This window comes from Hyperolius riggenbachi, chromosome 4 (assembly GCF_040937935.1).
Source record: "Hyperolius riggenbachi isolate aHypRig1 chromosome 4, aHypRig1.pri, whole genome shotgun sequence".
NCBI classification, from domain to species: domain Eukaryota; kingdom Metazoa; phylum Chordata; class Amphibia; order Anura; family Hyperoliidae; genus Hyperolius; species Hyperolius riggenbachi.
In genome coordinates this window covers 15,407,151-15,539,865 of record NC_090649.1, presented here as the reverse complement: position 1 = coordinate 15,539,865, position 132,715 = coordinate 15,407,151, and the positions used below count along the sequence as shown (strand labels likewise).

The 132,715-nt window shown below is 47.7% G+C and overlaps 2 protein-coding genes across 3 annotated transcripts; one reads left to right on the top strand and one right to left on the bottom strand.

Moving 5' to 3' along the window:
* Window positions 1-41,915: 41,915 nt before the first annotated feature.
* LOC137570308 (zinc finger CCHC domain-containing protein 3-like) lies at window positions 41,916-72,182 on the top strand. 2 transcript variants are annotated; one of them, XM_068278947.1, is made up of 4 exons: window positions 41,916-42,061; window positions 42,376-42,456; window positions 60,063-60,195; window positions 70,348-72,182. In XM_068278947.1, the coding sequence occupies exon 4, from the start codon at window positions 70,695-70,697 to the stop codon at window positions 71,715-71,717; it is 1,023 nt and encodes a 340-aa protein (XP_068135048.1). In that variant the 5' UTR covers window positions 41,916-42,061; window positions 42,376-42,456; window positions 60,063-60,195; window positions 70,348-70,694; the 3' UTR covers window positions 71,718-72,182. The 2 variants fall into 2 exon arrangements, with proteins under 2 accessions (XP_068135048.1, XP_068135050.1); XM_068278949.1 differs by lacking the exon at window positions 42,376-42,456.
* Window positions 72,183-76,749: 4,567 nt separating this feature from the next.
* LOC137571130 (cytochrome P450 2G1-like) lies at window positions 76,750-115,211 on the bottom strand. Its single transcript, XM_068279856.1, has 9 exons — window positions 115,044-115,211; window positions 111,757-111,919; window positions 107,901-108,050; window positions 103,401-103,561; window positions 100,486-100,662; window positions 94,549-94,690; window positions 92,343-92,530; window positions 90,709-90,850; window positions 76,750-79,201 (listed from the first exon to the last, which is right to left on the bottom strand). Exons 1-9 carry the CDS (start codon window positions 115,209-115,211, stop codon window positions 78,993-78,995), a joined length of 1,500 nt encoding a protein of 499 aa, XP_068135957.1. The 3' UTR covers window positions 76,750-78,992.
* Window positions 115,212-132,715: the final 17,504 nt, after the last annotated feature.

The window sequence follows — 132,715 nt, the reverse complement described above, 5'->3', positions numbered from 1 at the left end:
GACATTTTGCCATTCTTAAAGAGAGTCTGAAGCGAGAATAAATCTCGCTTCAGAGCTCACATTCAGCAGGGGCATGTTTGCCCCTGCCAAACCGCCTCTATCGCGCCGCTAAACGGGGGTCTCTTACCTCACAAATCCCCTCCGTGCAGCGGGGGATCTCTTCCACATAGAGGCAGGGCTAACCGTCACAGCCCTGCCTCACGCGCGTCTGTCAGCGCGTATCTCCGCCTCTCCCCCGCCCCTCTCAGTCTTCCTTCACTGAGAGGGGCGGGGGACAGGCGGCGATGCACCGCTGATAGACGGCGCTGAGAGGCAGGGCTGCAGCCGTTAGCCCTGCATCAAGAGCAGCAAAATCTATGACCAAGTTGGTCATAGATTTTGCAGGAGGGGGTTTGGGGGGTAAGGGACCCCCGTTTAGCCGCGGGATAGCTGCGTTTTAGCAGGTGCACACATGCCCCTGCTTAGTGTTGAGCCGAAATTTTCGAAATTTCGCGTTACTATAATTACGCATGCAAAATTTGCTATTACGATGCGAAATTATGGTAGCGTAATTGCCATTAAAATCGTAATTGAAAATACCGTAAGCGCAATTTTCAACGCGTAATTTTGCATTTCGTTCATAACATCAAACGTTAAACCATAACATAATTTCGGGTTCGCTTAATTGTCACGAAATTTAGCTTATTTTTTTTTTCGCGTTTTCGTCTGCATGGCGAATTTTGATGCGAAATATCACTACATGGCGAATTTTTTTATGCGTAACGCGAAAATGACGCGAAAATTAACGCTTACAGTAATATGAACTATCGCGAAATTACGTTATGTAACTACGCTTACAAACGGTTGCATGCAAGGCAAACGTAATTTCGCGATACCCACTGTAATGCGAAAATTACGTGAAAATTACGCTTACGCGAAATTTGGCGAAATCCTTCTTCATTACGATTATGTACTTACGGCCATAATCGTAATTACACTAATTACGCGAAATTTCGCGAAATCGTAATTAAGTCATTACGCTCATCTCTACCCCTGCTGAATATAAGCACTGAAGCAAGATTTATTCTCGCTTCAGTGTCTCTTTGAATAATGGGAAAATGTGGGCTGTCCACCTATTCCTAGTCTATTGGAACTATCCCATTTGGAAGCGATGCTGAATTAAACCATTATGTATCTGCTAACTCCCTGCTTGATCAGTTTCAGGCTGGCTTTCGCTATGACCACTTCACAGAAATAGCTCTTACTAAAGTGGCCAGCGATCTTCTAACAGCTAAACCCAAAGGCCATGCCCTCGCCTGCATATCATCCTAACTCTCTGGTCTTTTATAGTCTCTTACTCGAATCAGATCTCTTTTCTTCAACCTCTGTCTGTGGAGGTACGTCAAGACTTTGCCCTTGGCCCCCTCCTCTTTTCCATCTACAATCTACATGCATTGTGTTGGCAGCTTAATCAATGATTTGTTTTTCAATACCACTTATATACAGATGAAACACAACTGTACCTCTCGGACCCAGACCTTAATTCCCTCCTCACACGCGTCCCTGACTGCTTGTCTTCTATATCCTCTTTCATGTCCTCTCGCTTCCCAAAACTTAATATGAGTAAAACAGAACTAATCATTTTTTCAAGCCTATAACTTCAATTCCCAAAGCACGTTGCTTATGACTCCTCTCTTGCATTGATCCCTCACATTCACGCCCTAACCAGCTCCGGTCATCTTCAACTCAAAAACATATCTCACATCCAACCTAACCTTTTCTCACTCAAGACAGTACTAAAATGTTAGTATCTGCTCAATATAATAACTCGTCTGGACTATTGTAACATACTACTTTGTGGACTACCTTCTAACAGACTGGCCCCACTCCAGTCGGTACTGAACTCAGCTGCTCATCTCATTCATCTTTCTTCCCGCTCTTCCTCTGCCACTAGAGTTGGGCCGAACCTCCGATTTTAGGTTCGCGAACCGGGTTCGCGAACTTCCGCGGAACGTTCGGTTCGCGGAAAAGTTCGCGAACCGCAATAGACTTCAATGGGGATGCGAACTTTGAAAAAAAAAATTATGCTGGCCACAAAAGTGATGGAAAAGATGTTTCAAGGGGTCTAACACCTGGAGGGGGGCATGGCGGAGTGGGATACATGCCAAAAATCCCCTGGAAAAATCTGGATTTGACGCAAAGCAGCGTTTTAAGGGCAGAAATCACATTAAAATGCTAAATGACAGGCCTAAAGTGCTTTAAAACATCTTGCATGTGTATACATCAATCAGGTAGTGTAATTAAGGTACTGCTTCACACTGACACACCAAACTGTTCACTGAACAGAACAGGTATACAGTGGCGGGTTCACTGAACAGAACAGGTATGCAGTGGTGGGTTCACTGAACAGAACAGGTATACAGTGGCGGGTTCACTGAACAGGTATGCAGTGGTGGGTTCACAGAACAGGTATGCAGTGGCAGGTTCACTGAACAGAACAGGTATACAGTGGCAGGTTCACTGAACAGGTATGCAGTGGTGGGTTCACTGAACAGGTATGCAGTGGTGGGTTCACAGAACAGGTATGCAGTGGCGGGTTCACTGAACAGAACAGGTATGCAGTGGTGGGTTCACAGAACAGGTATGCAGTGGTGGGTTCACAGTACAGGTATGCGGTGGTGGGTTCACAGAACAGGTATGCAGTGGTGGGTTCACAGTACAGGTATGCAGTGGTGGGTTCACAGAACAGGTATGCAGTGGTGGGTTCACAGAACAGGTATGCAGTGGTGGGTTCACAGAACAGGTATGCAGTGGTGGGTTCACAGTACAGGTATGCAGTGGTGGGTTCACAGAACAGGTATGCAGTGGTGGGTTCACAGAACAGGTATGCAGTGGTGGGTTCACAGAACAGGTATGCAGTGGTGGGTTCACAGTACAGGTATGCAGTGGTGGGTTCACATAACAGGTATGCAGTGGTGGGTTCACAGAACAGGTATGCAGTGGTGGGTTCACAGAACAGGTATGCAGTGGTGGGTTCACTGAACAGGTATGCAGTGGTGGGTTCACAGAACAGGTATGCAGTGGTGGGTTCACTGAACAGGTATGCAGTGGTGGGTTCACTGAACAGGTATGCAGTGGTGGGTTCACAGAACAGGTATGCAGCCAGGGACAAGCTAAGCCTAACTAATCTTTCCCTATGAGAGACAGTCTGCAGCAGCTCGCCCTACTCTCACTAACGCAGACACACGAGTCAGCGTAATGGCCGCCGCTGCCTGCCTTTTATTAGGGGGGAGTGGCTCCAGGGGCTAGTGTAGCCTAATTGGCTACACTGGGCCTGCTGACTGTGATGTAGAGGGTCAAAGTTGACCCTCATGGTGCATTATGGGGCGAACCGAACTTCCGCAAAAGTTCGCCTGCGGGACGCGAACGCGAACCACTGAAGTTTGCATGGAACCGTTCGCAGGCGAACCGTTCAGCCCAACTCTATCTGCCACTCCTCTCTGCCAAGTTCTTCACTGGCTACCAATTAACCAGAGGATCCACTTAAAACTCTAAGGCTAGTTACACACCAAGACGTTGCGTTAGGTGCTAAGTTAAGGTCGCATAACGTGCACCTAACGCAAGGCCTGGTGCTCTTCGATGTGGACGTCGGAGTGAGCCGCGTTGTGCAGCTCACTCTGGCGTCCGTGATGCCGTGATGTGTACTCTTGGACGCATGCGGCATCACGTGGTCCCGCCGGCCAATCGCCGCACAGAGCGGCCGCACCAGGAAGTAAACACTGCACGTCACAACGTGCAGTGAATATTAATTAGCCATGTGCCTGGCCGCTCTCCGCTCCTCCCCAACATGACTGAGCATGTGCAAACAGTCTAACGCGGCTTAAGCCGCTGTAACGCCGTAGCATGCTGCACTTTCGGGAGAACGTGCAGCGTTACATGTAACGCAACGTGGGCAGTGTGAACAGCCAACTTGTGTTACATTGCTGTGTGTTGGGGGAGCGTTACAGGCTGCACTAACGTGCGCCTGTAACGTCTTAGTGTGTAAGCAGCCTTAACTCTAACCTAGAAAGCTCTCCACAATCTCTCTCCTGTGTACATCACCTCACTAGTTTCCAGATACCAACCCAACCGCAATCTCAGATCTGCACACAACCTTGCTTTGTCCTTTAGTACACTCACCTCCTTGCAATCACTTATACAAGACTTTTCATGTGCCTCACCCCTCCTATGGAATCCCCTACAAAACACATCCGTCACTCTTCAACCTTTAAAATCTGGTCCTATCCGACTCCCTCCGCCCACATTTTCCAGATCTGACTCCTGTCCTTAACCACCTGTTCAACCTCTCCTTCTCCACCTGCACCTTCCCTTCCATATTCAAACAGGCTACTGTTCTTCCCCTGCTGAAGAAACCTTCACTTGACCCTGCACTGCCATCCAACTACCACCCAATCTCCCTCCTTTCCTTTGCCTCCTTGAACCCCTGGCCCACTAGCGCTTGACCCACTTCCTCATTTCCAACTCCCTTCTCAATCCCCTGCAATATGGATTTTGTCCAGCCTATTCTATAGAAACTGGCCTCACCAAAGTGGTCAATGACCTTGCCAAAGCTATAGGGAAATACTCCATCCTACTCCTCCTAGACCTCTCCTTGGCATTTGACACTGGTGATGACTCCCTCCACTCCCTGCAGTCCATGAGCATTCATAACCTAGCCTTTGCCTGGATCTCCACCTACCTCTCCAACCGCTCCTTCACAACATCCTTCAATGGCTCCTCATCCACTGCCACACCCCTCTCGGTTGGTGTTCCCCAAGACTCCGTCCTGGGACCTTCACTGTTCTCCCTCTACACAGCCTCAATTGGGAAAATCATCTCCTCCACGGGCTTAAACTTGCACCTCTATGCTGATGACACCAAGATTTACCTCCACACCCTGGGTCTATCCTCCTCACATCCATTTCCTCCTGGGTGGCTGCCAGGTTTCTGAAGCCTAATTTGGACCAGACTGAGCTTCTGATATTCCCGCCCTGCACAGCTGCACCCTTCCCAGATATGCATATCATGATCGACACAACAACACTATTATCGGCTCTACCCCCAAGCCCGCTGCCTAGGTGGCACCTTGGACTCTGCTCTCTATTTTGCACCCCACATCCAAAGTATTGTGTGATCCTGAAACTTCTACCTCTGCAACATCTCCAGGATCCATTCCTACCTGTCCCCTGACACTACCAAACTCCTCATTCATGCCCTTGTCATCTTCCCCTTAGACTATTGCAATGCCCTTTTATCAGTCCTCCCCTCAAACCGTATTGTCCCCCCTTCACTCTGCAATGAATGTGGCAGAAAGACTGATCAACTCCTCTTATCGCAGCTCCTCTACAAGCCCTCTCTGTAAAGCCCTCCACTGGCTCCCCATCTGCTGCAGGATCAGCATCAAAATTCTGTGCTTGGCCAACAAATCGGTGTGCAGGACCTGCCCGACCTACATCTCCGATCTTGTCCACAGGCACAAACTGGCCCACCCCCTCCGATCCTCCAACGACCTGCGCCTGTTTGAACCCCGTATATTTCACTCCCATGCATGATTGCAGGACTTCACTAGGGCTGCCCCCAATCTCTGTAACTCTCTCCCAACAGCCATCAGACTCGCTCCCACCTTTAACTCCTTCAAGTGAGCCCTCAAGACTTACCCGTTCATGCTCGCCTACCCCTTGCATCAGTACCATATGTTCTGCTGGGCACCGTCTCAACAGACGCATCTAATGTCTCTACCCCCACCCCAAGATTGTAAGCCTCTAGCCCCCCCTAGTGTTTTCAGCTTGATTATGCAATCTCACTGTCAGACTGTCAGACACCCCTCTTACTGACTAAAACAGACTATTTTGACCAGAGACACTGAAATACTGTTATAAAAGACATTTGCATGATCTGAGTTCCTTGTATGTCCTACCTTGTATGTTAACTCATTTATCAATTGTGCAGCGCTGCGTAATATGTTGGCGCTTCATGAAATATACAATAAATAATAGTAATAAACAGTGGTTGTAAGAAAACAAACAAGATTATGTAATCACTTCCTCAGCTTTGGATTCGGATTTAAGCTTTCCACTGAAGTAGAAAGTGTTGTGTTTAACTGTTTATATGCTGTCCTGACACCATTTTTACCCTAGTAGTAGGTTTCATGCTGAGTTTCATACACTTTAAGGATGGTTAACAAGATGCAAATTGGTCCAAATCGATGGAAGATTGTGCAGATTTTTGTATGCAAATATATTTAGCTTAAAAATTCAGCAAGTTGAATCAGATTGGTCCATTTTCAAGCCACATAAATTTGCATATACAGTTTGCATAATCCTGTATCGACTCACAACAATTTGCACCTGATTGACCATCTGTAGTGGTTAAAGAACACAGAGCCCGGATCTGCTCGACTTCTCTGGGTCCTGGATAGAAACTGGTTGTGGACAACATGATGGACACCAAATAAAGAATGGATGGACACAATGAATCGTACATTGGATCGGGTGAGACCGCCCACATTGGGGCTGCACCGAAATATGAGCCCAGCCTGAAGAGGACTAACTTTCTCAGTGATGTGATGCACATTGTTACCAGCTGGGGGCAGTCAAACGGTACATTTAATTGGCCTGGATTGATCTGTATGCAATCTGCATGTAAGGGGGAATATTTAGCATATCACTGGTGCAGCAGGTGTAAGGCTTATTAATTTGGGCACTGCTATTGGCTGCTATATAATTAGCAGCTATAGTAGCGCCAGTTGGGTAATTTGGGTGCCGCATTTCCCTTTTTTACCTGCTTCGGTTACAGTAGTGGCGATACCTCTGCGGTAATTGGCACTGGGCTATAATATAACCAGGTGGTGGAGTAATTTTGGTGGAGTTATGCGGGCATAGGCTGCAGCTGGAGTGCAGGGAGGCGGTGTTATGCCGGCATAGGCTGCAGCTGGAGTGCAGGGAGGTGGAGTTACGCCAGCATAGGCTGCAGCTGGAGTGCAGGGAGGTGGAGTTACGCTGGCATAGGCTGCAGCTGGAGTGCCGGGAGGCGGTGTTATGCCGGCGTAGGCTGCAGCTGGAGTGCAGGGAGGTAGAGTTACGCCGGCATAGGCTGCAGCTGGAGTGCAGGGAGGTGGAGTTATGCCAGCACAGGCTGCAGCTGGAGAGCAGGGAGGCGGAGTTATGCCAGCATAGGCTGCAGCTGGAGTGCAGGGAGGTGGAGTTATGCCGGCATAGGCTGCAGCTGGAGTGCAGGGAGGTGGAGTTATGCTAGCACAGGCTGCAGCTGGAGTGCAGAGAGGCGGAGTTATGCTGGCATAGGCTGCAGCTGGAGTGCAGGGAGGCGGAGTTATGCCGGCATAGGCTGCAGCTGGAGTGCAGGGAGGCGGTGTTATGCCGGCGTAGGCTGCAGCTGGAGTGCAGGGAGGCGGAGTTACGCTGGCATAGGCTGCAGCTGGAGAGCAGGGAGGTAGAGTTACGCCGGCATAGGCTGCAGCTGGAGTGCAGGGAGGTGGAGTTATGCCAGCACAGGCTGCAGCTGGAGAGCAGGGAGGCGGAGTTATGCCAGCATAGGCTGCAGCTGGAGTGCAGGGAGGTGGAGTTATGCCGGCATAGGCTGCAGCTGGAGTGCAGGGAGGTGGAGTTATGCTAGCACAGGCTGCAGCTGGAGTGCAGAGAGGCGGAGTTATGCTGGCATAGGCTGCAGCTGGAGTGCAGGGAGGCGGAGTTATGCCGGCATAGGCTGCAGCTGGAGTGCAGGGAGGCGGTGTTATGCCGGCGTAGGCTGCAGCTGGAGTGCAGGGAGGCGGAGTTACGCTGGCATAGGCTGCAGCTGGAGAGCAGGGAGGCAGAGTTATGCTGGCATAGGCTGCATCTGGAGTGCAGGGAGGTGGAGTTACACCAGCATAGGCTGCATCTGGAGAGCAGGGCTGTAGCTGCTTGTGCCCCTGGCTGCCTTGAGCTACTGTCCCCAGCCCTGGGAGCGGTGAGGGGTCAGACTCCGGAGCATGCAGGCGCTCAACAAGGGTTGGGGTGTGTGTGTGTTACTGATAAGCAAAAGCTACTATGGGGATATTGCTCCACCCCTTCTTAACAGGTGCCTTTTTTAAATGTACTCCTCAATAGCCATTAGCAATGGTCATTGAGAAACAAATAATTCTCAGTTAATGCCATTGAATTTATGCCACTTGAAAATGAATCAATCCAAGGCAGGAGCGTTTGACTGGCCTTTTTTCACGCTGCATAAAATTAGCATTCAAATTTGCATCACATCTGCATCTCATTGCCTATCCCTATTGACCTTCATCTGTAAACTCCTCTTCCTGAACACGGGAAGAACATGTATGTTAGACTGAGCCAAGCATGTGTTTCGGTGGGTGGATCTTGTATGAAGCAAAAATCATGTTTATGTATTAGAAATATTATTGTAGAGAAGTTTAGGACCACCATCGGAGATAAAGGTACTTTTCATGCTCAGTATTGGCATTGCTTTTTTACACTTGGGTGGAGACCAGCATTCTTCTGGAGTAATATCCACCAGGTTTCTCATGCAGGGTTGGTTACCTTGACATTCCAGAGCTGGGGAACCATAAATCTGAGTCATAAACACATTTCCATGTAAAGGAAAAAACTTTGACCTTTGCAATGTTTAAACCTTCATTATAACCGCAATGGCAGCAGATCTGAATGCTGAGTTGACCTGTTCCATCTGCAAAGAGATCTTCCGAGACCCCACCACTCTCGTCTGTGGACACACTTTCTGCCTTGTGTGTATTACTCAAACATTTGCCTGTCAGGATGCTGAGTAGTACAGCTGCCCCGAGTGTTCAAAGAGATACAAGAAGAAACCTGAATTACACATGAACACCAGATTGCACAGCTTGGCTGAATCTGCTCGATTACCGACAAGCGAGTCAGAGACCTTCTGCAATTACTGTGATTTTCCAGTTCCTGCCATCAACAGTTGCCTCCAGTGTGAAGCGTCTATGTGTTATCGGCACTTGAATAAACACGACAGATCAGTAGAACATACCATACTGCCACCCACTACTGACCTGAGGAAGAGAAAATGTCTGCTTCACAACAAGATCCTGGAACACTTCTGCACTGAAGATGTTGTTGCTATTTGTGCCACCTGCTATATTTCTGGGGAACATCAAGGACACAAGATAGAGTCACTGAATGGTGCGTCTGAGAAGAAGAAGGAAAATATGAGACAGGTCTTGCAGAAGATGAAATCAGAATCAGCCAAAACTAAAAGAGCAGTCCAATATCTGAAAAAGCACAAAACAGACGAAGATGAAAAAGCAGAATGCATGACAGAAGGAGTGAATGCTCTCTTTCGAGACCTTCAAAAGCAACTGGAAGATCTTCGGAAGACCGTTTTGATGGACATCTACCAGCAAGAAGAACGTGTCTCACTATCTGTCTCACAACTGATCTCTTGGTTAAAAGGAAAGAAGGACAAGCTGTCTCAGAACATGCATCACCTTCAGAAGATTTGTGACGTGACGGATCCATTCGCTGTCTTAGAAGATCCAGCGTTAGGGACAACGGGACAAAGGGACAACGTCAACAGTGATGTCAAGGACAAAGATAATGAGGGCACAGAAACCGAAGATGAAAATATCCAATATATGAACTCCCTAAATGAAAGTCGGGTATCTGATATTTTGTACAGAGGTTAAACTGATATTGTAAAAGGCGCTAATTTTTGGATCTATACGCAAAAACCTGCTGATGTTTTACTGGATGTAAACACAGCAGCCAACTCTCTTCATTTATCAGATGACATGAAGATTGTATCGGGGATAAAAAGGAAACAGAATCGCCCGGAAACATGGAAAAGGTTTCAGAAGCCTCAGATTATCAGCAGGAGGAACTTTAGCTCCGGACGCCACTACTGGGACATAGAGGTCGGGAAATCGGGGAGCTGGAGGGCTGGGATATGCTACACCACCATAGACAGAAAAGTGGATGAGATTGGTAATAACGAGAAATCTTGGTGTTTGTCCATTAAGTCCAGAAAGCACTATGTAGTGATGCATGATGGGAAAGAGATTCATTTACCCCACCAGATTAATAATAATAGGCTGAGGACTTATCTGGATTATGATGCGGGGCAGCTCTCGTTTTATGAGATGGATGATCCCATCAGACACTTACACACCTTCACTGTCACCTTTACTGAGCCCCTCCACGCGGCATTCTTTATTTCTCGAAAAAGCTGTGTCAAGCTTCTGTCTTAGGATAGGTTTCCTTCTTGCAAGCATAGCGAATGGGTGAGACTGCAATTTCATGTTTGGATAGGGCAGCTGCATGGGACTCCAGGGGCCGGGTGTCTCCCCTCTACATGGTCACACCAGGGGCAGCCCAGACCCCTTGCTTCCCCCTAGAAACGCCACTGCTCCTACTACATAGAAGTGTCAAAATTGACCAATCAAATTTGAATGTGTATACGCAGGAGGTGCATGGTGAGCGGCCGTCAGCGTCTGCTTGTAAACTCACGCACGGGACAGGCAGGCTGGGCCGGTCATTCGTGCACCACCCTGCATATGAGCAAATTCATCTTCAAGGCTGGAAACAAGCTCTGCCAATGGCTATAACAATACAATGATTGTAAGCCTGTTTCCCACAAAGAATTATAGGTAAAAACATTGGGTGTGACTTAATGCAAGGCCTTTAATGTCTATAAATAATCAGAGACTGTGTTAAAGGACAACTGAAGTCAGAAGTATATGAAGGTTGTCATATTTCCTGTTAAAAAAAATACCATTTGCCCTGCTGGTCTATTTGGCTGCAGTAGTGTCTGAATCACACCAGGAACAAGCATGCAGCTAATCTTGTCAGATCTGTCAATAATGTCAAACACCTGATCTGCTGCATGATTGTTCAGGGGCTATGGCTGAAGGTATGTCAGCCTCCATAGCCCTCTTGTTACAGTTGTCCTTTAACCACACCACTGAGAGGTTTTACCCCTTGAGCACCAGAGCAATTTTTACCCTTCAGCGCTCCTTCCATTCATTTGTCTATAACTTTATTATTACTTATCGCAATGAAATGAACTATATCTTGTTTTTTTCGCCACCAATTAGGCTTTCTCTAGGTGGGACATTATGCCAAGAATTATTTTATTCTAAATGTGTTTTAATGGGAAAATAGGAAAAAATGTGGGAAAAAAATCATTTCTTAAATAATGCATGCTACTGTAATTAAATTACATGAAATGTATTTGCCCATTTGTCCCAGTAATAAAACCGTTTAAATTATGTCCCTATCACAATGTTTGGCGCCGATATTTTATTTGGAAATAATGGTGTCTTTTTTTCAGTTTTGCATCCATCCCTAATTACAAGCCCATAGTTTATAAAGTAACAGTGTTATACCCTCTTGACATAAATATTTAAAAAGTTCAGTCCCTAAGGTAACTAAGGTAACGAGCGAGCGGGAGCGCGGACAGCGGCGGTACCGCGGGAGGTGCGGATATCTCCGTCCCTGGGGGTGAAAGGATGGAAAAAGGGACGAAGATATCCGCACCAGTGGGGGTAAAGTGGTTAATGATATGAAAGTTCTGATGAACAATTTTGTTGTGCATCTTACTATGAAGAGTAGGAAATGTTATTACGATACATTTGACTTCTATAGAAAACTATAATCATATCACTTGCCTCCTTACTTACTATTTGTATTTTACTCTGTATATAATAATAAGAAAATATCATTTATAAATACACAGACTGGGACAGGGATGGTTATTATTTGATGACTTCACACCTAGACTTATTTTTACCCTTATGGACCAGAGCAGTTTGGACGTTTTAACTTATGTCCTTATTTAATCAGCAATAAACTAATGGCAGCTTATGCCACCTCAGTGATATTTCTCGGTATTCCTTAGTACATTAGTGATATTACAGTATATATATTTTATGGCCAGAACCCGAAGTCTGGCCACTTCGGGTTCTGGACGGTCAAAGCACGAAATGGCCGTGCCCCTGTGGCCAATGTTAGAAATGAAATACTCCCAGCCACATAAATGTCTTGCTGTGGCCAAAATGTTTTAAAATTCCGGCATGAATTAACTCCCCTGGCGGCACGGCAACGTGTCAGATGAAGCCGCCTCTTCGGCTCTGCCTCCTCTCCCTGCCCCTCTACTATGCAGCTGCGGCAGCCGGTGACCCGCTTGTCCCCCAGAGTCGTTCGTACCGGCAAGGAAGCAGAGCAAGAAGGCTGCAGACATCGCTTCTGCCAGCGCCCACTCTGCAGAGGAACGAACAGCAGGATTCCCTGCCGCTACAAACGACTCTGGGGGACATGCAACACAATTCTCAAGAAATGGGGGGGGGGGGGGGTGGTTTGAACAGTTTCTCTATGTATTCTTCATTCACAATATCTTCAAAAGTTGTGGACAAGACGTATGGATACAAGTTCAGCGTTCCAATACACAAAAAGACTGCCTGACACGTGTTTCACAACCAAAAGCCGCTTCCTCAGAGGCACACCATGTACAAACATCTGTTAAAAAACACATAATATAGACCATGCTTTCTCAACCAGGGTTCCCTGGAACCCCAGGGTTCCTTGAGGACTCTGCAGGGGTTCCTTGGCATTTTACCCCATCGTGAGGGAAGTATAGTAGAGCACATTATAATAGGGGGTACTTGTAAAAAGAAGCACTAAATTGGGGTCAGAATAATACTGAGCACATTATAATGAGTGTCAGTGTAATATGAGGTAGTGAAATTAACAGCCTCACCCACTTTTAAAGACCCTGCCTTCTGCAAAATAAATGCAGGGGTTCCTCAAGATCAAAAAATTGTTTGCAGGGGTTCCTTGAGATTCAAAAGTTATTTGCAGGGTTCCTCCGGGGTAAAAAGGTTGAGAAAGGCTGATATAGACCATATAAGTCACATACATACCATAAGAGATCTATGCGCATGTCAGGATATGAAGGCCAGAGAGAACAATGAAATAAGTCTATTTATCTTACCGACACTGGACCAAGACAAGTATAACCGCAATCTGAAACAATTGGATATATAGAAATAGGCCCAATAGTATAAATGTACCATCACCACAGTACCATAATCACCATGAATCATGACCCCAAAATAAAAAAGAGAAAAAGGAGAAAAATGCATCTAATAAGCACTAGTGAAATCCAGAACCATAAGTGGCAGAAGGTGCATCTCCTGACATACGGAGAGCCAGATACTCCCCGCCGAGCCGTGTCAGGCAGTCTTTTTGTGTATTGGAACTCTGAACTTGTATCCATACGTCTTGTCCGCAACGTTTGAAGATATTGTGAATGAAGAATACATAGAGAAACTGTTTAAAAAAAAACAACAAACATTTCTTGAGAATTGTGTTGCATGTATTTGTAGGGGTGGAACAGTACTATCCATTTTTGATTGTGATCATGGACTCTGGGGGACAAGCGGGTCCCCGGCTGCCTCAGGTACATAGTAGAGATGGGAAGTTCGGATCTTTTCAATGATCCGGATGATTCGAATCGAATCATTGAAAAGATCCGGATCTTTGATCCGAATCTCGGATCATTTTACTACGGAAGCATTCGGGGGTGAAATGATTAGCAGGACAGGAGAAGGGGAGGGGGGTGGACACGCAGAGAAGGGGAGAAGATGGACAGAGGGCAGGGAGTGGACAGAGAAGGGAGGAGGGACGAGCAGAGAGCAGAAATGTTTGCTTGCACACAATACCCACATGCTGCAATCATATGCTTTACATATATTTCAACTACATGTTCATCTGTATACCTTGAATGGAAACGTCACACAGTGAAAGAAAGCATTTCCCAAAGATAAGTGCAGCTGTTTAGTGCCGAGTGCAGGAGGATCATATTGCGCTGCAATCACAGTGCCTGCAAAGTTGCTGTGCTGAGCTGAGCCAAAAGTTTCCAATGTGATCACTGTGCACAACTACGGAACAGAGTCTATAATGAGCACGCAGCACATTGCAGCCAGTATGTGTGCTCTACACATATCTGGCAGTGGCACCCATGTCCCCTCTACCTGTCCCTGCAAGGCTGGCTCCCCCCGAGTCTCCTCCAACAGAGCGATCCATCTCAGCTCTGCTTCCAGGACCCCGCTGCCCGCTGAGAGGGGGCGTGTCGCACCTGGCCCCGCCCCTTTTGCGATCCGAATCACTCATTTTGATGATTCGGATGATTCGACTCACAAAATAGATTCGGATCAAAGATCCGAATCGTTCATGATCCGGACAACACTAGTACATAGTAGAGGGGCAGGGGGAGGAGGCAGAGCCGAAGAGGTGGCTTCACTTGACACGTTGCCGTGCCGCCAGGGGAGTTAATTCACGGCGGGATTTTAAAACATTTTGGCCGCAGCAAGACATTTATGCGGCCGGCAGTATTTCATTTCTAACACTGGCCACAGGGGCACGGCCACCTCGCCTTTTGACCGGCCAGAACTTGAAGTGGCCAGACTTCGGGTTCTGACCGTAACATATAAATCATTCTATTTCGGGAACAAACTAGACTTTCTGTGAGTATTTTTTGCCCAGGAGAAAAAAACAAAACAAAACAGATTCTCAGTTTTCACTTTGTTTGTTTATCATTGTTTTAAAATACAAAGTGCTACTGTAGATAAACACAAATAAAATGTGACTCTTCATGCCATTTAGCATAAAATGTAATACTACAAAATGAGATACTCACCTGAAGAGAGGAAAGCCGCAGGATCCTATTGAGGCTTCTCTCCGTGGTCCGATGTCCCTGTCGCTGAGAGCAGCTCCCTCCACATCAGGGCCGCGCCCCTCCTCTGTTACAAGTGTGGCTGTGCAGTAGCCCTGCAAGCATGGCCGCCCTCCACATCAGGGCCGCGCCCCTCCTCTGTTACAAGTGTGGCTGTGCAGTAGCCCTGCAAGCATGGCCACCCTCCACATCAGGGCCGCGCCCCTCCTCTGTTACAAGTGTGGCCGTGTCCCCGTCGCTGAGCACAGCCCCCCTCCACATCAGGGCCGCGCCCCTCCTCTGTTACAAGTGTGGCCGTGTCCTCGTCGCTGAGCACAGCCCCCCTGCACATCAGGGCTGCGCCCCTCCTCTGTTACAAGTGTGGCCGTGTCCCCGTCGCTGAGCACAACCCCCCTCTACATCAGGGCCGTGCCCCTCCTCTGTTACAAGTGTGTCCGTGTCCCCATCGCTGAGCACAACCCCCCTCCACATCAGGGCCGCGCCACTCCTCTGTTACAAGTGTGGCTGTGCAGTAGCCGTGCAAGCATGGCCGCCCTCCACATCAGGGCCGCGCCCCTCCTCTGTTACAAGTGTGGCTGTGCAGTAGCCCTGCAAGCATGGCCGCCCTCCACATCAGGGCCGCGCCCCTCCTCTGTTACAAGTGTGGCCGTGTCCCCATCGATGAGCACAACCCCCCTCCATATCAGGGCCGCGCCCCTCCTCTGTTACAAGTGTGTCCGTGTCCCCGTCGCTGAGCACAACCCCCCTCCACATCAGGGCCGCGCCACTCCTCTGTTACAAGTGTGGCTGTGCAGTAGCCGTGCAAGCATGGCCGCCCTCCACATCAGGGCCGCGCCCCTCCTCTGTTACAAGTGTGGCTGTGCAGTAGCCCTGCAAGCATGGCCGCCCTCCACATCAGGGCCGCGCCCCTCCTCTGTTACAAGTGTGGCTGTGCAGTAGCCGTGCAAGCATGGCCACCCATGCACAGTAGCACGGAGCGGCTCTCACTTACTGCGTATGAGCGGCCATGCTCATCCGACTACTGCAGGAAGAGGAGCTCAGCGAATGGGGACATCAGAATACCGAGGGAAGCCTTACTAGGGATCCTGAGGGTTCTCAATCTTTAGTAGAGATGTCCCGAATAGTTCGCTGGCGAACTTCGGTGGTTCGCGTTCGCCTGTCATAGGCGAACTTTCCCGGAAGTTCGATTCACCCCATAATGCTCTATTGAGCAAAACTTTGACCCTCTACATCACAGTCAGCAGGCACATTGTTGCCAATCAGACTGCACTCACTCTTTGAGCCCCACCCCTTATACAAGGCAAGGTCCTTCAGCCATTTGACTCACTCATCTGCCTATACTAATTAGTTAAGGGAGAGTTTAATTAGCTCTTGTAGGCTTCTCCTCCCACCTCCCTTCTACCCATTCCCTCCTACCGGAGGGAGGAGAGTCTCTTCTGCCAGGTAATTCCAGTATTTCAAAAGCCAGCTTACATACCGTGGCTGTGGATTGAACCCAGGTCTCAGTATATGGTAGGTAACTAACATATCCATTATACCACCAACACTAATAGCTGAAAATAGCTGAAAATAGCTGAAAATAGCTGAAAATAGCTGAAACTAGCTGAAACTAGCTGAAACTAGCCTAGCATGTACCATTTATGCTCAATCCAAGAGAAAAATTAGAGAAGACAAATAACATTTATATCACACTTTTCTCCTGGCGGACTCAAAGCGCCAGAGCAGCAGCCACTAGAGCACACTCTATAGGCAGTAGCAGTGTTAGGAAGACTTGCCTAAGGTCTCCTACTGAATAGATGCTGGCTTAGTGAGCAGACAGAGCCAAGATTCGAACTCTGCGTGCTGAATAGTAGGGTAGCTAGAACAACAACTGACGATAGCGTCGGTTTATTGAAAGCAATATAAATAATTAATATATTCAGACAATTATTAAAATCAACAATTATTAAAACAGTAATAGCCAGTATAAAAAAATAAAAGGGAGAAAATACTTAGGGTTTGTGGAAATATGTCCTTTTGTGGGAAGAATCAGAGACCAGCAAAACGGTTTCAAGTTCTGCAAAGTTCTTTGTTCCAGAGATACATTCAAAGTTCAGGAAGTTTTAAAATCCAAACAAAATGGAGGATGTCTTTTGTTTCAATTTCAGACAAGATGGCCGCCAACCATGTGTCCTGTGGCTGGCAGCATGCTCTCAGGAAGATGGGATCTGGAGGACTGATGCCCGCCTGCTGGCCATGTGCTTTTGATGAAGCTGGATTGGGGGTGTGGCACTGCCGGAACCCTCTGAGTTACCAACAATTGACAGTTCATTCCCTCTGAGAGATTTCAGGGCTAAACTTATGAAATGCTGTAACTCCTGAACCATACACGTTATATTTAGGGGGTAACAGCTTCATACTTGTTGGAAAATACAGATTAATATGACATCAGACACGGCTAAGCCAGCGGGTCAGGCTCCTGAGAAGATTCATATCTCGATAACCGGATGGTCTATCCCAAGGAATTTCATATCAGCACGATGGCCAGATTTTACCGAACAAGACGATATGAATTTTATAGCTGTGCGACATACGGAAATCATACCACCCATGCTTTTCTTATGACCCGTGCTCGGTGCCGGATCGGCTGGCTTTCTATGGCCCCCCTGTGGAGCCAGCTTCCTGGTCCTTTTCATGGGGACATCTGCTGTAGGGGGAATGAGCTAGGCCCTGCAGGGAGTCCAGCCACGTGCAACATTCGTGAGTGGTGAGGCATTCAGGAGGGGTGAGGGGACTGCTTTGGCTCACAGGGGAACAGATCTCTGGATTTAAAACAACACAAAAATGTCATTTTCGGATCGCTTGCACGACTGCTCAGATCCGACAGGGAGCGATCAGGAAAGCGACTGTGAATTCTCTAGATTCACCTGCGTTTCTCACGGCTATTCCGTGACAAGGGATAATCAGAAAGAGCAAATTCCGTTCCGCCGGAATTCGCGGATTCTGCCAGCGCTAAATTCCGTTACTATGACATTTCAGCCGGAATTTTGAGAAAAATTAAAGTAATCGCAAATAAAACCTTGTTTATGCTAAATGGTAGCCCATAGCACCTGCTGGCTGTTCCCCTGGTCCTTCACCCTCCTCTCTCCTCCTCCTCCAGGGAATTGTAGGATGTCAAGACCCCAGGTCTACCGCTTGGAAGGCAGCTATCCTCACCATTATACTACCAACACAACACACTACAATGCTACATGCTGAAGCCAGCCTAGCATATACCATTGTGATACATCCAAGAGAAAAATGAGCTTGCTTAGGGATTAGCAGGATCTCAAAAACCAACTCACATACATTGGCCAGGAATAGAACCCAGGCCTATTGCTCTGTAGGCTGCTATCCTAAGCATTATACCACCAACACAACACACTACAATGCTACATGCTGAAGCCAGCCTAGCATGTACCATTATGATATATCCAAGAGAAAAATGAGCTTGCTTTAGGATTTGTAGGATGGCAAAAGCCAACTCACAACAATGATTCCTGGCCAATGTATGTGAGTTGGCGTTTGACATCCTACAAATCCCTAAGCAAGCTAATTTTTCTCTTGGATATATCATAATGGTACATGCTAGGCTGGCTTCAGCATGTAGCACTGTAGTGTGTTGTGTTGGTGGTATAATGGTTAGGATAGCAGCCTACAGAGCAATAGGCCTGGGTTCTATTCCTGGCCAATGTATGTGAGTTGGTTTTTGAGATCCTGCTAATCCCTAAGCAAGCTCATTTTTCTCGTGGATATATCACAATGGTACATGCTAGGCTGGCTTCAGCATGTGGTGTTGGTGGTGGTATAGTGGTGAGGAGAGCTGCCTTTCAAGCACTAGACCTGGGTTCGATTCCTAGCCAATGTATATGAGCTGGCTTTTGACATCCTACAACTCCCTCCTCCTCCGGAGGAGGGAGGGAAGGAGGAGAAGTTTGGGTGGAATTTGTAAGTCTGGCGAGCAGAAATTCTTATTTTTAGGCAGAAATCCGTTCACTAAATTCCGGCCAGAATCACGGAAATCTTAATTCTGTGGAATGCAGCGACCATCCCTAGTTTTAAGGGCAGAAATCACATTGCATGCTAAAGTGCTTTAAAACATCTTGCATGTGTATACATCAATCAGGGAGTGTAATTAGAGTACCGCTTCACACTGACACACCAAACTCACTGTGTAATGCACCGCAAACAGCTGTTTGTGTAGCGACGGCTGTGCTGGACTGGTGCGCACCGTGGCGAGAGTGCAGGTGATGGTAGCTTTCCAGCCCATATGGTCGCCGGGCTGAGGTAGCTCAATGACAGAACAACACTACAGTGAACGTACAGTGACTGGTGCTATTAAATATCACACTGCGTGCGCTCACGTGGGTAGGTGAGTGCACTAAACAACAGGTAGGTATATGCAGTGCTGCTGAGTATTATGGCAAGAGACAAGGGTCAATGTTCTATCCTGATTTTGCTCGACCTCTCAGCGGCTTTTGACACAGTCGATCATGAAATCTTGCTCAACAGGCTACAAGAGTACTGTGGCATAGATGGCATTGTTCTCCGGTGGTTCAACTCCTTCCTGGCTGGCAGAACACACAGGGTAGCCTTAGGGCCCCTCCTCTCCAACCCTGTACCACTAAAATACTGTGTACCTCAGGGAGCAATATTATCCCCTTTTTTTTCACCATATACATGCTGCCACTTGGAGAAATCATACAAAAACATTTGTCCTAATATTCAAATGAAGGCCCAGATGAACTCAGAGAAAATACATTTTCTCGATTTGGAGATATATAAAAAGAACAACCATTTAGCTAGTAAGTGTTTCTTTAAGCAAACAGACAGGAATGGATATGTATCAGTTGATAGTTGTCACCATAGGGCCTGGTTAAAGGCCATACCCAATGGCCAATATTAAAGACTGAGAAGGAATTGTACCTCAGTCCAGGAGTATTGGGAGCAGGTACCTATCCTTACTGAAAGGTTTTTGGAAAAGGGTTATAGTAGAGGAGATATAGAGAAGGAGGAAAGAGAGGTGGCTGAAATGAATAGAGGGGAACTTATATATGGGTCTGATAGATTAACAATGGAATTGATGGCACACTCCTATTCATCGCTACCTATAATTCACAGTATAAAAAACTGGAGAAAAGTGTCTCCAGACACTGGCAGGTTCCATGCAAGATAATGTGCTAAAAAGGGCTCTGCCGAGTAAACCGAAATTCATTTATAAAAAAAAGCACCCAATTTAAAGTATAAGTTGGTGCCTAGTTGTGTTGAACCCCCAATCCAGAGGTGTAGTGAATAGAGTTGTGCCGAACCTCCGATTTTAGGTTCGCAAACCTGGTTCGCGAACTTCCGCGGAAGGTTCGGTTTGCGTTAAAGTTCGCGAACCGCAATAGACTTCAATGGGGATGCGAACTTTGAAAAAAAAAATAATGATGCTGGCCACAAAAGTGATGGAAAAGATGTTTCAAGGGGTCTAACACCTGGAGGGGGGCATAGCGGAGTGGGATACATGCCAAAAGTCCCCGGGAAAAATCTGGATTTGACGCAAAGCAGCGTTTTAAGGGCAGAAATCACATTGAATGCTAAATGACAGGCCTAAAGTGCTTTCAAACATCTTGCATGTGTATACATCAATCAGGTAGTGTAATTAAGGTACTGCTTCACACTGACACACCAAACTCACCGTGTAACGCACCGCAAACAGCTGTTTGTGTAGTGACGGCCGTGCTGGACTGGTGCGCACCATGGCGAGAGTGCAGGTTTTGGTGGCTTTACAGCCCATATAGTCGCCTGGCTGATGTAGCTGAATGACAGAACAGTGACTGTCCAGCTGATCAAATTTGGTCTGACCACAATGAGGCAACGACCTTATTATCGTGGGTGTGCCCCCCGAGACACTCATCTAGGCGCCGGTCATTGCTTCATTGTGATACGCAAGCCCCTTCACCACGGCAAGGTAATGATCACGAAGGGGAATGGGCGCATGTACATGCCTTTTCTTTTGTTGTTGCAGCTGCCCGCAGTGCAGCCAGAAAAATTAGGCAGTCATGTACACGCACCAGAAAAATTATTACAGCGGCCGCTGCTAGCAGCGGCCTAAAAAATTCAGCAATCCGCCTGGAGTCCCGGACCCTGTTGGTGGTGGCGGAGAAGGTAGTCAAGCGGCCTGCAGGCAGACATGCTGTGTGGAGGGACTGGGAGCGACTTAGTCTTCTTGGGGCAGGCCAGGCAGCCAGTCACACGGCGTGCAAAGATGCTGTGTGTGCGGGGACTGACTTAGTCTTGGGGCGGGCAGCAGCCCTCCGGGATCCATGCCTCATTCATTTTGATAAAGGTGAGGTACTTAACACTTTTGTGACTTAGGCGACTTCTCTTCTCTGCGCTGAAGGTCCTTTCTGACAGGACGCTTGTGGCAGGGCAGGAGAGAAGTTGGATGGGAAATTGGGACAGCTCTGGCCACAGGTCAAGCCTGCGCACCCAGTAGTTCAAGGGTTCCTCATCGCTGTTCACAGCAGTGTCTACATCCACACTTAAGGCCAGGTAGTTGGCTACCTGCCGTTCCAGGCGTTGGTGGAGGGTGGATCCGGAAGGGCTACGGCGAGGCGTTGGACTAAAGAACGTCTGCATGTCCGACATCACCATGAAATCGCTGGAGCGTCCTGTCTTTGACTGCGTGGACACAGGAGGAGGATTAGTGGCAGTGGTACCTTGCTGGCGTTGTGCCGTCACATCACCCTTAAAGGCATTGTAAAGCATAGTTGACAGCTGGTTCTGCATGTGCTGCATCCTTTCCACCTTCCGGTGAGTTGGTAACAGGTCCGCCACTTTGTGCCTGTACCGAGGGTCTAGTAGTGTGGCCACCCAGTACAGGTCATTCCCCTTGAGGTTTTTTATACGGGGGTCCCTCAACAGGCAGGACAGCATAAAAGACGACATCTGCACAAAGTCGGATCCAGTACCCTCCATCTCCTCTTGCTCTTCCTCAGTGACGTCAGGTAAGTCAACCTCCTCCCCCCAGCCGCGAACAATACCACGGGAAGGTTGAGCAGCACAAGCCCCTTGCGATGCCTGCTGAGGTTGTTCTCCTGCCGCTGTCCCCTCCTCCTCCTCCTCCCCCTCCTCCCCCAAAGAAACACCTTGCTCATCATCCTCTGAGTCTGACTCGTCTTCTGCACACGACTTCTCTTCTTCCTCCTCCTCCCCCCTCTGTGCTGCCACAGGTGTTGAGGAAACAGCTGGGTCTGATGAAAATTGGTCCCATGCCTGTTCCTGCCATAACGGTTCCTGGTCACGCTCATTCACAGCTTCATCCGCCACTCTACGCACAGCACGCTCCAAGAAGTAAGCGTAGGGAATTAAGTCGCTGATGGTGCCCTCACTGCGGCTCACCAGGTTGGTCACCTCCTCAAACGGCCGCATGAGCCTGCATGCATTTTTCATCAGTGTCCAGTTGTCGGGCCAGAACATCCCCATCTTCCCAGACTGTTTCATTCTACTGTAGTTGTAGAGGTAGTGGGTCATGGCTTTCTTCTGTTCTAGCAGGCGGGAGAACATGAGCAGGGTCGAGTTCCAGCGAGTCGGGCTATCGCAAATGAGGCGTCTCACCGGCATGTTGTTTTTGCGCTGAATTTCCGCAAAGCGTGCCATGGCTGTGTAAGACCGCCTCAAATGCCCACAGAACTTCCTGGCCTGCTTCAGGACATTCGCTAAGCCAGGGTACTTTGCCAGAAATCTTTGAACCACTAGATTCATGACATGTGCCATGCAGGGTATGTGTGTCAGCTTCCCCATATGCAAAGCGGCAAGCAGATTGCTGCCGTTGTCGCACACCACGTTGCCTATCTCCAGGTGGTTCGGGGTCAGCCACTCATCCACCTGTTTCTTAAGAGCAGCCAGGAGAGCTGCTCCAGTGTGACTCTCCGCTTTGAGACAAGACATGTCTAAGATGGCGTGACACCGTCTTACCTGGCATGCAGCATAGGCCCTGCGGAGCTGGGGCTGTGTAGCTGGAGAGGAGAACTGCCACTCAGCCAAGGAGGAGGAGGACAGCGAAGAGCATGTAGCAGGAGGAGAGGAGGTGGCAGGAGGCCTGCCTGCAAGCCGTGGAGGTGTCACAATTTGTTCCGCTGCGCCCTGCTTGCCATCGTTCACCACCAGGTTCACCCAATGGGCTGTGTACGTAATGTAGCGGCCCTGCCCGTGCTTGGCAGACCAGGCATCCGTGGTCAGGTGGACCCTTGACCCAACGCTCTTCGCAAGAGATGACGCCACTTGCCTCTCAACTTCACGGTGCAGTTGGGGTATGGCCTTTCTCGAAAAATAAGTGCGGCCTGGCATCTTCCACTGCGGTGTTCCGATGGCCACAAATTTACGGAAGGCCTCAGAGTCCACCAGCCGGTATGGTAACAGCTGCCGAGCTAACAGTTCCGCCACGCCAGCTGTCAGACGCCGGGCAAGGGGGTGACTGGCCGAAATTGGCTTCTTCCGCTCAAACATTTCCTTCACGGACACCTGACTGCTGCTGTGGGCAGAGGAGCAGGAACCGCTCAAGGGCAGAGGTGGAGTGGAGGAGGGTGCCTGTGAAGGTGGAAGGGAGAAAGCGGCAGAAGCAGATAATGCACCTGATGGAGGAGGAAGAGGAGAAGGAGGGTGGCTTTGCTGCTCTTGCTCAGGTGACCATCCCATTGCTGTTTGTGCCTTTTATCCAGGTGCCTTCGTAAGGCACTTGTCCCTACGTGAGTGTTGGCCTTTCCACGGCTCAATTTTTGTTGGCAGAGCGAACAGATGGCTTTGGTCCGATCTGAGGCACACACATTAAAAAATTTCCACACCGCTGAGCCACCCTGGGATGTGGGCACTATGGGGACCTCAGCAGCTGATGCTGAAGGGCAAGTTGACTGGCTGTACATAGGTGGCGATACATGGTGCCGGACTCTGCCACCAGCTGTTTCTGACGAAGAGCTGCCCCAGCTTCTTTCAGCAACTTCTCTCCTCCTACTACTCTCTGACTCCCCCTCTGAACTGTCCCCCTCTTCATCTCCTCTATTGGGAACATACAGAGGATCCCTATTACCGTCATCATCGTAGTCATCCTGCCCAGCTTCGCTTGCCTCAGACAAATCCAAACTTGCACCATCAGTAGGTCCTTCATCCTCCTGACACGTTACATCCATAGTGTTGCCGCGTAACTCAGACATATGAGCTGGTGAAAATTCATCTGGCTGTAACAACAATGGCTGTGCATCAGTGATTTCAACACTAAATAATTCTTGCGAAGTGTCAAATGCAGCGGAAGTGGTGCTAGTAGTAGCGCTGGTGGCTGAGCAAGATGAGGTGTTCTGTGTCGCTAAATACTCAACCACGTCCTGACAATCTTGGGAGGTGATGGGACGTGCCTTCTTCCGAGCACTGTACTGTGGGCCAGGTCCACACGAAATTACATTTACACGACCTCGCGCAGACCTGCCGGGTAGCCTTCCTCTGGCTCTGGCACTACCTCTTCCTCTACCTGTTTTGTCCATATCGGGTATGCACGGAGTGGTATATCACACTGCGTGCACTCACTTAGGTAGGTGGGTTCACTTAACTGCACAGGTATGCGCACTGATGCGGTGGGTTCACTGAACAGAACAGGTATACAGTGGCGGGTTCACAGAACAGGTATGCAGTGGCAGGTTCACTGAACACAACAGGTATGCAGTGGCGGGTTCACTGAACAGGTATACAGTGGCGGGTCCACTGAACAGAACAGGTATGCAGTGGCGGGTTCACTGAACAGGTATACAGTGGCGGGTCCACTGAACAGAACAGGTATGCAGTGGCGGGTTCACTAAACAGAACAGGTATACAGTGGCGGGTTCACTAAACAGAACAGGTATACAGTGGCGGGTTCACAGAACTGGTAAGCAGTGGCAGGTTCACTGAACACAACAGGTATGCAGTGGCGGGTTCACTGAACAGGTATACAGTGGCGGGTCCACTGAACAGAACAGGTATGCAGTGGCGGGTTCACTGAACAGGTATACAGTGGCGGGTCCACTGAACAGAACAGGTATGCAGTGGCGGGTTCACTAAACAGAACAGGTATACAGTGGCGGGTTCACTAAACAGAACAGGTATACAGTGGCGGGTTCACAGAACAGGTATGCAGTGGCAGGTTCACTGAACACAACAGGTATGCAGTGGCGGGTTCACTGAACAGGTATACAGTGGCGGGTCCACTGAACAGAACAGGTATGCAGTGGCGGGTTCACTGAACAGGTATACAGTGGCGGGTCCACTGAACAGAACAGGTATGCAGTGGCGGGTCCACTGAACAGAACAGGTATGCAGTGGCGGGTTCACTAAACAGAACAGGTATACAGTGGCGGGTTCACTAAACAGAACAGATATACAGTGGCGGGTTCACAGAACAGGTATGCAGTGGCAGGTTCACTGAACACAACAGGTATGCAGTGGCGGGTTCACTGAACAGAACAGGTATGCAGTGGCGAGTTCACTGAACAGGTATACAGTGGCGGGTCCACTGAACAGAACAGGTATGCAGTGGGGGGTCCACTGAACAGAACAGGTATGCAGTGGCGGGTTCACTAAACAGAACAGGTATACAGTGGCGGGTTCACAGAACAGGTATGCAGTGGCAGGTTCACTGAACACAACAGGTATGCAGTGGCGGGTTCACTGAACAGGTATACAGTGGCGGGTCCACTGAACAGAACAGGTATGCAGTGGCGGGTTCACTGAACAGGTATACAGTGGCGGGTCCACTGAACAGAACAGGTATGCAGTGGCGGGTTCACTGAACAGGTATACAGTGGCGGGTCCACTGAACAGAACAGGTATGCAGTGGCGGGTTCACTAAACAGAACAGGTATACAGTGGCGGGTTCACTAAACAGAACAGGTATACAGTGGCGGGTTCACAGAACAGGTATGCAGTGGCAGGTTCACTGAACACAACAGGTATGCAGTGGCGGGTTCACTGAACAGGTATACAGTGGCGGGTCCACTGAACAGAACAGGTATGCAGTGGCGGGTCCACTGAACAGAACAGGTATGCAGTGGCGGGTTCACTAAACAGAACAGGTATATAGTGGCGGGTTCACAGAACAGGTATGCAGTGGCAGGTTCACTGAACACAACAGGTATGCAGTGGCGGGTTCACTGAACAGGTATACAGTGGCGGGTTCACTAAACGGAACAAGTATACAGTGGGGGGTTCACAGAACAGGTATGCAGTGGCAGGTTCACTGAACACAACAGGTATGCAGTGGCGGGTTCACTGAACAGAACAGGTATGCAGTGGCGGGTTCACTGAACAGGTATACAGTGGCGGGTCCACTGAACAGAACAGGTATGCAGTGGCGGGTCCACTGAACAGAACAGGTATGCAGTGGCGGGTTCACTAAACAGAACAGGTATACAGTGGCGGGTTCACAGAACAGGTATGCAGTGGCAGGTTCACTGAACACAACAGGTATGCAGTGGCGGGTTCACTGAACAGGTATACAGTGGCGGGTCCACTGAACAGAACAGGTATGCAGTGGCGGGTTCACTGAACAGGTATACAGTGGCGGGTCCACTGAACAGAACAGGTATGCAGTGGCGGGTTCACTAAACAGAACAGGTATACAGTGGCGGGTTCACTAAACAGAACAGGTATACAGTGGCGGGTTCACAGAACAGGTATGCAGTGGCAGGTTCACTGAACACAACAGGTATGCAGTGGCGGGTTCACTGAACAGGTATACAGTGGCGGGTCCACTGAACAGAACAGGTATGCAGTGGCGGGTCCACTGAACAGAACAGGTATGCAGTGGCGGGTTCACTAAACAGAACAGGTATATAGTGGCGGGTTCACAGAACAGGTATACAGTGGCAGGTTCACTGAACACAACAGGTATGCAGTGGCGGGTTCACTGAACAGGTATACAGTGGCGGGTTCACTAAACAGAACAGGTATACAGTGGCGGGTTCACAGAACAGGTATGCAGTGGCAGGTTCACTGAACACAACAGGTATGCAGTGGCGGGTTCACTGAACAGGTATACAGTGGCGGGTCCACTGAACAGAACAGGTATGCAGTGGCGGGTTCACTGAACAGAACAGGTATACAGTGGCGGGTCCACTGAACAGAACAGGTATGCAGTGGCGGGGTCACTAAACAGAACAGGTATACAGTGGCGGGTTCACAGAACAGGTATGCAGTGGCAGGTTCACTGAACACAACAGGTATGCAGTGGCGGGTTCACTGAACACAACAGGTATGCAGTGGCGGGGTCACTAAACAGGTATACAGTGGCGGGTCCACTGAACAGAACAGGTATGCAGTGGCGGGTTCACTGAACACAACAGGTATGCAGTGGTGGGTTCACTGAACAGGTATGCAGTGGTGGGTTCACAGAACAGGTATGCAGTGGTGGGTTCACAGCACAGGTATGCAGTGGTGGGTTCACTGAACAGGTATACAGTGGCGGGTCCACTGAACAGAACAGGTATGCAGTGGCGGGTTCACTGAACAGGTATGCAGTGGTGGGTTCACAGAACAGGTATGCAGTGGTGGGTTCACAGCACAGGTATGCAGTGGTGGGTTCAATGAACAGGTATACAGTGGCGGGTCCACTGAACAGAACAGGTATGCAGTGGCAGGTTCACTGAACACAACAGGTATGCAGTGGCGGGTTCACTGAACAGGTATACAGTGGCGGGTCCACTGAACAGAACAGGTATGCAGTGGCGGGTTCACTGAACAGGTATACAGTGGCGGGTCCACTGAACAGAACAGGTATGCAGTGGCGGGTTCACTAAACAGAACAGGTATACAGTGGCGGGTTCACAGAACAGGTATGCAGTGGCAGGTTCACTGAACACAACAGGTATGCAGTGGCGGGTTCACTGAACACAACAGGTATGCAGTGGCGGGGTCACTAAACAGGTATACAGTGGCGGGTCCACTGAACAGAACAGGTATGCAGTGGCGGGTTCACTGAACACAACAGGTATGCAGTGGTGGGTTCACTGAACAGGTATGCAGTGGTGGGTTCACAGAACAGGTATGCAGTGGTGGGTTCACAGCACAGGTATGCAGTGGTGGGTTCACTGAACAGGTATACAGTGGCGGGTCCACTGAACAGAACAGGTATGCAGTGGCGGGTTCACTGAACAGGTATGCAGTGGTGGGTTCACAGAACAGGTATGCAGTGGTGGGTTCACAGCACAGGTATGCAGTGGTGGGTTCAATGAACAGGTATACAGTGGCGGGTCCACTGAACAGAACAGGTATGCAGTGGCAGGTTCACTGAACAGGTATGCAGTGGTGGGTTCACAGCACAGGTATGCAGTGGTGGGTTCACTGAACAGGTATGCAGTGGTGGGTTCACAGCACAGGTATGCAGTGGTGGGTTCACAGAACAGGTATGCAGTGGTGGGTTCACAGCACAGGTATGCAGTGGTGGGTTCACAGCACAGGTATGCAGTGGTGGGTTCACAGAACAGGTATGCAGCCAGACAGGAACAAGTTAAGCCTAACTAATCTTTCCCTGAGAGACAGTCTGCAGCAGCTCGCCCTACTCTCACTAACGCAGGCAGCACACGAGTGACCGTAATGGCCGCCGCTGCCTGCCTTATATAAGGGGGGGTGGGGCTCCAGGGGCTAGTGTAGCCTAATTGGCTACACTGGGCCTGCTGACTGTGATGTAGAGGGTCAAAGTTGACCCTCCATGTGCATTATGGGGCGAACCGAACTTCCGCAAAGGTTCGCCTGCGGGACGCGAACGCGAACCACTGAAGTTCGCATGGAACCGTTCGCAGGCGAACCGTTCGGCCCAACTCTAGTAGTGAAGGTTTTTATCCCTGTAGTGGGTGCTATGCATGTAGGGAAGTAAAACCCAGGATAGTGAAGAATTTTAGCTCTACTGTCGATAATAAAAATACAGGATTAAACAATGTATCACATGTAATAGTAACCATGTAGTCTACTTAATACAGTGTGAATGTGGTTTGCAATATGTGGGCAGGACCACTAGAACATTGAAGGAACGCATGCATGAACACGTGTATAATATTAACCACTTAAGGACCGACTGACTTTTTCCTGATCTGTGCTGCGTGGGCTCTTCAGCTCTTCAGCCCCCAGCACAGATCAGGTTGCAGGCAGGGCGATCAGACTTCCCCCCTTTTTTTCCCACTAGGGGGATGTCCTGCTGGGGGGTCTTATTGCTGCCGGCTTGCTGTATTTAGCGGAGGGGGGGCTCTTCAAAGCCCCCCCTCCACAGCACTATTCCTCCCTCTCCTTCCCTCCTTCCCCTTCGCTCCATGGGCGGTACAGGACAGTGATCAGTCCTGTGCAGCCTCTGTTAGGCTTCAGCGATCCCTGTCCAATCAGAGGCCGGGGATTGCCGATCTCTTTTACAGCGCTGCTGTGACAGCAGCGCCATACGCTGTAAACACCAGGTATTTCTTCCCCACGTATTTACATTTAGCCAGCGAGCCGCGTTAGGAGGCTCGCAGGCTGTTCACGGAGACTCCCTCTATGAACTGACATGGAATGTTTCCATGGAAACAAAGGAAAGACCAGCCTATCGGCGGCGGCTGGTCGTTAAGTGGTTAAGAAGGGATGTAAAAACCATAGTGTGTCTGCCCACTTTGCAAAAAAACATAATTGTGATCCATCCAAAATGAAATTTACAGCTATTGAAAAACTGGTTCCGAATTGGAGGGGGTGCAACAAACTGCAGGAGTTGTCAAAAAAAATAGACGGAGTGGATTTGTAAAATGCGCTCTCACCCTTATGGAATGAACGTGGAACTGGATATAAATTGTTTTATTAGTAATTATTCATCTGAATAGGATCATTTTATTTTATTAAGTTTATAGTTGTAATATCTTCCGCCTCTTCCTGGAATATTTGAGGAATTCTAGAAACACATAGTGGAGTATTGGCACATTGTGGTAGTGTTACTGTTTATTTGTAATGTTTGTATACATTTATATGTGATTTTGATACATAATTTCTGATTATGAGTTATGAAAATATTGTCCTTTTGGATATTTTTAGGCTAATCACAAGGTCTATATAATTAGCCCAAATAATGGATGTAAGAGGGTACACAGTTATATAGGGTCAAGTGTGACTATAAATGTGGTTACTAAATTAATTGGTCACTAGGTGGTGGTATAGGATAAGGAATAATATTCCGGCTAAAGATGTAATAATAAACGTGTGGGATGCTATAATATAAATGGTCACATGGTGGTGCTATAGGATAAGGGATGTTGAATTTGATATGAAGAAGGGAATGTTATAAAGTAAATGGTCACTAGGTGGGGGTATAAGATAAGGAATGATAGTGAGGCAATGGAACACGCGAATTAGATGGCTTGTACGGCAATTTATTATGAGGGGTAATAATGACTCAGTACTGTATTTGAAGAATTGTGGGGAAATTGGTAATAGTCATTAATTGATTTATGTTTCGATTTATTATATTTGTAATCACTGGATGTATATTAATTGTAGAGGAAAGGGGATTGGGAGGTGGGTGGATGGTGGTTGAAATCTATGTATATACAGTGGCTTGCAAAAGTATTCGGCCCCCTTGAAGTTTTCCACATTTTGTCACATTACTGCCACAAACATGCATCAATTTTATTGGAATTCCACATGAAAGACCAATACAAAGTGGTGTACATGTGAGAAGTGGAACGGAAATCATACATTATTCCAAACATTTTTTACAAATCAATAACTGCAAAGTGGTGTGTGCATAATTATTCAGCCCCCTGCGTCAATACTTTGTAGAACCACATTTTGCTGCAATTACAGCTGCCAGTCTTTTAGGGTATGTCTCTACCAGCTTTGCACATCTAGAGACTGAAATCCTTGCCCATTCTTCTTTGCAAAACAGCTCCAGCTCAGTCAGATTAGATGGACAGCGTTTGTGAACAGCAGTTTTCAGATCTTGCCACAGATTCTCGATTGGATTTAGATCTGGACTTTGACTGGGCCATTCTAACACATGGATATGTTTTGTTTTACACCATTCCATTGTTGCCCTGGCTTTATGTTTAGGGTCATTGTCCTGCTGGAAGGTGAACCTCCACCCCAGTCTCAAGTCTTTTGCAGTCTCCAAGAGTTTTTCTTCCAAGTTTGCCCTGTATTTGGCTCCATCCATCTTCCCATCAACTCTGACCAGCTTCCCTGTCCCTGCTGAGGAGATGCACCCCAGAGCATGATGCTGCCACCACCATATTTGACAGTGGGGATGGTGTGTTCAGAGTGATGTGCAGTGTTAGTTTTCCGCCACACATAGCGTTTTGCATTTTGGCCAAAAAGTTCCATTTTGGTCTCATCTGACCAGAGCACCTTCTTCCACATATTTGCTGTGTCCCCCACATGGCTTGTGGCAAACTGCAAACGGGACTTCTTATACTTTTCTGTTAACAATGGCTTTCTTCTTGCCACTCTTCCATAAAGGCCAACTTTGTACAGTGCATGACTAATAGTTGTCCTATGGACAGAGTCTCCCACCTGAGCTGTAGATCTCTGCAGCTCGTCCAGAGTCACCATGGGTCTCTTGACTGCATTTCTGCTCAGCGCTCTCCTTGTTTGGCCTGTGAGTTTAGGTGGACGGCCTTGTCTTGGTAGGTTTACAGTGCCATACGCCTTCCATTTCTGAATGATCACTTGAACAGTGCTCCGTGGGATGTTCAAGGCTTTGGAAATCTTTTTGTAGCCTAAGCCTGCTTTAAATATCATAACTTTATCCCTGACCTGTCTGGTGTGTTCTTTGGACTTCATGGTGTTGTTACTCCCAATATTCTCTTAGACAGCCTCTGAGGCCGTCACAGAGCAGCTTATTTGTACTGACATTAGATTACACACAGGTGCATTTTATTTAGTCATTAGCACTCATCAGGCAATGTTATCAAAAGGTGGGGGAAAGGCTGCGCGTCCCTAAACACATGCTGCAATTGAATGGTTAATCGCACAGGCATACACCGCCTCTGCTAGACTGAAAAATGCATGCCCTGCATCCAAGACAAGTGCTAACATTTATTAGACTAGGAGGAACTTTAGCTTCCAATATGGTTTGCATGCAAAGTATATTATACTAGACACTTGCGCCACGGTGAGGCAAACCTCCGGGCAAGTGACCTAACCTAAATTTAAAACCTTGGGAGCAGCTAAGCAAAAAAAAAATCCTGAATTTCCTGTTTGCATAATTAGTATTAGCAGATTTGCATAGGATTTGCATCTGAATTGAATGCAAAGTGTGCAGAAAATCTATTTAGGTGCTGCACACTGAGCTGGTGGTCATTTCGGATGCAGCCTTAGTGGTATGCGCTGGCGTTCTCCTCGCTACTCATCAGGCAATGTCTATGGGCAACTGACTGCACTCAGACCAAAGGGGGCTGAATAATTACGCACACCCCACTTTGCAGTTATTTATTTTGTGTTGGTCTTTCACGTGGAATTCCAATCAAATTGATTCATGTTTGTAGCAGTAATATGACAAAATGTGGAAAACTTCAAGGGGGCCGAATACTTTTGCAAACCACTGTATATACGGGAGGATCGCAAACACAGGGCATATGTACTTTATATTGTAAATGAGGAATTTTGTATAAAATTTATATAATAGCACAATTGATAGGCAGGTAATTTTTTAATTTCCGTTGGATGTATATTATATGTATTGGAAGGGGGGAGGGTTACGCATAAATTTATGTATGTACGCATTAGATACGTGTATTGCAGGACCGGCGCGGGGATCCGGTTGCCTGCTATACTTATACTTGTGCTCTGGGGAATGAATATGTATGAGGTGGGGTGGTCACTATAACAGGTGACGTCACGGGGGAGACCAGGAGGGTATGTAAAGCGTCTCAGGCAACCTAACTCCAGCCCCTGATGAGTCATTGGATGAAATGCGTAGGGCGGAGCTTGGAGTTACGTGAGACGCATCCAGGAAGTTGGTAAAGCGGGGACTGAGGCGTGCAGCGGGATCCGACCGCGGCGGAAGCTGTTATACTCAGATAAGTGCTTGATCTTTTTTTAGCTGGTACGAAGTGTATATTTGCAATCTGTGGCAATAAATGTGTAAAGGTTTTATGCTATGCGAGGCCTGCTTTCTGTGTTTAAGGACATTTTGGTTTTAAGGAGTCCTATGCCCAGGTGTTATTGGAGGGCTGATAGGTAATATAACAAGGAGCACGGTGAGTGTACTCACTACGGGGGCGTATTTCCCCCTAAAGTGTTCCGTGTTTCTGGTGGAGGCCCTACACATTATTCCTGGAGTGATCACTGGGTGTTTTTAATTATGCAGTATTGCGCTATGTAAAAGGCAAAGACAAACACTTATATATCGCTTTTCTCCTGGTGGACTCAAAGCGCCAGAGCTGCAGCCACTAGGACACGCTCTATAGGCAGTAGCAGTGTTAGGGAGACTTGCCTAAGGTCTCCTGCTGAATAGGTGCTGGGTTACTGATCAGGCAGAGCTGAGATTCGAACCCTGGTCTCCTGTGTCAGAGGCAGAGCCCTTAACCATTACACTATCCAGCCACCGCCTTACACTATCCAGCCACTAAACGTAGAGTCTCTTTTACATCATATACCTCCTATCTGTGGATTGTGATTGCGGCTTTTATGTGGATTGGGATACAAAAACATGGCCTGACATATCATTGCTATGCTGATGACACACAGCTATATTTGTCATTCAAACCTGACGTCACAGACCCTACTCCACAAATAAACACATGCTTAGCTGAGCTTCAGGAGTGGATGAATAATAATTGGCTAAAACTTAAAGAGAATCTGCATTGTGAAAATCGCACAAAAGTAAACATACCAGTGTGTTAGGGGACATCTCCTATTACCCTCTGTCACAATTTCGCCGCTCCTCGCCGCATTAAAAGTGGTTAAAAACAGTTTTAAAAAGTTTGTTTATAAACAAACAAAATGACCACCAAAACAGGAAGTAGGTTGATGTACAATATGTCCACACATAGAAAATACATCCATACACAAGCAGGCTGTATACACCCTTCCTTTTGAATCTCAAGAGATCATTTGTGTGTTTCTTTCCCCCTGCAGCTATCTTCCACTGAAGTGTCAGGCTGTTTCTTCCTGCAGAGTGCAGACAGCTCTGCCTGTATGTAATTCCTCAGTATGTGAAAGCCCAGCCAGCTCAGAGGAGGATTTATTCAGCTTGTAAAAGATAATAGAGCAGAGAGAACCTGCCATAATCTAAATAACACACAGGCAGTGTGCAGAGAGGGGCCTGGATGGGGGAGATGCATCACAGAACCACAACACTGAAGAACTTGGCAGCCTTCCAGACACAGGCTGACAAGTCTGACAAGAGAGAGATAAGTTGATTTATTACAGAGATGGTGATAGTAGAACGTGCTGCAGTAAGCCAGAGCACATTAGAATAGATTTTGGAACTTGCAGGATGGAAGAAAACCGGATGAAATTTTTGTTACGGAGTCTCTTTAAAGAGGAACTGTAACATGAAAACGTCCCCTGGGGGGTACTCACCTCGGGTGGGGGAAGCCTCAGGATCCTAATGAGGCTTCCCACGCCGTCTGCCGTCCCTCGGGGGTCTCGCTGTAGCCCTCCGTACAGCGGTGACGTAATATTTACCTTCCTGGCTCCTGCGCAGGCGCTCTGATGGCTGTCGGCTCCGAAGTAGGCGGAAATACCCGATCGCCGTCGGGTCCGCTCTACTGCGCAGGCGCAAGTCTCCGGCGCCTACGCAGCAGAGCGGACCCTACTGAGATCGGGTATTTCCGTCTACTTCGGAGCCGACAGCAGCCACAGCGCCCCCGCTGGAGCCAGCAAAGGTAAATATTGAAGTCACAGTCGGGTCTGTCGCCGGCTGTACGGAGGGCTGCAGCGAGACCCCCGTGGGACAGAGGACGGCGTGGGAAGCCTCATTAGGATCCCGAGGCTTCCCCCACCCGAGGTGAGTACCCCCCAGGGGCGTTTTTTAATGTTACAGAGTCTCTTTAATGCTGACAAAACTGAGGTTCTTGTCATCGAGGGCCAGGGCTCAACAGCAAAGCAGCTCCAGTCTCAACCAACACCGCTAAGGATAGGGAGCTCAGACCTGAACAACTCAGTTGTGTGCGCAGCCTGGGAGTACTGATTGATGGGAAATTAAGCTTCAGGAATCAAATCTCAGCTGTCGTGAAACATTCCTTCTTTCATCTAAGGAATATTGCAAAGATTAAACACCTAATTCCTTCAGAGGATCTTCCAACCCTAGTCCATGCCTTCGTCACATCAAGGTTAGACTACTGCAACGTCCTCTATACAGGCCTGCATAAGAAAGACTTACGCCGCCTGCAATTAGTACAGAATGCCGCCGCAAGGCTGTTAACGAGCCAACCCCGCCATTGCCACATAACACCAACCCTGTGCTCACTCCACTGGCTACCGATAAAACGGAGAATCCTGTTTAAGATTGGCTTACTGACATTCAAATCCTTGCACAATCTCGGCCCTGGATACCTGAAGGACTTGTTGCAACTGCATCACACAATCTTAGATCAAAAGGACGTAACATCTTGGTCATCCCCAGAGTCCACCTCAAAACCTTTGGAGACAGAGCCTTTTGTCATGCTGCCCCTACACTTTGGAACTCCCTGCCACACCCAATCAGGACAGCTCCATCCCTGGAAGCATTTAAGTCTAAACTGAAAACCCGCCTCTTCAATCTGGCATTCATGAACATCTGACTATCTCCTCCGTAACACAACCCAGCCTGCAACCCTGTATTAATCTGAGACACAACTATGCGCTTTGAGTCCTATGGGAGAAAAGCACTTTACAAATGTTATTGTATTGTATTGTATTACAAATGTGCACCTGTCACACACACACACACACACACACATGTACTGTGAACAGGTGCAATGACTGGTGGTATTAACAATGCATGCACTCACGTAGGTAGGTAGGTGCACTGAACAGTGAACATGTGCAGTGATTGGGATGGGATTACAAAAGTGCAGCTGCCTGTCACACACACAGGTAGTCACTCACTGAATGTGCTGGGCCTGGCAGTGGCACAGTAGGAATTACCACCAAGGGGCCAAAGGCCAGCTGCGACTGACTGACAGGGCTGTATATAATGCACGTGGGCAACACAAAAAAAATAGATCACAAGAACAAGATTAGCTCTCAAAAGAGCTGTTTTGGGGTGCTTTTTTAGCAATAAGAATCAGCCAGGAGAAAGCTAACAAGCCTACAAGAGCCTAATTAAGCTTTCCCTATGGCCTAGTGCACACCAGAGCGGTTCGGTTGCGTTTTTAGGATCGCTTGCGGCTGAGGAAACGCTTGGGTAATGTATTTCTATGGGCTGGTGCACACCAGAGCGGGTCGGTTTTAGCTGAAACGCAAACTCCCGGGCTGCTGCATTTTATGGATGTCGGAGGCGTTTCTGCCTCCAATGTTAAGTATAGGAAAACCGCAAAACACTTTATAAAACACCAGATCAGAGCGGTTTTCCAGGCGTTTTTGATACAGAAGCTGTTTAGTAACAGCTTTACTGTAACCATATCTGTAATCTGCTACACAAAAACGCTACCAAAAACGCTTCACTTTAAGTAAAAACCGCTACACAAAACCGCAAAAGACTAGCAATTCGCTTCATAATAATAAGAAAAAACGCTTCAAAAACCGCTAGCGTTTTGCGGATCTGCTAGCGGTTTTTGGTGTGCACTAGGCCTATGAGAGTCTGACTGCAGCAGCAGCAGCACCTGTCCCTTCTCTAATTACTGCGGGCACAAGAGTGAGTGAAAAGCCTGACCCTGTCTGCCTTTTATAAGGGGGGAGTGGCTCCAGGAGGAAGTGTAGCCTGATTGGCTACAATGTGCCTGCTGACTCTGATGTAGAGGGTCAAAGTTGACCCTAATGATGCACTATGGGGACGAATCGAACTTCCGGAAAAGTTTGCGGTTCGGGAACTGTGCGCTGGTGAACCGTTAGGGACATCTCTACTTAGGAGCACTGGCCCTTTAATTGCCATTGCCAAACAGTTGCATGCTGGGGGTTATTTTTATCAATAATATATTCCACCTCTTCCCTTTAGTTCCCCCTCCTTCTAATGACATAAGGCTGTGCACTTCCTAGTATAGACCTCAGTGGGAGTGTCTGCAGACTCTGGGCGGAGGGTGGGTAACGAATACACAATTAGCAAGAGGAGAAAAAAGAGTGAGGGAGGAAATTATGTCAGGATTAGCTTCATTTAAGATGGAAACTGTCTAGAATAGGATTCTCTACTTTTCCTTTATAAAATTCACAGGTATCATAATGTGGACAGTGCAATACATCTGTTATGTAAGTAGATCTAGTATTCATTTACTTATATATGTGTTTTTTAGTGCTGCTGGAATACCACTTTTCACTATCTGGATCTAATTCGGATCCGGATACCCAGATATCCAATCCGATTCGAATAGCCGAGTTTAACATTTTCCAATCCGGATCCGAATCGGATATCCGACCTTAGTATCCGGCCGGATTCAGATATCCAGATAGAAAACCGTAAGTGACCTAAAAATGGCTTAAAATGCTTCCAAAAGTCTTTTCGAATGGCCAAAATCCCTTCCCTCTCTCCCCTCTCGGATTTTTGCCTTTGAAGGTGATTTTGGCTTCTGCTCGGATATCTGAACTAACTATCCACCCGGATTTCAGATGGGAAATCCGAGTTTGCTCGGATAGTGCTATTCAGATTTTAAAAAATATCCGAATTGCTATTCACAGTTCAGATAGTGGAAAAAGTTCAGTTTATCTGGGTAGTTCGGATATCTGAAATCTTGCTGAGCACCACTGGTGTTTTTTATTTCAGGTCCGTGTTACTGCGCAAGCACATGTTCACATGGGATTGTCGGCGGTCTGTGGGGTGGTGCAGCGCTGGAATGGCTCAATGGAGGAGGAGGGGCTCAGGATTGTCCAGATTTTTCCCTCTATTGAGGTGAACTTTTTGGAGCACTTTTTCCCCTACAGTTACACTTTAATAACGAAATTCTTCCTATATGTATATATTGGTGTGTATTGCTATGTAGCCCCACTCCTCCCAATGATGTTTAGCCTAGGCTACTTAGTTATGCACCAGGTGTTGTTTCTAGTCGTCACCTTGGAATGCACAATAAACAGATATTCCGCAGTGATGCCCCTGCCAGCAATATAGATACCATGTGGTAAATGTCAGAATGTAAATCAGGGAGAGGAAATATTTTACAATGGGCACACTGACTAAATAATTTATAAATTAATATTGTATGAAAAACATACACAGTTTTATTTATTCATTTATATTCAGTAGAGTTTCTCTTTAATTTTTGTTATTGAACAATGTATGGTGATGATATTTGATGGTGAAATAGAGGTATATTTTTTTCTGCATTATGTTACTTTTTTTGCACATAGGAGGTGACAAATGAGTATTTTATATACTCTGTGCAGGCTGCAGAAGATGTCAGTGCTACAGGTAAACATTCAGCGCTGACCACACCAGCCAGGACATTACACTTGAGGGCCCGGCTTTTACACCGAGGCAGTGAGGCGGTGCGCACCCCACCGCCATGCAATGAAGGTCTACGGAGACTTTCATACTCCGATGTGGCGACGCGGCGGAAGTGATGTTTTCGCCACATTCCTGACGCAGGTCAAGAACTATGTTACCGCGTGGCTTCTGCGTCGAGTTGCGGCTATCTGCGTCAGCCCGGGAACTCATGTTAGTCTATGACGACGCATGGATTTAAAAAAAATTACCAACGCGACGTTGCGGCGCGGATGCACAGAAGTGTATTTAAAGAATACACTCCCGCACACCCGAAGCAGGAAGTGACGGTAAGGACGCGTCACGCTCGTGTCACTTCCTGCTTGGCTGGTGGTCAGACAGGGAACATCGCGCAATAGCCCCCTCCCCCCCCACGGGTCCAACTTCAACACCACCACGCATTGTGTTAGGGGCATGTTATGCGACCTTAACGTCCCCTAAAACGCAACGTCTTGTTGTGAAAGTAGCCTTAGGCCAAGGCCACCTAGGCCATGGCCTAGGGCATCACAGGAGAAAAAGCACCAAAGCAGCAGGCTAAACTGGTGCAGCATTTGCAAGCTCGCCATGCATTTACATTAAAATCCACTGTTTTTGCATTTTGTGTTGAGCACAGAGAGGCGCACATGCAAGGTGTTGCTATGGACTGCTAGCAGCTCTACAGTTTTGTACAAAAAATACAAACGCAAACCAAGTGAAGTGCAATTTTGGCAAAACTTTAGCATTTTTTGACAGTTTAACCTCCTTAGCGGTAGCCTCCCAGCACATCTCCGGTCCTCTCTATGGGGAGGATCGCACATGATGTCATGTGCAGACCCGATCCTCCCCATAAAGAGACCAGAGCTGTCCGGGGAGGCTGCTCCGATCGCTGGATCCAGGCTGGGTAATGTACTTAGCGGGCAATTGGGGGGATCAGCAGTATTTAGGGGGATGCCGGCCACCACTGCTAGCTAGTCTAGTGATAGCTGAAGCTATTACAGCCATGGAAAGAGTTAAAATTATACTGGGGGACTCTCGGCTGCAAAACCTCCTGAACGGCGTAACGCTCAGGAGGTTAAGGATCCCTGCACACTGCAAATCAGTTTTGCGATTCCGATTCCAATTTGCAATTCCGATTTTCCCTGAATACAATCAACAGAAAATGGAGGAAAAAACGCAGCAAGCAGTAACGATTAAAAATCGGAATCAGATGTAAAAAACGATTAAAATCGGAATCGCATGCAGCGTGCAGGAAGCCTTAGTCTGCACCCTGCCTAAGGGCCCATTCACACTAGGCTTTGTGCTATTATACTCTCTGGCAGTGTTCTCAATGCCACGATTGGCTCCGGTCGCGGGCGTTTTGCGATTAGCACCAATCACAAATGCGTTACCTGCAGCATTTTTGATCGCGGTACAGTGCTTATAAAGCGCTGACAGCGATTGCTCTGAAATCGCGGAAGTGCCCAGTGTTTTTTACCGCGCTAATCGCAGTAAAATCAACAGAACACAGCGCTAGAGCTAAGTGCTAGTGTTTTGCGCTTTTAGATGTGAACGGGGCCTTAAAGCCAATCTTGCCATTTCCATGTAGTATGAGGTTTACTTACACAATCTGCTCATTTTATTCAAAACCTGTTATCTCTACTACTACATGGAGGTGGCAAAATTGATCAGTGATTGGCCAATCATAGTTCAAAGTGTGTGCCAGGCTTAAAGGATAACTGTAGTGAAAGGTAATGAAAGGTAAATGGAGGCTGCTATATTTATTTCCTTTATTTTTAAGCAATACCAGTTACCATACACCCTGAACTAGCATGCAGCATATCAGGTGTTTCTGACATTATTCTAAGATCTGAGAAGATTAGCTGCATCCTTGATTTTGGTGTTATTCAGACACTTCTGCAGCCAAATAGATCACCAGGGCTGCTAGACAACTGGTATTGCTTAAAAAGAAATAAATATGGCAGCTTCCATATCCCTCTCACTTCAGTTGTCCTTATGCATAGATCCTAACTGTCCCTCTTTAGGAGGGACAGTCCCTCTTTCCTCCTCATTTGTCCCTCTTTCTAAGTAAATATATGTATTTCTCTACTGAAACTTGTGTTTGACTTTAAACTTTATTCCCATGCTTTTAAATTGATAGATTTCTTCTTTTCAAATGTTACTATGAAGGAAAATGAACCAGGATAGAGAGGATCAGTGTGGTTTGAATAATAAATCAACATATTTTCCTATAAAATTTTTATGGAATGCGCGACTAGGGGTGTGACAGAAGCGTGGCCAGGGGTGTGGCAGGGGCATGGCTGAAAGGAGTTGTCAGGCAACGTTTAGGCTGCTTTCACAGTGGGACGTTGCAGGCGCACGTTAGAGCAGCCTGTAACGCAGCCCACTGCACAGTAATGAAAAATCAATGGGGCTGTTCACAGTGCGGACATTGCGTTACATTGTAACGCTGCGTCACAAGGCAACGTACTGCATGCAGTACTTTAGACGCGGCTGAGCCGCGTTAGACTGTTTGCACATGCTCAGTAATGTTGTGGAGGAGCGGAGAGCGGCCAGGCACATGGCTAATTAATATGCACTGCACGTTATGACGTGCAGTGTTTACTTCCTGGAGCGGCCGCTCTGTGCGGCGATTGGCCGGCGGGACCACGTGATGCCGCATGCACACAAGAGTGCGCATCACGGCATCAATGACGCCAGAGTGAGCTGCACAACGCGGCTCACTCTGACGTCCAGATCCAGCACCACCAGGCGTTCCGTTAGGGGGACGTTATGCGACCTTAACGCCCCCTCTAACGCAACGTCCTGGTGTGAAATTAGCCTTAAGAAAATAAGCGCTACTTACCGGGGGCTTCCTCCAGCCCCAAGCTCCCAGCACGTACCTCGCCGCAGCTCTCCCTGCAGCCATTCGCCGGAGCTCCGACCCGGTCCCCGGCGATGACGTCACTCTGTACTGCGCCTGCGCGATCGGCACTGTCAATTACCACCACATGGGCCGGAGGGAACTGCGCAGGCACAGAACTACTGCGCCTGCTCTGACGTCTTCGCCAGGGACCGGGTCGGAGCTCCGGCGAATGGCTGCAGGGAGAGCTGCGGCGAGGTACGTGCTGGGAGCTTGGGGCTGGAGGAAGCCCCCGGTAAGTAGTGCTTATTTTCATAAATGTTGCCTGACAACTCCTTTAAGTGTCCCTCTTTCTCATCTCAAAAAGTTGGGAGGTATGCTTATGGCCTCTTTTCCACGGGCAGTTGATAGGTAGAAATGGCCCGAACCGTTTGCCAGGCGAATCTCTCTAGGCCCTGTACTACTTCCGGGTCCCTATGACCCGGAGTAGTACGCCTGCGCTGGCCCGGCGGTGCGCGTCCTAGATCGCGCTCCTGTTGCCGGGCACTCTCTGCGCATGTGCGTGACGTCACTCATGTGCAGAAAGTGCCCGGCAACAGGAGCGCGATCTAGGACGCGCACTGCCGGGCCAGCGCAGGCATACTACTCCGGGTCATAGCGACCCAGAAGCAGTACAAGGCCCAGAGATTCTGAGATGTTCGCCGCTATTGATAGGCAGTGAAATGCTTCTCAAACTCTCACAACTGCTCACTGCTGCCTGGTAACTGCTTTTCCACCATGATAACAGTTTGTTGCTGCCTGGAAACTGCTTGCTTAGCTCACAGCTCAACAGTTCGTGGAAAAGAGGCCTAAATCCTGCTTCAACTTAAAATTATTTGCATGTCACTGACCGTCCCTTTTCCTGAGGACTCTGCCTGGGGTACCTGGTAAGTGCACGTGGGATTATAGCGTGGGACATGACGTGGGATTATAGCGTGGGACATGACGTGGGATTATAGCGTGGGACATGACGTGGGATTATAGCGTGGGACATGACGTGGGATTATAGCGTGGGACATGACGTGGGATTATAGCGTGGGACATGACGTGGGATTTGCAGAAGTTCTTCATGCAATGAGCATCTCTCCAGGCTGGGTGGAATCTTTGCTTCGGGCTAATCAGTTCCTGCAGGCCAGTGGTTGCTAATTGTCATCTTGATTGGTAAGTCATCTGTTGGATAATTAATTCCTGATTATTCCAGTGCAGGGTTCCTGTGGTGCCGGCAGGGAGGCCTGCGTGTGGCCCTGGCCTGGTGGACGAGCCTCGGAGATTGTAGAGGAAGGTGAGGGCAGATTGAGGTGCTCAGAGGAGTGGGCTGGAGACTGGGCACCCCAAGCTTTCCAGAGGGGTCTCGCACTATCTGACTGTAGCTCTGGCCAGGTCACCCAGGTGGATGAGGAGGAGGCTTGGAGGTTGTAGAGGAAGGTGATGGCAGATTGAGGTGCTCAGAGAGGAGTGGGCTGGAGACTGGGTATACCCTGGCTGGTCTAAAGACTCCACCCTTCTGTGCCAACCGCTGCATGTACACAGTGGAAGGGGCTGAGGTGTGCTATCTGCTTCCATAGGGGAGTAATGTAATATTACTGGATTGATAAGGCTCGCCTTAACTGAGAGTGATATGGAGGCTGACGTTTATTTCCTGTTAAACAATACTGGTTGCCTGGCAGCCTTTCTGCTCTTTCTGGCATCAGTAGTGTATGAATTGCACATGAAACAAACATGCAGGTAATTCAGTCAGGGCCCGTTTCCACTAGTGCTGCGTGCAGCTGGTAGACGCATGGCGGCACTTCCTCCTCTGCAGGAACGCTGACGAATCCCATAAGGCATGCACGGCTATGGGATTCGCAGCCTCCCGCACGGAAACTGACGGCAAGGTCGGCCGAATCACTAAGGTAAGCGATTGGCCGGCGGCACCATCGTGTCCTATGGCAGTTTCCCTGCGTGATTTACCTGCGGGTAACTTCTGTGGATTTGGCCTGGTTTCTGCACAAGTGGAAAAAGGCCCTCACACTTCACAAAGTAACATCTGATGTGCTGCATGCTTGTTCAGGGGTTTTGGCTGAATGTAAGAGGCTGCATTCACGCTTGTCTATCGGTTTTCTGTCAGTGCTGCATTGCTGTCAGTGTTTTTCTGCATTTGAAACCTGTTCAAGTGTGAACCAGTCCACTGATTACCATTGATTCACAGAACAGACAAGTGTGAATCCTTATAGAGGGCCGGTGCACACCAAAAACCGCTAGCAGATCCGCAAAATGCTAGCAGATTTTGAAACGCTTTTTTTTTAAATTTTTCTATGGCGTTTTGCGGATTGCTGCTGCGGTTCTCAGTATAGTAGATTTCATATATTGTTACAGTAAAGCTGTTACTGAACAGCTTTTGTAACAAAAACGCCGGCAAAACCGCTCTGAACAGGCGTTTTTCAGAGCGGTTTGCGTTTTTCCTATACTTAACATTGAGGCAGAAACGCATCCGAAATCCAAAAAATGCCTCACCCAGGCATTTTTCGTTTCTGCAAAATGCCTCCTGCTCTGGTGTGTATACTACCACCCCATTGAGATACATTGGGTATCATTCATATAGCATTTTCGCATGCGGAAATGCTTAATACCAGTGACTTTACCGACCACTCAGCATAATCCCCATTCATAAAGGCTCTTTCCGCATGAAAAGGTGACAGAGTGATACATTTCCACCTTGTGCGGAGTTTTTCTAGATTAATCTAGAAAAAGTAACAAACACATCCATTCATAAAGATTAGAGCAAGCGGTATGCAGAAGGAAAATACCGCTTGCTGGACAGTAGCGATAGGCGGGCGGAATACATATAAATAAATGGGACGGACCTCCCAAGCAGCATCAGACAGAGCAGCGCAGGGAGGGAATCGGGCAGCTTTTATGTTTCCGCATGTCTTCCGCCACGCTACCGCCAGCTTCCTCCAGAAAACCTCCGCACTTCTACCGCAACAGGCAACTTCTTTATGAATGACCACCCAGAAGTCTTAATTACCGGTTGCGGAGAAGAACGGTGTTTTCCCGCACTACCGACTGCACCTTTATGAATGATAGCCATTGACCAAGCGGATCCGCAGCCGCAAGCGGCTGCAGAAACGCTGAAAAAGCCGCTCGGTGTGCACCAGCCCAGACAGAGGATCAGCAGGGCAGCCAGGCAATGTGCATTGTTTAACCTCCTGGGGGATACAATAATATCGGCAGGGGGCGGCGCAGCACATTTTTTTTTTTTTTTTAAATATTTTTTTTAATCATGTAGCTAGCCTAGCGCAGCGGCATCCCCCCCCCCCCCCACGCCCTCCGATTGCCTCCGGCAATCAAAGCAAACAGGAAATCCCGTTCAGAACGGGATTTCCTGTTTGGCTTCCCCCGTCGCCATGGCGACGATCGGGATGACGTCATCGACGTCGTGACGTCAGAGGGAGTCCCGAATCAGCACTGCCTGGCACTGATTGGCCAGGCTGCGCACGGGGTCTTTGGGGGGGGGGGGGGGGCGGCACGGCGGGTAGCGGCGAATCAGCGCGGAGCGGTGGCGATCGGTATATACACGCAGCTAGCAAAGTGCTAGCTGCGTGCAACAAAAAAAAATTATGCAAATCGGCCCACCAGGGCCTGAGAAATCCTCTGTGGCGGCTTACCTCGAGCTCAGCTCGGGATTATCCCCCAGAGGGTTAAAAGGGTAAACAAGTCAGCCTCCATACATATCCCTCTCACTTCAGTTGGGCTTTAATGGGGGGGGGGGGTTACATTTGTAAATCTTTTTATTGCAGTTTCAGGCTCAGAAGAGTCTTTAGTAAAGCCTGGCACATATATCCAATTATGATTGGCCAATCGCTCAATGTTACCACCTCCATATAGTATGAGAGCTTACCCACACAATAGCCTCTATTCATAAAGCATTCCCACATGCGGTAATGCTGAGAACAGCTGACTTTCCCGAACACTTAGCAAAATGTCCATTCATAAAAGCTGTTTCTGCATGAAAAGCTACAATTCCTGAGCAGTGCGGGGAAATTACCACCTTGTGCAGTGATTATCACATGTCACTGAAGGTTAATTCATAAAGATTAGAGCAGGCGGAATGACAATGGAGAATAACAACTGATTAGAAAAGGTGATAAGCATGCAGTAACAGCCAAGTTAATGGAGACAGACCTCCCAGGCAGCAGCCAGGGTGGAACAAAAAGGCATCCCAGAATACCAAGGCTGTGCTTTTTAACCCCTTGGGTACCTGTTTTCAAATATATTTCACATCAGAAAGCCTGCATGTGTAACATTTCTGGAAGTTCTTCTAAGCTGCGGCAATTAGATTGTTTACAAAGACTAAAGGCTAGTACACACTAGCAATTTTGATTGACCAATGATTGCTCAATTTTACCACCTCCATGTAGTATGACCATTTACCTATATAATCTGCATAGAATTGAAAATCTGTTTGGCCCTCATACTACATGGAGGTGGTAAAATTGAGCAATCATTGGTCAATCAAAATTGCTAGTGTGTACTAGCCTTAATAGACAGATTCAGGGCAAGGAGAGGCAGAAAAATGCACATGTAAAGGGATGCTGGGGCTGCCTCATTTATAGTAACTGTCTCTGCAGGAGAAAATGTAACAACTCAGCAGCACCACTAGTTTAGTGCGGGAATTCCCTGACCTATTATCGCAAGTGTAAACATTTATATGAATTAGCACACAAAAGTCTAAAATACCGATGCATTGTTTTCCCTCCAAGATTTCTTTTTTCCGCAAATGTTTTATGGATTGAGCCCAAACTGTTAATATTCTAAATCTGTTGGCCCTCATACTAACTGGAAATGGTAAAATTTGTCAATCAAAATTGCACATGTGTATACAATGCTAATAGTTCCAGCTTGCATGCAGCTTGGGATTGATTGAATGTACATTGACAGGGAATGCATTTGATGGGCTCAGTTGACTACATATAATTTGCATGCAAGATTAATTTATAAGGACCTCCTTGACCATCATCCATCTTTTGCAGGAATAAGGCCTCTTTTCCACAAACTGTTGTTAGGCAGTTAAATGCCTCTTAGGCCTGGTGCACACCAAAACCCGCTAGCAGATCCACAAAATGCTAGCAGATTTTGAAATGCTTTTTCTTATTTTTCTGTAGCGTTTCACCTAGCGTTTTGTGAAGCGTTTTTGGTGTAGTAGATTTCATGTATTGTTACAGTAAAGCTTTTACTGAACAGCTTCTGTAACAAAAACGCCTGCAAAACCACTCTGATCTGGCGTTTTTCAGAGCGGTTTGCATTTTTCCTATACTTAACATTGGAGGCAGAAACGCCTCCGCAATCCAAAAAATGCCTCACCCCGGGAATATGCGTATCAGCAAAACGCCTCCTGCTCTGGTGTGAACCACCCCATTGAGATACATTGACCAAGCGTATCCGCAGCCGCAAGCTGCTGCAAAAACGCAGGAAAACCCGCTCGGTGTGCACCAGCCCTAACTCTCTCAGCTTCTCACTGCTGCCTGGTAACTGCTCACTGCTGCCTGGTAACTGCTTGCTGAGCACACAGTTCAACTGTCCATAGAAAAGCTCCTCTTTTCCACGGACTGTTGAGTGTTGAGGTGTGTGCTCAGCAAGCAGTTACCAGGCAGACAGGGCCGGTTTAATCAACAATGGGGCCCCAGGGCAAAATAAACCTGGGGGGCCCCCCCAACAGATCCCCCCCCCCCCGAAGCAAAAATTGGCATTAAGAGACCTTTTTTGCAGCTGGTATAGTCAGGGTTTGAAGCCCCAATCGGTCGGAGCTCCACATTCTGGCTATCCTAGCCTGCATGGGGGACAAGGGGTTAAAAAGTTTCAGGAGGGGGACCCCACATTTTTTTTAAAAAAAATTCCCACAGTCTAAACATAAAAAAAAATTGGGAAAATAGGAAAAAATGCCAGGGATCTTCATACAGCCATATTGCTGCTGTATAGCAATCCCTGACCAAAGCGCTGCGGCTGCGTATAGACCCCCTGGAAACCCTGTCAGGAAATGTATTGCTCTTTCTTTTGATACATGTAAAATTACACTACCGTTAGGTACTAAAAGTGACATTTACCGCATTTAAAAGTTTACTTTTTTCCTTCGAAACTTTAAAATCGATTTTCTCAAACTATAAGGTCTTTTTGAAAAATTGTTTTTTCCTCTTATTCCCAATGATCTCCTTAACATATCCTGCAAATTTAGGGTTTCTAGAATTTAAGGTGGATTTGCTATTAACCATTAACCACTTCCCGACCGCCTAACGCACAGCGGCGGCCGGGAAGTGTACCCTGCAATGACCAGCTCACCCACAGAGGCGGCGGTCCTTGTAAGGGCATGGGCGGAGCAATTGCGTCATCCGTGACGCATTCCTCCTCCGGCTCCTGACGCAGCTCACCCGCCGCAACATCCCGCCGGCTATACAGAAGCGCCGGTGGGATGTTAAACCGACAAACGCCGCATACAAAGTGTATAATACACTTTGTAATGTTTACAAAGTGTATTATACAGGCTGCCTCCTGCCCTGGTGGTCCCAGTGTCCGAGGGACCACCAGGGCAGGCTGCAGCCACCCTAGTCTGCACCAAGCACACTGATTTTACCCCCCCCCGCCTGCCCCCTGATCGCCCACAGCACCCCTCAGACCCCCCCCTGCCCACCCCCAGACCCATGTTTACACCTAATCACCCCCCTAATCACCCATCAATCACTCCCTGTCACTATCTGTCAACGCTATTTTTTTTTATTCCCCCCCCCCCCCTGCCCCCTGCTCCCTCCTGATCACCCCCCCACCCCTCAGATTCTCCCCAGACCCCCCCCCCCCCCCATGTACTGTATGCATCTATCCCCCCTGATCACCTGTCAATCACCTGTCAATCACCCGTCAATCACCCCCTGTCACTGCCACCCATCAATCAGCCCCTAACCTGCCCCTTGCAGGCAATCTGATCACCCACCCACACCAATAGATCGCCCGCAGATCCGACATCAGATCACCACCCAAGCGCAGTATTTACATCTATTCTCTTCTAAACACCCACTAATCACCCATCAATCACCCATCAATCACCCATCAATCACCCCCTATCACCACCTGTCACTGTTACCCATCAGATCAGACCCTAATCTTCCCCTTGCGGGCACCCAATCACCCGCCTACACGCTCAGATTGCCCTCAGACCCCCCCCTTATCAATTCGCCAGGGCATTATTTACATCTGTCCTTCCCTGTAATAACCCACTGATCACCTGTCAATCACCCATCAATCACCCCCTGTCACTGCCACCCATCAATCACCCCCTGTCACTGCCACCCATCAATCAGCCCCTAACCTGCCCCTTGCGGGCAATCTGATCACCCACCCACACCAATAGATCGCCCGCAGATCCGACATCAGATCACCTCCCAAGTGCAGTGTTTACATCTGTTCTCTCCTCCAAACACCCACTAATTACCCATCAATCACCCCCTGTCACTGCTACCCATCAGATTAGACCCCTATCTGCCCCTAGGGCACTCAATCACCCGCCCATACCCTCAGAATGCCCTCAGACCCCAGCCCTGATCACCTCGCCAGTGCATTGCTTGCATCTATTCCCCCCTCTAATCACACCTTGAGATACCCATCAATCACCTCCTGTCACCCCCTAGCACACCTACCCATCAGATCAGGCCCTAATTTGCCCCGTGTGGGCTCCTGATCACTCGGCCAAACCCTCAGATCCCCCTCAGACCCCCTTCCGATTCCTCCCCAGTGCATTCATTGCATCTATTTTCCCCTCATACCACCCCCTGAGACACCCATCAATCACCTCCTGTCACCCCCCAAGCACTCCTATCCATCAGATCAGGCCCAATACATCCTGTCATCTAAGAGGCCACCCTGCTTATGACCGGTTCCACAAAATTTGCCCCCTCATAGACCACCTGTCATCAAAATTTTCAGATGCTTATACCCCTGAACAGTCATTTTGAGACATTTGGTTTCCAGACTACTCATGGTTTTGGGCCCGTAAAATGCCAGGGCGGTATAGGAACCCCACAAGTGACCTCATTTTAGAAAAAGACACCCCAAGGTATTCTGTTAGGTGTATGACGAGTTCATAGAAGATTTTATTTTTTGTCAAAAGTTAGCGGAAATTGATTTTTATTGTTTTTCACAGTGTCATTTTTCACTAACTTGTGACAAAAAATAAAATCTTCTATGAACTCACCATACTCCTAACGGAATACCTTGGGGTGTCTTCTTTCTAAAATGGGGTCATTTGCAGGGTTCCTATACTGCCCTGGCATTTTAGGGGCCCTAAACCATGAGGAGTAGTCTGGAAATCAAATTCCGCAAAATGACCTGTGAAATCCTAAAGGTACTCATTGGACTTTGGGCCCCTTAGCACAGTTAGGCCAGAAACCCACTGGGAGCGCTTTGTAAGCGTGAGTGATTTGAAAAAGCTCTTGGTAATGCAATGCTATGGGGGATTTTTATAAAATCACATCACTCAAGTGGGATCACACCCATAGCATTACATTAGCTAGTGCTTTTCAAATCACAAAGCGCTCAGAAAAGCTCTCCTAGTGGGTTTCTAGCCTTAGGGTGCAAAAAAGTGCCACACATGTGGTATCGCCGTACTCGGGAGAAGTAGTACAATGTGTTTTGGGGTGTATTTTTACACATACCCATGCTGGGTGGGAGAAATCTCTCTGTAAATGGACAATTGTGTGTAAAAAAAAAAAAATAAAAAAAAATAAAAAAAAAATAAATTGTCATTTACAGAGATATTTCTCCCACCCAGCATGGGTATGTGTAAAAGTACACCTCAAAACACATTGTACTACTTCTCCTGAGTACGTCAATACCACATGTGTGGCACTTTTTTGCAGCCTAACTGCGCTAAGGGGTCCAAAGTCCAATGAGCACCTTTAGGCTTTACAGGGGTGCTTACAATTAGGCACCCCCCAAAATGCCAGGACAGTAAACACACCCCACAAATGACCCCATTTTGGAAAGTAGACACTTCAAGGTATTCAGAGAGGGGCATGGTGAGTCCGTGGCAGATTTTTTTTTTTTTTTTTGTCACAAAGTGTCATTTTCCGCTTACTTGTGACAAAAAATAATATCTTCTATGAACTCACTATGCCTCTCAGTGAATACTTTGGGATGTCTTCTTTCCAAAATGGGGTCATTTGGGGGGTATTTATACTATCCTGGAATTCTAGCCCCTCATGAAACATGACAGGGGGTCAGAAAAGTCAGAGATGCTTGAAAATGGGAAAATTCACTTTTTGCACCATAGTTTGTAAACGCTATAACTTTTACCCAAACCAATAAATATACACTAAATGGTTTTTTTTTTTTAATCAAAAACATGTTTGTCCACATTTTTCGCGCTGCATGTATACAGAAATTTTACTTTATTTGAAAAATGTCAGCACAGAAAGTGAAAAAAATCATTTTTTTTTGCCAAAATTCATGTCTTTTTTGATGAATATAATAAAAAGTAAAAATCGCAGCAGCCATCAAATAGCACCAAAAGAAAGCTTTATTAGTGACAAGAAAAGGAGCCAAAATTCATTTAGGTGGTAGGTTGTATGAGCGAGCAATAAACCGTGAAAGCTGCAGTGGTCTGAATGGAAAAAAGTGGCCGGTCCTTAAGGGGGGTAAAGCCCACGGTCTTCAAGTGGTTAAAGTCGGCTGTTTTTTAAATGTGTATATTTTTTCCTTTGAAACTTTAAAATCGTTTTTTTTTCAAAAACTATAAGGTCGATTTGAATTTTTTTTTCCTCTTGTAGCCACTGGGGCCCCCTACAAGCTCTGGGGCCCTGAGGCAGCTGCCTCCTTTGCCTCTATGGTAGCGCCGGCCCTGCAGGCAGAGGCAGCAGTTAGCAGTTGTGAGAGTATGAGGGGCATTTCACTGCCTATCAACAACAGTCTGTGGAAAAGAGGCCTAAGGGAGGGTCAAAGAGAGAGAATTCTGACTTTTTGCATGCAAATTTATGCAGTTTTAAAAAGAGACCAGCAGAATCCTGCCAAGGTGGAATAGGATTGGTCCATTTTCAAATTGCATATATTTGCATACATAGTTAGCATAATCTTGCATCAGTTTGGAATTGCCTCTCACTGATCATCCCTGGTCTTCAGTTTACAGAAAGACCCCCTCTGGAATGTGACACGGGTGGGCCAGACAGCCTATCAGCTGATGGTGTTTTTTTTTTTTTGTTTTTGTTTTTTGGAATCTCCCTGAAAGCGCGTGTGCAATGATTTTCTATGATACTATTCACATGTGCGCGTTTCAATTTTACTAAAATCACAAATGCGCTACATGTATCATTTTCTGAGTGCTTTGGCTCAATGGAAGGTATCGGGAAATCGCAAAGCACTCAAAGCGATTTGTATTGCGATTTCCCGACCGCTTTTATGAGCAAATACATTGTATTTATATTTCCAGGTCAAACAGTTCACTGCCTGACTGACATCGGGAAGTGAAAATCTTAATCGCTCAGCAAAAGCGCTTAGAAAGCTCTTTTGTAAATTTTACAAACAAGATAACAGCTGAGTCTAAATAAAAAACATAACACCATAAGTGTCCCATCAGATGCAGAAAGACTGCATAATAACCAAAAGACAAGATCATCTGTATGGGCAAATAATCAATAATAATAAGCAAGAATTAATGCTTGCATAATCTTTATTAAACACACTGAAAAAAGAGATAAAAACAATTAAAATTGGGTGGCACCCATTGGAGGACACTGATACAATCAATCAAAAAAGTTGTTGCACCAAATACAATGTGCAAAGTGCAGATAGTGTACTAAACAGAAATAACAAATGAATCAAAGCTGACACCTAAGTACCAATGATCAAAAAACATATAAAAAAAATGCAATGACGAGGTAGAAAAATTATAACAGACAGCAAAACCAGTATCTGGGCATATAGAGACCTCTATAGAAATGTATCACAATGCTGGTTTCCCGCATGGAATAATAATGCCACAAGGATGCTGTGAAAAGGTAAAGTGCAGCCGAAAAAAAGGCATGAATGTTTACCTGTTAGTACAGTATCAGTCCAAATTGTCCCCCGGGTGCGCCCCTCCACGCGTATCGCGGCAACGCCGCTTTCTCAAGAGGTGCCGGTAATGTGCACAGTGCGCATTGATATAGTCAGTAAGGAATCCCCGGGGGAAAGGTCAACAGCTGATAGAGCATGCGTGGCCACGCATGCACGCAGTGACGCCGCTCGTCTCACTTGGAGCGAGCAGCGCGCCTGCGTATACAGTCAAGGGGAAATAATGTCATAATCACGCAGCAGTAATATGCTAATATATAATATTGAGTGATTTAGTTATTGCGACATTCAGTGAAGAAATAATGAGCATAATAAACTTAGAAACTACAAAGATCATACAAATATACATACAATAGACGAAATACTTAATCTATACAAACAAACTCCATCTAGTGGCCATATTACATAGTGTCCAATATGAAATAAGAATTTAAGAATAATTACATGCGTATGTGTGTATGTACAGAGCTGCACATAAATGCAGAAAAGTGCAAAGAACTTTTTTGATTGATTGTATCAGTGTCCTCCAATGGGTGCCACCCAATTTTAATTGTTTTTATCTCTTTTTTTCAGTGTGTTTAATAAAGATTATGCAAGCATTAATTCTTGCTTATTATTATTGATTATTTGCCCATACAGATGATCTTGTCTTTTGGTTATTATGAGCTCTTTTGTAAATTTTAAGCGCAGGGAAAAGCACTTTAAAAGAATTCAAATCGCTCGGCGCGTGCAATAGCGCTGGCGATTTATAAGGCTTAAGGGCTGGAATCCACTAGCATCACTTTAAAGGGGAACTGAAGAGAGAGGTATATGGAGGCTGCCATATTTATTTCTCTTTAAGCAATACCAGTTGCATGGCAGCCCTGCTGATCCTCTGCCTCTAATACTATTAGCCATAGCCCCTGAACAAGCATGCAGCAAATCAGGTGTTTCAGACTTTAAAGTCAGATCTGACAAGACTAGCTGCATGCTTGTTTCTGGTGTTATTCAGATACTACTGCAGAGAAATAGACCAGCAGGGCTGCCAGGCAACTGGTATTGATTAACCACTTGCCGACCGCCCACAGCCCATGGGCGGCGGCAAAGTGGATCCCCTAAGGACCGCAATACGCCTTAAGGCGGTGCGTCCTTTTCCTTAGCCGTGGGAGCGATTGCGTCATTGATGACGCGCGCTTCCCCCGGCAACTGGCTCCGCCCACCCGCCGTAACATCCCGCCGGCCATACGGAAGCGCCGGCGGGATGTTAACCCCGCGATCGCCGCTACAAAGTGTATAATACACTTTGTAATGTATACAAAGTGTATTATACAGGCTGCCTCCTGCCCTGGTGGTTCCAGTGTCGGAGGGACCACCAGGGCAGGCTGCAGCCACCCTAGTCTGCACCCAAACACACTGATCTGCCCCCCCCCCCGCCCACTGATCGCCCACAGCACCCCTCAGACCCCCCATGCCCACCCCCCAGACCCCTGTTTGCACCCAATCACCCCCCTAATAACCCATCAATCACTCCCTGTCACTATCTATCAACGCTATTTTTTTTTATCTCCCCCCCCCTGCCCCCTGCCCCCTCCTGATCACCCCCCCCCCCCCAGACCCCCCCCCCCCCTGTGTACTGTATGCATCTATCCCCCCTGATAACCTGTCAATCACCCATCAATCACCCATCAATCACCCCCTGTCACTGCCACCCAACAATCAGCCCCTAACCTGCCCCTTGCGGGCAATCTGATCACCCACCCACACCAATAGATCGCCCGCAGATCCGACATCAGATCACCTCCCAAATCCATTGTTTACATCTATTCTCTCCTCTAAACACCCACTAATTACCCATCAATCACCCATCAATCACCCCCTATCACCACCTGTCACTTTTACCTATCAGATCAGACCCTAATCTGCCCCTTGCGGGCACCCAATCACCCGCCAACCCGCTCAGATTGCCCTCTGACCCCCCCTTATCAATTCGCCAGTGCATTAATTACATCTGTTCTTCCCTGTAATAACCCACTGATCACCCATCAATCACCCCCTGTCACTGCCACCCATCAATCAGCCCCTAACCTGCCCCTTGCGGGCAATCTGATCACCCACCCACACCATCCGATCGCCTGCAGACCCGCAGTCAGATCACCTCCCAAGTGCATTGCATCTGTTCTCTCCTCTAAACACCCACTAATTACCCATCAATCACCCCCTGTCACTGCTACCCATCAGATTAGACCCCCATCTGCCCCTAGGGCACCCAATCACCCGCCCACACCCTCAGACCCCAGCCCTGATGACCTCGCCATTGCATTACTTGCATCTATTCCCCCCACTAATCACACCTTGAGACACCCATCAATCACCTCCTGTCACTACCTGTCACCCCCTAGCACACCTACCCATCAGATCAGGCCCTAATTTGCCCCGTGTGGGCTCCTGATCACTCGGCCAAACCCTCAGATCCCCCTCAGACCCCCTTCCGATCACCTCCCCAGTGCATTGAGTGCATCTATTTTCCCCTCTAATCACCCCCTGAGACACCCATCAATCACCTCCTGTCACCCCCCTAGCACTCCTATCCATCAGATCAGGCCCAATACAACCTGTCATCTAAAAAGCCACCCTGCTTATGACCGGTTCCACAAAATTCGGCCCCTCATAGACCACCTGTCATCAAAATTTGCAGATGCTTATACCCCTGAACAGTCATTTTGAGACATTTGGTTTCCAGACTACTCACGGTTTTGGGCCCGTAAAATGCCAGGGCGGTATAGGAACCCCACAAGTGACCCCATTTTAGAAAAAAGACACCCCAAGGTATTCTGTTAGGTGTATGACGAGTTCATAGAAGATTTTATTTTTTGTCAAAAGTTAGCGGAAATTGATTTTTATTGGGTTTTTTTCACAAAGTGTCATTTTTCACTAACTTGTGACTAAAAATAAAATCTTCGATGACCTCGCCATACACCTAATGGAATACCTTGGGGTGTCTTCTTTCTAAAATGGGGTCACTTGTGGGGTTCCTATACTGCCCTGGCATTTTAGGGGCCCTAAACCGTGAGGAGTAGTCTAGAAAACAAATGCCTCAAAATGACCTGTGAATAGGACGTTGGGCCCCTTAGCGCACCTAGGCTGCAAAAAAAGTGTCACATGTGGTATCGCCGTACTCAGGAGAAGTAGTATAATGTGTTTTGGGGTGTATTTTTACACATACCCATGCTGGGTGGGAGAAATCTCTCTGTAAATGGACAATTGTGTGTAAAAAAAAAAAAAAAAAAAAAAATCAAACAATTGTCATGTACAGAGATATTTCTACCACCCAGCATGGGTATGTGTAAAAATACACCACAAAACACATTATACTACTTCTCCTGAGTACGGCGGTACCACATGTGTGGCACTTTTTTACACCCTAAGTGCGCTAAGGGGCCCAAAGTCCAATGAGTACCTTTAGGATTTCACAGGTCATTTTGCGACATTTGGTTTCAAGACTACTCCTCACGGTTTTGGGCCCCTAAAATGCCAGGGCAGTATAGGAACCCCACAAATGACACCATTCTAGAAAGGAGACACCCAAAGGTATTCCGTTAGGAGTATGGTGAGTTCATAGAAGATTTTATTTTTTGTCACAAGTTAGCGGAATATGACACTTTGTGAAGAAAAACAATTCAAATCAATTTCCGCTAACTTGTGGCAAAAAATAAAATCTTCTATGAACTCACCATACTCCTAACGGAATACCTTGGGGTGTCTTCTTTGTAAAATGGGGTCATTAGTGGGGTTCCTATACTGCCCTGGCATTTTAGGGGCCCTAAACCGCGAGGAGTAGTCTTGAAACAAAAATGACCTGTGAAATCCTAAAGGTACTCATTGGACTTTGGGCCCTTTAGCGCAGTTAGGGTACAAAAAAGTGCCACACATGTGGTATTGCCGTACTCGGGAGAAGTAGTATAATGTGTTTTGGGGTGTATTTTTACACATACCCATGCTGGGTGGGAGAAATACCTCTGTAAATGACAATCTTTTGATTTTTTTACACACAATTGTCCATTTACAGAGTTTTCTCCCACCCAGCATGGGTATGTGTAAAAATACACCCCAAAACACATTGTACTACTTCTCCCGAGTACGGCGATACCACATGTGTGGCACTTTTTTGCACCCTAACTGCGCTAAAGGGCCCAAAGTCCAATGAGTACCTTTAGGATTTCACAGGTCATTTTGCGGAATTTGATTTCCAGACTACTCCTCATGGTTTAGGGCCCCTAAAATGCCAGGGCAGTATAGGAACCCCACAAATGACCCCATTTTAGAAAGAAGACACCCAAAGGTATTCCGTTAGGAGTATGGTAAGTTCATAGAAGTTTTTTTATTTTTTTGTCACAAGTTAGCGGAAATTTATTTTAATTGTTTTTTTTTCACAAAGTGTCATGTTCCGCTAACTTGTGACAAAAAATAAAATCTTCTATGAACTCACCATGCTCCTAACGGAATACCTTGGGGTGTCTTCTTTCTAAAATGGGGTCATTTGTGGGGTTCCTATAATGCCCTGGCATTTTAGGGGCCCTAAACCATGAGGAGTAGTCTTGAAACCAAATGTCGCAAAATGACCTGTGAAATCCTAAAGGTACTCATTGGACTTTGGGCCCTTTAGCGCAGTTAGGGTGCAAAAAAGTGCCACACATGTGGTATCGCCGTACTCAGGAGAAGTAGTATAATGTGTTTTGTGGTGTATTTTTACACATACCCATGCTGGGTGGGAGAAATAACTCTGTAAATGGACAATTGTGTGTAAAAAAAAAAAAAAAAAAAAAAAAAAAATGAAAACATTGTCATTTACAGAGATATTTCTCCCACCCAGCATGGGTATGTGTAAAAATACACCCCAAAACACATTATAGTACTTCTACTGAGTATGGCAATACCACATGTGTGGCACTTTTTTGCAGCCTAACTGAGCTAAGGGGTCCAAAGTCCAATGAGCACCTTTAGGCTTTACAGGGGTGCTTACAATTTAGCACCCCCCAAAATGTCAGGACAGTAAACACACCCCACAAATGACCCCATTTTGGAAAGTAGACACTTCAAGGTATTCAGAGAGGGGCATGGTGAGTCCGTGGCAGATTTCATTTTTTTTTTTGTCGCAAGTTAGCAGAAATGGAAACTTTTTTTTTTTTTTTTTTTTTTTTGTCACAAAGTGTCATTTTCCGCTTACTTGTGACAAAAAATAATATCTTCTATGAACTCACTATGCCTCTCAGTGAATACTTTGGGATGTCTTCTTTCCAAAATGGGGTCATTTGGGGGGTATTTATACTATCCTGGAATTCTAGCCCCTCATGAAACATGACAGGGGGTCAGAAAAGTCATAGATGCTTGAAAATGGGAAAATTCACTTTTTGCACCATAGTTTGTAAACGCTATAACTTTTACCCAAACCAATAAATATACACTGAATGGGTTTTTTTTTTTAATCAAAAACATGTTTGTCTACATTTTTCGCGCTGCATGTATACAGAAATTTTACTTTATTTGAAAAATGTCAGCACAGAAAGTTAAAAAAATCATTTTTTTGCCAAAATTCATGTCTTTTTTGATGAATATAATAAAAAGTAAAAATTGCAGGAGCAATCAAATAGCACCAAAAGAAAGCTTTATTAGTGACAAGAAAAGGAGCCAAAATTCATTTAGGTGGTAGGTTGTATGAGCGAGCAATAAACCGTGAAAGCTGCAGTGGTCTGAATGGGGAAAAAGTGCCTGGTCCTTAAGGGGTAGAAAGACTGTGGTCCTCAAGTGGTTAAAAGGAAATAAATATGGCAGCCTCCATATACCTCTCTCTTCAGTTCCCCTTTAAATCACTAGCAATTTGGGTAAATGCTCAGCTAATGTAAGCGGATGGGACATTCCACAGTAGCGATTTTCGCAATCGCAGGACATGCAGCATTTTGGGAGCGTTTACCATTCAATGTAAAGTATATAAGCACTGGCAAATCGCTCATGAATCGCTACATTTATCGATTTGTACGTAATTTTAAGTTACTGAAAACTGTAAAAAAGAGAATTATTTTTTTTTTTAAACAACAAATTTGCTAATCGCCAAAACAATCTCTAGTAAAAAGCTTACGCTTTTTTTCTATTTTTTTTTATTTCTACCAAATTGTCAAAACGCTCATGAAATCTCTTGCTCAATGCTAGTGATAGCGATTTGCAGGTTCCAGGCCTAATTTGCATTGTGGGGCAGAGGAATGTTACTGGAGTAAGGTTGAGGTGAGCCAGCGAGAAAGTCCTTAGAGAATAGTTATCCAATCACAACTTTCTACAACTTGAAGCACTCTGATTGGCTGAATAGTGTGGGGGTGTATTAGTACTACAACCTATCTGAACCCAAGCAAGTCGAGAGGGTGCTGTCCACCCAATTACAGCAGAATTCCCATATGGACTTTCCCACTTGGTCACCAAAACCATATTCGTGCCATGATGATCTTTGGAGGAACGCGTCTCCTAAATTTCTGTTGCAAGTTATGTATTTTTTCAGACAAGCATGAGATTTCCTGCATTGGGTGCAAACAGCTCAATGCTTTTCAATGGGCTATTGCTTCTAATGGTAATTTTGCGTACATTGGTGTCTAGGATTAGGGTGCATACACACATCAGTCCATAGTATTTGGAAAATGAAAGATCACAGACCAATTTTACCACCCTTCATGTAGTATGAGAGCCATACCTACACAGTCTATTCTATTGAGCTGAACTCCCCATCAGATAGAAATCTTTGCAAGATGCTGCACACAAAGATGCTGTACACATTCAACAGATCAGTTCCTGCAAAATGCATTCAGAGTCTGATATCTGCAGATCCTCATACACACCTTGTTTAACAGACATTCATCTGCAGATCAGATCCACCAGGATGGATTTTCAGATCTGCAGATGATTGTCTGATCTGCAGATGAATGTCAGTTAAACAAGGTGTGTATGAGGATCTGCAGATATCATAGACTATGAATGCACTTTGCAGGAACGGATCTCTTGCAGATACTGATCTGTTCCATGTGTGCAGCATCTTGCAAAGATTTCTATCTGATGGGGAGTTCAGCTCCATAGAATAGACTGTGCAGAGTATGGCTCTCATACTACATGGAAGGGGGTAACATTGGTCTGTGATCTTTCATTTTCTAAAGACTTTTATCTGATGTGTGTACCCACCTTTACACTTTCAGCTTGAATGCAAATTGTATGCAGATTGGAATTGTGCCAATGAAAATACAGGAAGTGTATATGATTGTCCCACTACAATTCTTGAAGTTGAAGCATGTTTTAGGTAAATCGTTGCAGCTTGTAAGAAGGGATGGTCAATGAGGTGCAAATTCGAGTTGTTACAGCATTATGCAAATTTTGAATGCAAATTTATGCAGGCAGAAAATGAATAAATCAAGTCTTGCTGAGGTAAAATTTTATTGCTATATAGAATTATAATGCGAGCTGACCCTTATGTAAACCAGCACGGACTCCCATTTAGGGAGGAGGGCCTACCTGGTAAAACATCAATCTAGCAATAAATTACGACCAGTGGCCCTACCTGTAAAACTTTATTGGTCCATTTTTATGCTGCATAAATGAGTATGCAAAAATATGCATAATCCTGAAAATGATTTGCATCTCATTGACACCCCCTACTTGTAAGCAGAGCAGTGGAAGGAAGCTGATGAGGAGGCTGGATAATTTTGAAACTGCATAAATTTGCATTAATCCAAAATGATTTTCATGCTATTGATCATCCCATATGCAGGACTAATTTTAATGATGGATGCTTGATTGTCATTTACATAGTTAATTAGGTTTAAAGAAAAGACGCATCCATCAAGTGCATCCTTCGGAGCCTCACTGAATCCAGAGGACAGGCACGGGAGAACTCCTGACTGGATTATCGTATCGTATTCCTCAGCCATGTATGCCCTACAAGGTGAGGACTTTACATGCAGATGTAGAGTGTGCCATGACCACTTCCTGTAGTAATAAGATAGTCCACTATTGACTGCTAGGGATGAGTATGCAAAATTCCCAAACTTGACTTCACAGGTCATTTTTTTTGCTTAGTGAAAATTTTACAAAAGTGCGACCAAAATTTGCTGTTTTCCTTCTTTTGCATTGAAGTCTACAGGGCTGATATATTGATAACAAATTAACCCAGGAAACAAATCAAAGCATTTTTCAAAAAGACTTGAAGGAAAATGCATTTAAGGCTCCCTGCACACTGCATGCGATTCTGATTTTTAATCGTTACTGCATGCTGCGTTTTTTCTGTTGCTAGCATTCAGGGACAATCTGAATCTGATTTTGAAAATTGGAATCGAATTTGCAGTGTGCAGGGAGCCTAAAGGCCACATACACACATCAGACCATAGTCTTTGGAAAAGGAAAGATCACAGACCAATTTTACCCCCTTCCATGTAGTATGAGGGCCATACCTACACAGTCTATTCTATGGAGCTGACCTCCCCATCAGACAGAAATCTTACCCCCTTCCATGTAGTATGAGAGCCACACCTACACAGTCTATTCTATGGAGCTGCACTCCCCATCAGACAGAAATCTTACCCCCTTCCATGTAGTATGAGAGCCACACCTACACAGTCTATTCTATGGAGCTGACCTCCCCATCAGACAGAAATCTTACCCCCTTCCATGTAGTATGAGAGCCACACCTACACAGTCTATTCTATGGAGCTGAACTCCCCATCAGACAGAAATCTTACCACCCTTCATGTAGTATGAGAGCCACACCTACAGTCTATTCTATGGAGCTGCACTACCCATCAGACAGAAATCTTACCCCCTTCCATGTAGTATGAGAGCCACACCTACACAGTCTATTCTATGGAGCTGCACTCCCCACCAGACAGAAATCTTACCCCCTCCCATGTAGTATGAGAGCCACACCTACACAGTCTATTCTATGGAGCTGCACTCCACATCAGATAGAAATCTTACCCCCTTCCATGTAGTATGAGAGCCACACCTACACAGTCTATTCTATGGAGCTGCACTCCCCATCAGACAGAAATCTTACCCCCTTCCATGTAGTATGAGAGCCACACCTACACAGTCTATTCTATGGAGCTGCACTCCCCATCAGACAGAAATCTTACCCCCTTCCATGTAGTATGAGAGCCATACCTACACAGTCTATTCTATGGAGCTGCACTCCCCATCAGACAGGAATCTTACCCCCTTCCATGTAGTATGAGAGCCACACCTACACAGTCTATTCTATGGAGCTGCACTCCCCATCAGACAGAAATCTTACCCCCTTCCATGTAGTATGAGAGCCACACCTACACAGTCTATTCTATGGAGCTGCACTCCCCATCAGACAGAAATCTTACCCCCTTCCATGTAGTATGAGAGCCACACCTACACAGTCTATTCTATGGAGCTGCACTCCCCATCAGACAGAAATCTTACCCCCTTCCATGTAGTATGAGAGCCACACCTACACAGTCTATTCTATGGAGCTGCACTCCCCATCAGACAGAAATCTTACCCCCTTCCATGTAGTATGAGAGCCACACCTACACAGTCTATTCTATGGAGCTGCACTCCCCATCAGACAGAAATCTTACCCCCTCCATGTAGTATGAGAGCCACACCTACACAGTCTATTCTATGGAGCTGCACTCCCCATCAGACAGAAATCTTACCCCCTTCCATGTAGTATGAGAGCCACACCTACACAGTCTATTCTATGGAGCTGCACTCCCCCATCAGACAGAAATCTTACCACCCTTCCATGTAGTATGAGCGCCACACCTACACAGTCTATTCTATGGAGCTGAACTCCCATCAGACAGAAATCTTACCCCCTTCCATGTAGTATGAGAGCCACACCTACACAGTCTATTCTATGGAGCTGCACTCCCCATCAGACAGAAATCTTACCCCCTCCATGTAGTATGAGAGCCACACCTACACAGTCTATTCTATGGAGCTGCACTCCCAATCAGACAGAAATCTTACCCCCTTCCATGTAGTATAAGAGCCACACCTACACAGTCTATTCTATGGAGCTGCACTCCACATCAGACAGAGATCTTACCCCCTTCCATGTAGTATGAGAGCCACACCTACACAGTCTATTCTATGGAGCTGCACTCCCCATCAGACAGAAATCTTACCCCCTTCCATGTAGTATGGGAGCCACACCTACACAGTCTATTCTATGGAGCTGCACTCCCCATCAGACAGAAATCTTACCCCCTTCCATGTAGTATGAGAGCCACACCTACACAGTCTATTCTATGGAGCTGCACTCCCCATCAGACAGAAATCTTACCCCCTTCCATGTAGTATGAGACCCACACCTACACAGTCTATTCTATGGAGCTGCACTCCCCATCAGACAGAGATCTTACCCCCTTCCATGTAGTATGAGAGCCATACCTACACAGTCTATTCTATGGAGCTGCACTCCCCATCAGACAGAAATCTTACCCCCTTCCATGTAGTATGAGAGCCATACCTACACAGTCTATTCTATGGAGCTGAACTCCCCATCAGACAGAAATCTTTGCAAGATGCTGCACACACAGATGCTGTACACATGCAACAGATCCGTTCCTGCAAAAGATCCGTTCCTGCAAAAGATCCGTTCCTGCAAATTGCTTTCATAGTCTATGACATCTGCAGATCCTCATACACACCTGGACATTCATCTGCAGATCAGATCCACCAGGATAGACCTTCAGATGATTGTCAGTTAACCAAGGTGTGTATGATGAGCGTGCTTCCTAGGGCGATTGTGTTTCCTGGCGCTGAGGAGCGCTGTACAGCACTTCCTATTAGCGATTTGCAGGTATTTTATTCTATTTACTAGGTATCCCGATGTTCGGCTTCTGTTCATAGCCCCATCCCTAAAGGAAAACGTCATGGGTGCTTCTCTAGGACCAATCAGAGAAGCGCTTGCGACCTCTTCTGCTAGGGGGTGGGGCTATGGACAGAAGCCAGAAATACGGGGTCCCTGCCCCCCCCAAATCCCCTCCGTAATGCGGGGGAGCGCTTCCTGGTTGGGGCAGGGCTAACCGCCGCAGCCCTGCCCCGCGCGTGTCTGTCAGCGCGTATCTCCGCCTCTCCCCCGCCCCCTCAGTCTTCCTTCACTGAGAGGGGCGGGGGAGAGGCGGCGATGCGCTGCTGATAGACGTGACTGGAGGCAGGGCTGCAGCCGTTAGCCCTGCCTCCAGGAGCGACCAAGTCTGCGACCAAGTGTCGCAGTGGGGGGGTTTGGGGGTCAAGGGACCCCCGTTTAGCGGTGCGATAGCGGCGGTTTAGCAGGGGCACACATGCCCCTGCTAACTATGAGCTCTGAAGCGAGATTTATTCTCGCTTCAGAGTCTCTTTAATTGCTGCAAAACGCTAGCAAAATCGCTTGTGATTTGCAAGTGTGACTGGGCCCTGACAGACTGACGCACGCTGCTGAAATGCGGACAGATGTGCAGCAGGTGCTAAAGCAGCATTACCATTATCAATGTGACAAGTATGGTGCTTGTTTAATGTCTACTACCAATTTAAGGGCCCTTTTCCACTGCAGGCGATTGCGGTCAAATAGCAAAATGCTGGTGGTTTTTACATTGCTAGGGATGATATTTAATAAGAGAATCGTGGAATTTTCCATGGTTCGATTTTTGGCAAAGTGCAATCGCTTTATGGAGTGGTTTTGAGGGGTTTTTTTTTTTTTTTTTTTTTTTTTTCTCCTTCAATGCAAATGCATTGCGTATGAGCAGTCAGATAACAAAATGAATGAAGAATCGCAATCGCTAGCACTTGTGATTGCTAGTGGAAAAGGGCCCTTAATGTTTTAAGTTTCGCCAACTGACTCAGTAAAAGCTGCCAGGTCTCATGCAAAGGTGAATTCTGCTACCCGTGCAAGAAACAAATGGCTCCATACTTTGGATTCCTGCTCATCTGTGTGTGCAGCTGCTGTGAAGCGGATTATAGTGTTCGCAGCAATTGTAACCTTCACATTCATCAATCTCTTGTGTTTTTAATTTGGCTCTGAAATAATCTGCTCATAGAAGTCTCTATAAGCGCTCACCAATCTACACCCGCCCACGCCCCGCCCATTTCCACCAACGCATTTCCACAGGGCGGGGCATAGGCTGGAGAGGCTCCAGCCTCAGGGCGCAGTGTAGGAGGGGGCGCACAATCAGGGCCGGGCAGAGGCTGGAGAGGTTCCAGCCTCAGGGCGCAGTGTAGGAGGGATCGCACAATTCATTCAGCTGTCATTCCCAATTGTGTTTGAAGCAGAAAGAAATAAGAAAAGGAGATACATAGCAGTAACTGCAAGCCAGGTAACTAGAGATGAAGGTGTTGGGGAGGTTGGGGGCCCTGTGGCGCCTCTTAGTGTAATAGCAATCAGTGTGTGAAGGCTGGGGTGGGAGGGATGGAGGGGCACACTTTGCTGTCTCAGCCTTGGCTGCTGAAGGACCTTGTCCCGCCTCTGCATTTCCACTGTGCATGCGCAAGTTACTGGTTCTGAACTGTATATGTCCAGTAAAAATAATCACTTGTGGCTGTCTATGTTTCTTCATGCTTGAACAGGGTTGCCACCTCATCCCTTTACTTACAACCCATCTAAGTTATACAGGTTCTAGGGCTACTCACACGTAATCGGTGCCGAAACTGCATCTAACTAGCCACAAGGCATGTATAATTAGAGTTGAGCTGAAATTTTCGAAATTTCGCATTACTATTATTACGCATGCGAAATTCGCGATTACGATGCGAAATTGCGGTAGCGTAATTGCCATTAAAATCGTAATTGAAAATACCGTAAGCGTAATTTTCAATGCGAAATTTCGCGTTTCGTTCATGCCGTAATTTCGCATTAAACGCTACCGTAATTTCGCGTTAAACCGTAACGCTCCGTATAATCTAAAAAAGCCGCCGACTTTAAGGGTTAATAGCAAAGCCCCCTTAAATGCTAAGAGCCTCAAATTTGGAGAATATATTAAGGAGATCAGGAGGAATAAGAGGAAAAATTTTTTTTTCAAAAAGACCTTATAGTTTTTGAGAAAATCGATTTTTAAGTTTCAAGGGCGAAAATGTCTTTTAAATTCGGAAAATGTCAGTTTTTTTTGCACAGGTAACAATAGTGTATTATTTTCATAGATTCCCCCAAGTGGGAAGAGTTTTACTTACTTCGTTCTGAGTGTGGGAAATATAAAAAAAAAAGACGTGGGGTCCCCCCTCCCAGACCTCTTTAACCCCTTGTCCCCCATGCAGGCTGGGATAGCCAGAATGCGGAGCACCGGCCGCGTGGGGCTCCGCACCCTGACTATACCAGCCCGCATGGTCCATGGATTGGGGGGGTCTCGGAAGGGGAGGGGCAGCCAAGCTTTCCCCTCCCCCTCCGAGCCCTTGTCCAATCCAAGGACAAGGGGCTCTTCTCCACCTCCGATGGGCGGTGGAGGCCGCGATTTCCTGGGGGGGAGGTTCATGGTGGAATCTGGGAGTCCCCTTTAAAAAGGGGTCCCCCAGATGCCCACCCCCCCTCCCAGGAGAAATGAGTATAGAGGTACTTGTACCCCTTACCCATTTCCTTTAAGAGTTAAAAGTAAATAAACACACAGACACTTAGAAAAAGTATTTTAATTGAACAAAAAACATAACCACGAAAAAAGTCCTTTAATATTCTTAATTAACCATTAATACTTACCTGTCCCTTTAAAAGCCAGTTCCCACGCAATATCCTCGGAAATATACTAAACAGTTACAATATAACAAAGTTATTACAATGTAACAACTTTGTTACATTGTAACTACGCCGCACCCGACGCCACTCGCCGCTCAGCCGCCGCACCCGACAGAGCTCTGAGCTATATAGCTCAGAGCTCCCTAAGCATCTTTGTATTTGGGCTCCAAGGAGCCCCATTGGTCCTTAGCAGACCAATGGGGTTCCTTTAAATCAGAAGGAACCCCATTGGTCTGCTAAGGACCAATGGGGCTCCTTGGAGCCCAAATACAAAGATGCTTACAGAGCTCTGAGCTATATAGCTCAGAGCTCTGTCGGGTGCGTGCGGGACGCTAAGTCCCCGCCGGCTCCCGCTGCCTTCCCCGCCTCTCCCACATGTCACCCACATGTCACCCACATGTGGGTGACATGTGGGTGACAGATGTGGGCGGGGTGGACAGCGGGAGCCGGCGGGGACTTAGCGTCCCGCACGCACCCGACAGAGCTCTGAGCTATATAGCTCAGAGCTCTGTAAGCATCTTTGTATTTGGGCTCCAAGGAGCCCCATTGGTCCTTAGCAGACCAATGGGGTTCCTTCTGATTTAGAGGAACCCCATTGGTCTGCTAAGGACCAATGGGGCTCCTTGGAGCCCAAATACAAAGATGCTTAGGGAGCTCTGAGCTATATAGCTCAGAGCTCTGTCGGGTGCGTGCGGGTGCGGCGGCTGAGCGGCGAGTGGCGTCGGGTGCGGCGTAGTTACAATGTAACAAAGTTGTTACATTGTAATAACTTTGTTATATTGTAACTGTTTAGTATATTTCCGAGGATAATGCGTGGGAACTGGCTTTTAAAGGGACAGGTAAGTATTAATGGTTAATTAAGAATATTAAAGGACTTTTTTCGTGGTTGTTTTTTGTTCAATTAAAATACTTTTTCTAAGTGTCTGTGTGTTTATTTACTTTTAACTCTTAAAGGAAATGGGTAAGGGGTACAAGTACCTCTATACTCATTTCTCCTGGGAGGGGGGGTGGGCATCTGGGGGACCCCTTTTTAAAGGGGACTTCCAGATTCCACCATGAACCTCCCCCCCAGGAAATCGCGGCCTCCACCTCCACCGCCCATCGGAGGTGGAGAAGAGCCCCTTGTCCTTGGATTGGACAAGGGCTCGGAGGGGGAGGGGAAAGCTTGGCTGCCCCTCCCCTTCCGAGACCCCCCAATCCATGGACCATGCGGGCTGGTATAGTCAGGGTGCGGAGCCCCACGCGGCCGGTGCTCCGCATTCTGGCTATCCCAGCCTGCATGGGGGACAAGGGGTTAAAGAGGTCTGGGAGGGGGGACCCCACGTCGTTTTTTTTTATATTTCCCACACTCAGAACGAAGTAAGTAAAACTCTTCCCACTTGGGGGAATCTATGAAAATAATACACTATTGTTACCTGTGCAAAAAAAACTGACATTTTCCGCATTTAAAAGACATTTTCGCCCTTGAAACTTAAAAATCGATTTTCTCAAAAACTATAAGGTCTTTTTGAAAAAAATTTTTTTCCTCTTATTCCCACTGATCCCCTTAATATACCCTAGGAATTTGGTGTTCCTAAACTTTAAGCAGGCTTTGCTATTAACCGTTAAAGTCGGCGGGTTTTTAAATGTATACATTTTTACTTTGAAACTTTAACATCGATTTTCTCAAAAACTATAAGGTCTTTTTGAAAAAAAAATTTTTCCTCTTATTCCTCCTGATCTCTTTAATATATTCTCCAAATTTGAGGCTCTTAGCATTTAAGGGGACTTTGCTATTAACCCTTAAAGTCGGCGGCTTTTTTATATTATACGGAGCGTTACGGTTTAACGCGAAATTACGGTAGCGTTTAATGCGAAATTACGGCATGAATCCACTGTAATGCGAAAATTACGCGAAAATTACGCTTACGCGAAATTTCGCGAAATCCTTCTTCATTACGATTATGTACTTACGGCCATAATCGTAATTACACTAATTACGCGAAATTTCGCGAAATCGTAATTAGGTCATTACGCTCATCTCTATGTATAATTCATATGTGCCAGTATTTAAAGGGATGAGGTGGAAACCCTGTGCATGAATGATTTCATACCTCCCAACTTTATGAAATAAGAAAGAGGGACACTTAAGTCACACCCCTGATTACACATCCCATAAACATTTCATAAGATATCATGTTCTTTTATAAATCAAACCACACTGTTCCTCTCTATGCTGGTTCATTTTCCTTCATATTAACATTTGAAAATGAGAAATGTCCATTTAACCACTTTATCCCCAGTGGTGCGGATTTCTCCGTCCCTTTTTCCACCCTGTTAACACCAGGGACGGACAAATCCGCACCTCCCGTCGCTGTCCGCGCTCGTGCACGCCGCTGCCCACTCGCCCGGAGATCAATTAACGGGAAAAACGTTTCCGTTAGTTGATCTAAGCCCCCGCAATGATCAGCTGCTTCTATGAGAAACAGCGCGATCATTGTGATTTTTCCCAGCCTCATTGTGCTTCCTGTAAGCGTATTTCCGGATGCTTGCAGGTCGCATGCACAAAAAAATCACTGTGGCTAAATAGTAAAACTACACTCTAAAGCATTTTTTATGTACACATTAGTTATACACCATAAATTAACTCATTGCCTCCCACACTCCCCAATGTTACCTTAGGAACTTTTTAAATATTTGTCAAGAGGGTATAACACTGTTACTTTATAAACTATGGGCTTGTAATTAGGGATGGACGCAAAACTGAAAAAAAAAATGTACCTTTATTTCCAAATAAAATATTGGCGCCAAAAATTGTGATAGGGACATCATTTATAACCGGGACAAATGGGCAAATTTCATGGGTTTTAATTACAGTAGCATGCATTATTTAAAAACTATAATGGCTGAAAACTGAAACATAATAATTTTCCTATTTTCCCATTAAAACACATTTAGAATAAAATAATTCTTGGCATAATGTCCCACCTAAAGAAAGCCTAATTGGTGGCGAAAAAACAAGATATAGTTCATTTCATTGCGATAAGTAATAATAAAGTTATAGAGGAATGAATGGAAGGAGCGCTGAAAGGTGAAAATTGCTCTGGTGTTTCAGGGGTAAAACCCCTCAGTGGTGAAATGGTTAAAGGATGTTTAGATGCAAAAAGTTTAGAGCAAATTAAGCACATTTTTCAGTTGAAAAATATATTTACACAGATCTGTGCATCAGTCCTGATAGAGGGACAAAGGGATTGGGTCCCCCCCCCCCCCCCAAAAAAAAAGTGGGACAGTTGAGGGCTATGCAGTTATTCTGTTTACTGATGTGTGCGGTGTGTGTACTTGGGCTGTGGAGAACCCTTTGTATACATGTACCAGCATGTGCAGTTTGTGATCTTGCGCATGCACAGTGGAGAAGGTGTTCCCTTTACTGGGGAAGTGCAGTTTGTGATCTTGCGCAAGCACAGTGGAGAAAGTGTTCCCTTTACTGGGAAGGTGCAGTTTGGGAACTTGCGTAGGTACGCTTGGTGCATATGTTCTCATTCATGAACTGTGAAGTAAAACTTCCAGGACCCTTTTTAGAAAGTTTAGAAATCTTCTGTATGGGGATGTACTCTAACCTGTCTTGGGTTACTTTCACACTAGTATGTTGTATTGGACAATATTGCATTGCTAACACAGTGCGATTGTATTGTTACAGTACGCTCACATCCATATGTTCGCACCATGGAGGTGATAACATTGGCTAATTAATGGGCAAAGTTGGATGTGTGTACCAGGCTATATTCCAGCCCCCACCTTTCATTCATCACTCACTAGGGATGAACCATGAGCTGCAAATATTTCCAAGTTCATACAAGATTATGTAACATTTTCATGCAAATATGTGCAGCTTGAAAATGGACTAATCAAGTCCCACCCAGGTTTACATTGGTCCTTTTTTAGTAGGGGTTGTCTGAGAGACGGAAATAATTCTGAGGTGTGTTTTTTTTTTTTTTTTTTTTTTTTTTTTATGCAGCCTTAAAATTGGACCAATAGAATCCTGCCAAGGTGGAATAGGATGAAGCCCATTTTCATGCTGCATACATTTCAACACAATTTGCATAATCTTGCAATTTTGTATCTCATTGACCATCCATATTGAGATACTGTATGTTTTGCTTACTCTGCATTGTTGGAGTGTGACATAAGAGGGGAGCAAAGACTTGCCCATAACTTCATCTTGTGAATTGGGGGGCTTAAAGGCCACCTAACATTGCCATCTGGGGAAGGGAGCATGTAGACCACTTAATGTTGGGGGGGGGGGGTTGGGTTGTCCACAGCCCCATTGCACCTAAAGCTGGCCTTGGCACCGGTAAACAAATCTCTTACTTGTACGTAATCATTTTGCAGGAATGGGAGCCACAGGAAGCGTTGTCTGAAGACGGTTGTGTGAGATCCTGGACACTTCATCAGACAAAGCCATCATGTTCCCTGTATGCCGGGCTCCTGAGGGGGACAGTGCTGGAAGCAGATTTCTCTAATCTTTGCTTTTCAGTCCTTTGAAGATCTGATGTTCATCACTGCTGTTGGATGGACTTCTGCTGATCACATTGAAGAGTAGTTTTCGTCTCAGCATTACAAATTATTGATTGGGTAAATCTGTGGTTGTCTTCTGGTCTGGCTGCCATTGGCCTCAGGCAGATTACTTGGCATTTGGTGGGATAAAAGACATTCTCACAACTACTCTGAAAGTGAAGATGGAAGCTCCTGCGGAATCTGCTCACTATGAAGAGCAGACGGCTGGCAAAGCCACAAACTTCACAAGGCTGAGAAATGGCATCCGCTTTCTTTTTGACACCAGAGGAAAGAAAAACCGAGGCCTAGATATTGTTGTTACTGAGGTTTTAGAGAAGATATTTCATGTCCAGCAGTCTGATCTTCTGGCTATCTTAGACCATCCCAAGATGGGGGTATATGATGTTGTCCTGAGCCAAGACAGCATCTTCAACAAATTTTTGGTTACTCTAGAGAAACTGAAAGATGATCCTCGATTAAAAGGGTTCAAGATTATTCCTCACTATGACCACCAGGAGAAGACCCTTATCGTTAGAATGTACTCTCCATTAATTCCAGAGGAAACGGTTATAGCCTTTCTGCAATCTTACTGTGTGGAGGTCCATTCCCTGGGCAAGATATTAAATGAATGGGGGATATGGACAGGCAAGTGGATGTTTGCTGTGATATTCAAGGATACTAAAATTCCTGAAAGGTTCTCATGGGACCATGTCACTGGCCATTACCTTTTTGATGACGTGACTCCCTTCTGCTCTAACTGTAAAAAGTATGGCCATGAATGGGACATCTGCAACAAATTGATGTGTTCCAGGTGTGGTGGTGAAGGTCACAAGGCCAAGCAATGTGGGAAAGACCGAGTGTGTTTTCTATGTAAGAAAACTGGCCATGTGTCTTCCAACTGCCCTCAGAGAAAGAAGAGAGGTCCTACAATGCAGGAAGTAACTTCTGTAAACCATGATTTGACAGGGCCTGGTTCAAGTCAACAAATCGAGACTATGAACCCTCAAAGTGGAAAGTCTGCTGCTAGCCAGTCTGGAAGTCGACGCAAGTCCCGCGCCCAGTCTGACAGTCAAACAATGTCCGATCCTCAGACACGTCTTGCCAAGAGCCTTCAACTCCTTGCAAGTCAGCTACAGACCGGAATTTCCATACGTTCCGACATTCAACCACAGCCTCCTTGCCAAACACAAGTTAAGCGCAGTTAGCAGCCTGAATATTAACCACAGGCTAGCACCCAGTCACGTGCTAAAAGCCATCAATGACCTGCAAGTCATTCTGAGGATAATGTTCAAATGCTATAGTTTGCACAGCTTGGATATGAGCAAAGCACTGACAGTGAGAATTTAGAGCACAAAATACCACCAGTGAATGGACGACTTCACGTAGCCTGGGCATGACCATTGTCTACCACCGAAGAAGACTTTCTATGATGCGGTTACAGGTGGAGCGCATGAAGCGGATACAAACAGGAGGTCTTTTGTTTAATGGACCTATCCAGATCAATGTCTTCCGCTCCCAGTGTTTGGGTCTTATCCTGGTTTTAAACTGAGTTTATTAAGCTTGTAGGACAAGTATCATCAGGTATTCAGCATACTTAATGGATGCTGCTTTATGGTATAGTTTCTGGTAGGGTTGGGATATTTTTTTTCTGTTTTTAAAATGAGAAAAAAAAAAAGTTCAAAAAGCCTGATGATGCAGCATTGGCTCAGAAGACTCCTCTTGGGGTATTGATGAGTTGTGTTTTCTGAAGGCGAAGATTAAACACTATATAAACTTGCTGAATAAAATTGCTTATTTTTGCAATATTGATTTATAAATTTATTCAATATTTGCTTTATTGTAAAATCTTTTCTCTCCCTGATTTATGTCCTTAAAGGACACATCGGGCATTTTAAAAGTTAAAAATCTACTTACCTGGGGCTTCCTCCAGCCCTTGCCAGCCGTCCTGTGCCCTCGCCTCAGCTCCACTCACCGCAGGTAGCCCGGGTCCCCTCCGGCGTAAGATGCTCATTGCGCGTGCGTGAGCGGCTGTCGCACTGACGACATCCGGACTGTACTGCGCAGGTGCAGTAGTTCTGCGCCTGCGCAGTACAGTCCAGATGACATCAGCGTGACTGAGCTGCATGCTGAAGCGCAAGCAGAGGTTGACATCTGCACTGGAGGGCACTGGGAGCTGCGACAAGGGCACCGGTCGGCTGGAGTGAGCCCCAGGTAAGTGGATTTTTTTTTTTTTTTTTTTAATTGTGCTCGGACCTTCCCTTTTTAAATGTATCACAGATGCTGGCATTACTGCTGGTAGGTGCATCACACTGGAATGTTTGTGTTATTTAAAGGACAAATGAAGAGAGATTTATACAGAGGCTGTCATGTATGTTTCCTTTTTAAGCAATACCAGTTACCTGGCTGTCTTGCTGATCCTCTTCCTCTAATACTTTCAGCTATAGCCCCTGAACCAGCATGCAGCAGATCAGGTGACATTATTGCCAGACCTGACAAGATTAGCTGCATGCTTGTTTCTGGTGTGATTCAGACACTACTGCAGCCAAACAGACCAGCAGGGCTGCCAGGCAACTGGTTTTGTTTAAAAGGAAATAAACAGGACAGCCATAGTTTTCTCACTTCATTACTTTTGTTACCCTTTAAAACTAGGTACATCACCTGATCTACTCATCTCCCAGAGTGCTCTGGGGGGAAAAGGCTGCATGACATCATAGACCAGGCTAAATGACATATAGGGGGTTACATATTAATAGATACATTGGTTTATGACACTGAAACCAGCGTAATTTTGTATTCTCCTGAATAATTGATTACATTCTGCTACGTGTCATTTCCCCTTTTAAATAGCCTTTAAATCGGTTCCCTAACTTTTTTTTTTTTTTTCAAAAAGAAAAAAAAAACCTATTCACAATACATGTTTAAAGGGACACATAAGGCAACCTAAAAAAGTTTTACTCACCTGGGGCTTCCACCAGCCCCCTGCAGCTGTCCGGTGACCTCAGTCTCGCTCGGATCCTCCTGTCCCCGTCCTGCAGCTACTTCCAGTTTCGCCGACAGGCGCCGACTGGCCTCGGAACACGAGTGATTCTTCACGTTCATGGATATATACTTATATTGCTATTGGGGCCAGGAACGCGAAGAATCACTCGCATTCCCAGCCTGTCGCCAAAAACGGAAGTGGCTGCCGGACAGGGACAGGAGGATCTGAGTGAGACTGCGAGGGCACAGGATGGCTGCAGGGGCTGGTAGAAGCCCCAGGTGAATAAAACTCAAATTATTATTATTTTTTTTTTTTTTTGGTTGCTCTTTAAGAATAAACATGAATATTTGAAGTTTTAGATTAAACGTTACCATTTAAAATATGGGGGAAAAAAAATCACACTATGTACTCTGTCTAAATTCATATCTTGGCCAAGGCACATTGCTCCCCTCAGTTCTTCCAACCCTGAACCCTTAAACTGGATCCATACAGGTCAACTGATAGCCCAAACTCGCCCCTCTCCAATCAGAAACTGATTAGTGATAGACTCTACATCACGCTGCATTCTCAGTCTTCATCAATCTCTGGTAAAACATGGCGAGCGTTGGCAATTCTGCAAGCCAGTGGTCTAGCAATAGGGGATCCAGAGGTAGTGACTGCACCAGGGCCCCTGGACCAGAGGGGCTCACTATGCTTACACCTCTGGCACTGCGGCTGTCCCCTCCCCTGCTTACCTCTCCCCTCCCCCGCTTACACCTCTCTGACACTGCAGCTGTCCCCTCCCCGCTTACACCTCTCTGACACTGCAGCTGTCCCCTCCCCGCTTACACCTCTCTGACACTGCAGCTGTCCCCTCCCCTGCCTACATCTCTCTGACACTGCAGCTGTCCCCTCCCCTGCCTACATCTCTCTGACACTGCAGCTGTCCCCTCCCCTGCCTACATCTCTCTGACACTGCAGCTGTCCCCTCCCCGCTTACACCTCTGATACTGCAGCTGTCCCCTCCCCGCTTACACCTCTCTGGCACTGCGGCTGTACCCTCCCCCGCTTACACCTCTGATACTGCAGCTGTCCCCTCCCCCGCTTACACCTCTCTGACACTGCAGCTGTCCCCTCCCCTGCCTACATCTCTCTAACACTGCAGCTGTCCCCTCCCCGCTTACACCTCTGATACTGCAGCTGTCCCCTCCCCGCTTACACCTCTCTGGCACTGCGGCTGTACCCTCCCCTGCTTACACCTCTGATACTGCAGCTGTCCCCTCCCCTGCTTACACCTCTTAGACACTGCAGCTGTCCCCTCCCCGCTTACACCTCTCTGACGCTGCAGCTGTCCCCTCCCCTGCCTACATCTCTCTGACACTGCAGCTGTCCCCTCCCCGCTTACACCTCTCTGGCACTGCGGCTGTACCCTCCCCCGCTTACACCTCTGATACTGCAGTTGTCCCCTCCCCTGCTTACACCTCTCAGATACTGCAGCTGTCCCCTCCCCGCTTACACCTCTGATACTGCAGCTGTCCCATTTCCTGCTTACACCTCACTGACACTGCGGCTATCCCCTCCCGCTTACACCTCTCTGATACTGCAGCTGCCCCCTCCCTTGCTTACACCTCTCTGACACTGCAGCTGTCCCCTCTCCTGCTTACACCTCTCTGACACTGCGGCTGTCCCCTCCCCCGCTTACTCCTCACTGACACTGCGGCTGTCCCCTCCCCCGCTTACTCCTCACTGACACTGCGGCTGTCCCCTCCCCCGCTTACTCCTCACTGACACTGCGGCTGTCCCCTCCCCCGCTTACTCCTCACTGACACTGCGGCTGTCCCCTCCCCCGCTTACTCCTCACTGACACTGCGGCTGTCCCCTCCCCGCTTACTCCTCACTGACACTGCGGCTGTCCCCTCCCCCGCTTACTCCTCACTGACACTGCGGCTGTCCTTGGCAGGTTTTGGAGCTTCATTTCAATTATGTATAAAGTGCTTGAGGGGGCCCATTGTGAAACTCTCACTGGGGCCCAGAGCTCCTTGGCTACGCCACAGCTGCAAGCGTAGGGCACAATAAGCGCCCCCAAACTTTCACTTGGAATTTTTTTTTTTTTTTCCAACATGTCCAATCACAATTTGTATTGATAAACTTCCTAAGATGAATCGATTGGTTATGTTGAGGCAATAGACCTGCAGACGTGATCAGACAGATTGGGCTGCTTAGACAAGTATTTGGTCACCTTCTAGTCTAGCATCCCTGTGTGCACATTGCTCACTAGTAACATTAATGGCCAGAGATACATTTCCATTGCAATTCTGTGGACTTTCAAATCTGGCCAATTCTGATGTTACTAAAGGGAATGTATAGAGAGATTTATGACTTTTAATTGTGAAAAAATTAACAGTAAGTAAATCTGTACAGGTATATATTTTTATCTGCCATAGTTCTGTACAAAGATGCATGAGAGGGTCAAAACTCTGTACAGTCAGGACATCACCAATACGGGTACACGATCATATGATAAATGTATAGCAGAATAAGAAATACTAGGAGGTCCCTGCCCTTGTGAGCTTACAATCTAGGGGGTAGTGGGTCGGAAACAGGAAAGAAGACACGGGGTTAGCAGATGAGACCGTGACAGTTAAAAATGACGCACGGCGCCAGGGGAATGAAAACGACGCTGCATTAACTTCAATTATATAACGCTATTTAGCTTTATAAGTGTTAAAAAATGGCGCAGGCAGTGTGCCTTACACTTATAACGCTATATAGCATTATAAATCGTAAAAAATGCAGAGGGGGTGTGGGGGTGGGAGAGAGGCAGCGGACACTGGAGGGAATAGGCATCGGGGGGGGGGGGGGAGGGAGATGTGTGCAATATGCATACATTACCTTGTCCCAGCTGCCGATCGCTCCTTCCGCTCCTTCACTTCTTTTGTTAGTTTGCTGTAGTCCTGCAGCCAGCCAATCACCATGTGGTTTCACTCCCCGCATGGTGATTGGCTGGCTGCCGGACTACAGCAAACAAACTAGGAAGTGAAGGAGCGGAGGGAAGGAGCGATCACCGGCCGGGGCAAGGTAATGTATGCATATTACACACATCCTCCCCTGATGCCTATTTTCTCTCCAGTGTCCGCTGTCTCTCTCCCCCCAACACCCGCTGCCTAGACTAGCCAGCCCCCTGCATTTTTTTAATGGCGCACCGTTCTGCAATAAATGTATCTTAAAACGCTATTTACCGGTTTAATGTATTTACATTAAAACAGTAAATAGCGGTTTATGGTAAATTGGCAGAACGGTGCGCCATTTTTAGATGTATGCGATGAGACAGCGGATCTCCACTGTGACCTATAGCAAATTATAGACTTGTATGTGCAGGTGTGTTTTTGAGAGTACGTGTAAAGGTTTCCAGCCTTGGAGCATGACTGGCAGGCTGGGGGAAACGTTTTTGTGTTTAAAGTTGAACATATTTCCTCCAGACTCTCTGCCAACATAGACTGCAGTTCAGTCTGTCATCACAAGCCATTTGGCATCAGTTCACGGTATGTTCTTGATGAACTTCTTCTATGCTGTTCTTAGAAATGTTATGATTAGTAAATTGTGTGCTGCCATTGACCACAACTATATTGTGCCTATGACGGCATCAGCTGAATAATTTGGGCACTGGAGGCTCTACATAGCTGAACTCTTGCTACCAGCGGTGGACAGTATGTGGCGGCACATGGAATTTAAGTATGTAGTTGTAAGAAAAGCGGCCTATAAGAGATCTGTAAGCATTGCCCAGGGATCGGCTGTCGGTGGTGGGGGTCAGTAAGCATCCCTCAGGAATCGGTTATTGGCAGTATGGGGGTCAGTAAGGGGCTCATGGATTTGAATATCCTGTAGCTGAACTTTAGATCATGTTGGAGGTAGACAGTGCTGCTCGGATACTCCTTTTCAAAATCCGAATTGAATTTGGATCAGGATACCCAGATATCTGGATCCGAATTGGATATCTAAATCCAAACTTTATGGTATCCGAGTAGAATCTGGTATCCGACCCCAGTATCCGGGATATCCGGTCGGATTCGGATATCCGGATAGAAAACCGGAAGTGGCCTTTAAATAGCTTAAAATGCTTCCAAATCTCTCTCACTCTAACGCCCCTCTCCCCCCGAAGTTCGGATACCTGGATATTGGATGAGCAGCACTGGAGGTAGAAGCAGGGGGTGAGTAATTGGGAGGCTGTGTTTTGTAGCTGAACCGTATACTGGCTGCAGACCAGTGCTTGACTTGGGCGGCTTCTGGAGTTGGTGTGAGGTATTGGTTATTGAAGGTGACTGTAGAACATTGGTAAAATAACCTTACTCTGTTTGGTATGATCTGGTGCCCATATTACCGTGCGCCTTTTTTGAATGTGTGTGCCAGATGGATGATATAGATGCACTCAGACTTTTCAAGGGAAGGGTTGCCGGGCCATGGCGCGATCCTATTCACTTTTTTCTCCTAAGAGATGCAGCATTATTCAGTTGAAAAAGTACCAAAAAGCAGGTGAACAAGTTCTGTGAGAATTATAAGTATTTTCCTCCTTACTGGTGGCTTAAAAGGCATTTTGTTAAGGTGTGAAAATTATCACCTAGGAGAGAACTTGGGTGAATGAGTGTATTGGGCCCCATGTGTATGTAGATGCTGTGCCTTGTAAGAGGACATTGCATGTTGGGTAAGTTGGTGATGACTTCCTGTACTTCCATCCCCCACAGGTAATGGATGTGATGGGGCATAATTGGGGTGAAACTATAACCTCACTGTCTACACAGCCTGTCTGCCTTCGACCTCCTCTTCTTCTAACAAAAAAGTCCTCACTGATGGCTGTGGTGCTCATACATCTGGCCTGTAGCTGTCACTGTTCTACTTGCTTTTACTGTATAAGGTTATCTACACTGCTGTGGTTTGTTGGGTCCTGTTCTGTCTGGCTGGAAATACTGAGAAAAGCCACTATTTACATAGAGAGTTGGTGATTCCTGAAAACCTTTTTTTAGTTCTGCCTCTGACTATTGAACACAATAACAGCCTATGTAAGTGATCTGCAAATGTGGCTCTCCGGCTGTTAAGGAACTGGAGCTGTTAAGTCCCACAATGCATTGCAGGAGTCTGACAGCTACAGTCATGATTTATAAAAACAAATGCATTGTGGGACTTGTAGTTCCTTAACAGCTGGAGAGCCGAGTTTGTCCTATGAGCTAAAACCAATTCTGTGCAGTTGCCTGCATATTTATGCAGATTCCAGGCAGCTTGGGTCTGGACCATTTCAAATGGTCATGAAGTTTATCTGGCTGATTCCAAGACTCTTTTGCATTATATTTGTATCCAAGCTGCTATCATTAGCATCTCAATGGATGTCCAGTTCTCGCGGAGCTTGGTCAGTCCCAGTGGCCTCCATATAAAATACATATCATCTAGAATTACTGCAGAGCATTTAGGGTCCAGCATTGCAGACTACGGAGGCTGCACACAGGTCTTCCTTCTGCTGGAGGGATAATATTTATGATGTGTGTCTGTTCCTCCTCCCTCTCCTGGGATTGGCTATCAGGTGGTAAGACAGCCCCTTTTTCCGGAAATCCCTCCTCCGCTCCGCAAGGTTGAAGGTGTCGGTGGGGTTGGCGGGACGGAAGGTGAACTTCTGCAGCAGAGCGGTGAGGAAGAGGAAGACCTCCATCCGAGCCAGCCCCTCCCCCGGGCAGATCCTCTTCCCTGCAACAACACACATGGGAATAGGTGTTTATAGAGTAATTGCAGTGTTATAATTTAAGTAGGCCTCAGTTATTTGGACTGAGTTAGTCAAAAAGGCTTGGAGTGCAGATCGGCCCTTTAAGGGGATTTTCTCTGAGAGAGAAAATCTACAGTTCTGTCAGCAGAACTAGAACATACCAAGAAGCTGTTCTAGTACAAGGCCGCAGGTCTCCCTGACCTGGGCATATACCGCCACTAGAACAATAAACATCAGCCATGTTATGTAAATATCCACATTCCTGCATATAGGTCAGAAGCCTCATTGATTATTAATCAAGTAGGTGTGTATGATGACACCACGAGTGGGTCCACCAATAGTCTGATCTAGGGGGTGGCGAAGATGATGTCATATTTAACTCTTTCCTAGTCAGTATTAAAGGCTGAGGGAGCTATGGGAGCTCATTCTGCTCTTTACTTTCGCAATAGCTCGCAAGGCTGACTGGGACCTCTAAGTATGTGCTTCCTTTCTGTAATCTGATATAATGTATGCTGTACATAGGTAGTCTAGATGTAACATAGAGTAGATACAAGAAGACCTGGGTACTTTCAGCAGGAAGGTACTCATGCAGCTGTAACGCAACATGGAAGTCTGCTTTGCCAGGAGATGATAAACTGTATCTATCTGTATTTCTGTTACTTGAATAAATAACGTAAACATTGAAGAAGCCTGAGGAAGTCTATCTCCTACTTGCTGTGTGGAGAGTCAAGTGATCTCAGTCTGTGAGACGTAACTGTAAGAAGTTACTGGTGTCGAAGCAAGGTGATATAGAAGCAGGTTCTAACATACAGGAAATGTTTTAAACTCATTGGATAGAAAAATAGAAACCTCAGCCACCACGGTGAGGCTGGAGCCGGCGAGTTCTGCACTGGTGATCGGTGCTGCTATCGGTACTCTGGTGGTTTGGGCCTCAATGCTTTGCTATAACAATGGACTGGTTGTTTGTCAGATGCGGCCGCAGCCAAATTGGACAATGACAAAAGCTGGGGTTAGAAGTGTTAGGGGAAAGGATAGGGAGATGAGAACAGCTCTGCTTATGGTTTGGCACCAGGAAGTGGGTTTTTGTTAATGGTGGAGGCTAAAATAGAAATTGATTTCGTTAAAAATTATCATACAACAGGAGATATTGGCAGCGCTTCCAAATACAGGCTGCACCCGAGTTTACCAGCTACGTAGATGTGCAGCACCCACACACAGGCAACTTGCATTCAAAACCTATGCAGTAAAGGAAGACCTTGACTTCAAGGACAGCCTGTGCACAGATTGTAGAACACTAGTCTCAGAGACCTAGTTACTAGCTAACTGTTATAACTTAGTATGACCTGATTAGGTCTCTTGTCTCTGATTAGGGCACGTCATCGTCATGGAAGAGTCTCGTATTGAACAATCCTTTGCTGCATCTGTTTTGAAGGCAAGTTGTGTAAACTGCCCATGTATTGGGCTCTGCACACCTATGCAGCTGGTCAAGTCAGGTTCAGCCTATATTTGGAAGCGCTGCCAATATATCCTGCTGTACAAAATGTAAGTCTACCTATGGCTAGCTGCATCCATGTGTATCATCAGTTTGCATTCCGTTTATTTAGATTAGGGTTTGGTGCATAGATTTGCATTCAAGGTGTGTAGTTGAAGTCCCTGGGGGGCGGTGCACACCTGCTGGTTTATTTCCATTGCAGCCTGATTGAGCACTGCCCATTACTGGTTGATGTGGCCTGAAAGATACCTCTCAGATCATCATCTGATGTGAGGAGGATCTACCTGATCCAATCTCGCCGCACACAACATACCAGGGACGTAACTAAAGTGGAGCAGCCCCTGTGGCTGCAGGGGGCCCAGAGCTGTAAGGGGGCTCCAACTACTACTTCACTCCCATCCTACAGATCAGGTGTTCTGTGCCTACACTTGTTATGAGCGTGAAGATTACGATGGCCACACCTTTATGACCCTTGTGAGATGAGCCCCCAGGCTGGGAGGGTCACCAGGGGCAGGCAAGGGAGGGGTGAGAATATTGGATGCCCCCATTACTTGTTGAAGCGCCACAGCAACAAACCTACATTTTTTTAATAGATTTTTGCATGAAATTGATCTGTAACGCAGTATTGCACTTTTCTTTTCATAACATTTTTAATGTACCCTCTTCCCCTGAAATTAAGACATCCCCTGAAAGTAAGCCCTAGCAGGAATTTCAGGCATGCTTGAAATATAAGCTCCACCCTGAAAGTAAGCCCTAGTGGCAGTAAGGGGAAAAAGTATGGCAACTTGTGTTATTACTGGAGCCCATGGTCTCGCATGCAGGTCCAAGGCTCTAACATTGGGCCAATCACTGCAGTCGCTGTTACTCAGCGTGTGCAGTGATCGGCCCAATAACAGAGCCATGGTCCAGCCTATGAGATTATTGGCTCCAGTAAAAACACAAGCTTCTTCCCTGTAGGCTGAAGATCGGGGACACAGCTGCATGGAGTTGTGGGAAGATTTAGGGGACATCGCAGGACATGGGGACAGTGTGACATGGAGCTAGGGGTAAGAGGAGGATGCAGGGGGACATTAGAGAACACAGGACACCAGGAGGACGTAGGGTTACATGGGACACAGGAGGACAGGTGATAGAGGAGGACATGGAGGCAGAGGGGGACACCAGGAGGACACTAAAAGGTACAAAGAGGACGCAGGTGCACACAAGAGGTGGATCCAGCAGAGGAAGAGGCGGGACTGTAAGGAAGGCAGGAGGACACGCAGCACAGGAACTTGTGTGTTCATAGAACTATTAGATATCCCCTGAAAATAAGCCCTAGCACATCTTTTGGTGCAAAAATTAATGACTGTCTTATTTTCGGGGAAACGCGGTAGATGTTAGTCAGATGCAATGATACAACTCCTTTATGAAATATTTAACATCTTACAAAACCAGATTTCAAAAAATATATAAGGCACAGATACTGACAACTGAAAAAGAATTCAAACCCTCAAACTGTGCGAAAAGACCACTTCTTGAAGCAACGCTGTGGGGCCTGTGATCTGTAGCGTCTCACGACCCACCACTATTTGATTTCTTTCATCGGGTAGGATCGAGCAAATTGCTAAAAAATTAATTGTTCAGCCGATTGGGCCTGCATGTTGGGGCATTGATGGGGGGGAAAAAGTAGCGGATCAGTGAAAAACGGCACCTAGCGCCTACGGTATACAAACGGTACCTCATAGACTTATTATAAAACGATATTTATCGTTTTTATAGTGAAATAATGGCGCAGGATGTCAGTATGAAATGTATTGTTTTAAACCTCATCTTCTTGTTTATAAAATGTTATTTATAGTTTTAATTTTCATCTTCGTTTGCCATTGTAAAAGGTGTTTTTTTTTTTTTTTTTTTTTTTTAATTTATAACATTGTTATACCGAATAGCCCTAACTAAACCGCCGCATTCCCGACACTCTAATCTAACGAATTGCCCCCCAAACTCCCCGGGGGCAATCCAGGCTTCGTTTCCCAGTGAGGCAGGGCTATGAGCAGCAGTCCTGCCTCACACATGTCTGTCAGCGGCGGATCTCCGCCTCTCCCTGCCCCTCTAAGCGAAGGAAGACTGAGGGGGCGGGGAGAGGCGGAGATCCGCCACTGACAGACACTCGTGAGGCAGGGCTGCAGCTCCTAGCCCTGCCTCACTGGGAAACAAATCTCGGATTGCCCCCCGGGGACTTTGGGGGGCAATTAGTTAGATTAGAGCGTCAGGAATGCAGCGGTTTAGTTAGGGCTATTAGGTATAACAATGTTATTAAATAAAAAAAAAAAAACTTTTACAATGGCAAATGAAGATGACCATTGAAACTAAATACGATAAATATCGTTTTTAAAAAATATTATTCAAAAAATGGCGCCATTCGGCCGGCGCCATTTTTAACTGTACGCAAAAGTAGGGCAGTGTATGGCCAAACTAAAACTAATTTGCTAAACTGGACTAGTCTACTGGGTATTGGCAAACCACACCCACCTCTGACCACACCCTTCCTGTACCTCCAGCTTTCTCATAGCCTGGCCAATAATGCAGTGAGCGATCACATGGACAGAACTAATAGCTCTTTAGTCAAATTCTCATCCAGCTATGTGAACTAACTGGCAGTGATGATCACCGGATGATGTCCGAAATAGGTTTTATTTATTTTATATTCGGATTTCATCCATATGATTAAATCACCTGTGCGGGTGGGTGAGAGGAGGATAATCTTACCCATCAGACGTTTTCTTAGATCCATCCCTCGGCACCTCCCACGCTGCATTCCAAGAGACGGTCACGCGACTACTTCCTCCTTCCGGGTTGAAGGAGGAAGTGATTGTAGTCACGTGACAGTGGCTTGGAACATACCCTGGGAGGCACCAAGGGATGGAGCTAAGAAGACGACTAATCAGAATCAGAATCAGAATCAACTTTATTCGCCAAGTGCGGCAGGAGCCGCACCCGGAATTTTTTGTGGACACACGGCAATTGGCATGAAAAGCAAAAATCAAAAACAATTGGCATAAAAAACAACGTCAACATGGTACAGATAATGGCTACATAGACACAACCGCAGTTTGACAAGACAGTGACAGCAATTGGCAAACAGCACTTGGTACAGGTTCTTAGCTACAGAGACACCCAGACGTCAGTTTAACAGGCAGCAGCAGTTCATAGATCAGTTCATAGATCTGGTTGGCAGAATTATCTTATGCAAGCGGACATACTGTACGGTGACACGTGGTACTGCGTGGCCAGCTAGAGACAAGTTCCTTCTGTGCTCGTATTCCGCAGAGGGGTGGCTGGGGGAGATTAGGGGGTGTCAGTTGGGAGAGTGCATGATTAAGTAGAGCAACCGCTTGGGGAAAGAAGGTGTTTTTATGCCTCGTGGTTTTGGTGAGAATGGTCCTATAACGGCGACCTAGAGGAAGGGGGACGAAGAAGCGACTACCCGGGTGGGAGGGGTCCTGAATGATCCTGTTTGCCCTAGACCTCATTCTAGATGACTGTAGGATGTCCAGGGTCGGCAGGGGTGACCCAATGATCTTCTCAGCAGCACTGATTACCCTTTGGAGTTTGTGTTTGTCCCTTGCATTAGCCCCGGAATACCAGACAATGATGGAGGAGCAAAGGATAGACTCGATGGTGGCAGAGTAGAAGCTGATCATTAGCTCCCGCGACATCCCGAACTTCTTCAGCTGCCTGAGAAAGAACAGCCTCTGCTGGGCTTTCTTTTGAATTACGGAGGAGTTCGCCTCCCACTTCAGGTTGTCTGTGATGGTGGTGCCAAGGAACCGAGCGCTGTGTACCCTGGAGACCTCAGTACCATTAATGGAGACTGGACTGGGAGATGGAGCGTTCCTTCTGAAGTCCACAATTAGTTCCACGGTTTTTGCTGTGTTTAATACAAGTTTGTTTTCCTTACACCACCTGAGGATCCGCTCAATCTCCTTACGATATTCGTGCTCGCCGTTTTCATCTATGAGGCCTATTATGGTGGTGTCATCTGCAAACTTGATGACCTTGACAGAGTCTGCGGATGAGGTACAGCTATTCGTATACAGTGAGAAGAGAATCGGGGACAGCACGCACCCTTGCGGGGCACCAGTGTTGGTGATTCTAGCACTGGAAGAGCAGCCGCCGATCCTGACTAACTGCGACCTGTTGGTCAGGAAATCCTTGATCCAGGTGCACAGGTTAGGGTCAACACCAAGTCGTGCTAGGCTTTCATACAGGATGGTTGGACAAATGGTGTTGAAAGCGGAGCTGAAGTCTAGGAGCAGGATCCTGGCGTAGGAGCTTGGTTTATCCAGATGTTCCATGATGTGTGCTAGACTGATGTTGATAGTGTCCTCCACGGACCGGTTGGCCTTGTATGCAAATTGCAGGGGATCCGTTTTGGTGTCGGTGTGCTCCTTCAGATAGGAAAGAATCAGCCTTTCAAAGGTTTTCATGATTATTGGAGTTAAGGCAACCGGTCTGTAATTGTTTAGTTCCGTAACACCTGGCTTCTTGGGGACCGGAATGATATTCGCTATCTTGAAGCAGGAAGGGACCTTGCTCACTGTCAGGGATTTGCTGAAGATTGACGTTAGGATCGGGGCTAGCTGGCTTGCACAGGTTTTCAGGCAGGCTGGAGATATGCCGTCCGGGCCTGGAGACTTCCTGGGGTTGAGCTTCTGGAGGTGCCGTAGTACGTCAGCCACCCAGTTACCGGTGCTTGGAGGGCAGTGGCCGCTTGGGGGGGTGTGGCAGGAGGCTTCCCGGGTGAGGATGAGATTGCTAGGTCCTCAGAGTGGGTGGGAAGGTGCTCGAACCTGCAATAGAATTTGTTGAGCTCCTCGGCTAGCGCAATGCTCGGAAGTGTGTGTTGGGGAGGGGGCTTGAAATTAGTAGCTGCCCTGAGGCCTTTCCAGACATCCCGTATGTTGTTAGACTGAAGGTCCTGTCTTAGTTTGTTTGAGAAGTCCCGCTTTGCCGCCTTCAGCTCTCGGTTTAAGGAGTTTCTGGCTTCCCTGAACTCCTCTGGGGTGCCGGATTTGTGTGCTTCCTCTTTGATTTTCCGTAGGTGGCGTAGCTTGCCATTGAACCAAGGTTTGTTATTTGGGAAGACTGTAACGTTCGTTGTTGGAATGCATGACTCTTCGCAGAAGCGGATATAGGAGGTGACATTTTCCGTCCATTCCTCTAGGCAGGGAGCCTCGAGAACTGACCAGTCCGTGCTATCAAAGCAGGCTTGTAGTTGACCTTTGGCCTCCTCAGTCCACTTTTTAACAGTTCTGACAGTCGGCTTGGAGGTTTGAAGGAGCCTTCTGTAGGTGGGGATCAGGTGAATTAGGCAGTGGTCGGAGTTGCCTAGGGCAGCCCAGCGAGTAGCCTTGTACGCATCCTTCAGGACCGTGTAGCAGTGGTCCAGGGTGTTATGGTTCCTGGTGGGGCAGGAGACGTGTTGCTTGTAACGAGGCAGCTCCTGGCGAAGGTTTGCCCTGTTAAAGTCCCCTAGGATGATGAAGAGGGAGTCCGGGAGGGAGGTCTCCCACACTAATATGGTGTCGCTGAGTGAGCGCAGGGCAGTCTTGGTGTCCGCATCCGGGGGGATATAGACGCCTACCAGGACATAGGAGGTAAACTCTCTTGGTGAGTACTGAGGTCTGCAGTTGATAAGTAGAATCTCGGCATCTGGAGAGCAGCTTTTGTGCAGGATGGTTGTGTTTGAGCACCAAGCACTGTTGATATAAAAGCAGATTCCGCCGCCCTTACTTTTCCCTGAGAGAGAGGGGTCCCGGTCTGCTCGGAAAAGATTGAAGCCCGGTATGTCGAGGTAGTTGTCTGGGATGTTGTGATTAAGCCAGGTCTCAGTGAAGCAGAGGACCGGGGAGTTGCCTTCGATCGAGGGGTTTGCTCCCAAGTAGTAGCAGCAGCTCGTCTAGTTTAGATGGGTAAGATTATCCTCCCCTCGCCCACCCGCACAGGTGATTTAATTATATGGATGAAATCCAAATAAACTTTTTTTTTTTTTTTTGAGCATCCCTGCTAACTGGACACCAGTCAGATCTCCTTAGTGACAGGGCAGTGATATGGGTAGCGAGGCTGCACGATATGCTTTCTTACCACAGTGGATCACTACAGGTCACTTTAAAGAGGACCTCCATGCAAAAACTAAAAAAGTCCCCACATCACTCCACTTCGTCTGCTTGGTCCCGCCTCCTCTCTCTCCTCCGAGAAAATTAATGCAGTAAATAGCTTGGCGGTTTTCTCGGAGGAGAGAGGAGGCGGGGCCAAGCGGCAGAAGTGGAATAATGTGGGGACTTTTGGGGTGGCTTTGTGGGACAAGACTTTGGAAGTAAATATATAACTTTGCATTACAGCAGCGCTGACGGATTTTTAGTTTTTGCATGGAGGTCCTCTTTAAGGAAACCAGATACCTACAGCGATCTGCTATCAGTGTCACACCTATAGAGAGAGAGAGAGAGAGAGAGAGAGAGAGGTCCACATGCAATTCACTTATCCTGCTCTGTTTTCTCCCAGGTTATTTTTTTGTTTGTTTTTGTTTTGCAGCTTGTTAAAAAATGCATTTGAAGCGACCAGCAAGCAAGAAAACACTCTGGATAATTTTTACACACTTCTTAACTTCCTTTTTGATACTTTTTCAATTTGCAGGGTGCTGAACAGTTAGTGTAAAGAGATAATTAAAAATGATCTCCTAAGAGATAAGTCAGGAGAAAAGGTGGGCTGCGTATTGGCCCTGGGGCCTTCTGCAATTCACGTTTTTTCCTGAGTCATCTCCTAGATCATTTAATTTCTCCCTCTTTAAAAAACGCATTTTACAATTCAAAAAAAAATCAAAAAGTACATACAAGTAGAGGAAAAGGTACTATCAAAATGATTCTGAGTATTTTCCTGCTGGCTGGTGGTTTAAAAACAATTTTCACCTTTTTTGGAACTTCACCAAATCCAGAGTAATTTATTTTAAACAGAATATGAAAAATGGTCTCCTAGGAGAAAGCTAATTGCATATGGGCCCCAGTGTCATGGTTACACCGATAGAGATAGGGCAGCAGGGTGGTGTGGTGGTTACACCGATAGAGATAGGGCAGCAGGGTGGTGTAGTGGTTAGCGCTCTCGCCTTGCCGTGCTGGCTCCCCAGCCAGGTCAACATCTGCATGGAGTTTGTATGTTCTCCCTGTGTGGGTTTTCTCCTGTCACTCCGGTTTCCTCCCACAACCCAACAACATACAGATAAGTTAATTGACTTCCCTCTAAATTGGCCCTAGACTATGATACATGCACTACACGATGCATACATAGACCTAGGACTATGGTGGGGACTAGATTGTGAGCTCCTCTGAGGGACAGTTAGTGACAAGACTCTATATACTCTGCATAAGATGTCCATGCTTTATAAATACTTAAAGAGAGTCTGAAGAGAGAATAAATCTCGCTTCAGAGCTCATAGTTAGCAGGGGCATGTGTGCCCCTGCTAAAACGCTGCTATCGTGCCGCTAAAGGGGGGTCCCTGTCCCCCCAAATCCCCTCTGTAATGCGGGGGAGCGCTTCCTGGTTGGGGCAGGGCTAACCGCCGCAGCCCTGCCCCACGCGTGTCTGTCAGCGCGTATCTCCGCCTCTCCCCCGTCCCTCTCAGTCTTCCTTCACTGAGAGGGGTGGGGGAGAGGCGGCGATGCGCGGCTGATAGACGCGACTGGAGGCAGGGCTGCAGCCATTAGCCCTGCCTCCAGGAGCGACCAAGTCTTGCGGGGGTGGGTTTGGGGGTGAAGGGACCCCCGTTTAGCGGCGGTTCAGCAGGTGCACACATGCCCCTGCTAACTATGAGCTCTGAAGCGAGATTTATTCTCGCTTCAGAGTCTCTTTAAATAAAAATCGGCCTTTTATGCAATCAACTTTTTCCCCTTAGTTTTCTCCTAGGTGATATTTTCAAAATTGTCAATATAATGCCCAGGACCGGATTTACCATAAGGCACTGTAAGCACATGCCAACAGGTGACTGATGATGGAGAGGCAGCTCACTCCTGTCCCAGAGCGCCTCTCTCCTTCCCCTATAGTGGCTGGATGGTGTAATGGTTAAGGGCTCTGCCTCTGACACAGGAGACCAGGGTTTGAATCTTGGCTCTGTCTGTTCAGTAAGCCAGCACCTATTACAGTAGGAGACCTTAGGCAAGTCTTCCTAACACTGCTGCTGCCTATAGAGTGTGCCCTAGTGGCTGCAGCTCTGGTGCTTTGAGTCTGCCAGGAGAAAAGCGCAATATAAGTGTTATTTGTCTTGTCTATGAAGAGTCCGGAGCAGAGTGTAAGGCCCGGTTCACATTAGCAGTGGCCGTCCGGAATCGCCGTGCCGGAGCCGCACCGCTTGCAGAACGGACGCACGGCATAGCAATGAAAGCCTATGCGTCCGTACTGCCGGACCGGAGCCGGACCGGATCCGGCCTCCGTTCCAACATGCGCTATTTTTTGATCCGGCTCCTCCGGCAGCCGTATCCGGGGCGGAGCCGGACTGCACCATCCGGCCAATACAAACCAATGGGAACCGGAGAGCGCACAACACACTGGCTGAGAAATCCGGATGTTCTACCCCACTTCCTATGCGGATTGTTGCGGCGATATTGGATGGGGACACGTGGGCAAGCATTTTGGAGTGGAGCAGCACAGCTGGATCCGGATCCGGAGATGTTGGCAGCATGTCGCAGGTGGAGGTGAGTGCTAAACAGCAGAGGGCCTGATTCCACAGGTCCCCCTTCTGCTGACCTCCCAGACCCCAACATTTTTTTTGTTTTTTACGTTACTTTTGCCAAACGGATCCGGATCGCATCCTGATGAACACCTGATGCAACCTGACCGGATCCGGATCAGAACCGTACGGTTCCGATCCGGATCCGGTCCGGATCCGGTCAGGTCATCCGGTCCGTTTGGCAAACAACCGCAAGTGTGAACGGGGCCTAAATGAGGTTACTCACCTAGGTCTCAGCATTCCACTGACCAGATCTCCCTCCAGTCGGGGGTACCTCTAGCTACTGAATACGGAGGATAGCTCTGGCTCCCTAATACAAAGGGACACCTGTAGCTTCCTATGATGGGAAAGGGAAGTAAGGGAGGAGTGACAGCTGGGACAGCCAGCACACATGTGGTTCAGCGGGGGTCTGTAGGCTCATGGAGGGCGGAGTCTGGGGTGCCAGGACTGTCTATAGGCTCCTGTGATGTAAATCCGGGCCTGATAATGCCGTTTAAATGACCAAGCAAGAAAAGACTCAGAATCATTTTGGGCAGTTCTTTTTGCAATTGTTTGTTTCACGTGAGTTCTCTCCTAGGAGATGATTTTTCTTCTTTTAAACTACATTTTCATAATTTTACAATTTTAAAAAGTAATCAAGAGTAGGTGAAAAAGTACTGCCAAAATTATTCTGAGCGTCTTCTTGCTTGTTGGCGGCTTAAAACACATTTTATGACAAGTTGTGAAAATATCACCTGGGAGAAAAAGTGTATTGTCTATGGGCCCTGGTGTGCAATCCTCACCAGAATTGCTGCGTATGGGAAGTAAAAAAAGGAAAAAGGAAATTATTTTTTTTTTTTTCAAAAAGGACCTTGTTTTTGAGAAAATAAATTTTAAAAATGCAAAGGAGAAATGTGTTTGTTTGTTTTTTTTTTTTAAACTTTGCATTTTTAAAATCCATTTTATCAAGTCTTTTTGAAAGTCCTTTATTTTAAATGTTCCCACTATTCTCCTTAATATACTTAGCAATTTTGGTGAAGATGGTATATTTGGGGGCTGTGCTGTTAAGTTGCCACAAAACGACGGTTCCTGATTACGTTTACAAACTATAAATTGCGTTTTTTTTCCCCTGAAACATCACATTCTGATTTTCCATAATTGTGAATTGTGATGCAAAATAACTTGTGCGTAACTTGTACTCCTCACTAGTTGTCCCTATAGAGATCTGGTGGAGGTGTTGCACCTATAGAGATATGATGTTATACCTATGGAGAAGGGTATCATAGCTTCTGGTTTACAGAATTTTCCATCTTCATCCAGGAAGTTCTCCGGGTCAAACTGGTGGGGGGTCTTCCAGTGCTCGGGGTCCGCCAGGGCAGAGGCGAGAAGGGGGATGACTGTAGTTCCCTGGAGGAGAAAGCATAGAATGATGGACTTGGCAGGGCAGAAATATTTACGGATTGGGGTAGAAGTGGTTGGGTACCGCTCTGCTGGGGATAGCATTGAAAATAGTGGTGTAGCTAAGGAGCTCTGTGCCCCAGAGCAAGTTTTACATCCCCCCCCCCCCCCCCCCCCAGCACTGTATTGATACGGTGCACCAAAACTTGCCAAGGACAACCACAGTGTCAGAGGTGCAAGAAGGGGACGGGGGGATAGTTTGTTAATGATTACCACTATTTGAAGCATCTATAGAAGTAATTATTAGCATCCCAGGACCAATAGAGAGCTAATACTGCATCCCCTATTGCCAAACCAATGATTTGAGAAGGGACAGAGGAGGATGTTCCCTAACAAATGCCCAGTCAGGGTGTGGTTGTAGTTTGCTGGACTGGGCCTCCACCACAGAGAGGCTACGCAAACCCAGCAAGAACCTTCTTACCGGATGCCCAGGATGACCTTTGTTGTTTTATGTCTTTTGTCCTGCACATGGCTATACTAGGACAGCTGCTACTATGGTAACCATCCAGCTTCTCTGACTGTGGCCAGTGACCCAGATGAGAATAGGAAGTTACCAGCAGGTCATTTGTTCTTTATGTGTAATTCCACTCCATGCTTTCAGGATCTCTGGTCTCTGGAGTTTCTGGGTACTTTCAGGCTACTATATTTACTGTCTTCTAAAGCAAACCTGAGGGAGGGGTGGGGGGTCAATGGAGTGGCACAGATGTGGAAGTGAGTGGGGAGCATAAAGGTATTGACTGTCACTTGGCTGACTTGATGAGCCCAGTAGATCACTGGCCAGGCAGGGGTCTGAGGTCAATGGCTGGGTTATCGTTAAACGTGGTCATTTGTATATGTATAGGCCTTTATTGTGTAAAGGTAGACACACATTAATAGATTGCAGCAAGGAATCTATCAAACTGCAGTGTTGCACACACTCAGTTTTGATTGGCCAATTATTATCCAACTTTACCACCTCCATTCAGTATAAGGGCTGGCAGATTTTGAATGTTACGAACAGATTGTTCATCTAAGGTCTCATAGTTCACGTATGTGGTAATTGGCCAATCATTGTCTGGATGTGTGGAGTAGGCTTTAGTTGTAGCCCCTGAGCATGCATGTAAACCTAATTGGATCAGCTGCATGCTTGTTTCATACATTCCCGTCTGCTGTACAAATCAGACTGTCCCAGTTATTTAAGTCTTTGGCAGATTCCTATGGTGTTTCTAATGCTGGGTGCAATTTTGACAGATTTAATGTCAAATCGATTAATTCCAACATGCCCAGCCTGATTTCCGAATGATTTTTCATAGAAGTGAACAGAAGATTGATCAGAAATCAGATGGGACATGTTGGCAATAATCTTACAGTAAATCGGTCACAAAATTGTATGGTGTGTGTCTAGCATAAGTCACACAATCTAGAGTTTTTGTTGGGGGCGGGGGGAGGGTCTGGCACTCACCTTGGGGATGGTGAAGCCCTTGAAGTTGGTGTCTTCAGACATTTTGTGGGGAAGAGCCAAAGGAAGGATGTCTGCGTATCTCATGATCTCGTGCACCACGGCGTTGGTATACGGCATCTGGAAACGGTCCGCGATTCCGGGCAGCCTGTCTGGACCAATCGCCTCATCCAATTCCTTCTGGACTCGCTCTGCGCACAAAACACCTCAGTGTGAGTCAGACGTTCATCTGAGCTAAATACCCCTCAGCGACCCTACTAGATTCTAAGCAGGCCTTGTTAAAGGACCGCTATCGTAAAAAAAGTAGGCAGTTAAAAATCTGACAGAACTGACAGGTTTTGGGCCAGCCCATCTTTTCATGGGGAATTCTAGGGTTTTTTTTTTTTTTTTTGTAAACCGCATTTCCTGAACAGTTTAACTGCCAAAATAGTAAGATGCTTCCTGCCAGCCTCCCTACTGACTTGCACACTATTTAGTCCGTTAGACTTTACAACAGCTGTTCAGGAAATGCTGTTGAATACAAAGAAAAATCTGAGAATTCCCCATGAGGAAATGGAGTGGCCCAAAACCGGTCAATTATGTTGGATTTTAACTCCCTACTTTTTTTGGCGATAGTGGCCCTTTAATTCTATAAATGTTCCTTTCAGTGTATGGGCTTCCAGGAATAGACCATAAACTGCTGTCTTTAGTCTTCAGGTCTGAGGCCTAAACCTCTTCCATTATGGTGAAGCCACAGGTTGTACTCCCGGCTCGAGATTCCTTCATCTGACCCCAGCTTGAGGCCTCTTACCGTTAGAGGATGGAGTTCTGTGAATCCAGCTCTACTCCGGTACTCCGCTCAATGAAGTGGTGTCTGCCTCTTCCCCTCGGAAGACGGATCTCTGTGAATCCAGCGTCTAGCAGCTTTGCTCCGGTACTCTGCTCAGTGCAGGGGTGTCTGTTGCATGCTGGCCCAGCGCAGTGGTGTCTGCTGCATGACCTGTCACATGTCATTACACAAAAACCTGCATCGGGTCACTGAGAAGAGGCAGCGACCGCGGGGATGGATGTACGGTGCACACACAGAGTAGTGCGCCAGAATGGGTGAGTTGCTATGCTGACAGGGGCCTTGGGAAACAGTTGTTTGTGTGGGAGGTTGCTGGCTTAGGGGCCCTCTGGGGTGAATGTTGCCAGGTTAATATTCCCCCAGAGGCAGAGCCCCATGGTGGCTTGAACAAGCCCTGTAGGGAGCCACTGGAAACTGGGAGACCACCACTCCCCTACAAACCAAGAATATGTGAAAGAACCAGAGTTTAACCAACAGTACTTCTAACAAAATATTCTTGGGGCACTTCAGAAGGGTGACACAGCCTGAAACGTTGTGCCTGTGCTCACTGTACGTCCTGCTTTACAAGAAAAGAATGTTTTGTTAGAACTACTGTTGGCCGATCTTTGGCTCTCCTGCATCCATCCAGCTACAAACTTTGGAGGATCCCGCATCCTGGTGAGATGTTACTTTGGGGGGGGGGGGGTAGTAAGGGTGTCTGTACGGAGAGGTGGTTAGGCGTCGGGTAGGGTGTTTGTGCAGGGCGGCAGTTAGGGTTAGGTGTCGGGAAGGGTGTGTATGTGGAGAGGTGGTAAGGCATCAGAAACGGCGTCTGTGCAGAGAGGTGGTTAGGGGTAGGCGTCAGGGTGTTTGTGCAGGGGGACAGTTAGGGTTAGGCATCAGGAAGGGTGTCTGTGCAGAGGGGTTGTTAAGCAACAGGTTGGGTGTTTGTGCCGGGGCGTGGTTAAGGTTTGCCGTCAGGGTGTTTGTGTGTGTGTGTGTGTGTGTGTGTGTGTGGGGGGGGGCAGTTAGGGTGTCTGTGCAGAGGGGTTGTTAGGTGCCAGGTAGGATGCTTGTACCGGGGCGTGGTTAGGGTTTGCGTCAGGGTGTTTGTGCGGGGGAGGGGGGAGTAGTTAGGGTGTCTGTGCAGAGGGGTTGTTAAGCAACAGGTAGGGTGCTTGTGCAGGGGTGTGGTTAGGGTTAGACATCAGGAAGGCTGTCTGTGTGGAGGGGTGGTTAGGTTTAGGTGTCGGGGGAAGGTTCTGTGTGAGAGTTGGGTTAGGTGAGGTAAAATATTGGTATTTAATACCAGTCTTTTATGATCCTTTACACTTCAGTAGAATACCTGTAAATTTACCAATTTTTTAGGCCGCCCTTTTATTATGTATGCGCTCGTCCACCCACCTTGTATGTGCGGATGCTTTATTACTGCCAGCAGAGCAAACTGCAGGGTGTTGGCTGTGGTCTCTGTTCCAGCCACAAACATCTCAAAGATGGAGGCCACCAGGTTGTCCTGGATGAAGATGTTGCGGTCCCCTCTGGAGTCCTGCGGTGACAGCCAGAGAAATCGGTGTAAGTTATTATCGATTGGCTGGAATCCATTCACTAGATGCAGATCGCTAGAGGAGGGAGGGTCACTGATATGCAAATCGTTCCAAGTTGGTGCAGACTGTATCCTGGCTTTCATATATATTTATGGTGCTTGAAAATGGACCAATGGAAAAAACCTCTGCAGTCTGCAGGATTTAATTGGTCTGTTTTCAAGCTGCGTATATTTGCATGATAAATTGGCACAATCTGCATACACTCAAAATTCTTTGCATCTCATTGACCACCCGTAGCCTACCCACCTCCAAATGTCTCTAGTGGGAATAACACGAGGGGATGCAGCAAACGTTTTTAAAGGTAACCTGAGGTGAGAGGGATATGGAGGCTGCCATATGTATTTCCTTTTAAACAATACTGGTTGTCTGGCTATACTTCTGATTCTGTCTCTAAAATTCTTTTAGCCATAGACCCTGAATGAGCATGCAGCAGATCAGTTACTCTGACTCACAGCAGGAGTTTTACTCGATCAGCCATATGCTTGTTCTAGAATTCTGACTCGGACGCTACTTGCCAGAAGATCAACAGGGCTGCCAGACAAATGGTGTTATTTACAAGGAAAAAAATATGGCAGCCTCCATATTTCTCACCTCGGGTTCCCTATACATTCCTACTTTGCTATCAAGTAGCATTCAGTGTTGACCTGGCCTATACTGGAATAACAGGAGGTTTGCTGAGACATTTGGCAGCTATGTGAATGTTTTTACAAAAAGGGGACACCGAGAGTCCAATATAGTGTAGTATGTACTGGTATCAAGTGGATTGATGAAAGAGCAAATGCAATCACACTCACAAGGCAGGGTCAAGGCAACGCGTCTAGTGAAAAATGGCGCCGGCAAAATAATGGCGCCCCCTTCTGCCCGATATATGTTTAAAATGATATTTATCGTTTTGAAGGTTAAAATAGTGCAGACCTTTTGAACGAAATTTATCGTTTTAAAACTTTTTTTTTTTTTTTTTGTCCTGCCTGAACGATATTTATCGTTTTAACCCCTGCTTTGCTGTCGTTTGGAAAATATCTGCCCGCCGGCTTTAATGTTTAATAGCAAAGCCCCCTTAAAAGTTAAAAACACCAAATTTGCAGGGAATGTTAAGAAGAAAATTGTGAACAAGAGGGAAACATTTTTTTTTCAAAAAGACTTTATAGTTTTTGAGAAAATCGATTTTAAATCTTCAAAGAGGAAAATGTATCTATTTAAATCGCGTACTGACATTTCCGCGGCGGAAACAATTCCTGCCGACTTTAGCAGTTAATAGCAAAGTCCCCTTACATCTTAGCAACACCAAATTTGCAGGATATGTTAAAAAGATACTGGGAAACAATATTTAAATTTTTTTTTTTTTTTTTTAAATTAAAATTTTTGGGTTATGTTCAGAGTGTGGGAAATTTTTTGAAAAAAATGACGTGGGGTCCCCACTCCCGAGCCTCTGTGACCCCTTGTCCCCCATGCAGGCTGGGATAGCCAGAATGTGGAGCCCTGGCCGACTGGGGCTTCGCTCCCTGAGCTATACCAGCCCGCATGGTCCATGGTATGGGGGGGCTTCGGGGGGGAGGGGTGGACAAGCCTTCCCCTCCCCCCCGGAGCCCTTGTCCAATCCATGGATTTCACAGAATTTGTATATAGTATATGCAGAGAATGATGCTCCTGACAGCTCATGGCAGGTTCCATGTTTGTGAAGCCAAATGTGTCGTCATGTCCTGCCTGCTTCTGATCACAGAACAGCTCATTCTGAATAACACTAGTTTGCAGTGAATATTAATGAGCCATGTGGCTAGGAACAATAGCGGACTCCTGCAGTGTACGCTGCCCCGAGATTTATCTGTGCTGTGGCTGGACTGAGTTTTAGAAGCTGCTGAAACTTGATCCCGTCTTCTCCTTAGCAGCCGAGGGGAGGGCCCCAGAATGCTTTGCAGTATGTTATGCGGCTTGCGTCCAGCTTAGCTCTAAGATTTGCTGATAAGCATACATCAAAGGTAAGATAGATCTTTATCTTCAGTAATGTCTTTTTGGCTTCCTTCTAAACTGTTTAACACAGGAGACTAGAGGTTTAAATTAGCTTCTGCAGCCTGACAGTTACTCTTTAAGAAAAAAATCCTAAGCCAATTAGGTCCCACAACAGTATCCTCCATCTTGCGATCTTCAGAAATACTTACCTGTACCTTTTTTTTTTTTAAAGAAAAAATTCCCACGCCATTATCCTCGGAAAAGGTCCCGCGCTATAATCTGTTATGTCCCACGATGACAGTATCCTCTGTCTTGCGATCTTCAGAAATACTTACCTGTACCTTTTAAGAAAAAAATCCCACGCCAATCAGGTCCCACGACAGTATTCTCTATCTTGCGACCTTCTGATACACGTTGATTGAAGATCTCCGCCGCCCCGACGCCACACACGCCGCCTCCGCCGCACTCACTGCTCATAGCTATACTTAGTATAGCTAAGAGCAAAAAGCATCTTTAAATTTTAGATCCAATGGTCCCCATTGGTTCCTTAACAGACCAATGGGGATCAGGAGGATCAGGAGGATCCCCATTGGTCGATAAGGAACCAATGGGGAGCCTTGGAGCCAAAGTTTAAAGATGCTTTTTGTTCTCAGCAATACAAAGTATAGCTGAGAGTTGCGTCTATGCGTGTATACAGACGCATTACCGCTGGCTCCAGCTGCCCTCCCTGCCTCTCTCACACCTGTCACCCTCACCCATGCTGGCACCCATGGGTGCATTGGGTGCCAGCATGGGAGAGGGTGACAGGTGGGGGGAGGCAGGGAGGGCAGCGACAGCTAGCGGTAATGCATCTGTAATAGACGCACTCTCAGCTATACTTAGTATAGCTGAGAGCAGTGCGGTGTGTGTGGCGTCGGAGATCTTCAATCAAGATGTATCAGAAGATCGCATGATAGAGGATACTGTCGTGGGACCTGATTGGCATGGGATTTTTTTCTTAAAGGTACAGGTAAGTATTTGTGGTTAATTTAGAACATTAAAGGACTTTTCTTGTTGTTGCATTTTTTATTTCATTTAACTCTTTGTGGAAATGGGTAAGGGGTACTTTGTACCCCTATACTCATTTCTCCTGGGAGGGGGTGGGCATCTGGGGGTCCCCTTCTTAAAGGGGACTCCCAGATGCCACCATGAACCCCCCCCCCCAAGGAGTCGTCGCTCCCACCTCCTCCTGGGGCACCGGAGGTGGGGAAGAGCCCCTTGTCCATGGATTGGACATGGGCTCTGGGGGGGAAGGGGAAGGGTTGGCCGCCCCTCCCCCCCCCCCCCCGAACCGCCCCCCCCCCATACCATGGACCATGCGGGCTGGGGCTCCGCATTCTGGCTATCCCAGCCTGCATGGGGGACAAGGGGTTACAGAGGCTCGGGAGGGGGGGGGACCCCACGTCATTTTTTTCAAAAATTTTCCCACACTCTGAACATAACCCAAAAATTTTAATTTAAAAAAAAAAATTTTTTTTTTAAATATTGTTTCCCAGTATCTTTTTAACATATCCTGCAAATTTGGTGTTGCTAAGATGTAAGGGGACTTTGCTATTAACTGCTAAAGTCGGCAGGAATTGTTTCCGCCGCGGAAATGTCAGTACGCGATTTAAATAGATACATTTTCCTCTTTGAAGATTTAAAATCGATTTTCTCAAAAACTATAAAGTCTTTTTGAAAAAAAAATGTTTCCCTCTTGTTCACAATTTTCTTCTTAACATTCCCTACACATTTGGTGTTTTTAACTTTTAAGGGGGCTTTGCTATTAAACATTAAAGCCGGCGGGCAGATATTTTCCAAACTGCAGCAAAGCAAGGGTTAAAACGAAAAATATCGTTTGGGAGCAATACAAATATAAATGATAAATTTTGTTTTTACAGCCGGCGCCGTTTTTTTAGCTGTCAAAAACTAAAAATAACTAGTGATAGTGGTTGTCTATGGGGCGCCGCTTTTTAACTATGATAACTGGCGCCATTTTTAACGGACCCCCAAGGCAACCACTGTTAATGCTGGCAGGGCTAAAAAAAAAAATGCGTGTGGTCATGCACCAGAATGTGGGTGTGGTCATGGGTGAAGTTAAATTTACATGAACTTAACAGCAGTTTAAGCAGGCCTGCCCAGCAAAATGTTGGATGAAGCCCCCCTCTCCATTAATACAAAAAATACATCTATAAATGCATCAAATCCCATAAATAGGCAGTGCCACTTAAACATAACTAGGCAGAGTTACCTGGCTTCTATGCTGGCTGGTCTGGCTTTCTAGAGGTGGGCAGGCCTGATGCCAGGTTGTCTGACAGTCCCTCCATAGCATTCCCTGACCTTCTAGTTGACCTCCTCCCATGCTCCCACGGGCCTCTTACTGGAACACCACAACTCCCAGCATGACTCTCTAGAATAACCACAGCTCCCTTCATGCCCCCATAAAGGCACCACAGCACCCAGCATACCCCCATTAATGCATCACAGTACCCAGCATGCCCGCCATTGAAGCGCCAAAGCTCCCAGCATGCACCCATAGAGGCTTCACAGTTCTGCCTCTGCCTGGGGGACATCCGGGGCACCCCAGAATAGATCTGTGGCACGCGCCACTGATCTTTGGGGCTAGCAACACCCCTGATATAAACAGACATTTTATTACATACTCCAGGGATCAATGCAACGTGTTTCACAGGACTGACTCTGCTTCATCAGGCAATAGGTAGGAGTACATAAAATGCAGGTCTGAGTTTGAGCCAAGTGCCTCTGTCAGAAATTTGGAAATTGGAGTAGAATGTGAAGTCCAATTATACCATCATCTCATGTCCTAGAGAGCCCTAGTATAACAGGCACTACCTGTGGGGAGTACCATGTAGATCAAGCTTCTCAAGGTTCTTTGAAGACTTTTCTTTGGATCCGTACCATTTTTCCCTCTTGTGACAGTGGTGGGTTGAGAACTTTTCAAAAGTAGCTCTCTGGCTCTTCTGTGTCTTTAGATGTTGTATATACTTGCCCCAAATGGTGTTGGACAGGGTGGGATCATGGGAGTATAATAGATCACACAATATTAGGGAGTACTGTAAAATGAAGGGCTTAAAGTGTACCAGAGATCAAAAGCAGTAAAGATTTGATAGTTACCTGGGGCTTCCTTCAGCCCCATAAGCTCGTCTGAGTCCCACGCCATCCTCCCGTGGTCTGCCGTTCAGCCGCCATCAGCCCTGGTAACAGCTCAGTCCTGTCAGTTGGGGTCTACTGCGCATGGTGGGAGGTCCGTGCATGCACAGAAGACCCAGACTGGACGCGACTGAGCTGTTACCGGGGCTGATTGCGGCTGAACGGCAGACCATGGGAGGATGGCGTGGGACGAGCTTATGGGGCTGGAGGAAGCCCTGGGTAAGTATCAAATCTTGACTACTTTTGATCTCTGGTACACTTTAATTTGAGTCAGCATAATGAGCACACTAATAAAAAACACTAGAATAGGGAGACAGTATAATGAGGGACACTTTAATAGGGGATAGTATAATAAAAAATAATGTTATAGGGGAGCACTATAATTGTGGGAGCTTTAAGAAACGCTAGTGTGCAGTACTATGATGGGGAGAATTGTGAGGAAGAAACCTGGAATGGGGGTTATTTTGGAAGACCATCCCTCTTACAAAAGAAATACCCATTCCCTTCTAATTCAGGGCTTCTTGATATAAAAAAAACAATTGTAAGGGTTCCTCCAGGGTTAAAAGGTTGAGAAAAGCTGATGATAATATGGGAGCAGAACCTTCTCGGCCTGGATGAGGAAGCAGTCTATCAAGTCTCGGGGAGAGTCGGGGTTGAAGGACCTCTTGTGTTGGTGGATCTCCTCCTTGATGAAAGACTTCACCTCCTCACAATCCCTGAAGAACTTCTGATGAGGTCCAGGTAGAGCCTTCATTACCTTATTAAAGGCGGCATATGCCTGTAGACATGAGAAGGCCAATTAATGAGAAATAGCAGTAATGAAGACCATATAGGAAGACCTTTCACTAAAGGCTTTCCTGTTAGAGAAGGAGGAGATCTGGTTGTATTTGAGCCATGTTGCTGTAATAAAATTTGCCTAGGTACCCGCTTTAAATTAATTTGCTTGAGGAGGCTATGCAGGTTGATTTAAAGTACCATATTTTCGGCATATAAGACACATTTTTTTCTCTCTCCCCAGAAAATGGGGAGAAAGAGTCAATGCATCTTATATGCCAAATACAGTGAGTCCCCAACTTACGAATACTCACTGATATTAACCACGGACTTGCCACGGCGTTGGGGTCTCCCTGTATTGTGTCCTCTGCTCCTCTCCTCGTGTCATTCTCCGTTCCCCTTGAATAATGTAAAGCAGCGGCAGCACGGTTCAGCGGGCTTACTTCATACGTCGGCTCCAGAGGTGATCAGAGACTTCTCTTCACCCTCACCGGTCCCCTAGTGCAGGCTACTGCTGATGATGCAATCAGCAGAAGCCAGCACTAGGGGAGCCATGAGGGAGACGTGAGGTCTCTGATCACCGATGGATGAGGAGAGCTCACTGAGCCGTGCTGCTGCTGCTTCTTTACATTATTCAGGGGGAGAGGACGACACAGGGAGACAGAAGAGGGCACACAGAGGACACATGAGGTACAAGGGAGACAGTGATTGGGGAGAACATCTACAAGACGCTCCTGGACTATGGACGCACCAAATGTATTATATATTTTTTTCCCCCTGGTTTTTGCCCTCTAAACCTAGGTGCGTCTTATAGGCCAAAAAATACAGTCATACTTGGTTGTAAGGAAAACAAATGGAGGATGTCCTCTTTATTTCCTTAAAAAAATAGAAAGTTGTGAAGTTTTGCTTGATGGTAAAGGATATAAAAAGAAAATGTGTAGAATTCGAAAGGAGGAGACTATAACTGCAAAAAGAGAAAAGGAAAGGCTAGGGTATGCAATAAGAGCAGAATCAGGAGGATGGGTTGGGAAATGTGGGGAGAGGAGGTGGCTGCAAAGAACTGAACCAGTGGATTCCAAACAGTAATGCTCGCTAGGTCATAGAAAGGTTTTTTTTTTTTTTGTTTTTTTTTTATAAGTTTATTTCCTCCATTTTTTTATGTTGTTAAAGAAAATATCAGCCAAAAAACCCTCACCCCCCGCTCTACTTACCCGGGGCTTCCTCCAGCCCCTTGCAGCCGACATATTCCATCAGCTGGCTCGAGGCTGCTGCAGAGGCCAACCTCCAGGTTGTCCTCTACTGCATCTGCACGAACGCCGCCCGCTGGCAATCATGCCCATGTTGTCTGGAGCGTACTGCGCAGGGTTTTTTTGGCTAACATTTCCTTTAAAGGACAATTGAAGTGGGAGAGATATGGAGACTACCATATTTAATTTCTTTTAGGCAATACCAGTTGCCTGGCAGCCCTGCTGATCCTCTGCCTCTAATACTTTTAGCCATAGACCCTGAACAAGCATGCAGCAGACAGTGGCGTAGTTAAGGAGCTGTGGGCCCCGATGCAAGTTTACAATGGGGCCCCCCAAGCACTCTATATATAACAATTGATACGACGCACCAAAACCTGCCAATGGCAACTACAGTGTCAGAGGTGCAAGAAGGGGATGGGAAATAGTTTGTTAATGATTACCACCATACCAAGTATCTATAGAAGTGATTATTACCAGCACAGGACCAATAGAGAGCTAATATTGTAGTTGAGGCAGGGCCCCTCTGGCATGCAGTTGCAACCTCTGCAACCCCAATTACTACACCACTGGCAGCAGATCAGGTGTGTCTGACATTATTGTCAGATCTGACAAGATTAGCTGCATGCTTGTTTCTGGTGATATTCAGACACTACTGCAGCCAAATAGATCAGCAGGCCTGTCAGGCAGCTGGTATTGTTTAAAAGGAAATAAATATGGCAGCCTCCATATACTTCTCATCAGTGGCGTAGCTAGGGAGCTGTGGGCCCCGATGCAAGTTTTACAATGGGGCCCCCCCAAGTACTCTACACATAACAATTGATATGGCACACCAAAACCTGATAATGGCAACGACAGTGTCAGAGGTGCAAGAAGGGGATGGGGAGCAGTTTGTTAATGATTACCACTATTCAAAGTATCTATAGATGTGATAATTATGAGCACAGGACCAATAGAGAGCTTATACTGTAGTTGAGGGAGGGCCCTTAGGGGCCCTTTTGGCCCAAGGGCCCCGATGCGGTCGCTACCTCTGCACCCCCTATTGCTACGCCCCTGCTTCTCATTTCAGTTGTCCTTCACGTTTAGTGTACCATTGTCCTGGGGTTACAGAATTCACTACTTTTTCTAACTTATCTAATAATAATTGTTAGTGACATCATGTAATGCTAAATAAAACAATATAATGTCAGTCACTCAGTGTTACTTGGGTCCATATGCAATTAACTCTGTCTTCTGAGTTGTCTCCTAAGTCATATTTTACCATAAAATTCATTTTAGTCCACTGCCAAGCAAGAAAATACTTAAAATAATTGATAGCACCTTTTCAACAACTTTTGGGTACTTTTTCAATTGTAGCATGCTGAAAAGTTTTTTGTTTTTTTTTTAAAGTTAAAAAAACTATTGTCTGGGAGAAAACTCAAACTCAAAAAAAGTGAGTTGAATATGAGCTTCTGCTGTTTTTCCCGCAGTCTAGCAGAACCCAGTACAGCTCACTCACCACTCCTAGAGGTTTACGGACAAATGTAGCAAATGAGTTCATAGTATGCAGAAGCTTCAGGAAGACCTTGTCTTCATAATCCCACCTCTGACCAAACACCACCAAGTTGATGACATTGTTCACTGCTCGACCCAGAAGTATCTGTGGGTTGAAGGCTTCACCTGGAAAGATAAATAACGTGTGCGCAGTGTGAAAGGAAAAATAAGGTATTGGACCTCAAATTTCACAAACTTCTGAAGGTGAAAGTCTAGTGCCTGTCCATCTGTTGTATTGAATAGGAGAACAGGTGGCCATTGGCCAATGGGAAAAAAACAACTGCCCATAGACAAAAGGGGTGAACTCCAGTCTCCCCCTTTCAGAGTATCCACCAGTTCTAGACTTTGCCAATGCCTTTGGGTGCACATCCGTGAGTGACCTCTTACCTGCTGTTAGTGTTGGGCGAACAGTGTTCGCCACTGTTCGGGTTCTGCAGAACATCACCCTGTTCGGGTGATGTTCGATTTCGGCCGAACACCTGATGGTGTTCGGCCTTTTTAGGTCGGGTTCGCCCGAACTACTGAATGCCCGCCGAACAGGCATAAGGGAGGAGCATGCCCCGATCGCGGGGCGGGGGGGGGGGGGGGGGCGGAAATTCCCCCCACCCCCTCCGCTAGCGCTCCCCCCTCTGCCCGCTTCCCCATAAAAAAAGTTTGATGAAAGTTAAATAGTACCGGTGGCTGGCAGTGGAGTGAGTGAGCAGGAGGAGTCCGACTAGGAGAGTGACGCGTTGAGGAAGGCAGGGCAGCGGGCGGTTCAGCGGTAGTACCCTTGTGGTACTTCCGCCCTTTCTCTGACCTCACGTCCTCTACGTGATGACGCATACGAGGGTACGCGTGATGCGTACCCTCGTATGCAGAGGACGTGAGGTCAGAGAAAGGGCGGAAGTACCACAAGGGTACTACCGCTGAACCGCCCGCTGCCCGGCCTCAACGCGTCACTCTCCTAGTCGGACTCCTCCTGCTCACTCACTCCACTGCCAGCCACCGGTACTATTTAACTTTCATCAAACTTTTTTTATGGGGAAGCGGGCAGAGGGGGGAGCGCTAGCGGAGGGGGTGGGGGGAATTTCCGCCCCCCCTCCCACAATCGGGGCATGCTCCCCCCTTATGCCTGCGACCCCATAGGGCCCCAAAAGCGGCATGTTCGGGGGAGTTCGGAGTTCGGCCCGAACATGCCGAACACCTGGCCCATGTTTGGCCGAACGGACCCGAACCCGAACATCCAGGTGTTCGCCCAACACTACCTGCTGTGTCCTCTATGGCCTGTATCAGGTGCTGAGCCTCCTCCTGCACTCGCTCCTCCATGAGTGACCTCTTACCTGTTGTGTCCTCTATGGCCTGTATCAGGTGCTGAGCCTCCTCCTGCACTCTCTCCTCCATGAGTGACCTCTTACCTGTTGTGTCCTCTATGGCCTGTATCAGGTGCTGAGCCTCCTCCTGCACTCTCTCCTCCATGAGTGACCTCTTACCTGTTGTGTCCTCTATGGCCTGTATCAGGTGCTGAGCCTCCTCCTGCACTCTCTCCTCCATGAGTGACCTCTTACCTGCTGTGTCTTCTATGGCCTGTATAAGGCGCTGAGCTTCCTCCTGCACTCTCTCCTCCATGAGTGACCTCTTACCTGCTGTGTCCTCTATGGCCTGTATCAGGTGCTGAGCTTCTTCCTGTACTCTCTCCTCCATGAGTGACCTCTTACCTGTTGTATCCTCTATGGCCTGTATCAGGTGCTGAGCTTCCTCCTGTACTCTCTCCTCCATGAGTGACCTCATACCTGCTGTGTCCTCTATGGCCCGTATCAGGTGCTGAGCTTCCTCCTGCACTCTCTCCTCCATGAGTGACCTCTTACCTGCTGTGTCCTCTATGGCCTGTATCAGGTGCTGAGCCTCCTCCTGCACTCTCTCCTCCATGAGTGGCCTCTTACCTGCTGTGTCCTCTATGGCCTGTATCAGGTGCTGAGCCTCCTCCTGCACTCTCTCCTCCATGAGTGGCCTCTTACCTGCTGTGTCCTCTATGGCCATATCAGGTGCTGAGCTTCCTCCTGCACTCTCTCCTCCATGAGTGGCCTCTTACCTGCTGTGTCCTCTATGGCCGTATCAGGTGCTGAGCTTCCTCCTGCACTCTCTCCTCCATGAGTGGCCTCTTACCTGCTGTGTCCTCCATGGCCTGTATCAGGTGCTGAGCTTCCTCCTGCACTCGCTCCTCCATGAGTGACCTCTTACCTGCTGTGTCCTCTATGGCCCGTATCAGGTGCTGAGCTTCCTCCTGCACTCGCTCCTCCATGAGTGACCTCTTACCTGCTGTGTCCTCTATGGCCTGTATCAGGTGCTGAGCTTCCTCCTGCACTCTCTCCTCCATGAGTGGCCTCTTACCTGCTGTGTCCTCTATGGCCTGTATCAGGTGCTGAGCTTCCTCCTGCACTCTCTCCTCCATGAGTGACCTCTTACCTGTTGTATCCTCTATGGCCTGTATCAGGTGCTGAGCTTCCTCCTGTACTCTCTCCTCCATGAGTGACCTCATACCTGCTGTGTCCTCTATGGCCCGTATCAGGTGCTGAGCTTCCTCCTGCACTCTCTCCTCCATGAGTGACCTCTTACCTGCTGTGTCCTCTATGGCCTGTATCAGGTGCTGAGCCTCCTCCTGCACTGGCTCCTACATGAGTGACCTCTTACCTGCTGTGTCCTCTATGGCCTGTATCAGGTGCTGAGCCTCCTCCTGCACTCTCTCCTCCATGAGTGGCCTCTTACCTGCTGTGTCCTCTATGGCCTGTATCAGGTGCTGAGCCTCCTCCTGCACTCTCTCCTCCATGAGTGGCCTCTTACCTGCTGTGTCCTCTATGGCCATATCAGGTGCTGAGTTTCCTCCTGCACTCTCTCCTCCATGAGTGGCCTCTTACCTGCTGTGTCCTCTATGGCCGTATCAGGTGCTGAGCTTCCTCCTGCACTCTCTCCTCCATGAGTGGCCTCTTACCTGCTGTGTCCTCCATGGCCTGTATCAGGTGCTGAGCTTCCTCCTGCACTCGCTCCTCCATGAGTGACCTCTTACCTGCTGTGTCCTCTATGGCCCGTATCAGGTGCTGAGCTTCCTCCTGCACTCGCTCCTCCATGAGTGACCTCTTACATGCTGTGTCCTCTATGGCCTGTATCAGGTGCTGAGCTTCCTCCTGCACTCTCTCCTCCATGAGTGACCTACCTGTTGTGTCCTCTATGGCCCGTATCAGGTGCTGATCTTCCTCCTGTACTCTCTCCTCCATGAGTGACCTCTTACCTGTTGTGTCCTCTATGGCCTGTATCAGGTGCTGAGCTTCCTCCTGCACTCGCTCCTCCATGAGTGGCCTATTACCTACTGTGTCCTCTATGGCCTGTATCAGGTGCTGAGCCTCCTCCTGCACTCTCTCCTCCATGAGTGACCTCTTACCTACTGTGTCCTCTATGGCCCGTATCAGGTGCTGAGCCTCCTCCTGCACTCTCTCCTCCATGAGTGACCTCTTACCTGCTGTGTCCTCTATGGCCCGTATCAGGTGCTGAGCTTCCTCCTGCACTCGCTCCTCCATGAGTGACCTCTTACCTGCTGTGTCCTCTATGGCCTGTATCAGGTGCTGAGCTTCCTCCTGCACTCTCTCCTCCATGAGTGACCTCTTACCTGCTGTGTCCTCTATGGCCTGTATCAGGTGCTGAGCTTCCTCCTGCACTCTCTCCTCCATGAGTGACCTCTTACATGCTGTGTCCTCTATGGCCTGTATCAGGTGCTGAGCTTCCTCCTGCACTCTCTCCTCCATGAGTGACCTCATACCTGTTGTGTCCTCTATGGCCTGTATCAGGTGCTGATCTTCCTCCTGTACTCTCTCCTCCATGAGTGACCTCTTACCTGTTGTGTCCTCTATGGCCTGTATCAGGTGCTGAGCTTCCTCCTGCACTCGCTCCTCCATGAGTGGCCTCTTACCTACTGTGTCCTCTATGGCCTGTATCAGGTGCTGAGCCTCCTCCTGCACTCTCTCCTCCATGAGTGACCTCTTACCTACTGTGTCCTCTATGGCCCGTATCAGGTGCTGAGCCTCCTCCTGCACTCTCTCCTCCATGAGTGACCTCATACCTGCTGTGTCCTCTATGGCCTGTATCAGGTGCTGAGCTTCCTCCTGCACTCTCTCCTCCATGAGTGACCTCTTACCTGCTGTGTCCTCTATGGCCTGTATCAGGTGCTGAGCTTCCTCCTGCACTCTCTCCTCCATGAGTGACCTCTTACCTGCTGTGTCCTCTATGGCCTGTATCAGGTGCTGAGCTTCCTCCTGCACTCTCTCCTCCATGAGTGACCTCTTACCTGTTGTGTCCTCCATGGCCTGTATCAGGTGCTGAGCTTCCTCCTGCACTCTCTCCTCCATGAGTGACCTCTTACCTGTTGTGTCCTCCATGGCCTGTATCAGGTGCTGAGCTTCCTCCTGCACTCTCTCCTCCATGAGTGACCTCTTACCTGCTGTGTCCTCTATGGCCTGTATCAGGTGCTGAGCTTCCTCTTGCACTCGCTCTTCCATGGATCGTTTCCCCATGCCAAAGTTTCGAAGTGTGGTCACTGCAAACCTTCTTGTCTGCTGCCATTGTTCACCATTCACTGAAGTAATCCCTATAATGAATACAGCACACTCTCAGTAACAAAGTATAAAGTGGCGCTCCTACCACCATTTTTGGTCATTACACGTCAACCAGAAGGTTGAGCTTTATGGCAGGCAGGCAGCACTAACTGTTTTTAAATTTCTCAAGCTATCATTTGATGTTTGGAATACTATTTCCTGCTGCTACTGCTGTGAGCCATAAGATGGCACCTCCGAGACACCTGATGGGCTTCCTGAGGAACTTTCCGTAGAAGAGGCTGAGGTGCAGCAGGCAGTCAGCTGTACACTATTTAAATTGGTTAAACCAAAGTTTCATCCAGTTATGCTAATGCACATCATAAATGAGACTCACAACGTACCTGGTATTATTTAAAATCCTGATTAATCAGTAGAGATGTGGCGAACATTAAATTTTGGGTTCGCGTATGGCGAACTTGAACTTCCGTAAAAATTTGAGTTCGCATGACCCGCCTTAGACTTCAATGGGCAGGCAAATTTTTAAACCTACAAACGCTATTTCGGGCCACAAAAGTGATGGAAAACTTGTTTCAAAGGGTTTTAACACCTGGACTGTGGCATGCCGGAGAGGAATCCTTACCAATAGTCCCACCAAAAATTACAGTTGACGCAGAGTCGGGTTCTAATCCCTAAAGGGCAGAAATCACAGTATACTCCTAAATTTTATCAATTATAAGGACTGTGCCTGTTAGTGCTGAAAGTGCTGCAGAGAACCGAGCTGAGTCTGTCACTTCCGGGTCTCGTCGATTGTTCCCCGTCGCCAGTCCTGCCGGTGACTCACAATCTACACACGCTGATAGGCGGAGGGTGCATTCGCAGTAGGCCCTCCGCAAGGGTAAACAATAGTCAGCTGACCCGCTCAGCTGATGGGAGTGGGGTCAGCTGATCTCTAGCTGTCCCCTATCCTTGCTGTGTGATTGGTTGTGCTGAAGGTGGCCGGCCACTGATTGGAGAATGATTGCTATTTAAATGTGCAGAGTGCTCCCAGTCATCGCCCGTGATAAGCATACCTTTGGCTAGTTGCTGGGTGCGCACTCTGATTACTGCTGATATTCTGTACCTTGACCTCAGATAGTATTTGACTACTCTGTTGTGTTTGACCTCTGCTTGATTCCTGGATAACCCTTGCCTGCCACCTGGGCTGAACTCTGCTAAGTTACTGGACAGTCCTCGATTGCCGCCGCTAGACTGACCTTGGACTGTTACTGGACACTCCCTGTATGCCACTTGCTCTGCAAGATAAATATAAAGTCTACTCTCCTTATCCGTCAAGTTATCACTGTGTATATAGGCTTGCCTCACTTGTCGTACATCTGCATTTTCTGTTACCTGTTCACATAACTTTGTATGCAGACTTGCAGGTGCTGTGTTCTAAGCTACTTCACATATCATCTGTTGCTACCCTGCAGGCAAGACTGTTGGAACTGTCTCTCAACCCTGATCTGATTACTATTGCTGTTGAATAGTTTTGCATTATACTTGGATAATTCTTGAACTGTGTATATGATACTGCGGAACTGTGATACTAGCCTCAGTAGTGACTCCTGGTGGTGTATCTGCCTTCTATGTCAGTTTGTATGCCCATCTCGCCTAAGTCCTATTAGGGCCAGCTAGTGGTGTGCCAGGTAGAGACAGTGCAGGTGTCAGGGTTGTGCCAAGCAGGGATAGCTAGGTGAAGAGCGAGTCTTACAGCCTGGGCATACACGCTGACTCTTTTAAAGGGACTCCGAGCTCTAAAAACAGGCTCGGACTGAACCACCGAACTGCCGATGATTCCATCGGTGGGCCCCGCCTCCTGGGGGCCCCAGAGCCGGCACAGCGCAGGAAGGGGGGAAATTGGGCACACAGAGTGGCGGGGAGGGGGAAAGCCCCTCACCTAGGGGCCCCCCCTTCCACGCTCCCCCTTCCGCACTCCCCCTCCCTCCAAAATTTCAGCCCGCGGCAGCGAACGGGGAATAGCTTTACCGGCATGAAGACATCAGTCATCAGAGGAGATCCATCGCTCTGCGTGCCGCTGGCTGGTCTCCGTCTCCTGCAATGCACTGACCAATCACGCTCTCACAGAAAGTACTGCAAGAGCGTTATTGGTCAGTGCATTGCAGGAGACGGAGGCCAGCCAGCGGCACGCAGAGCGATGGATCTCCTCTGATGACTGATGTCTTCATGTCGGTAAGCTATTCCCCATTCGCTGCCGCTGGCTGAAATTTTGGAGGGAGGGGGAGCGCGGAAGGGGGGGCCCCTAGGTGAGGGAGGGGGGGAAGCTTCCCCCCTCCCCGCCGCTCTGTGTGCCCACTGCCCTCCTTCCTGCGCTGTGGGACACCTGTGACCTGCGCCTACGGCCTGCCTACCTAAACTAGGGGGGGGGGGGCTCCAGGTGAGGGAGGGGGGGAAGCTTCCCCGCTGCTCTGTGTGCCCACTGCCCCACCTACCAAGCTGGGAGGGAACTTAGACCTACCTAACTGGGGACACCTGTGACCTGCCTACCTAAACTGTGTGTGGGGGGGGGAGGCTTCCCCTCCTCCCCGCCGCTCTGTGCCCACTGCACCCCCTTCCAGCATGGGGGCCCCCACTAACAGGGGACCTGACTTTGTGGGGATATCTGCTGCCAATCTAGTTGTATTTTGTGGGGATATCTGCTGCCAAACTGATTGGCAGCAGATATCCCCACAAAATACAATCAGTTTGGATTTTATGTTTAGAAAAATTATTTTTAAAGTTATTGATGAAAAAGTTAAATAAAAACAATAATTCAGTTTGGGGTGCTTTAACAGCGTCCGTTAGCGGGGATCAAAATAAACATGCCTAGCTAACGCTTTCCCTATCTCCAGCAAGCTCTGTCCCTTCCTCTCACTAGTCCAGTCAAAGACAGATGGGAACATGGCAGAAGCAAGTGCTTTTTTATAGGGGGCGCTCTGTGAGGGAGTGCAGGCTGATTGCCTGCCATGAGCCTGCTGATTGTGATGTGAGGGATTAAAGTTTAGCCCAATGATGATGTATGGGGGCGGGTCGAATAGCGCCATGTGCTTGCCACTCTCGGCAAGCACAAATACCTGATCTTCGCCAAATAGTGCTTGTCGGTGAAGCGTCCTGGTTATCTCTATTAATCAGGAGTGGAACCAGCTAAAGTATACATAACCGGAAAAAGTTAAAATGTATACTTACCTCGATGGCTCTTCAGACACTTCCAGGCTCTTTATTGTCTGGTGAGTATCCAGCATGTGTACAGCAGGCCTGGAACCTTTTCGGACACTCAGACATGGTGGATCACTGATTCTTCACACTTACCCTGCCGCTGCATGATGTCACAACCACGCCGTTCTGCTGTCCCCCTGCCTAGCAGCAGGAAAATGTCACGACTCGCTAACCTTCAGGCTAGTGACGCGTCTGTCAGCCTTGGCTCTGCAATGTCACTAGAGGGATTGGATACCAATGCCCACTGGGCAGCATTGATTTATGTGTGTATGGGCCATAAAGGCTTCTACTCATCCTTCTTGATGACCTCCCTCTGCTTTTCCAAATCCTCTCCTCTCTGGGTATTCAGGGTCTCGCTCTCTCCTGACTTTCCTCCCATCTCTCAGACTCTCAGATAGGATCTTCAGAGTTTCCCACAGGGGCCCACTCCTCTCACCGCACCCAACAGTGTGCAGAGGACCTTCACCTGCGTTTATAGAAGAATATTAAAGTTTGATTAAAACTCACCGTATCCCTCAGACAATCTGCCTTGTATGGGCACCGGCCCACGATCACCAAACTGATGGGAATAACCCACTAGGGCTTCTTTAATTGTCTTATAGCCACACAACACAACAGTAGGAGAAGATCCCATCCAGATGGTGAAGACATCACCGTACTGCTTCCAGAACTGAAATAGAGACATGGGACAGAAATTATGCTTGAAACCCAACTTTATTACTTTCAAAGCTCTAGCTTAGATTCACAGATTTTTCAGTGGTAGTGCACAGAGCCATCATCTGACCACACCCACCTCCTCCCTCTGCACAGAGCCATCATCTGACCACACCCACCTCCTCCCTCTGCACAGAGCCATCATCTGACCACACCCACCTCCTCCCTCTGCACAGAGCCATCATCTGACCACACCCACCTCCTCCCTCTGCACTGAGCCATCATCTGACCACACCCAACTCCTCCCCCTGCAAAGAGCCATCCCCTGACCACGTCTACCTCCTCCCTCTGCACTGAGCCATCATCTGACTACACCCACCTCCTCCCTCTGCATGGAGCCATCACCTGACCACACCTACCTCCTCCCTTTGCACGGAGCCATCACCTGAACACCCCCACCTCCTCCCTCTGCACGGAGCCATCACCTGTTCACACCACCCTCCCCCCTCTGTGCAGAGTCATCATCTGAGCCCACCTCCTCCCTCTGCACGGAGCCATCACCTGACCACACCCACCTCCTCCCTCTGCACAGAGCCATCATCTGACCACACCCACCTCCTCCCTCTGCACGGAGCCATCACCTAACCACACCCACCTCCTCCCTCTGCACAAAGCCATCATCTGACCACACCCACCTCCTCCCTCTGCACAGAGCCATCATCTGACCACACCCACCTCCTCCCTCTACACAGAGCCATCCGGGGTGCCCGTTTCAGAATCTGGTGTGGGGGTTATACCGATGGAGAAGGGTATCATGGCCTCTGGTTTACAGAATTTCCCATCTTCTTCCAGGAAGTTCTCTGGGTGGAACTGGTTTAGATTCTTCCAGTGCTAGGGGACACGTGGAATGGAGCGGGCGATCAGGTGAGTAATTACACTCCGACTGCTGCTCCAGCTCTGCAGGGAAGCACAGCAGGGGGCCCATGGAGGGGGAGGGAGGAATGATGTGGGCACCCCCTCCCCACTGCTTCTTGGGGGACAAATTGCCAAAAAACTTACTAGGTACATTGTTGACAGTGAAGGTTTAAGAAAATGAGGGTTTAATTGCTTATGGACCGGGTCACGCCAATAGGCGTGACCGTGGCAGCAGCCCCAGGAGCCCCTGGGGCTGGGATTTGCAGGAGATCGCGCGCACATCTCCGCTTGGTAGGCTCCGCTCTGCCTTCAGTCTCCCAGCGGCGACTGCCGCTCAGAGACTGTTAGACTGCGAAACCACCGTATCATTACCCTGTACAGCGTTGTGATCTAAGGCAGCGCTGTACTTGGGACAGCCGTGTAACACGGCTGTCCCCTCCAGAAGCAGGAAAGTGGTCAGCTGTCATAGGCAAAATATTTTTCTGTTGTGGTTTTTATTCAAAGAAGAATTACATTTACTTACGGTACTGTTTGTAAAAGCCCTGATTCTGCTGAATACAATGATACCAGATATGTATTGGTATCCCACTTTTCTGTCCTAGAAAATATCCGACAGTACAGGTAGCCAGATATAGGTGCAGCCAGTATAGGTAGCCTGGAATAGGTGCCACTAGTATAGGTAGCCAGGTATAGGTGCAGCCAGTATAGGTAGCCTGGAATAGGTGCCACTAGTATAGGTAGCCAGGTATAGGTGCAGCCAGTATAGGTAGCCAGGTATAGGTGCAACCCAGTATAGGTAGCCTGGAATAGGTGCCGCTAGTATAGGTAGCCAGGTATAGGTGCAGCCAGTACAGGTAGCCAGGTATAGGTGCAGCCAGTATTGGTAGCCAGGTATAGGTGTAGCCAGTATTGGTAGCCAGGAATAGCTGCCCCAATATAGGTAGCAGGTATAGGTGCCCGCAGTATAGGTAGCTGCTAGCGGGTATAATTGCCCCAGCATAGGTAGCAGGTATAGGTGCCTCCATCCTCCATCCTCCATCCCTCCGCATGGGTCCCCCTCCTGTGGCCCTCGATCGCTGGCTCAATGCGGTGTCCACTCCGGCAGCAGTCTCCTCTCTGGCTGCCTGATCTCTATATGACGCGCAGTAATCACACGTCATACAGGAAACAGGAAGTAGAGAGGAGACAGTTGCCGGTGTTGGACACGGGCATGGAGCCAGCGATTAAGGTGAGTAATTACACACCGACTGCTGCTCCAGCTCTGCAGGGAGGCAGAGGAGGGGAGTCGATGTGAAGGGGGGAGAATGATGTTGTCCCCTTTCCCCACTGCTTCCTGGGGGACAAAAATGCCAAATAATGTACTAGGTACTTTGTTGGTAGTTAAAGCCCTTGCCTGCCAAAATGTTCCTAGTACATGCTTTCCAGTTAAAGCGTTAAACTCATTTTTTTTCGGTTTTGAATTTGATCCTTGGGTTATCATATAGAGGGGTTGCTTATTACTTTGAATATTGTTAATATTGTTGTGTTCAGTTTGGCATTTGCAGAAACATAACTTTTGTTGTGTAAATACTTCATCCTACTACCAACTACTGAATCTGAGAGAGCCTAAGCGCTTTGAGTCCTATGGGAGAAAAGCGCTATAGAGTTGATATTGTTATTACTAATGAAGGGAACATTGAAGGAAAGAGCAAAGGAGGAAGGAAGATTTATGGAAAGTGGTTCTTATTGCTGTCATAAAGCAATGGAAGATGATGATGATATTAACCTCCCTAGCGATATGATTATTTCTGGATTTTAGAATATTTTCTCAACGTTTTAGACCCTAAAACCAGGAAAGAAATCATGGCGCCAGAATGCCTGCAGCTTGCCCCAGCACTCACTCACCTCTCTGGGCTCCAGCGCTGCAATTTTCCCTCCATTCTCCGGGTGGCGCTGTAACTCTGTAGTGAGATCACTGACAGCGATCTCACCTGAGTAGAGAGGAAGTAGAATGGCAACTGATGTCTGGATCCCCCGGAAGGTGAGTAAAAACACCCGCTGCGCTCCATTGCTTTGCATTGAGCTCCCGGCGGCTAGCCCGAGTCCCAAGCATAGCTCGGGGTTACAGCCAGGGAGGTTAAAGAGCAAGAAGATATTATCCCAACAATACTTTCCAAGGGTTGGGTGGAAACAGCATATGTCTCCATTAGACACTAGGCAGACAGAGACCATCACGTGTGACTTACCTTGGGGTAGGTCTGGTAGAGCACCAGGACGCCCTGGAACACGTTCCCCACCAGCGGCAGAGGGGCGGGGCCTGGCGGGAGCTGTGCCCTCCTCCTGTGCATCCGCCATGCTGAGAGGAGGAGGTAGAAGAGGGGGAAGAGGAGGAAGAACAGGCTGAAGATCTCCATATCCAGCACAGGAGTGAAGACTGAATGTCTATCTGCTGTCACTGCAGAGTCTAGCAATTATTAACAGCTCAGCTGGGAATCTGGAGCATACTTATGATAATTACTTCATGTGTTTAGAGTGTACAGAGGTCATCTCTCTCATCCATCAGAGCATTCACACCAGGGTCACATATAAAGGAATCGGGGACCTGCCTGGACTAATATGGGGGCTGCACTTTATAGGACTGTACTCACCGTAACATGCTGATTCATGGACAAGTTCCTGTTTATGTTGGTTCAAAAATGTAAATCTTTATTTGTGCATTGCAAATGCAACCAGAATGATGCCAACATACAAACTTGTATTCTACTTTCCTCTGCACCCAGGGCCTGGCAGAGGCGAGAGAGGCTCCAGCCTCAGGGCGCAGTGTAGGAGGGGGCGCAGGGCGGGGCAGAGGCGAGAGAGGCTCCAGCCTCAGGGCGCAGTGTAGGAGGGGGGCGCAGGGCGGGGCCGAGGCAGAGGCGAGAGAGGCTCCAGCCTCAGGGCGCAGTGTAGGAGGGGCACACACAGGGCCGGGCTGAGGCAGAGGCGAGAGAGGCTTCAGCCTCAGGGAGCAGTGTAAGAGGGGCACACAATTCACTCAGCTATCATTCCCCTATTGTGTATTTGAAACAGAGAGAAATAAGAAAAGTGGATACATGACAGTGACTGCAAGCCAGATAACTAGAGATTAAGGTGTTGGGGGCCCTGGGGCTCCTCTTAGTCTAATAGCAATCAGTGTGTGACGGCTGGGGCGGGAGGGATGGAGGGGCGCACTGTTAGTGTAATAGCAATCAGTGTGTGACGGCTGGGGTGGGAGGGAAGGAGGGGCCTCTTAGTGTAATAGCAATCAGTGTGTGACGGCTGGGGTGGGAGGGATGGGGAGGGGCCTCTTAGTGTAATAGCAATCAGTGTGTGACGGCTGGGGTGGGAGGGATGGAGGAGGGGCCTCTTAGTGTAATAGCAATCAGTGTGTGACGGCTGGGGTGGGAGGGATGGAGGGGCCTCTTAGTGTAATAGCAATCAGTGTGTGACGGCTGGGGTGGGAGGGATGGAGGAGGGGCCTCTTAGTGTAATAGCAATCAGTGTGTGACGGCTGGGGTGGAAGGGATGGGGAGGGGCCTCTTAGTATAATAGCAATCAGTGTATGACGGCTGGGGTGGGAGGGATGGAGGAGGGGCCTCTTAGTGTAAAAGCAATCAGCGTGTGACGGCTGGGGTGGGAGGGATGAGGGAGGGGCCTCTTAGTGTAATAGCAATCAGTGTGTGATGGCTGGGGTGGGAGGGATTGGGGAGGGGCCTCTTCGTGTAATAGCAATCAGTGTGTGACGGCTGGGGTGGGAGGAATGGGGGAGGGGCCTCTTAGTGTAATAGCAATCAGTGTGTGACGGCTGGGGTGGGAGGGATGGAGGAGGGGCCTCTTAGTGTAATAGCAATCAGTGTGTGATGGCTGGGGTGGGAGGGATGAGGGAGAAGCCTCTTAGTGTAATAGCAATCAGTGTGTGATGGCTGGGGTGGGAGGGGCCTCTTAGTGTAATAGCAATCAGTGTGTGACGGCTGGGATGGGAGGGATGGGGAGGGGCCTCTTAGTGTAATAGCAATCAGTGTGTGACAGCTGGGGTGGGAGGGATGGGGAGGGGCCTCTTAGTGTAATAGCAATCAGTCTGTGACGGCTGGGGTGGGAGGGATGGAGGAGGGGCCTCTTAGTGTAAAAGCAATCAGTGTGTGACGGCTGGGGTGGGAGGAATGGTGGAGGGGCCTCTTAGTGTAATAGCAATCAGTGTGTGACGGCTGGGGTGGGAGGGATAAGGGAGGGGCCTCTTAGTGTAATAGCAATCAGTGTGTGATGGCTGGGGTGGGAGGGATTGGGGAGGGGCCTCTTCGTGTAATAGCAATCAGTGTGTGACGGCTGGGGTGGGAGGAATGGGGGAGGGGCCTCTTAGTGTAATAGCAATCAGTGTGTGACGGCTGGGGTGGGAGGGATGGAGGAGGGGCCTCTTAGTGTAATAGCAATCAGTGTGTGATGGCTGGGGTGGGAGGGATGAGGGAGGGGCCTCTTAGTGTAATAGCAATCAGTGTGTGACGGCTGGGGTGGGAGGGATTGGGGAGGGGCCTCTTAGTGTAATAGCAATCAGTGTGTGACGGCTGGGGTGGGAGGGATGGGGAGGGGCCTCTTAGTGTAATAGCAATCAGTGTGTGACAGCTGGGGTGGGAGGGATGGGGAGGGGCCTCTTAGTGTAATAGCAATCAGTGTGTGACGGCTGGGGGGAGGGGCCTCTTAGTGTAATTGCAATCAGTGTGTGACACCTGGTGTGGGAGGGATGGGAGGGGCCTCTTAGTGTAATAGCAATCAGTGTGTGACGGCTGAGGTGGGAGGGATGGGGAGGGGCCTCTTAGTGTAATAGCAATCAGTGTGTGACGGCTGGGGGGGAGGGATGGGGGAGGGGCCTCTTAGTGTAATTGCAATCAGTGTGTGATACCTGGTGTGGGAGGGATGGGAGGGGCCTCTTAGTGTAATAGCAATCAGTGTGTGAGGGCTGGGGTGGGAGGGATGGAGGGGAGCACTTTAGTGTCTCAGCCTTGAGTGCTGGAGGATCTTGTCCCAGCTCTGTCTGCCCCCCCCCCCCCCCCCCAACGGACACCACATCCTAAGTCACATTCCACTGTGATGATAAACAAAGAGCAAGGAGAACAGCCAAAAATAAATTCACTTTAAACTCCATTATAATCTATACAAAAGTCATGATGTCATCATAACGCCTATGCAGCGTCACACAGCAGCAGCAGCAGGGCTGGCACAGAGTAATTTTCTAGCTGGCACATAATCGGGCAGCACACAGAGTTAGGCCTCTTGCACACTATATGCGATACTGATTTGCGATTTTCGGTACTGTATGCTGCGTTTTTTTCAGCATTTTTCTTTTTGTTTTGATAGCATCCATGGAAAATCGGAATCGCAAATCGGATGCAGCTCTAATGAGCTCCTAGCCTTATCATAAAGAATTCCTGAGCTGAATGCAAACACTGGTCTAAGTGTGGTGACATGGCAGCAAGCACAGCCAGGAACACCGGCTCCGTCACTGGATTTCTGTTCGTGTTAAGCCGAAATTTGCATAATTTTGCGTTTCCGTAATTACAGCCGTGAATTTTGCCGCTACAGCGCAAATTCGTAATTTCATAATTGCCCTACAAACCGTAATTCAGAACTCCGTAAGTGTAATTTCTGTCGTGTAATTTTGCATTTTGCCGAAAATTCGCATTTAATGCGAAATTTCACAATTTTATGTTTTCTATAGAAACAAATTTATTTTACTAACAAAAATGTACAGAATTTTGTTTCTAATAATAATCATACAAATTTAAAGGAATACTATCAAAGTTTCTTTTTTCCCCCCCCTAAATACTTTAAATAGGCAGGAGGGAATTTCTGATGACTTTAGTCATAGTAAACGGGAAACAAAAGCATCCTTTCCCTAATCCAATCTCTGGAGAGCTAGTGTGGGGGGAGGTGATGGTAGGCGGGCGGCAGGTATACGCTCTCTCATTCACACTCTGCACTGTCCTGCTTGTATAGACAAAGCACGCTGTGCTGACAGGAGGAGTGTGTGCGGCCGGGCAGATCATTGCATAAAATCAGCCCACCACAAGACATTCCTGTCAGCACAGCGTCAGTGGCGCAGCTAGAGATCATGTGGCCCCATAGCAAAACTGTCATGGGGCCCTTGGATGTAGCCAATTATGAGCAATGCCACCTGCCCCACCCTATGGATAGGACTTAGTTCGGCAATTCACATTCTTATGCAAACAAACTTGCACATAGTTCATGGGCAGTTGGGCACTGAGACAAAGTCACAGAGAGGAGAAACACAAGAAAGTTAATGATGAATACATTATGTACCCACTGGGCCCCCTCTACTCCAGGGCCCTATAGCAGCTGCTATGGCTATTGCTATGCCCCTGCACAGCGTGCCTTACTTATCAAAGCAGGACAGTGCAGAGTGTGAAGGAGAAAGCGTATAGCTGCTGCCCGCATTCCGTCACCTCCCCCACCACCCGAGCGCTCTTCTGCCTATTTAAGTATTTAAAAAAAAGTTAAACTTTGATAGTATTCCTTTAAGCAATCACTATAGTCAGGAAAGGCGCTAATTTGATTGCAATTACTGATAATGCAAAGGCCTCTGCACGTGCTTTAAATGTATCAGGAGGCTCTACCTACAGCCACTTCTAAGACAGGTGCTCTTTGTCAAGGTGCAGTTAGCAGTCATGCATGCTGAGACACTTGGTTTTGGGCCTTGCAATATCTGATAATGGAAATGTCCCTGCACGTGCTATCACTTTAAATGTATCAGCAGGCTCTACCTGCAGCCACTTCTAAGACAGGTGCTCTTTGTCAAGGTGCAGTTAGCAGTCATGCATGCTGAGACACTTGGGTTTGGGCCTTGCAATATCTGATAATGCAAAGGTCCCTGCACATGCTCACATTTTAAATGTATCAAGAGGCTCTGGACTGGAACACAATTTCGAGAACGACCAAATTTCTACATTAAACACAAAATTCTGATTCATTTCTGTTACGGAAACAATTGTAATTACGAAAAACGATTGTAAATAAGAAATTTTGCAATTTCACGAATTGATGACTTTCTGATTACAATCTAATCATAATTTCGTAATTACGCAGAATTTTGCATAATGGTAATTAGGTCATCACTAATTTCTGTAATTACTATTTCTTCTTAACCACTTTATCTACCACTACAGTATATCTACGTCCTCTGTGACTTCATCTATGCCACAAGGACATAGCTATACTTCTTGTAACTGATAGCACAGCTGTGCATAATTGGGCATTGCTCCTGTGCAAAACCTCTGGCACCATCTGCTACAAAAGTAATTGGTGAAAGGGAATATATGTACCCTGAACCAATAAGGCTTATTTTTACGATTAGAAATACTTCTATTTTCTCAGTTCATAGTGAAAAATACACACTGTAGCATTATTTCAGAATAAAATATTTTCATCACAAACCGGGATGGGCTTCCGAATCGGAAGCAACTCGAAATCGTGATTAAAATGAGGCTTAATTGCCTCACGTGTGTGTAGGAGACAGGGGGTTAATTACCCAGAAGTCCGTCGGCTTCTTTGTATCACACGTCCTGCACGCGTCCAATGGGATGAGTTCCATGACTCACTACCACACACTTCCTCCTTCAAGCCGGAAGGAGGAAGTGTGCAGTGTCATAACATAGCAGCCATTGGTGATATTGCATATAATACAGCGGCCATTTGGTATAACTTGTATCCATTTGAAGCCATGTTTCATTTTTTGTCTGTGTCATATGTGTATGCCTGCTAAAAGCCAGTCTGTTTTAGGGTTATAATTGTCACCAGGCTCAAGGAAGCTGCTAATGTGATTGTCTGTATGGCCATGTAAAGTAAATTAGCATTCAGTTCCTCTGGACACTGTGGTCTTCAGCAAGGGAACAGGTAATTACATAAGGACCCCCTCTTTTGTCCTGAATTTGCTGAAAAGGTGTTGCATTGCTTTGAACTTTGTATGCATGTAAACAGCCCTGTTGACCCAATATACAATCGGACTAACTGAAGTCTGCAAAGTTCAAAAGTGGGACAGGAAACCCTTGAAATTTGCATGTCACAGCAAGCCCAGATGGGACAGGGGGCTCTGCAGACGGTGATGGCACAATCTGGGAAATTGCATTCGTTTTGGGACTGAACATTAACCACTTCACAACTGAGGGGTTTTACCCCTTGAGCACCAGAGCAATTTTCACCTTTCAGCACTCCTTCCATTCATTCATCTATAACTTTATCATTACTTATCGCAATGAAATGAACTATATCTTGTTTTTTTCGCCACCAATTAGGCTTTCTTTAGGTGGGACATTATGCCAAGAATTATTTCATTCTAAATGTGTTTTAATGGGAAAATAAGAAAAAATGTGGGAAAAAAATCATTATTTTTCAGTTTTCGGCCATTATAGTTTTTAAATAATGCATGCTACTGTAATTAAAATCCATGAAATGTATTTGCCCATTTGTCCCGGTTATTACACCGTTTATATTATGTCCCTATCACAATGTTTGGCGCCAATATTTTCTTTGGAAATAAAGATGCATTTTTTTCAGTTTTGCGTCCATCCCTAATTACAAGCCCACAGTTTATAAAGTAACGGCGTTATACCCTCTTGACATAAATATTTAAAGAGTTCAGTCCCTAAGGTAAATATTTATGTATTTTTTTTTAATTGTAATTTTTTTTCTTTTTATCACCCCCCTCCCCCCCCCCAAAAAAAAAGTGTGGAGTGTGGGAGGTAATGAGTTAATTTATAATATAAAACCATGTATTTATATATGAAAAATGTTTTTGGGTGTAGTTTTACTATTTGGCCACAAGATGGCCACAGTAATTTTTTGTGCATGCAACCTGTAAGTGTAGGAAGTACACTTACAGGAAGTGTTATGAAGCTGGGAAACACTTTTTTTTTTTACAATGATCGTGCCGCTTCTCATAGAAGCAGCCGGCCATTGCTGGGGGCTTAGATCAACGAACGGGAACGTTTTTCCCCATTCATTGATCTGAGGGCGAGCGGGCAGCGGTGTGCACAAGCACGGGAGCATGCGCACAAGGGAGCGCGGACAGCGGCGGTAGCGGCGGGGGGTGCGTGTATCTACGCCCCTGGTGGGGAAAGGGTGTTAAAAGGGGCGTAGATACACGCACTGCTGGTGGTAAAGTGGTTAAATGCCCCAGGCCACAAATCGGCCTACAAGAACCAGCATAGGACCTTCACAACTTGTAGTTCCCTGAAGATAGCAAAGACGCTAGGACTATCCTGGTTCCTAACCAGCGGCCGCGGGCTCCTCGCAAACAATGCTCTGTTAATGCTGGTAACGTTTTATTCCCGTTTTTATTTTTGCAAACTGTCTTGTGTGTCTTTGTAATTCTTACTTTGTTTTTGTAAATCTTTTGTATATATTCTTTTCTGCACTGTTCCACTTTTTTCTGGAATATAAAAAATGTATTTAATAAGTTTGACTTCTGATGTACAAACCAACTCATAGCCTAGAGAGAGACTGCAGTGTAATTTGCGTTACAAGTTCAGTGCCTGATTGTACCGCTGGGATTGTGCCGTGCTGTGTGATTGTATTGTGTGTGTAGCGTTCCCGTATTTGACCTAAAGCGCAAAGCTGACCCAAATATGGAAACACTGGACTGAGTGCAGGCCACTCGACAGCAGAGTGGGCATTGTTGGAGTGTCTAGCAGCAGCTAGTGGTGGCAGTGAGAAGTGTTTTGAGGGGTGACAGCCTTGTGCTAGCTTGAATAAGGCTGCTTCCCCTCGCAATCTAATATAACCCCCAGTCGGGAACCGTATCTGCAGGTGTGCCGTGGGGCCGGTTCCTGACACGCAGTAGTGAGTCTTGCAATGCGCCACATGGGATCCGTGCAAGACGTGTGATACAAAGAAGACAGCAGACATCTGGGTAATCAACCTCCTGTCTCCTACACACACCTGAGGCAACTAAGCCTCATTTTAATCAAGGTTTTGAGTGGCTTCTGATTAGGAAACCCATCCCTAATCATAAATTGTGACAGGAACATAATCTAAGTTTTGTGATAAGCGGTAAGAATAGCCAAATAAAATTTGTGTCTTTTATCTACAGTAGTAGATAAAGTAGTACAGTTTTCCTCTTTTTCCCATTAAAGAGACACTGAAGCGAGAATAAATCTTGCTTCAGTGCTTATATATAGCAGGGGCATGTGTGCCCCTGCTAAAACGCTGCTATCCCGCGGCTAAACGGGGGTTCCTTACCTCCCAAATCCCCCCTGCAAAATCCGCGACCAACTTGGTCGTAGATTTTGCTGCTGTTGAGGCAGGGCTAACGGCTGCAGCCCTGCCTCTCAGCGCCGCCTATCAGCGGCGCATCGCCGCCTCTCCCCCGCCCCTGTCAGCGAAGGAAGACTGAGAGGGGCGGGGGAGAGGCGGAGATACGCGCTGATAGACGCGCGTGAGGCAGGGCTGAGGCGGTTAGTCCTGCCTCTATGCGGAAGAGATCCCCGGGACTCCACAAGGGGATTTGGGAGGTAAGGTACCCCCGTTTAGCCGCGGGATAGCGGCGTTTTAGCAGGGGCAAACATGCCCCTGCTGAATATAAGCTCTGAAGCGAGATTTATTCTCGCTTCAGAGTCTCTTTAAAATGCATAGAAAAACAAAATTGTTTGAGGGAAAAAATGCCATACAATGAAAGTTGTCTTGAAAAAAAAAAACCTGATATACATTTCATTTAGGTGTCATAAGTAGGGTTAACATTATTGCTGATTAAATAGGGACATAGCCAGGGGCATAACAATAGGGGTTGCAGAGGTTGCAACCGCATCGGGGCCCTTGGGCCAGAGGGGCCCCAAAAGGCCCTCCCTCAACTGCAGTATTAGCTCTCTATTGGTCCTGTGCTGGTAATAATCACTTCTATAGATACTATGAATAGTGGTAATCATTAACAAGCTGTTCCCCATCCCCTTCTTGCACCTCTGACACTGTAGTTGCCATTGGCAGGGATTGCTATGTATAGAGTGCTTGGGGGTTATCAGTAACAAGCTGTTCCCCATCCCCTTCTTGCTCCTCTGACACTGTAGTTGCCATTGGAAGGGATTGCTATGTATAGAGTGCTTGGGGGTAATCAGTAACAAACTGTTCCCCATCCGCTTCTTGCACCTCTGACACTGTAGTTGCCATTGGCAGGGATTGCTATGTATAGAGTGCTTGGGGGTAATCAGTAACAAGCTGTTCCCCATCCCCTTCTTGCACCTCTGACACTGTAGTTGCCATTGGCAGGGATTGCTATGTATAGAGTGCTTGGGTGTAATCAGTAACAAGCTGTTCCCCATCCCCTTCTTGCTCCTCTGACACTGTAGTTGCCATTGGCAGGGATTGCTATTAGAGTTGGGCCGAACCTCCAATTTTAGGTTCGCGAACCTGGTTCGCGAACTTCCGCGGAAGGTTCGGTTCGCGTTAAAGTTCGCGAACCGCAATAGACTTCAATGGGGATGCGAACTTTGAAAAAAAATAATAATTATGCTGGCCACAAAAGTGATGGAAAAGATGTTTCAAGGGGTCTAACACCTGGAGGGGGGCATGGCGGAGTGGGATACATGCCAAAAGTCCCCGGGAAAAATCTGGATTTGACGCAAAGCAGCGTTTTAAGGGCAGAAATCACATTGAATGCTAAATGACAGGCCTAAAGTGCTTTCAAACATCTTGCATGTGTATACATCAATCAGGTAGTGTAATTAAGGTACTGCTTCACACTGACACACCAAACTCACCGTGTAATGCAGCGCAAACAGCTGTTTGTGTAGTGACGGCCGTGCTGGACTGGTGCGCACCATGGCGAGAGTGCAGGTTTTGGTGGCTTTACAGCCCATATGGTCGCCTGGCTGATGTAGCTGAATGACAGAACAGTGACTGTCCAGCTGATCAAATTTGGACTGACCACAATGAGGCAACGACCTTATTATCGTGGGTGTGCCCCCCGAGACACTCATCTAGGCGCCGGTCATTGCTTCATTGTGATACACAAGCCCCTTCACCACGGCAAGGTAATGATCACGAAGGGGAATGGGCGCATGTACATGCCTTTTCTTTTGTTGTTGCAGCTGCCCGCAGTGCAGCCAGAAAAATTAGGCAGTCATGTACACGCACCAGAAAAATTATTACAGCGGCCGCTGCTAGCAGCGGCCTAAAAAATTCAGCAATCCGCCTGGAGTCCCGGACCCTGTTGGTGGTGGCGGAGAAGGTAGTCAAGCGGCCTGCAGGCAGACATGCTGTGTGGAGGGACTGGGAGCGACTTAGTCTTCTTGGGGCAGGCCAGGCAGCCAGTCACACGGCGTGCAGGCAGAGATGCTGTGTGTGCGGGGACTGACTTAGTCTTGGGGCGGGCAGCAGCCCTCCGGGATCCATGCCTCATTCATTTTGATAAAGGTGAGGTACTTAACACTTTTGTGACTTAGGCGACTTCTCTTCTCTGTGACAATGCCTCCAGCTGCGCTGAAGGTCCTTTCTGACAGGACGCTTGCGGCAGGGCAGGAGAGAAGTTGGATGGCAAATTGGGACAGTTCTGGCCACAGGTCAAGCCTGCGCACCCAGTAGTTCAAGGGTTCCTCATCGCTGTTCACAGCAGTGTCTACATCCACACTTAAGGCCAGGTAGTCGGCTACCTGCCGTTCCAGGCGTTGGTGGAGGGTGGATCCGGAAGGGCTACGGCGAGGCGTTGGACTAAAGAACGTCCGCATGTCCGACATCACCATGAGATCGCTGGAGCATCCTGTCTTTGACTGCGTGGACACGGGAGGAGGATTAGTGGCAGTGGTACCTTGCTGGCGTTGTGCCATCACATCACCCTTAAAGGCATTGTAAAGCATAGTTGACAGCTGGTTCTGCATGTGCTGCATCCTTTCCACCTTCCGGTGAGTTGGTAACAGGTCCGCCACTTTGTGCCTGTACCGAGGGTCTAGTAGTGTGGCCACCCAGTACAGCTCATTCCCCTTGAGGTTTTTTATACGGGGGTCCCTCAACAGGCAGGACAGCATAAAAGACGACATCTGCACAAAGTCGGATCCAGTACCCTCCATCTCCTCTTGCTCTTCCTCAGTGACGTCAGGTAAGTCAACCTCCTCCCCCCAGCCGCGAACAATACCACGGGAAGGTTGAGCAGCACAAGCCCCTTGCGATGCCTGCTGAGGTTGTTCTCCTGCCGCTGTCCCCTCCTCCTCCTCCTCCCCCAAAGAAACACCTTGCTCATCATCCTCTAAATCTGACTCGTCTTCTGCACACGACTTCTCTTCTTCCTCCTCCTCCCCCCTCTGTGCTGCCGCAGGTGTTGAGGAAACAGCTGGGTCTGATGAAAATTGGTCCCATGCCTGTTCCTGCCGTAACGGTTCCTGGTCACGCTCATTCACAGCTTCATCCGCCACTCTACGCACAGCACGCTCCAAGAAGTAAGCGTAGGGAATTAAGTCGCTGATGGTGCCCTCACTGCGGCTCACCAGGTTGGTCACCTCCTCAAACGGCCGCATGAGCCTGCATGCATTTTCCATCAGTGTCCAGTTGTCGGGCCAGAACATCCCCATCTTCCCAGACTGTTTCATTCTACTGTAGTTGTAGAGGTAGTGGGTCACGGCTTTCTTCTGTTCTAGCAGGCGGGAGAACATGAGCAGGGTCGAGTTCCAGCGAGTCGGGCTATCGCAAATGAGGCGTCTCACCGGCATGTTGTTTTTGCGCTGAATTTCCGCAAAGCGTGCCATGGCTGTGTAAGACCGCCTCAAATGCCCACAGAACTTCCTGGCCTGCTTCAGGACATTCGCTAAGCCAGGGTACTTTGCCACAAATCTTTGAACCACTAGATTCATGACATGTGCCATGCAGGGTATGTGTGTCAGCTTCCCCATATGCAAAGCGGCAAGCAGATTGCTGCCGTTGTCGCACACCACGTTGCCTATCTCCAGGTGGTGCGGGGTCAGCCACTCATCCACCTGTTTCTTAAGAGCAGCCAGGAGAGCTGCTCCAGTGTGACTCTCCGCTTTGAGACAAGACATGTCTAAGATGGCGTGACAGCGTCGTACGTGGCATGCAGCATAGGCCCTGCGGAGCTGGGTGACTGGCCGAAATTGGCTTCTTCCGCTCAAACATTTCCTTCACGGACACCTGACTGCTGCTGTGGGCAGAGGAGCAGGAACCGCTCAAGGGCAGAGGCGGAGTGGAGGAGGGTGCCTGTGAAGGTGGAAGGGAGAAAGCGGCAGAAGCAGATAATGCACCTGATGGAGGAGGAAGAGGAGAAGGAGGGTGGCTTTGCTTTTGTGTGCTGCTGCTGCTTTTGCTCAGGTGGCCATCCCATTGCTGTTTGTGCCTTTTCTCCAGGTGCCTTCGTAAGGCACTTGTCCCTACGTGAGTGTTGGCCTTTCCACGGCTCAATTTTTGTTGGCAGAGCGAACAGATGGCTTTGGTCCGATCTGAGGCACACACATTAAAAAATTTCCACACCGCTGAGCCACCCTGGGATGTGGGCACTATGGGGACCTCAGCAGCTGATGCTGAAGGGCAAGTTGGCTGGCTGTACATAGGTGGCGATACATGGTGCCGGACTCTGCCACCAGCTGTTTCTGACGAAGAGCTGCCCCAGCTTCTTTCAGCAACTTCTCTCCTCCTACTACTCTCTGACTCCCCCTCTGAACTGTCCCCCTCTTCATCTCCTCTATTGGGAACATACAGAGGATCCCTATTACCGTCATCATCGTAGTCATCCTGCCCAGCTTCGCTTGCCTCAGACAAATCCAAACTTGCACCATCAGTAGGTCCTTCATCCTCCTGACACGTTACATCCATAGTGTTGCCGCGTAACTCAGACATATTAGCTGGTGAAAATTCATCTGGCTGTAACAACAATGGCTGTGCATCAGTGATTTCAACACTAAATAATTCTTGCGAAGTGTCAAATGCAGCGGAAGTGGTGCTAGTAGTAGCGCTGGTGGCTGAGCAAGATGAGGTGTTCTGTGTCGCTAAATACTCAACCACGTCCTGACAATCTTGGGAGGTGATGGGACGTGCCTTCTTCCGAGCACTGTACTGTGGGCCAGGTCCACACGAAATTACATTTACACGACCTCGCGCAGACCTGCCGGGTGGCCTTCCTCTGGCTCTGGCACTACCTCTTCCTCTACCTGTTTTGTCCATATCGGGTATGCACGGAGTGGTATATCACACTGCGTGCACTCACGTAGGTAGGTGGGTTCACTTAACTGCACAGGTATGCGCACTGATGCGGTGGGTTCACTAAACAGAACAGGTATACAGTGGCGGGTTCACAGAACAGGTATGCAGTGGCAGGTTCACTGAACACAACAGGTATGCAGTGGCGGGTTCACTGAACAGGTATACAGTGGCGGGTCCACTGAACAGAACAGGTATGCAGTGGCGGGTTCACTAAACAGAACAGGTATACAGTGGCGGGTTCACTAAACAGAACAGGTATACAGTGGCGGGTTCACAGAACAGGTATGCAGTGGCAGGTTCACTGAACACAACAGGTATGCAGTGGCGGGTTCACTGAACAGGTATACAGTGGCGGGTCCACTGAACAGAACAGGTATGCAGTGGCGGGTTCACTAAACAGAAAAGGTATACAGTGGCGGGTTCACTAAACAGAACAGGTATACAGTGGCGGGTTCACAGAACAGGTATGCAGTGGCAGGTTCACTGAACACAACAGGTATGCAGTGGCGGGTTCACTGAACAGGTATACAGTGGCGGGTCCACTGAACAGAACAGGTATGCAGTGGCGGGTTCACTAAACAGAACAGGTATACAGTGGCGGGTTCACTAAACAGAACAGGTATACAGTGGCGGGTTCACAGAACAGGTATGCAGTGGCAGGTTCACTGAACACAACAGGTATGCAGTGGCGGGTTCACTGAACAGGTATACAGTGGCGGGTCCACTGAACAGAACAGGTATGCAGTGGCGGGTTCACTAAACAGAACAGGTATACAGTGGCGGGTTCACTGAACAGGTATACAGTGGTGGGTCCACTGAACAGAACAGGTATGCAGTGGCGGGTTCACTAAACAGAACAGGTATACAGTGGCGGGTTCACTAAACAGAACAGGTATGCAGTGGCGGGTTCACTGAACAGGTATACAGTGGCGGGTCCACTGAACAGAACAGGTATGCAGTGGCGGGTTCACTAAACAGAACAGGTATACAGTGGCGGGTTCACTAAACAGAACAGGTATACAGTGGCGGGTTCACAGAACAGGTATGCAGTGGCAGGTTCACTGAACACAACAGGTATGCAGTGGCAGGTTCACTGAACAGGTATACAGTGGCGGGTCCACTGAACAGAACAGGTATGCAGTGGCGGGTTCACTAAACAGAACAGGTATACAGTGGCGGGTCCACTGAACAGAACAGGTATGCAGTGGCGGGTTCACTAAACAGAACAGGTATACAGTGGCGGGTTCACTAAACAGAACAGGTATACAGTGGCGGGTTCACAGAACAGGTATGCAGTGGCAGGTTCACTGAACACAACAGGTATGCAGTGGCGGGTTCACTGAACAGGTATACAGTGGCGGGTCCACTGAACAGAACAGGTATGCAGTGGCGGGTTCACTAAACAGAACAGGTATACAGTGGCGGGTTCACTGAACAGGTATACAGTGGTGGGTCCACTGAACAGAACAGGTATGCAGTGGCGGGTTCACTAAACAGAACAGGTATACAGTGGCGGGTTCACTAAACAGAACAGGTATGCAGTGGCGGGTTCACTGAACAGGTATACAGTGGCGGGTCCACTGAACAGAACAGGTATGCAGTGGCGGGTTCACTAAACAGAACAGGTATACAGTGGCGGGTTCACTAAACAGAACAGGTATACAGTGGCGGGTTCACAGAACAGGTATGCAGTGGCAGGTTCACTGAACACAACAGGTATGCAGTGGCAGGTTCACTGAACAGGTATACAGTGGCGGGTCCACTGAACAGAACAGGTATGCAGTGGCGGGTTCACTAAACAGAACAGGTATACAGTGGCAGGTCCACTGAACAGAACAGGTATGCAGTGGCGGGTTCACTAAACAGAACAGGTATACAGTGGCGGGTTCACTAAACAGAACAGGTATACAGTGGCGGGTTCACAGAACAGGTATGCAGTGGCAGGTTCACTGAACACAACAGGTATGCAGTGGCGGGTTCACTGAACAGGTATACAGTGGCGGGTCCACTGAACAGAACAGGTATGCAGTGGCGGGTTCACTAAACAGAACAGGTATACAGTGGCGGGTTCACTAAACAGAACAGGTATACAGTGGTGGGTTCACTAAACAGAACAGGTATACAGTGGCGGGTTCACAGAACAGGTATGCAGTGGCAGGTTCACTGAACACAACAGGTATGCAGTGGCGGGTTCACTGAACAGGTATACAGTGGCGGGTCCACTGAACAGAACAGGTATGCAGTGGCGGGTTCACTAAACAGAACAGGTATACAGTGGCGGGTTCACTAAACAGAACAGGTATACAGTGGCGGGTTCACTAAACAGAACAGGTATACAGTGGCGGGTTCACAGAACAGGCATGCAGTGGCAGGTTCACTGAACACAACAGGTATGCAGTGGCGGGTTCACTGAACAGGTATACAGTGGCGGGTCCACTGAACAGAACAGGTATACAGTGGCGGGTTCACTAAACAGAACAGGTATACAGTGGCGGGTTCACAGAACAGGCATGCAGTGGCAGGTTCACTGAACACAACAGGTATGCAGTGGTGGGTTCACTGAACAGGTATACAGTGGCGGGTCCACTGAACAGAACAGGTATGCAGTGGCGGGTTCACTGAACAGGTATGCAGTGGTGGGTTCACAGAACAGGTATGCAGTGGTGGGTTCACAGCACAGGTATGCAGTGGTGGGTTCACTGAACAGGTATACAGTGGCGGGTCCACTGAACAGAACAGGTATGCAGTGGCGGGTTCACTGAACAGGTATACAGTGGCGGGTCCACTGAACAGAACAGGTATGCAGTGGCGAGTTCACTGAACAGGTATGCAGTGGTGGGTTCACAGAACAGGTATGCAGTGGTGGGTTCACAGCACAGGTATGCAGTGGTGGGTTCAATGAACAGGTATACAGTGGCGGGTCCACTGAACAGAACAGGTATGCAGTGGCAGGTTCACTGAACAGGTATGCAGTGGTGGGTTCACAGCACAGGTATGCAGTGGTGGGTTCACAGCACAGGTATGCAGTGGTGGGTTCACAGCACAGGTATGCAGTGGTGGGTTCACAGCACAGGTATGCAGCCAGACAGGAACAAGTTAAGCCTAACTAATCTTTCCCTGAGAGACTGCAGCAGCTCGCCCTACTCTCACTAACGCAGGCAGCACACGAGTGACTGTAATGGCTGCCGCTGCCTGCCTTATATAAGGGGGGGTGGGGCTCCAGGGGCTAGTGTAGCCTAATTGGCTACACTGGGCCTGCTGACTGTGAGGTAGAGGGTCAAAGTTGACCCTCCATGTGCATTATGGGGCGAACCGAACTTCCGCAAAGGTTCGCCTGCGGGACGCGAACGCGAACCACTGAAGTTCGCATGGAACCGTTCGCAGGCGAACCGTTCGGCCCAACTCTAATTGCTATGTATAGAGTGCTTGGGGGTAATCAGTAACAAGCTGTTCCCCATCCCCTTCTTGCACCTCTGACACTGTAGTTGCCATTGGAAGGGATTGCTATGTATAGAGTGCTTGGGGGTAATCAGTAACAAACTGTTCCCCATCCGCTTCTTGCACCTCTGACAGTGTACTTGCCATTGGCAGGTGTTGGTGCACCGTATCAATTGTTATGTATAGAGTTCTTGGGGGCCCCAATGTAAAACTTACATCGGGGCTCACAGCTCCTTAGCTACGCCACTGGACTTAGCTAAAACTGCTCTGGTCCATAAGGGGGAAACAAGGTCTGGATGCAAAGTGCTTAATTTGGTGGATTCTAAAACAGGGACGGATCTAGGGGGGGGGGGGGGGGGGGGCAGGCGGGTATCTTGCCACAGGCGCAGTTTGTTGAATTCTTAAAAAGGCGGCAAAATTTGGATGGGGAATGGCAGTTTAGGCGCCAAAACCTGACCTTGCCCCAGGCGCAACTTGGTCTAGATCCGTTCCTGTTCTAAAATACATTTTATTGGTGATCTTATCAGTGATTGGCCACATAGACGATGTGAGTGCAATTTGGAACTTGAAGCTATCTGAGCGGATTTATCATCCTGACCTTGCAACTTTAAAGGAATATAATATCTGGATGGTTAGATTGACTCTAGCAAGGGACTGGAGACTGTCTAGTCCAGATAATTATACACCATTAGAACTGAGTTAGAGGGACTCTGAGCGATAAATAAAAATGCACTTTGGACTTACCTGGAGCCGCCTCCAGCCCCCCTGTAGCCCACAAAGTCCCCCACTGCACGCCAGTTGCGTCATCACGCAGATCGCCATAAGCATGTGTTGTTCAGTCTTTAAGGCCCGTTCTGACTTATACGATTAGTGGGTGATTCCCGCTAATTGACGTAGCACTAGCGCAATACAAACATAATGGCAGTGATCTCATTGCTGCCGATCGCAGGTGATTCGGGACTAACGGAAATTGCGAAAAGCTTTGCTTGCAGCATTTTGCCGCGATTCTGGAGCGCTGTTCATGATTGCTCAGGAATCACGAGAGTGTACAGTGATTTTACTGCACTAATCGTGGTAAAAACACCTGCACTTGCTAGTGTGAATGGGCCCTTAGAGAACCGTCCATGCGCAGGAGGCTTATGGCGACCAGCGTGATGACGTGACGAGACAAGTGCGACTTCACCCAAAGTCGCTGATTAACGGAGCCACAAGCAGGACCAGGAGAGGGGAGAAGAGGATGCCGGAGGACCTCGCAGGCTACCGG

Excerpts from the sequence above, each read along its gene's own strand:
- LOC137570308 (XM_068278949.1), top strand. The coding sequence starts at position 70,695 with ATGGAAGCTCCTGCGGAATCTGCTCACTATGAAGAGCAGACGGCTGGC.
- LOC137571130 (XM_068279856.1), bottom strand. The coding sequence starts at position 115,211 with ATGGAGATCTTCAGCCTGTTCTTCCTCCTCTTCCCCCTCTTCTACCTC. Across the intron at positions 103,562-107,900 it reads GGCCATAGAGGACACAGCAG|GTGAAGCCTTCAACCCACAG; the intron begins GTAAGAGGTCAC and ends TTATCTTTCCAG. Across the intron at positions 92,531-94,548 it reads AAAGCATCCGCACATACAAG|AGCGAGTCCAGAAGGAATTG; the intron begins GTGGGTGGACGA and ends TTTTGTGCGCAG.